General features: G+C 49.5%; 3 protein-coding genes and 1 long non-coding RNA gene across 7 annotated transcripts; 2 read left to right on the forward strand and 2 right to left on the reverse strand.

Moving 5' to 3' along the window:
• Positions 1-22,264: 22,264 nt before the first annotated feature.
• Positions 22,265-52,548, forward strand: PADI4 (peptidyl arginine deiminase 4). Its single transcript, XM_036914411.2, has 16 exons — positions 22,265-22,437; positions 34,087-34,267; positions 35,359-35,425; positions 36,826-36,893; positions 38,468-38,585; positions 39,983-40,108; positions 41,497-41,675; positions 41,842-41,945; positions 42,826-42,937; positions 44,413-44,520; positions 47,147-47,301; positions 48,117-48,258; positions 48,505-48,607; positions 49,421-49,491; positions 50,058-50,198; positions 52,089-52,548. The coding sequence occupies exons 1-16, from the start codon at positions 22,346-22,348 to the stop codon at positions 52,320-52,322; spliced, it is 2,001 nt and encodes a 666-aa protein (XP_036770306.2). The 5' UTR covers positions 22,265-22,345; the 3' UTR covers positions 52,323-52,548.
• A 4,321-nt stretch (positions 52,549-56,869) lies between these two features.
• PADI6 (peptidyl arginine deiminase 6) lies at positions 56,870-77,777 on the forward strand. The gene is given in 21 exon segments (XM_057499790.1): positions 56,870-57,063; positions 57,757-57,941; positions 59,768-59,840; positions 60,614-60,680; positions 61,185-61,300; positions 62,106-62,231; positions 67,476-67,651; positions 67,888-67,994; positions 71,169-71,280; positions 72,574-72,681; positions 72,891-73,005; positions 73,008-73,044; positions 73,573-73,729; positions 73,815-73,849; positions 73,851-73,936; positions 74,981-75,066; positions 76,228-76,271; positions 76,273-76,307; positions 76,310-76,383; positions 77,534-77,586; positions 77,588-77,777. Coding segments are annotated over 21 exon segments (2,127 nt in total). The 5' UTR covers positions 56,870-56,918.
• On the reverse strand, positions 58,496-72,259 carry LOC118926940 (uncharacterized). Its single transcript, XR_005030661.2, has 5 exons — positions 71,048-72,259; positions 66,273-66,989; positions 61,146-62,498; positions 59,828-60,111; positions 58,496-58,853 (listed from the first exon to the last, which is right to left on the reverse strand). It is a non-coding gene; the product is annotated as an uncharacterized LOC118926940 (long non-coding RNA).
• Positions 77,778-79,251: 1,474 nt separating the features above from the next.
• Positions 79,252-104,053, reverse strand: RCC2 (regulator of chromosome condensation 2). Of its 4 annotated transcripts, none has more exons than XM_036914417.2 (13): positions 103,847-104,053; positions 102,526-102,814; positions 96,834-96,927; positions 93,787-93,930; positions 91,002-91,133; positions 90,558-90,646; positions 89,442-89,556; positions 87,437-87,603; positions 86,130-86,310; positions 85,713-85,818; positions 84,440-84,512; positions 82,392-82,469; positions 79,252-81,658 (listed from the first exon to the last, which is right to left on the reverse strand). In XM_036914417.2, the coding sequence occupies exons 2-13, from the start codon at positions 102,805-102,807 to the stop codon at positions 81,554-81,556; spliced, it is 1,566 nt and encodes a 521-aa protein (XP_036770312.1). In that variant the 5' UTR covers positions 102,808-102,814; positions 103,847-104,053; the 3' UTR covers positions 79,252-81,553. The 4 variants fall into 4 exon arrangements, with proteins under 4 accessions (XP_036770312.1, XP_036770309.1, XP_036770310.1 ...); XM_036914414.2 differs by having other exon boundaries at positions 96,810-96,927; XM_036914415.2 differs by having other exon boundaries at positions 96,810-96,927; positions 103,764-104,018.
• Between the last annotated feature and the right edge of the window lie 23,301 nt (positions 104,054-127,354).

The raw sequence follows: 127,354 nt of genomic DNA on the forward strand, positions 1-127,354 counted from the left end.
TGCTTATCTGGATGATGATCTTCACCTGTTAGAAGAGGGTCGTTTGGGCTGAGATAAAAGGATGACACAAGCTGTGAGCAAGCAGGGAAACCCTTCCAGGCATTGGGAACGCCATGCAAAAGGCTAAGGGGAGGGGCAGGGAGGTGAGGGGAGGGGAGTGACTGCGGAGCAGCAGGTTGGAGAGACCCACACAGGCGGACAGGGGGCGGGGCTGGAGTGGGTAAAGGAGGACCAGGCTGGTTCCCTGTGGCCCCACTGCGCCCCTCTCAGAGCATGCTGCGCTCTCCCGCCTCCTCCCCAGGGTCTGCCCGCATGCCACAGTCCCTGGGCAAAGCGACATGGTGCAGGGGAAAGGCCATGCACTTCAGTCAGCTGATCCAACGCTGTGTGTTTAACCTTCTCAGCTGTGCGCTTAACCTCTCTGAATCTGTTGCCTCCTCTGTAAAGTGGGCATCACTGTGTCTGCCTCAGAGCCTGCATAGGGTTTAATGAGGTGCTTAGCAGCCCAGTGCCTGGCACATAGTAAGAGCTCAATATACGATGGCTGTGTCATGTAACAGCCTCCAGACCCTCATCAAGTGACTGCTGTATTTGCCCCTAAGTCCACAATTCTAATAGGAGACAGAGACCCTTCGAGACCAGAGGTCAGATTTGGGAGGAAGGGAAGGGAAGCTGCTCTGGCAGCTCCTAGGTCCTATCCTGCTGGCCTCAGCTGCGTAGGATTGACCCAAGAGGAGGTTCCGGCCCAAGGGAAGCCAGGGCCTGTCTTTCTTGTACAGATTTACAGCTCCCATGGCACTGGGCCCACCTGACTCACGCTGTATTCAGAATTAGGAATAAGTAACTGCAGGGCCTTGGCAGGAGGCCGCCTGATCCTGTGGCCTCCTGCACCTTGGCTGGCAGCCCTGGAAGGTGGGAGTGTCAGGCGGGGGTAACTGGGGCACAAGGGGAGGACAGCCAGAAAGGACTTCTGGATGGCTTGACAGTCAATGGCAACTGTCATTTCCTATAAAGTCATAAAGTCAATGTCATCCCACGTCTCCCACTCCGGAATGACAGTGAGCGTGAGCCACGTGAGGGCATGTTTCACACATTTTACGTGTGTCATCTCATTTGTGATGCATGACAGGCTAACAGGTTGTTCCTGTCACTACGATTACCAGGTATTATTACCCTCACTTTATAGACAAGAAAACCGAGGCACAGAGAAATGAAGGAACTTGCCCGGGTCACTGAGTTGTCAAGAAGGGGAAACAGATTTGAGCCTAGACAGGTGACCTCACAGCCTGGGTTCTTAGCCAGCCACGCCAGCGGTTCTCATGCACATCCAAATCCCCTGGGAGGCTCTGGTAAACTAGCGGGGCCAAGTCCCCACCCTGGAGATTCTGTCTGGATGCTGGGATGTCGCACAAAGCTGCCAGGGATTCCGACATGCAGCCAGGGTAGAGCAGCAGGGACCCTTGCCACATTGTCCTCCTGAGCATCTCTGCCCCACCCTCCCCAGGTCCCTTCTCCCACCTAGAATCTCACTTTCAGGGGAGGCATGGTCTCCCTTTTGTGGCAGCCACTCAGGCTGTGGTAGAACCTCTAAAAACCAGACCATTCCTGTTGCATTCAAATTTTCTTGTAAGGCCAATAGTTCTCAGAGTACACGTAAGATATTCCAGAAGAATCACTAAAAATGCAGATTCCTGGGAACCCCCACCCCTCCAGCCAAGCCTCAGAGGTCTAGGAATCTGTATATTGTAAAGCCTCCCAGATGGTTCCAACGGGTGCCTGGGTTAAAACTCCCAACAGTGTCCTGGTTATCATGGTAAAATATCTGAACACAAAGTGACCATTTATCAAGAGGGGGGGTCTTTGGACACATTCTGGCATATTCCACTCTGTGGTCGATTATACTGCTTTTTAGCAAGAATGAATGGGAAATATCCCAGTTTCCATAATTACTGAGTAAGAAAGAGAAGACACAAAATAGTGTGTGCAATATGACATCATTATGGCGACTGTGACCTCGAAGAGCCCCCCACCACCTGTGAGTGTGTGTGTGTGTGCGTGTGTGTGTATGTATGCATATTATAACCATGGAGAAAAATATCAAAATACACACTAGGTTGTTAACATGAGTATGGCAGGGAGAAGGAAGGAGGTAAATAATGGATTAAAAAAAACAACACTAAAAGGAAGTGTTATTTGGACACATGGGTGATTGCGTCAATAATTACATAATGTGTGCCCCTGTAAAAAAGATTTTCTTTTTTTTTACTAAAAATGAGCTGCGCTTTGGACCAAAGACTATGGCCATACTTGGAAGTTAAAATACAAGTTGAAGCTTTGGAGAGAGCGCAAAGGGATGATAGCCCTTCTCAGATGAAGATCCCAGGAGAGGCTTCTTGCTCCGTGGGGCTCACAGTGTGGCATCTGAAGCAGACACTGTAGTAACCCAGCACCGAACAAACAGCACTCAGGTCATAAAGGAAGCAAACAGGGCATGTGGTTGGGAGCCACAGGTGACCTACCTCAGGCAAGTGGACAGGGAGGCCTTCTGAGGAGGTGACATCTCTGACTGGAGGAAGGAGCCAGGGTGGAGAGAGCAGCTAGTGCCAAAGCCCTGGGTGGGGACCGGCTTGATGTATTCTAGAACCCCTGGGTGGGAATGTAGGGAGCAGGGGGGGAACTGATGTGGGATGACAGGGGAAGAGTAGGCAGGTCCCCATCCCGGGGTCTGGGAGGCCACAGCGATGAGCGTGGCTGTCACGCTGAAGCAGTGAGAAGCCCTCTAAGCAGGGCGGAATGATTTGGCCTACATTTTTTTTTTTAAAGAATGGTCTAGGTGGGGAAGAACTTAGTGCCAGGATTCAGAATAAGGAAAGGGATGCGAGCAAGCACGTAAGTCAGAAGGCTGAGCACTAGTTCAGTCACAGAGAAACATCTGTGTTCAAGTCACCAATTGTTTGGAAACAAGTAACAACAAGCTCACTGATGGACCAGATGTAGGAATGGCGAGGCAGGGCCAGAGTTCCACATTTATTTCCTTACTGATTTGCTATGAAGTAGTAAAAAAAAAAGGTTTTGTCATGTTTCTGGGTGATTTAAAGGATAACTATGAAGGAAAAATCTATGTACTCAGCACCATTTTCTTTAAAAACCAGGACATTCCAAACCCTTCTACAGTCCCAGTGGCAGCCCTTCTCACCCCTCTCCCACACCCAGGGGGTCTCACTAATTTGAATTTTGGGCTTCTCATTACTTTTCTCCTTTTTATCATTTTACCACATATACCAGTCCACCAATCTCTCTGAACTACCTACTGTTTAGATTTCCCTGTTTTTAGAATCTATATATATGGGATCACATTCATTGTGCTCTTCTATGATTTGCTTTTTTCATTCAACACTGTATTGGTGAGATCCATCCATGTGGCGTGTCACCATAATTTATTCCTTTTCACTGCTGAGTAGTATTCCATTTTATGAATGGAATTTAATAATACATTTTTCTGTCAATAGGTTTTGAGTTCCTTCCTATTTTTGCTTAACAGACAGTGCTATGATCAGCATTTGTGGAGATATTTGCTGGTGTACACATTCATGAGTCTTTCTAGAACACATACCTGGAAGGTCTCTTGCTTTATTAATGGGAGAATGGTAATGTGTCATGGAGAAAAAGGGAAAGGACCAGTTTGGGAGGAAGTATTCATTCAGGGAGACTAGCTGTTCTAACAAATAGACTATAAAATGTATGATGGCTCAGATGCAGCATATTATTTCTTGCTCAAGCCAAAGGTCTAAGGCAGTTCAGGTGTGAATGGCAAGTACCTTTGTGTATTGGGGTGGAGTTGGAGGGGCGCTCTGCTCCACACAGTCACTCAGGGACCCAGGCTGATGAGGTTCTGCTGTCTTGTATATGAGGTTCCCAAGGTCACCCTGGGTGTTGACCTTGAGCCAGCAGAAAAGAAAAGAAAGGAAAGGAGAAAGCACACCAGCTTCCTAACCAGAAAGGGGCACACAACACTTCTGGTTACAGTCCCACTGTGAGAACTCAGTGGGTACCAGGGACTCTAGGAACTGTGGCCCTCACGTGGTCAGCCACCCACTGAGTTGAGTCCACATTGTAGGTGCTACAGACCAGGGAAAGGACTTCCTTGCTGACCACTAGCCACCTCAAACTCACAGGAGGAAGAGTGGGCCAGGAGACAATCTCCTACACCGAGCAGGTGTTCTGGGTCCCAGCCTTTATTTTCTAGCTGAAGTTCAATTTCTATTCACTTCATGTTACCCTACCTTAGGGGTTTAGAGTTGGCCATCTTCTCAGAGCCGTATAGCACCAGCCCAACTCTGAGGTCCCTCTCTGCTCCTAGGACTGGACCTGCTGCCATTCTAGGTCACACCCACTGGCTGAGAGCCATGGTACCTATTTTCCTGGAGAAATATTAATGAATCAAGGATTTCTCCAGTGGAAGCAGACAAAGAGCCCCTCACTAAGGGCCTGGTGAATGAGGAAGGTGTGGGGGAAGTGTCTGTCTGTCTTGCCTGCTTCCCTGTTTGTGGCAGTGAAGGAGCTGGCGTGCCAGTGTGGAAGTAGGCTGAGGTTTATCTGCCAACCTGTACCTGCCCGTTGCTTATGAGCGGGAGCTCTGCAGACGGAGAAAGGAACCAGGAGCTGATTCTCAAGCTCTCTTGCATTTAATTCATTAGATGTTTATTAAGCAACGTACCATGGCCCCCAGCAATAAGCGCCAATAGCTGTGGCGAAGTTCAGAGCATGGCTCTGGGGCCAAGCTGCCAGAGCATGTTTCCTGCCTTTGCCACTTGCCAGCTGTGTGATCCTGGGCAAGGTTACTTAACCTCTCTGAATGTTACTTTCCTCATGGTTTATAATGGGATCATAATAATACCTCAGGGATTGTAATAGTGTCTCAGGGTGGTGTTGCGAGTGGCGTAAGAGATTGCGGGTAGCTGTTTGGCGTAGTGCCTAGCACTCAGTACGCCACAGCTCTGTGGTGGGGGCGGGCACGACCTAAATCATTTGTCCAAGTAAACTAAAAAACAAATGTGTTTGCCTCTGAAGCCTCACTTTTTTTTTTTGCATTGCCACCTAAGGAGTCTCTTACCCACTTAGTCCTGATGATAACATTTTTTAAAGTTAAGGCTGGATACTTAAGAAGTCTGGCCACAGTAAAGCCCTGACGGACACAGTACTTTGCACCCACTGGGACGTGGACTGTGGCGTCTCCTGTTTGCGTATCCCGATTGCGTCAGCAGCCACCCCCCCTGAGACTTGAAGCTGAAGTAAGCAGTGGGCAGGTTGTCACAAGGCCTGAGCTAGGAGAGGGGCTGGGGTCCCTATTCCCCCAGTGTGCCACCCCAACTCTGAGGAGCAAACCTGGGTCTCTTGGTTCCCAGCATTTTCTTGTTATGTTGGTGGTGAGGATTTGAGATGGCTCCTGATGGGATGTCAGGGGGCAGCAGTCACCCTCGGAGTTCCTGGAGAGGAACACAGGCTGGAACGCCCGGGGTGAGCAGTGTTGGCACGAGTGTGTGACGGACATGTGTGCTGCGAACCAGCAGAAAAAAGGGGACCGCTGCTCTGCCAACTCTCTGAAGCAGTGCCGTCTTTGAAGAGCTTAAGACCAATGTTGAAGTTCATTCCATAGTTTCTTTTAGGAACCCTTCTTGGGTCTTGAAACGTCTCAGCATCCTGAGAAACTGCATCTCACTGTTAATTATCTTAATCTGAAACATCTCACTACAGAAAGCACAGCTGCCCCAGGTAGTTCCCAGGGCTCCAGCAAGCAGGGGCCTGGGCAGGGCAGGGCAGGGCATCGTTCAGAAATGAGTTTTTACGTGAGTAACGCCATCCAAGAGAGCACTGGACAGTGCAATCATCATAGTTGCTTCTTTTCATTTTTTTTTTTTATACCTTGGATGCATTCCTTAAGGGATTCCAGGCCATTTGTAATAAGGAAGCATTCAGCAAACTGATAATTAAAAAGTAGAGAAAAAATAAAATACTGAGGCAGGAAAAATCTAACAAATAAAGGTCATGGGAAAGGTCAAGTACATGATTACAAAGACCAATCTAGCAAGTGGGGTTAAACTCAGAATTAGGATCTGAGCTCCCCAATAGGCCATGAAGGAAGGGAACTGGAACCAGCCAGTGATCTCTCATTATCAGGCCTTCGGGAAAGGACACGGGACAGTCAGTGGCCTCAGCCACACAGTGGCAGCAAATTTGATGAGATTTCTGAGGTCTGAGCCTCTGTTTACCCGTCTGTGAAATGTGAACAATGCTTACCGTCCCCACTTATTTGAAGACCAGACCTGTGCCTCTCAGGTAGTAAGCACCCAACAAATATTCATTTCTTTACTTTCCACTTACCTCCCCACCCCCTGCAGGACTGCTGCCTTATTCATCATCCTCTCCACTGAAGCTATTTAATCCTCACATCTATTTGATATGGGCACGTATCCCTACTGTGTCCTCAGCTCAGTGGTAGATCTTGGAGATATAGCAGTGAAGGAGCAAATGAGGACCCTGCCTTTAGGGAGCTCAGACTGGTGGTGAAGCAAGACAAACAGATAATGGCAACAGTGCACACTAAGCACAATCATAAGGGTCTAAGAATAACTACAATGCTTCCATTTTTTAGCATTTAATTGGAGGTAGGTACTTGACAAGAACAACTTGAGAAAGGAAACTTATAGACAAAGCCATGAACCCATAAATACAAAAATTCTAAGCAAAAACTCTTAGCAAACTAAATTCAAAAACCATACAATAGCAGATCAAATTAAGTTGGCCCCAGGAGTGCCAGATGCACCTTAGAAAATCAGCTCAGTAGATTAATAATAGATCAAAGAAAACATTCACACAACATCAATAAAATCAGAAAAAAAAGCTGACAAAATTTCTATTTATGACTTTAAAATTAAACATTAAAAACAAAAACTTCTTGAACCTGATAAAGAATACATTAGTGGTTCTCAAAGTGTGGTCCCCAGACTAACTGCATCAGCATTGCCAGGGAACTTGTCCAAAATGAAAACCCTCAGGCCTCACTCAGACCTTCTGAATCAGAAACTCTGGGGTGGGGAGTTGGGGAGTGGAGAGGGGCGGCAGTATGTTTTTTGTTTTGTGTTGTTTTTTTTTTTTGAGAGGGCATCTCTCATATTTATTGATCAAATGGTTGTTAACAACAATAAAATTCTGTATAGGGGAGTCAATGCTCAATGCACAATCATTAATCCACCCCAAGCCTAATTCTCAACAGTCTCCAATCTTCTGAAGCATAACGAACAAGTTCTTACATGGAGAACAAATTCTTACATAGTGAATAAGTTCTTACGTGGTGAACAGTGCAAGGGCAGTCATCACAGAAACTTTTGGTTTTGATCACACATCATGAACTATAAACAATCAAGTCAGATATGATCATTCGTTTGATTTTTATACTTGATTTATATGTGAATCCCACATTTCTCCCTTATTATTATTATTATTATTTTTTAATAAAATGCTGAAGTGGTAGGTAGATGCAAGATTAAGGTGGAAAACATAGTTTAGTGGCAGCCGTATGTTTTAATAAGCCCTCCAGGGAACTCTAGTTCTGTGAGAGATCGGGAACCGTTAAACTATAAAAGACTTACATCAGAGATCATACTTAATGGTGTGATTTTGAAACTATCCTTCTAGGATCAGAGGCTCAGAACAAGAGAAGACTGCTCACTATTATCACTTTTGTTCAGAAAGTTCATGCAGTACACTAAAGCAAGAGAAAAAAAATAGAAGTTTTAAAGATTGGAAAGCAATGATTATATGTGCAGAAAATCCAAAAGAATCTACAAGCTATAAGAATTAATAAGAGGGTTTAGCAAGGCTATCACTATAAAACCATTATACAGAAATGAACTATATTTCTATATACAAACAGCAAATAGAAAATGAAAAAGCTTAATATATCAACTTTCAATAGCAATGAAAAAAAAAAGGGCCAAATTGCAAATCTAATAAAAGATGTCAAAACCTTTTTGGAGTATACTATACAACTCTACTGACCACATTAGAAAGAGTCTAAATTAATGGAGAGATATACCATGTCCATAGAGTGAAAGCCCAATATTGAAAATATGTTAATTCTCCCCCAAGATCTATAAATTAATGCAAATCCAGCCAGAATCACTAAAGGGTGAGTGTGTATGTGTGTAAAACTTTAAAACTGATTCTAAAGTATATATAGAAGTGCAAAGAGCCAAAATCAGCCAAGTCACTCCTAAAGATGAAAAGGTGAGAGAGCATGGAAACCAGGTGTTAATCAGGTGTTAAGACTTATTATAAACCTGTAGTACTTAAGACAATGTAGAACTGATGCAGAGACAAATAGACCAACTACACAGAACAGAGGGCCTGACATTTTATTATTGCATGGTAGGAGTTGTTTATAAATCCTATACATGGGGTCCATCAGCGTTTACATGTATACAAATATATTTTCTCCCCATTTGTGGCTTATCTTTTTACTCTCTTAATCTCTTAATAAATAGAAGCTCTTAATTTTCACATAGTCAAATTTACCATTCCTTTCTTTTATTGTTTTGTTTGTGGACCAGTATGTAGGATACAGAAGCAACTCCTCCCATACAACAAAAATAAGAAAAAGAGAAACAATCCCACAGAAAAGTAGGACAAAACTATGAATAGGACCTTCACCAAACAGAAAGCACAGATTTTCAATAAACACATGAAAATATATCCACCTCACTGTAATCAGGGAAATTTGGAAAAAACCACAATGGTGTACTGTGACATGCTCACCAGATAGGCGAAAATAAGTAAGTACATGAAGTAGAACTGTTAGTAAAGATGTGGTACAAGTGGAACCCTCATAAATTGCTGATGGGGATGAAATTGGCACAATCTCTTTGAAAAAGAGTTACTGCCCAGTAAATTGAAAATGCCCATACCCTATGGCAGAACGTCAACTCCTAGGACTATGCTTAGAGGCACCTTGCAACTTGCACTCTGAAAGGCATGAATATTCACAGCCAGCATTAGTCAAATCATCCAAAAACTGGAAACTGTCCATCACCAGTAGGATGGATAACTACGTTGCTGTAGCTACATGTGCTGGAACGCTGGAGAGCAGTGAAGATGACCCAGTTATGGCTCACACGTCAACGTGGGTGCCTTTCACAAACACAACACTGAGTGAAAAAAGCAAGTCATGAAGGAATGAAGTGTGCTTCCATTAAATAAAGTCCAAAACCAGACAGTTAAAAAAAAAACAAAACAAATAACAGGTTAAAGAAACTGTAAAGAAAAGCAAGGGAATCATGATGGCAACCTTTGCACAACTGTTAGTTCAGGGTGGGCCAGTGAGGGAGGTGTCCTTATCTCAAGGGCACTGATGACTTTCTATTTCTTAACCTGGGTGATGTTTACATGGTGCTCACTTCATTATTTTTCCTTAAGATTGTTGCATGGTTACGCCCTCCTCTGCATGCATGATATGTTTTGTAATGTGAAGAAATGCATACAGGTAGGGCAGCCATGGAGTGCATGCGTGAATGGTTCAAGCTCATGGAGACGGCTCTAACTGGCTGGAGCAAGAGCAGATCCCCGCCTCCAGAGGGCGGATAACAGAGGATTTGCAGATCCTCGGGGAAGGCCCCTGAGGTGGACTGCCAGGCTGCTCTGGAGCCCTGAAGCTCAGGAAGCCTGCACACTGAGACCACAGTGCCATTGCTGAGGCCCCTCTGTCTGGATGAGTCCTGGAGCCTGTGTGGGTGGAGAGCTGCAAGCCTTCACTATCTCCTGGTGGGGGAAGGTGGGTAGGTGACGGGGAAAGAGGGAGGAAGAGTCACTGGAGGTAGAGGTCTTAAATCAGAGTCCTCAGGTGGGCTCCAGGCTCCATGAACCCATCAAACTGCATGCAAAACATTTCATGTGCATTTTTAGGAGGAAGGTATCTCCAGCTGTCCTCTGCTCCTTGAAGGGGTGGGGACCCTCCCCTACTCCTGTACAGATGCCATTAGTGTCCCCACCCTTCAGTTCACAGAGACCCGGCCTCCCAGTGCCAGCACCTGCCCTCTTCACCTGAGGCTTCTCTGGCCACCAGAGCTGGCTGGCCAAAGTGCCAGGGAACATTTAATGCCCACCAGGAGCAGCCCTCAGTCAACGACTGCTGGGAGTTGGTGTAGAACGCCCCAGCTCCCCTGCCCCTGGGCTCCCCAGTGATTCAAACTCCAGTTACCCACAGTGGAAACCTGGTAACCAGCTGGCTAACACACCCATCTCTGATTCTTTGTCTCACTTTCCCACTCCCTCCCAGTGTATCCTGCACCTCCCAAATAAAAAACTCCTTACACCCAAATTCTTGACTCAGAATATGTAAATATCCTGAAAGAGCGTGATTTCCTATTGGTTCCATTTCTTGGACTTTTGTTTCATGCTCCTTTAAGGCAAAGACCCTTCTACCTACTATGTCCTCAAGTGCCTCCCACGATGCCTGGCACAGAGGGGTGCTTAGCAGATGTTTGTTAGATGAATCTAATCAGAAGACTGGAGAGTCTGGGGCTTTTATTTTCTCCCTAATTGATCAGTAAATCCCTGTGGTTAAGGCCTTGCAATCAGCTCCATCTGGATTCAAATCCTGACCTCTTTTACTACTAGTTGTGTGATCTTGTTCTAGTCATTCAACCTGTTGAATCTCAGTTTCCTTGGCTACAAAATGAAATTGATAATCCCTTCCTCACGGAGTTGACACAAGGACCATGTGAGACAGTTCATCTCAAAGTCTTAGCTGGGAGTCTGCCCAGAGCTCAGTACCCTGTAGTCATTGTTATTAGCTGGGAACACAGACAATAGGAACTTAACATTCTTTACACAAAGGTATGTAAGGAAGCAGCATGTTGGGACAGCATAATTGAAATAACAACCCCCCAGAAAAATCGAGGCCTAGATTCATTAAAACCTGGGAAGAGAGCCTGGCACCCAACAAGTGCTCAGTAAATTGAATGGAGGGATGGTGCACAAATAGTATGTTGCAGTCATTTGAGGCCCTGATCAGTGAAAAATAGGATGAGATCCCTAAAACGTGAGGACATGTGGCAACCTCATCCCCCATTATGGCTCTGGGCCCTGGACTTCATAGGCCAAGTGGCGAGGCTCATGCTAATCCCACTGGGCACTCCAGTGGCAGCTGATGACGCCTGAGCAAGCATCCCTAGTGAGGAGGGACACATAATGAGGTCTGAAGCACCCAGAAGAAGAGCGCCGAAGAGGCAGCCACCAAGAGCCACGGTCTCCCAAGACCTCTCCAAGGCGCCACCCAGCCCCACCTCTTGGCTTCCTGGCTGGGTGTGAATCCACTGAGCAAACAGATCTCGAGAAAGATCACCACCCAAAGCTGGCTGAGGAGGAATGTGAGGTGTCAGAGTTATTTTAAGCCAGAGCTAGATTCAGGTTTGTATGGCAATGTTATTTTAACATAGCTCCAGTTTCAACTTTCAAGTTGCTGCTAGAGAGATGCGATCATAGTCTAACCAGAAGAGCAAAGCAATGAACTTGTGAGGTCACAAACTGCCTGCGGGGCCCCTGCTCCTGGCTCTCTTCCTATGCCTCTCCTGCTCAAAACTGCTCGAAAACAACATCAGCGCCTGGATGGCAAACACCTGAAACATTTATTAATCTCATTAGTAAATAAATTGCTACTGTTGCAATAACAGAAACAAAAACAAACACAAAAGTTGTTGGGAAGTCCTGTGAAGTAAGTGGTTTTGTGAATTGCTTATTACAGATGCGATTTAATAATACTTTGTAAAGCGGTTTAAATATTAGGAATTCTACCTCTAGGAAAACAAATAAGGAAGTAATCCTATTGAGAGACAAATGTTTATTTGAGATTTATGATAGCAAAAAAATGAGACTCATGCTTGGTCAAAATTTAAAAGCATTGGGGAATGGATAGGAAAATCGTGGTACCTCCATTTGATGCAATATATGAAACCTCCAAGCTCTTTATGGTAATGCGACAACTTTCAGTTAAGTGAAAAAAATTGGCTACAACAGGAAGTGATCTGTGAAATGGAAAAATGCAAAGTGAATAAGTGGGGGTGGTTGTAGTAATCATTACCTATGGAAATGGAATAAAGTAGGCATATTTTTTTAATACATCTTTTAAAATTTAAAGTATATGAAAAAGGAAAAAAGTCAGATAGCTTTATACACACAAGATAGAAAGTTGTCTGAGACCTATAAAATGAAAAAAGTTGTGGGACAGTAGATGTGGCATAATCCCACCATTTATAATGATCTAGAAGAATTTCTAGAAGGATCCACACTTGATTGATAACAGAGGTTACCAGTGAAGAATGGAATGAGGGGTTGTGGGTGGGGAGGAGTTTGTCTTTCTACTTAAAAAATATATTACTTTTGGAATAATAACTGAAAAATATTAAAAACAAATAAAATGATACAAAAACAGGAAGGAATCCATAAGATACGAAGTAAAAAGAATTCTATATACAAAAAAAAGTAAGGTAATAAAATTGTTTGCTAGAAATGACTGTTTAATGGCATCACAGGATATTTTTATTTCTGTTTCCTCCAACTAGCCTTCCTGAACCAAATTTGTTATTATCACTCACTTGTCATAAGAAGAGGAACATATATCATACATTTTTAAAAGAAGACTATGGACATCATTAATTCTACTATGTGAAATATGAAGACTCCTCTGGGAAGTGTCTGTCAACAGGATACAAAGCTCCAACCATGGTGGCATTTTGAGTTTCTTCTAGAAGTAGGGTCAGGACCTTGACTATGGTGGTGGAAGAAGTGGGGAAGGAGTATCTCATTTAAACTCTCAAATAATATGCTGGTTGCTTTGTGCAAGGATAGAAGGAACTGATTTTTTTGACTGAATCTCTGCAGAAGTAGGGACGCCTACTCCCCACAAAAAGGGAGATCTTGAGTCTTTACTCTCCACCAATCAGACCAGACACTTGGTTGTTGCTGGCACAAAGCAAAACCCTCTCACATGTCTGCTGCATGCCTTTTGTCCAATTGTGAAGGGAAAAATGTTGAGCATTGAGCCTGCCTGGGTCCAAATCCCTGGCAGTGCCAGACAAGTGCCTGAGTTTATGTATTATCCAACTGGATGAAATGTAAATATCTATAAGAGGAAGCAAATAAAGAATTCATAATTCAACCAGGCAGTAAGGCAGTTAGTTGAAAGAAGTTAGCCTTAGCCCTATGGAGGTTTCCAGACTCATAGTAAGTGAAAGAATTACCTAAGTGTATGATTTGAACCTGAATAAACTGTCACTCTTGTAAATGTCATGGACTTGGAGTCCCCTATTGTCTTAGTGACTAAAAAAAAATGGGCTCAGTGGTTCTTCTATGGTCAGAGTAGAACCATCTCATGTCTCAGATTCCTGCAAACACATCTGGTTGATGAGCACTCCAAATTCCTCTGGGTTGGTAACCAAAATTTCCTTGAAATAGTAAAATTGTTCCTTAATTTTACAGGAGGCCAATGGGGAGTTGGAAATTCCATGACTACCTAATGGCAATGAGATTATCCTTTCAACAGTGCCAGTGGAGACCACATGGGGAGTAATAACAAGGTACCCCTATACCTTCCAACCAGGGTGCTATCAGCCAAGGCCCGACTTCCCACCCCACTTCCCACAACAAAAGAAACATGCAAAAGCACTATAGATAAGTATAAATGAAATTATAAAAAGTGTTCAGGTAACTTAAAAAGGCAGGAAAAAGAAAACAAACTATAACACAGAAATAAATAAATAAATAAAATATCAGATTTAAGTCCTGCTAGAGCAAGAATTACATTAAACATAAGTGGTCTGTATACATCAATTAAAAGACAGGGATTAGCAGAATGAATTTAAAAAATATGCTATCTATAAGGAAGTCACCTCAATATAATGAAATAAGTAAGCTGAAAGAATGGGAACAGATATATCATTCAAGTATTAATCAAAAGAAAGCAGGAATAGCTTGATTAATATCATAAAATGTAGACTTTAGGACAAAAAATTCACCAGAGACAGAGAAGGACATTACAAAATGATACAAGTTTCAGTCTACCAAGAAGGTATAGCAATCCTAGATGTGTATGCATGAAACAACAGGGCTGCAAAATGTGTGAAGAGCTGGTAGAACTGAAAGGAGAAATAGACAAATCCACAATTATATTTGGAGACTTCAACACTCCTCTCAACAATTGAGGGAATGACTAGATGGCAAGGATGTAGAAGAATTAAAAAACTCCATCAACGGATAGAACCAAATTGATATTTGTAGAACACTCTACCCAACAACTGCAGAATAAACATTCTTTTCAAGTACCCAGAGAACATATACCACATAGATCATATCCTGGGTTATAAAAGAACTTAACAAATTTGAAAGAATGGAAATCATACAGCGTGCGTTCTCTGACACAGTGGTCTCAAACTAGAAACCAATAACAGAGAAATAACAGGACGGTCTCCAAACATTTGGAAAGTAAATAATACATTTATAAGTAATCACTGAGTCCAAGAGACGGTCTCAGGGGAAATTTAAAATGCATTGGGTCAGTGAAAATGAAAAGACAACTTATCAAAAATAGATAATACTCAGCATTGTTGACAGGGAAATTCATAGCACTAAATGCTTACACCAGAAAAGAGGGAAAATCTGAAGTCAGTACTCTAAGTTCCATCCTCAAGAAACTAGATGAAGAGCAAAAGAAACTCAAACAAGCAGAAGGAAGGAAATAAGATAAAAGCAGATATTAATGAAGTTGAAAACAAAAAATCTAGAAATAAATCAATGAAACAAAAATATGGTCATTTGAAAAGATTGATTAAATTAACAAACATCTAGCAAGGTTAACAAAGATTAAAAAGAGAGAAGACACAAATTACCAACATCAGGAGTGTAACAGGGGATAAAAACACAGACCCTGAAGGCAACCAAAGTATAATGTGGTAACTACGAACAACTCTACACACATACATTCGGCAACTTAGATAAAATAGATCAGTCCCTTAACAGGCACACGCTAACACAGCTCATCCAGTATGAAACTGAAGATTTGAATAGCCCTATGCCCATTGGAAGGAATTTGAATTCATGATTTTGAAACTCCTGCAAAAGAAATCTCTAGACCCAAATTGCCTCACTTGTGAATTCTGCTAAACGTTTCAAGACAAATTAACACAAATTCTGCAATCTCTTCCAGAAAAATAAGAGGTGGGAAATACCCAACAACTCATTGAATGAGTCAAGTAATACCCTGTTGCCAAAACCAGAGAAAACAGAGTGCAAATCCCCCAAACTATGACCAATATGCCTTATAAACATAGACATAAATTTGGAACAAAATATTAGCAAATAGAACTTAGAAATACATAAAAATAATTATACACTACGACCAAGTGAGGTTTATTTCAAGGTTACAATGCTGGTACGATATTCAAAACTGTTGGTAAAGGCAACCTCATGTGCACAGTCTTTCAACTTCCCCCACCAGGCTGCATAAAAATGGGCCTTGGCTTCACAGCTTTTCTGGCTTATGACCTTGCTTGGGACTATCTTCCTCTGTTTCAGGCTCAGTGAGTGTCCTGGTTAACATGTACCCAAGGTCTCTCAGGCACATCTCCAGCTCTCAGTGTTTCAGGCTCCTTGGGGAAGGGAGAAGGGTCCTTCTCCTGCAGTACAACAAGGACAGTTGCCGGGCACCTGAGAGATGATCAACTACTGATGCCAATCCTTCACCCTCCTCTACGTGCGTAAAGGCACTATCCATCCAGGGCTTCACTGTATTTTATTTCCCTTGGTGATTCTGATACCAAGATGCAGTGGACAGAAGTGTTAGGATTTTTACTCCTGGAGACTGACATTGTGATAATCCTGCCGTCGTCCATGTAGTGGAAGTCCTCCCCTGGTATTAGTTATTGGTGCCTGGTGTTCTGCCTAACAAAAACCAATGTAATCCACCATTTGAATAAGCTAAAGGAAAAAAAATAATGCCATTATATCCATGGCTGCAGGAAGAGCATTTGAAGAAATCCAATAGTCATTCATGATTAAAACTCTTTGCAAATTAGGGATAGAGAGGAACTTCCTCAACCTGATAAAGATCATCTACAAAAAATCTACAGTTAACAACATATTTAATGGTAAAAAAACTGAATGTGCCGGCAATATTGAGAATCAGACAAGGATGACCATTCTCACCACTGTTATTCAACCTAGTACTGGACATTCTAGCCAGCATGATAAAGCAAGGAAAGAAGTAAAAGGTGTACAGGTGAGAGGAAGAAATAAAACTGCCCCTATTGGTAGATGACATGATCACTGACACAGAAAATCCCAAGGAATCTACCAAAAACACTCCTAGAACAAATAAATGAGTTCAGCAAGGCCACAGGATTCAAGATCAATCCATAACAGTCAATTGTATTTTAATATACTAGCAATGAACACATAGACACTGAAATAAAAAATATAATACCGCTTATAATCACTCTCCCAAAACAAAATACTTAGGTGTGAATCGCACAAAACGTGTACAAAACCTGTATGCTGAAGGCTACCAAAGCCTGATGGAAGAAGATCTAACTATATGGAGAGACATATCTGTTCATGGATTGGAAAACTCAACATAGTAAAGATGTCAACCTTCCCAAATTTATATATAAGTTTAATGCACTTACTGTCAGAATCCCAGAAAGATTTTCTATAGATATAGGCAAGATTATTCTAAAATTATATGAAAAGACTAAGAAACCATAATAGCTAAAACACTTTTGAAAAGAAAGGATGGAGTGGGAGCAATTGGACTGTCCAATTTCAAGATGTAGCTTCAGTAATCAAGACTGTGCGTGGCTGGGGGATAGACATACAGATTAGCAGGAAAGAGAACCCAGAAATAGTCCACACAAGTAGGGCTAGTTAGTTTTTTTTTTCATTAATAATATTTTATGTTTATTATATAGTGAAATAATATTTTGGAGAGGCCAGGATAAATAAAATACATTATTAAAATTATACTGTTTACTTTTTTTTAGGGTGGCTACTAGAAAATTTAAGGTTGTCCATGTAGCTTGTATCATGCTTTCGTTGGACAATACTATTATAAATCATCTTGTCCAAATGTTTTTTTTTTATTTTGCTATCATTAATGTACACTTACATGAACAACATTATGGTTACTAGACTCCCCCTACTATTAAGTCCCCACCACATACCCCATTACAGTCACTGTCCATCAGCGTAGGGGCTAGTTTTTGATAAAAATTGGGAAAAAAATTCAATGGAGAAAGAATAGTCTTTTCAACAAATGGTGCTGAAGCAAGGGATGTATCTTAAAATAGCTTTCAGTTCAATAAAATACAGTTATTTCTTGTGCAACTACTCTGTGCTGACACTATTCTATGTGCTAGGGGTATAGCCATGAGCAAAGGAAAGTCCCTGCTTTTGTGGTGCTGACCTTCTCATGGTCTTGGGCCCCAGGAGAGGTCCTGGGTGCTGGAGAAGGAACATGGGCACCTAGGGATGGGGTTAGGGTTAGGGTTAGGATTAGGGTGGGAGCCAGTTCCAGAAAAGGAATTCTGGGGCATTGACCTTCAGCTGGTGGGCCCCCTTCCTTTGCTCACAGATGGCCTAGTGGAAGGTCACAGGCTTCCCATGCCGATGGACCTGTGTTCCATGTCAGCCCCTGATGTAATGCTCACCTGTCAGTGGCTGACAGGTGTCCTCCCTTCACTGGGTTCTTGTGGCGTTCACATGAGCAGGCACAATGAAAACTGTGCTGGGCGGGGCTGGGCGCGTGTTAGAGTCATGATGTTGCCTTGGAGGCCCATGAATCCTTCCAGAGCTTACCACAGTCTACGAAGGCGAGCAGAGAGAGGTGTTGGGGGCAGGTCAGAGCTGCGGGATCAGAGAGGGGAAGAAAAGACCCTACTCCCCCACTTGCGGCTGGTAAGGGGCACTTAAACGAACGCCTTAGTAGGAGGGCAGACTTGCCAGTTTCAGCCAGTTTGGATTATCTAGACACACTGCCAGTTTTCTCCTTGAAGTTGTGGAGAGTCTGGGCAGTCTGTGCTGGAAGGGGCCGCAGAGCTCACTGGCCAAGGGACCTGACCAGGAGGCAGGTGCGTGGCAGGCAGAGTGGGCCAAGGGGCAAAATGAAGCCCATATGTCACCACTTCCTGTCTGTGTAACCTTGGGTCAGTTACCTAATGCTTCTAAGACACCATTTCCTCATCTGAAAAAGAGGAGAGTATAATTCAGACGTTAAGTTTGCTGTGGGGAGTACAGGTGACACATGTCAGCAGCCTGGTACAGGTAAGGGGCACACTGGAGAGTGAAGCGTGTTAGACCAAGCTGGGTTTGAAACCTACCAGAAGTCACATGACCCTGGGCACAATGCTTCACTCCTCTGCAGAAATGAGATAATAAGTCCTGCCAACTGGGTTACAGTGAAAATGAGAAATAATGTAGCCTAAGGACTTGGTGATGAGCATGGTACATGGTACATGTTGAAAGGCCTGCGCATCTGCTATCACCGTGGGTCCTTGTAAATCTATTTTAAATGAAGCCTAAGTTAGCCTCTCAAAGAGTGCCAGGCACTTAGGAGGCATTCAATGTGTGTTAACATGTTGAGTGAAGAGCTAAGTAATTAAGGAGGAGACGTATCTGGTCAATGAGTAACGCTGAAGGAATGGCTTGACCATCTACTCCGAACACAACTCTGCACCCTACCCAGTCTCGGGGTCTCTGGGAGAGTTCCTGACACCAGTACGTGGTCCCAGAGTGACGTCATCACAATCAGCTGGAGAAGGATGTCCAGGCCAGTCACTGGGACATTAGCTCAGGTGCCCAGAAGGCATCGGGTAACCCACCACACAGCTGCCTCTGGGGAGCAGCCCAGCTGGTAATTCTGCCTCTCAGCAGGAAGATGGGGACCCTGGGTCAAGTGCTGGGCTGGGTGCTGGTGGACACCACGATCTCAGTCCCGGTGTCCACTGAGCGCCCACTCCAAGCCAGGAGCTATTCTAGCACTGGAGGTGCAGCTGAAACCTGCAAAGGCCCTGCGTGCCTGACAACCTGGGACAGACATTTAAACACATACACGTAACGACAAGCTGTGGCAAATTCTAGGAAAAGAGAATATACAGGGCAAAGAGACACCCACGAGCCCCTGCAAATAATCACAGACACAGGAACGATTAATGCTTTGCCGCACGGTTTATGATGCTAGTAATTTGCAAACAGCCTTCAGATCCCACCACAGAGCCTATTCCTGCTCTGCCATGGAAGAGCATGTGAGTTTGCAAAAAGGGCTTTGCTTCCAAAGTACAGCTGCTTTGCCCTGGGTGTGTGCATGCTCACTCGTGAGTGTGTGTGCTTTACGAAGCTGGTTTCTCATAGCACCCCCAGGAAACAGCAAATAACAGTAACATGCCCTCTTCTCTTCCTGCTTGTTGCTCCTCCTCAGTCTCTGGGGAGAGTCTCCAGGGCCATGCCCTCTTCTCCACACTCACCCCCTGCGAGAGCTCTAGATGCTGGCATCCCACAGATTTATCGTTTCCAGCCTAATCCTCACTCTCAAACTCCAGAATCATGTGTCCAGCCATCCTGCAGGACATTTCCACACTTGACAGACATCTCCCACTTGACACAGCCGAGGCCAAACTCCTGAGCCCCATGCCACCTGCGGCTGGCCCCTCTTCCCTCCCTCCCTGCTCAGTTGGTGCCAGCTCTAGCCCGCCAGGATCTCAGCCCCCAAAACTCGGAGTCATCCTTCGTTCCTTTCTTTCCTTATGCCCGCATCCAGGCCCTTTGCAAATGCTATTGGTTGTTACCTCACAATATGTCCAGAACCTGACTGCTTCTCACCTCCTCCACTGTCTCCACCCTGGTTGGGGTCCCCATCACCGGTCACCTGCCAGACTACAACAGCCTCCTCACTGGCCTCCCTGTGATGCTCCTTGTCCCCTACCGTTCATTCTCACACAGCAGCCAGAGTGATCTGCTGAAACAAGTCAGATCACAGTCCTTTTCCCTTCAGACATCCCAGTGGGTCCCCATGTCACTCAGAGTAGATGTCAGAATCCTCAACTACCCACCGCATCTGTCTGACTTCCAGTTGCTGCTCCCCACCTCCTTCACTGTATTACAGCCACACTGGTCTCCCTGCTCTTTCTCGAACCCACCAGGAATGGCCCTGCCACAGGGCCTTTGCACTGGCTACATGGCTGTTCCCTTTGGCCACCTTCCTTGACCACCCAGTTTAAAACTGCAGTCTACCCCTTACCTGCTGTATTGTTTCATTTTTCCATAATGCTAACATCCCACATACTTCACATATTTATTATTTCTTGGCTGTCTCTCTCTTTCTATCAGAAAAAAAGCCCCATGAAAGCAGGAATTTTGTCTGTTTTTTTAACTTTGTGTCCTCAGTGCCCAGAACAGTGTCTGACAAACAGTAGGCACTCAATAAATTTTTGTTGGGCTCACAAAACTTCTTTTGGAGTGTTCTCTTTGTGGCTTAGTCACAGCAAATTTAACCCCCAAATTGCTGAAGAAAAAAGGAGAAAAAGAAAACTACCCAGGAGATGACTTGGGGGAGAGCCTACCCACCCCCCACTGACTTGCTGTGTACTGGTAGCTACTGTCACCCCCTGGCCCAGGTGCCTCAGTCTCCCGTGCACAGGAACAGGCCTGCACTTTGTGTTCTTTGAGGGCTCTCCCAGATCTGACAATTGACAGGACCTCCTTCCATTAGAAGCTCAAACTAGTCCTAATCATATGACCAGCCAGAGAAATTGGCTTGTTAAGACCTACTATGTGCAACACCTTGGGTGGACAAATCGCAGCATCAAGTCTGGTCACATCATCTGCTGGAGCAGCAAATGGGTTTTGAGCCTTGAAAAGATGGTCTGGACCGCGGATCCCCACTTAATCGGTGTGGTGCCTTGGGAGTCATTGAGTTTCTCTGCGCCTCAGGGTCTCATCTATATCGTGGGCATCATGATAGGACCACCCCCCGTGGGGACATTGGCATGAAGTAGGTTTGGAACTCAGACCTGCCTAGTGCTCTCAGCCTGGCTCTTAATTAATGAGGCAAATTCTTTGTGTCAAAGCCAGAACAAATGGAAAGCACACACACCATCTCCAACGCCCCCAAATGTGCCCTGCTTCCTCCAGATGCCTACACATGCTCCCTCTGGGTGTTCCCCACTGGGACCTGTCCTCCCCACCTCACCCACCAGCCCAGTAGCAGGGGGAGCCTGGCACCAGCAGCCCAGGTGAGCACGGCTCTCGGTCCCCACGGCAGATGTGGCCTCACCTGCAATCGGTCAGACATGCAGAGGCAGGCGGCATGGAGGGCGCCGGGAACACTGGCTTCAGGGTCTGCCGCACACGAGCTATGGTGCCTTGGGCAAGTCACCTCTCTTCTCTGAGCCTCTATTTTTCCCTTCCATGAAATGGGTAGTAACAATAAGCCCAAATATGTGTACCTTGTATTATAGTAAGAAGTTGGTGTGAGAAAGTCGGAAAAGCTCATGTCACATGGACTGGCAGCTACTGAATCTCCTCCTCGGAGCTGTGATGCCTTTGGTTCAAATCCTGGCTCTACCACTTTCTAGCTGTGTAATCTCTCTGTGCCTCGGTTTCTTCTGTAAAATGGGACTAGGAATGGCCCTGAGCTCAGAGAGCTTCTGTGCGAATGGAATGAGGGGTGATGGTACACCTGCCCCACAGGCTGTCTGGAAGAGCCCTTCCCCATTAGGTGCAGAGCAATGCGTCCGGCACAGAGAGAATGCCCAGCGAGGGTGAGCTTCACGCCGTGACCCAGCCTGGGGAGACTCATCCCAAGCCCCGTTAGTCTTCGTGCAGCCCGGGCTACGACCTCTGCCTAAAATCTCCCAACCCCCTGCTTTTCTCGCCTTCTCTCTAACACACGCTTGGCACACTTAGCAAGGCTGGGTGGGGGTCCAGACGGCCACGGACCCAGGCAGGGAGGGAGCTTTGGCAGTCAGGACTCAAACCTGCACCCCCCCTAGGCTCCCTGAGCCCCTGGCCCTTCCCAGGGAACTGACAGAGCCACCCTGCCTCTGCTTCTGGCATCAACACACCTACAGGGTCCGAGCAGCGGCTGCAGGGCAGAGGAGGGCCTGCGAGGACACGCCCGCGGCCTGAGTGGGGAGGGGCTGAGCTGCTGGGCCGCAGACCGCAGGTGCTGACTCACAGGCTCTGCGGGGTGGTGTGAAGGAACCAGCCCAGGGGCTTCCTGCAGCTGGAGGGACAAGCTGGCTGGACTATGGCCCAGGGGACTGTGATCCATGTGGCCCCAGAGCAGCCCACCTACGCCGTGTGTGTGCTGGGCACCGAGACTCAGCTGGACGTCTGCAGGTGAGCAGGGCACATGCTGGGAGCGGAGGAGGTGGGGTGGGGGGCAGGTCCGGCGACGCTGGATGAGAAGGTTCCGCTGACACAGGGCAGTTGGCTCGGCCTTCAGGGGAGCAGCTGGAGAGATACGCCCTGAGGGGCCTGGGACACACCAGACTCAGGGCAGCGGTTCTTTGCCGTGTACAAGTGGGGGTTCCCCAGGGCCTCACCACACATGAAATATTACAGGGCAAACAGAACCATCTCCTTTTACCATTGAGGAAGTGGAAGTTCAGAGAGGGTCGGCGACTTGCCTAAGGTCACAGAGCAAGTATGCCCTAGAAGCAAGGCTAGACCCTGGGCTTCATGACCCATACCTAGTTCATGTTACCCACACCTCTCAGCCAAGCCTGAGTGCGTAATAGCATGGATGTGATGAGACAGGATCTGGCAGGGAAGAGGCCATGGTAGGAAGCCTGGCCCTGCTGTTGGCGAGCCAGGCAGCCTTGGGCAACTGAACCTCAGGTTCCTCATCTGTGAAATGGGGATAACACCCACTTTGTAGGGAGGTTATAGGGATTACATGTGAAAAACCATTAAAATGTTTAAGTAGTTAGCACAGTGCTGGGCATATCCCTGGTAGTTTTTCATTCATTCATTCATTCATTCATTCATCCACTAATTACTTGATTCAACAAAACCAACAGAATACCTATTACGTGCCAAGCCCTGTACCAGGCTCTGGTTAAAAATGGTCTAGGAGCGCTCTGGGTGGCACTGTTGCTCTCAGTAATAGGAGTAGTGGCCCCTGGTTCCCCCGTTCCAAGCGGGGCATCTGTGGTCCTAGAATGGTGCCCACAGGAGGGTCTGGGGCATTTCCTTGAAAGCGTCACTCACCACCTGAACTGGGTGGTGGGAGAACAGCAGTGAATGTCTGGGTGGCCTCCAGGGACGCGGAGGAGTGGCAGGAGACTGAGAGGTTGAGGAGCAAAGGACAAAGAGCCTCATGTCATCTGAGGCCACCCTGGCCCTCTGGGAGTGAGCGCCCCCTTCAGGGAGGCCGTGAGCCCTGTCACTCAACCCCTGGCCTCACATCCTGGCTGATCCTTACATCACACGTCCAACACATGGCTCCAGTGAGGGCCCAAGCCAGGCGGACAACAGACAGAGTGAAATCGGGGCAACAGAGGCTAGGAAAGTGAGGCAAAATTTTTTTGTTTTTTCATCTACTTTATACCTCTTTGGTTCTTCAAAATCTACTCTAGAAATTCATGTCTGGAGAGAAAAATATCAGTATGTCAGTGAATGCCTCTGAGTGATATGATTCCATAGTCTTTTAAGCAATTCCTTCCTTCCTTCATTTCTTCCTCCTCCTTCCCTTGCTCTCTCTCTTCCTTTCTTACTTCTTTATCCTGTATTAGTTACCTGCAACTGTGAAACAATTTGCCCCAAAACATAGCAGTTTGAAACAACAACGTTCATTATCCCAGTTTTTGTGGGGCAGGAATCCTGCATGGCTGAGCTGCGTCCTCTGCCTCGGAGCCTCAAAGCCCAGATGAAGGGGCCAGTGGAGCTACGGTTACGTTAAGGCCCTCCCGGGTCTGCTTCAGTCTCGCTCATGTGGTTGATGGCAGGATTCAGGGTGCTCCCTGTAAGCTGATGGGTGAAGGGCCCCAGTTCCCTTCTGGCAGCTGGCAGATCCTCTCTCCATCACTTGCCACTTGGGCTTCTCCATAGCTCACAAGGGGGCAGCCTGGTTCAGAGAGGTGAGCAGGGCCGGGGACAGAGAGGGAGGCTCCTGTGACCTTATCACAGAAGGGACAGCCCATCACTTTGCCACCATTCCATTGGCTAGGAGGGGGTCACTGGGACCACCCTGCACTCCCAGGGAAGGGGTTACACGAGGGCATGAGCCCCAGAGGTGGGGATGACTGGGGCATCTTAGAAGTCTGCCCACCACATACTCTTCCTGTACTTTCCTAATTCTCTGTAATGAATGCAAATGGATTTTGATACAAAGAACTTTATTACAGAAATAAACATAGAAAATGCAATCATAAAACTCATGTCTTTGTGACCTTCTAAGGGAGTTGTGCCTCTCTAGGGAAGTCTCCCATTTAGCATGAATCCACTGAGATTTATTAGCTTTTCTTCTGTCTGTGGAACTTCACTGTCTGTGGGTCATTCATTGCTCTGGAAAGGGCGGCTCTGAACATTCTTGAACGTGTCTCCCGGTATACCTGCACAACAGATTCTACCTAGGCATGGAATTGCTGACTTGGGGGTGAGCTAATGTTTGACTTGACAAGATAACACCAAGTTGTGTCACAAAGTGGTTAACCTCACACTCCCATGAGCGGTGTGTTAGTTTCCTTTGAACCACATAGTCTATCATGTGATTGTCCACTAATCCAGTGGGTGTAGGACCTTATCTCCTTGTGGTATTGATATTCTCATTTCCTCACTTTTTACTGAGTGCCTCTTCACCTGTTTACCGCTCATTTGTGTGTCGCCTCCTGTGAATGCCTGTTCACATCTTTGCCCATTTTTTTTCTATAGAGTTGTTGTTTTCATGTTGATTACCTAAGTTCTTTAAATATTCTGGATGCTAAGCCTTTTTGGTTTTATGTCCTGGATGTCTGCTCAGTTGCTACTGCTCCTTTCACGCTCTGCTGTCTTTCAATAAACAGACATTATTTCATCTAGTTGAATTTATCCATCATTTCTTTCATGTTTATTGGTTTTGTGTCTTGCTTAAGAAAGGGCATAAAGATGGCTCTGACATCTTCTTTTAAAAGTTGCAAACACCCATTCGTTATAAAAACTCTCAGTAAACTAAAAATAGAGGAGAACTTACTCAACTGGATAAAGAATATCTATAAAAATCTACAGCTATCACAGACAACAGAAAACCAAAAAGATTTCAAAAAAAACCTGTCAGAACACTAATACATTAATTCAGTAAAGATGCAGGGGACAGCATCAATATACAAAACTGTGTTGCATTTCCATATACTGACAATGAACAATCAGAAAGAGAAATCAAGAAAACAATCCCATTTACAATTGCATCAAAAAGAATAAAATACCTAGGATTAAGTTAAACCAAGGAGGTAAAAGACCTGTATGCTGAAACTACAAGACTATGATTAAAAAAATTTGAAGGAGACACAAATAAATGGATTAACTCCAAATGGATTAAAGACCTTAAAGTGAGTAAGACCTGAAACTATAAAACCCTAGGAGGAAACATAGGCAGCAAAGCTCTTTGTCACCCATCTTGGCCATGATTTTTGGATCTGACTAAGAACCACAGCAACAAAAGCAGATTAAACAAATGGGACTATATCAAACTAAAAAGCTTCTGCACAGCAAAGGACACCATCAACAAAATGAAAAGGTATCCTACTGAACGGGAGAAAATATTTTCAAATCATATATTCAATAAGGGGTGAATATAAAAAATACATAAAGAACTCAAGACCAAAAAACAATTCTATTTAAAAATGGGCAGAGGATCTGAATAAACATTTTTCCAAATAGGCACAGATGCCAACAGACATGTGAAAATGTACACTTCACTCATCGTCAGGGAAATGAAAATCAAAACAACAGTGAGATGTCACCCTATACCTGTCAGAATGACTATTATCACAAAGACAAGAAATAACAAGTGTTGGTGAAAATGTGGAGAAAAGGGACCCCTTGCACACTGTTGGGGGGAATCTACATTGGTGCAGCCACTATGGAAAACAGTATGAAGGTTCCTTAAAAAATTAAACATAGAACTACCATATAGGCCAGCAATTCCACAACTGGGTAACTATCCAAAGGAAATGAAATGCTAATTCAGAAAGCTATCTGCACCCCCGTGTTCACTGCAGCATTATTTACAATAGTCAAGACAAGGAAAAACATAATTGTCCATCAGTGGATGAATGGATAAAGATGTGGTGATGTGGTGTGTGTGTATATATATGTGTATATATACAATGGAATACTACTCAGCTGTATAAAATAATGGAATCTTACTATTTGCAACAACATGAATGGATCTTGAGAGCATTTTGCTCAGTGAAATGAGTCAGACAGAGAGACAGATACTGTATGATCTCACCTCAGGTGGAATCTAAAAACAAAACAAAACCCAGACTCATAGATACAGAAGACAGATTGGTGGTTGCCAAAGGGAAGGAGGGTTGGTAGTGGGCAAATAGTGAAGGGAGTCAAATGCACCAACTTTAGTTATGAAATAAATGAGTCTCAGGATGTAATGTACAGCATGGTGGGTACAGTCAGTAATACTGCATGGTGTATTTGAAAGTTGTTAAGAGTAAACCTTAAAAGCTCCCATCACAGGAGAAGAAAAACTTTTTAACTCTCTTTTGTCGGTAGATGGTAACAAACTAATCATGGCGATCATTCTGCAGTGTATACATATATCAAATTATTATGTTGTAGACCTAAAACTAAATGTTAGATGTTAGCTTTAGCTCAATAGCAATAAATCATTCAAAATATTTGAAAAAAAAAACAAAAAACCAACCCTACCGCCGACATCACACTTAGGGATGAGAAACTTGAAGCTTTCCCCCTAAGACCAGGAATGAGGCAAGGATGCCCCCTCGTCACTTGTTTTCACCATCATACTGAAAATTCTAGCAAAGGCAATAAGATAGAAAAGAAAAGGGATACTAATTGGGAAGAAAGAAATAAGCCTGTCTTCATTCTCAGATGACATGATCATCTATATAGAAAATCCAAAAGAGTTAACAAAAAAGTTCTGGAACTGACAAAGAATTATGGCAAGGATACAGGCTGCAATGCTTATGTACAAAAGTCCATCATTTTTCTATATTCCAGCAACGAACGAGTGGAATTTGAAATTAAAAACACAATACCATTTACATTTGCACTCCCCAAAACTAAATACTTGGGTATAAATATAACAAAATATGTTTAAGATCTATTTGAGGAAAACTACAAAAATCTGATGAAAGAAATCAAAGAAGTAAATGAGTAGAGAGATATTCTTTGTTCATGGGTAGAAAGACTCAATATTGTCAAGAGGTCAGTTCTTCCCAACCTATATTTATAGATTCAAATGCAATCCCACTTTGGGGATATTGACAAACTGATTATAAAGTTTATATGGAGATGTAAAAAAATCCGGAATAAAAGCCAAACAATGTTGAAGGAGAAGAACAAAGTTGGAGGATTCAGACTACCTGACTTAAAGACTTACTATAAAGCTACAGTAACCAAGACAGTGTAATATTGGCAAGGGAATAGAGAAATAAATAATGGAATAGAATAAGCAGCCCAGAAATGGATCCACATAAATATAGTCAATTTACCTTTGACAAAAGAGAAAAAGCAAAACAATGAGAAAATAAAGTCTTTGTAACAAATGGTGCTGGAACAGCTAGACATCCCCATACAGGAAAGGAACCTAGACACAGACCTCACATTCCTCACAAAACTAACTCAGAACAGATCACAGACCTAAGTGTACAAACAAAAATCTGTAAAACTCTCAGAAGATAACAGAGGAGAAAATCTAGATGATCTTGGGTATGGCAATGACTTTTTAGATACAGCCCCAAAGGCATGATCCACACAAAAAAGAATTGACAAGCTGGACTTCATTCAAGTTTTCTGCTCAATGAAAGACACTGTCAAGAGAATGAAAAGACAAGACACACTGGGAGAAAATATTTGCAAAAAATACATCCGATAAAGAATTGTTATCCAAACTATACAAAGAACTCTTAGAACTCAACAAGAAAACAAACACCCAGTTGAAAACTGGGCCAAAGATCTTAACAGACACCTCACTAAAGATATACAGTTGGTAAATAAGCCTATGAAAAGGTGCTCTGCATTATATATATCATCAAGAAAATGTAAATTAAAACAATCATGAGTAACCACTACACACCTATTGGAATGGCCAAAATAAAGGAACACTGAGAACACCAAATACTGACAAGAATGTGGACCACTGGAAACCCCTATTCATTGCTGGTGGGAATACAAAATGGTACAGCCACTTTGGAGGACAGGCACTTTCTTACAAAACTAAATATTCTCTTAACATATGATCAGCAATTACACTCCTTGGTACTTACCCAAAGGAGCTGAAAATTTGTAGCCACACAAAAATTGGCAGTGAGAGTTTACACTATGTTTATTCATAATTACCAAAATTTGGATGCAACCAAGATGACCTTCAGTAGATGAATGGATAAAAAGTTGTGGTACATCTAGACAATGAATTATTATTCAGTGCTAAAAAGAAATGTCTATCACCATAAAAAGACACAAAGGAAACATAAATGCGTATTACTAGAAAGAAGCCAATCTTAACAGGCTGCATACTGCATGGTTTTCCAACATTCTGGAAAAGACAAAGCTATGGCAACAGGAAAAAAATCAATGGTTGCCAAGGGTTTACAGGAAGGGAGGGACAACTACTGAGCACAGAGGATTTTTAGGGCAGTGAAACTGCTTTGTATGACACTACAGTGGTGGATACATGTCATTGTACACTTGTCCAAACCCACAGAATGCACAACACCAACAGTGAAACGCAATGTAAACCATGGACTTTTGGTGAGTATAATGTATTGATGCAGGCTCATCAATTGTACTGAATGAACCATCTGGTGCAGGGTGTTTGATGATAGCAAAGGTGATGTGTAAGTGGGGGCAGGAGATATATGGGAAATCTCTGTCCTTCCTCTCAGTTTTGCTGTGAATCTAAAGCTTCTCTAAAAAATAAAATCTACTTTTAAAAAATAAAGTGCTGTCTTTCATGTTTAAGTTTTGAATCAAACTGGAGCTTGTTTTTGCATATGGTGTAAGGGATCACATTGTTCTGTATATGGTGGGACAAATTTATTTAATTATTCATCCAATTTAATTATCGTCCATATGGATGAGCGATTGTCCCAGCACCATTTATTACATAATCTCCCCTTTCCCCAGTTATCTGCAAGACCACTTCTGTCATAGATCTAGTAGAATCTCCCTTAGGTCACCTCTGCCATTTGTCCTTGCCTGAGCCATTACACCACCATGCATGGCTTTATGGTAAGTCACGTCTTGGCAGAGCAAGTCCTTCACCCTTTGCTTCATTTCCTTAAGGAGTACTTTGACTGTATTAGCCCCTAGGTTTTCCATGTAAGTCTTGGTATCAACTTACCAAGTTTCATGAAAAGCTCTGGACTTCCAATGAATATATAAATCTATTTGGAGAGAATTCATACTTTTATGAGAGTAAGCCTTCCTAGTCATGTTTGTGGTATTTCTTTCTATTAATTTGGATCTTCTCTAATTGCTTTCTATAAGATTTGATCATTCTCCATAAAACCCTTACATGTCATTCATTAGATTTATCCTAGATATTTTACAATGTTTTATCCTAACATAAATTATATGTTTTTTTAAAATTATGTTTTCTGACTATGTATTGCTGGTGAATAGAAATGCAACTGATTTTTTGAATTGAGGTATCATTGATACACAATCTTATGAAGATTTCATATGAGCAACATTGTGGTTACAACATTCACCCATATTATCAAGTCCCCCCTCACACTCCATTGCAGTCACTGTCCACCAGTGTAGTAAGATGCTATAGAGTCACTACTTGTCTTCTCTGTGCTATACTGCCTTCCCCATAACCTACCTATATTGTGAGTGCTAATTATAATGCCTCTTAATCCCCTTTTCCCTCCCTCCCCATCTACCCTCTCCAACCCCTTCCCTTTGATAACTGTTAGTCCCTTCTTAGAATCCGTGAGTCTGCTGCTGTTTTGTTCCTTCAGTTTTGCTTTTTTGTTATACTCCACAAATGAGTGGAATCATTTGGTACTTGTCTTTCTCCGCCTGGCTTATTTCACTGAGCATAATACCCTCTAGCTCTATCCATGTTGTTGCAAATGGTAGGATTTGTTTTCTTTTTATGGCTGAATGATATTCCATTGTGTGTATGTACCACATCTTCTTTATCCACTCATCTACTGATGGACACTTAGGTTGCTTCCATATCTTGCCTATTGTAAATAGTGCTACAATAAACATAGGAGTACATACATCTTTTTGAATCAGGGATCTTGTTTTCTTAAGGTAAATTCCTAGGAATGGAATTCCTGGGTCAAATGGTATTTCTATTTTTAGTTTTTTGAGGAACCCCATATTGCTTTCCACATGGTTGAACTAATTTACATTCCCACCAGCAGTATAGGAGGGTTCCCTTTTCTCCGCATCCTTGCCAGCATTTGTTGTTCCTTGTCTTTTGGATGTTGGCCATCCTAACTGGTGTGAAGTGATATCTCATTGTGGTTTTAATTTGCATTTCCCTGATAATTAGTGATGTGGAACATCTTTTCATGTGCCTGTTGGCCATCTGAATTTATTCTTTGGAGAAATGTCTGTTCAGATCCTCTGCTCATTTTTTAATCAGATTATTTGCTTTTTGGGTGTTGAGGTGTGTGAGTTCTTTATATATTTTGGATGTTAACCCCATGTCAGATATGTCATTTATGAATATATTCTTCCATATTGTAGGATGCCTTTTGTTCTGCTGATGGTGTCTTTGCTATACAGAAGCTTTTTAGTTTGATATAGTCCCATTTGTTCATTTTTGCTTTCGTTTCCCTTGCCAAAGGAGATGTGTTGAGGAAAAAGTTGCCCATGTTTATATTCAAGAGATTTTTGCCTATGTTTTCTTCTATGAGTTTTATGGTTTTATGAGTTTCATTCAGGTCTTTGATCCATTTCGAGTTTACTTTTGTATATGGAGTTAGGCAACAATCCAGTTTCGTTCTCTTACATGTAGCTGTCCAGTTTTGCCAACACCAGATGTTGAAGAGGCTGTCATTCCCCCATTGTAAATCCATGGCTCCTTTACCACATATTAATTGGCCATATATGTGTAGGTTTATATCTGAGCTCTCTATTCTGCTCCATTGATCTATGGGTCTGTTCTCGGATATGCAACTTGTTTTTGCCTCTTCAGCTTACTAACTACCTTATTAATTTTCTACTCTTTCTCTTAAGCTTGTAAATTCCTTTGGGGTTTGCAGATAATCATATTGTCCATAAATAATGGCATGTTTTTTTCTTTTCAGTAAGAAAACTATCTTTTACTTTTATTTTAAATTTGCCTTTACTTTTTATTCTCTTATGCAGGGGCTATAACCTCCTGTACAACGTTGAAAAGATGTGTAAGAGTGGGCATGCCTGCCAGGTTCCTGATCTTAGAGGGAAGGTTTTCAAATTTTCACCATTAAATATGTTTGCAGTGGGGTTCTTGTTTACCTTTTATCAACTAGCTATGAAAAATCTGATTTTTGTGTAGTGATATTTTCACTTTCTATTTTTTATTTCCTTGATCAGTCTTCCCAGAGGGTCATCAGTTTCTTTTCTGTTTTGGCTTCATTGATTTACTTGTTTTATATTTCAAAGATTTCTTTCCATCTTTGTTTTTTCTATCTGGGGAGATTACATTCTATTTTCTTTTCTTTTTTTTTTTCCCTGTACTTAATTTTCAGCTCTTCTCTTCTTTTTAAATATATGGACATTTAAGGCATAAAGTAACACCTTTAGTGCCCCCAAAGTTTTGAAATGTAGTATTTTAACTATTGCTCAGTTCTAAGTATTATTTTTAAATTTCCATTAGTTATCCTTTGACTTGTAAGTTATTTGGACTCCTAGCTTTTAAATTTTCAAATGTATTTTAAAATAGACTTTATGCTAGTGATTTCTCACTTAGTTATATTGTGATCAAAGAATATGCCACTTATACTGTATGTTATGTATCCTTGAACATTTTTGCAACTTGCCTTATGGCCAGTTTACATGGTCAATTTTTTTAGTGATCCATGTGCACTTTGCTTGGGAAATGTATATTTACTACTTGTGGGGTACAGAATTATATATATGTCCACCAAACCAGTGTTAATTGTCTTACTAATTTTTTTGTCTGCTTAATCCACTGTTAATTGAGAAAGAAGAGTTGAACTCTTCACTTATGATGGTGGATTTGTATTTCTTCCCATATTTCTTTCAATTTTGCTTTACACATATTGGGGTTATGTTATTAGGTGCGTACAAGTTTAGAATATCTTTTAGGTGAGTTGAACCTTATATTAGTAGGTTGTAGTCCTCTCTAATGCTAAAAGTGTGTTTTTTGTCTAAAAATTAATTTTGTCTGATATTAATATGCCCACCCCAACATTCTTTTGGTTAGTGTTGATGTAACACATCTTTTTTCCTATTTTAAAAATTTCACCTTTTCTGTATCCCTATATTTTAGGTGTGTCTCTTATAAATATCATATAGCTGGATTTAGTTTCTTTATTTAAACCTAAACTCTTTTAACTAGTAACATTAATTCATTTAGATGTATTTTGATTATTTATATATTTGGATTTGTTTTTACCAGTTCATTTTTAAATTTTTATTTGTCCATTTTTTTCTACATTGTCTTTAGTTCTTTCCTTGCCTAAGTGGAAACTTCCTGTTCTTTTTTTATTATTGCATTTTCTCCATTTTTATTCTTGAAATGAATACCTTTAACTTTCATTAAATTTAAATTTAAAATTTTTGTTAAATACCTTTAAATTATAATCATAGAATTTTAACTCTGTAACGTCTAGAGCTAAACACTAAATTCCCTCATCAATCAAAAACCTCAGAATGCTTCAACGCTCGTTACCCCTCCCGATTTACATTATTACCTTTTTTAAAATCCCATGATTTTAATATTTTATAGCCTTTTTTATACAGACAATATTTGTTTAGATTTACCAAAACTGTTCCCATTTTATTTGCCCACTCTTCTTTCTTACATCTCAGACCACGCTGTGGCAACAGATATCTTCTTTTTAAAGTATGTCTTTAGAACTTGCTTTGGTGAACATGTGTTGGTTTTAAAATAGCAGTTTTTCTTCATCTGAAGATGTCTTTATTAAAATATTATTTTGTCCAGTACACAAAGTTCATAATTGTTTTTCCAAAATAGTTCGAAGATATGACCCAAATTTCTTCTGCCTTTCATTACTGCTGTTGAAACGTCTGCTTTCAATCTCATTATTGCTCCTTTATTGGGGATTTGACTTTTCTCTCTGGATACCTGTGCATTCTTCTGCTTCACCACCGGTATGTGGGGGGGGGGTGCACAGAGAAAAGAGCCCTTGGAAATTACCCTCACGTAATCTCATCGGTGCTTTAAAAAGTGTATTATAACCATGATCCAGTTGCTTTGGAAGGGGAAGGACCTTCAGAGTACTGGTCTGCCATGATTCCAGAAGCGGGATCTGTGTGATTCTTGGCAGATGCACAATCCTACGTGTGTACGTTTGGGTGCTGTAAATTTCTGGGAATGCACTCTGCGCTGTGCATACATCTAGTGTGTGTGTCTTTGGTGTGCACATCTCTGCAATTTTCCTAGCTCAGGTGTAAGCCCTCCGGGTCAGAGGATTTTCTTTCTGTTTCTCACTATTTCCTGACAGCCTCACAGTACTCACTCCCACGATCAGCATCAGACTGGCTGCCATCTGGTGTTGACACTTGTTGGGAAAAGGAAGGATGCTGGGGAGAGCAGTGGTGGGCTGGCCCTGCCTCAGGGTGTCCCTCTGTCCCCCCCATCTCTCTCCCCCACAGCTCTGCCCCTGAGGGCTGCACATCCTTCAGCATCCATGCTCCCCCAGAAGTGGTTGTGGATGTTGCCCACAGCCCTCCAGCCAAGAAGAAACCCGCAGGTCCCTCCAAGTGGTCCCTGGACCCTGGGCTGGAGGTGAGCCTGAGGCTGACGGCTGCTAGCACTACCACGGGTGACCTCAAGGTGAGAGTGGAGCTGTGGGCGGGATGTGTGGGAGGAGATAAGCAGGTCACAGCGGGTTAGCTGCTCAGAGTCCGTCCAGCACTGACCCCCGGCCCCAGCCCTGGCGGGGCTTCTCTCTCTCTCTCGAAAAGCTCATGAGGCTTGTTCCAGCCACATGGTCCTCACAGACAATACAGGGATGTGAGGGGGTTACGGAGGCCAGGGTTTTGACTAAATTCGTTCATTCAGCAAATGTTTGATAATCACCTGCTACATGCCAGGCATAGCCAGGCACTGGAGATACAGAAATGAACAAGACCGGTAAGATTACAGCTCTCACGGGGCTTACAACCTGTAATACACAATTCAACAATTGCGAATGGTGGTGAGTGCTGGGCGCTCACAGCCAGGCGGCCCCAGGAAACCTGGCCAGGCCTTGTGTTTAGCATCATGTGGCTGCTGTAACGATCACCGCAAACGACTGGACTCACTGGACAGAAACGTATTCTCTTACAGTTCTGGAGGACGGAAGTCCCAAATCAAGGTGTCTGTAGGGCCACACTCCCTCTGGAGGCTCTGGGGAAGAATCAGTTCTTTTCCTCCTGCAGCTTCTAATGGCCACCAGCATTCCTGGACGTGTGGCTGCATCATTTTGATCTCTGCTTCTGGGGTCACCCTGCCCTCTCCTCAGTCTGTCAAATGTCCCTCTGACTCACTCTTACAAGGGCACTTGTCATCAGTTTTAACACCCACCCAGATAATCAGGATGATCTCATCTCAAGATCTCTAACTTAATTACATCTGCAAAGATCTCTTTTTTCCAAGTAAAGTCATGTTCACAGGATCCAGGGATTAGGATGTGGACATATCTTCTGGAGGACTACCACTCAACTCACTGTACCCCCTTAAGACCCTCTTTTATGCATCACAGTCATTTGAGTGTCCTGCTACCCTTCCAGTCCCACCCGCTGGGGTGCCCCCAACAGGCTAGAACCACTTCTCACCCATCTCTGTCTTCTCAGCCTCCAGCCCTGAGCTGCCACATAGCAGAGGTCATTAGTGTTTGTCGAATGACTAAGAGAAGTCACTAGGGGTTTGTTACTGTCCTATAGGTTCAGATTTCATACTGTGGACCGAAGACTAACCCAATCCAAGCCCTGCTCTACATCACCGGGGTGGGTAAGTGATGACCACGGTCCGGAAGTCACTTCCCCTGCCACACACATCCTTACAAGGCGTCTCTCCAGAAGAAACTACACCTTGGAGCTCACTTGAGACTGAAGGACTAACAGCTTCTAGCTAGTTATATATCTGGTAGCTCGTAAATATTCCTTCCCCAGCAGTGAACCACAGAGAATACAACCGGGGAGAGAGCTTCAATTACATCTTAATATTTCCTCAACTTAGGAAGTGGTACAAGAATTTTTGACATATGAATCTCTATACATGTTTGACACTTCAAATAATTATAAGAAAAAATAGATGATGACACTGTCATATACAATAATATAGACCAGTATTCCCCAGTTCCAGTTCCATTATTTTGCCATTTTCACCATCCCGTCTTCACCATTTTTGCCATATCAACAATCTACCTAGACTCATATTTATTTAATATTTTTCTTTAAAGTACATTTTTGACTCAGTCTAATCTTGAGCAATATCATTTTATTAGTATCTAAATGTGCATTCACTGTATGAACAGTATGTGAAATCTTGAAGTGTCATTTCACGAATGACTCTTATTCATTAATACACATTTAAATAATATTAATATGGTACTAACTCAATGCCAGGCATTGTGCTAAAACTTCACATTTAAACTTAAACAACGATTCAATGAGATTGGTGCTGTTATTACACCTGAAGCAACTGAGGCAAAAGAAGTAAATAGATTGGCCTGTGGCTACAGAGCTGGTTAGTGAAGGAGCCAGGAAGCCAGGCCAGGAAGCACTATGCTGCTCTGGCCCAACATGAATGGGTGGCTCTGGATTCGTTTAAGAGGTCACCCAGGTCAACCCCACATTCAGGCTCACAGGGTCAGCACATCACACTGCGGCACAGGGGTCTCCGTCTGGGAACCACGGTGTGGTCTTGTGTTCCAGTAAGGGGGAAGGTGTGCTGTCGCAGTCACGCCATCTGGACAGAGTCAGGGGGCATCTGGGGCCATGATTTGTCCCCAGTGCAGTCACAGTACACATAATGAGAAGCCAGTGGGGTTGGAGTCATCACTGTGACCCCACCTGAAGATCCCTGGGGCCAGAGGACGGGGCCAGAGGCTTGGAGAGCTGGGCCGGCAGGGGCTTCAGGCCAAACACCCCATCGGGGTGGTTGGGAATTCTTTCTGGAAACCCTGAGGGATGGCCAGACATGCAGGGTCTGGTCGGCATCATAGCTGTGCCTGCGCCCCAGGGGAGAATGAGCGTGGTCAGAAGCCCCGCATCTGTGCATGTCTTTGAACCTGTGTCTCAGCTCCAGGGGCGGGAGAACAGGCTCCTGGGGAAAGCATCGTCCACTGGGGCCTGAGTGCCCCCGCCCTGTACCCTCACCAATCCCTCTTCTTACCGGTGTAATTTCAGAAATCTCCTTGAGCGCGGACATCACCCGCACTGGCAAAGTGAAGCCGGCCAAAGCCAGGAAGGACCAGGTACCGCTCAACTTCAGCCGCCCTAAACGCTCTCAACTCTGCTGGGTTTCGCCTCTCGCGCCCCCTGGTGGTTTTGGGATGAATAGCGGTCTGTCTCGCATATCCCCTGTTAACTGAAAAAGAGACACAAGTTATGAAGAACAAGAAAAAAAATTAAAACCACCATTACCATTTTGGTTTATATATTTTCCAACTCTTACAAAACTAAGCTTTCACTAGTTGTGAGTTCAGAGTCTGTGTTGTGCTACAAACTGAAAACTACAGGGCCACCCAGTTAATGCACCACAGAGAGAAAATTTGCTGGCAGGTCTCAATTTCTGCCTCAAAAATTCCCTACCCCAGCCTTTCACAGCCGGTGGGAGACATTCCCATGGTACTGCCTAGATGGAGTGAATAACAGACAGAGGACTACATGGCAGGGGGTGGGAGAGGAAAGGAGCCAGGTGGGGGCAGGGAATGTATGTTGCAGAAAGATGGGGTGGTGGGGTGTGCAGGTGATGACTAGTCTTAACAGGGGTGCATGAATAAAGCTCTGGGTGTCCCTGTAACCCCAAAGCTTCTGCACAATATATATGTTTTTGGTATCATTAATATACACGTACATGAACAACATTATGGTTACTAGATTGCCCCCATCACCAAGTCCCCCCCACATACCCCATTATAGTCACTGTCCATCAGTGTAGTAAGATGCTATAGAATCACTACTTGTCTTCTCTGTGTTGTACAGCCTTCCCCGTGCCCCCCCCCCACATTATGTGTGCTAATAATAATGCCCCTTTCTCCCCCTTCTTCTTCCTTTCCTACTCATTCTCCCCAGTCCCTTTCCCTTTGGTAACTGTTAGTCCATTCTTGGGTTCTGTGAGTCTGCTGCTGTTTTGTTCCTTCAGTTTTTTCTTTGTTCTTACACTCCACAGATGAGTGAAATCATTTGGTACTTGTCTTTCTCCGCCTGGCTTATTTCACTGAGCATAATACCCTCTAGCTCCATCCATGTGCTTCTGCACAATTTTATGCTGGCGAGCACTTTAGAAGGACATAACCTGTCAAAGGATGACGATCCCTTTGCAGGGTCAGTCAAAAGTAGAGGGAAGAATTACAAGTCTGGGAGTGGAATCCATCCTTATGTCCCACCCAAGACAGTCCCTGGGGGCAAATGCTCCCCTGAAAATAGAAGACGTCATCACTAGTAGACCCCGCCGGGAGGGGCTGCTTAATTTGCTTTAATCTCCACACAGACAGTAGCTGGCTGCCAAGAATAGCAGCAATGCTTTGGTGAAGGAGGAATTAAGGGTAACTATTAAGATTAGAATCTTGACACAATATTTAGCTCAGTTTGGTTTGCCAATCCAACAGTTTTCAAAAGCTGTTAAAAATCAGTTTTTCTGTCTTGGGCTCCTTTTTTTAAGAGGATGAATTGCATTTTTGGTGAATTTGCTTATGACATGGGGGCAGGCAGAAATCTCCCCTTGGGAGCAAGGAGCTACCTGATGTGGGAGCAAGGTGTGTAAACTGGGCAAGATGTGTAAACCACGGGGTCCTCAGTGTGTCCCATCTGTGCTGGGTGTCCACAGAAGACCTGGACCTGGGGGGCCCGTGGGCAAGGCGCTATCCTACTGGTGAACTGTGACAAGGACAACCCCAAGTCTCCCACCATGGACTGCAAGGATGACAAGGTGTCTAACAGCGAAGGTAAAGAGCCCCCAGAGCTGATGGGCACAGAGCTTTGTCGTTTTATAAGGCCTTCATCCTGAGCTTTGTAACAGCCCTCAGAAACCAGGGTTGTTGGAAGCGTGTTCTTGTTAGCATGCCTGCTGCACAGGTGAAGGAAGGGTCAAGGGCCCTGAGAGGGCGAGCAACCACCCCAGATCACACAGCAGCCAGAGAAGAGCTGGGACCAATGCTGGGTCTCCCAATGCCTCCTCCAGGCCCCAGCTTCCATGCCCTGGCCCATTGCCCAACCTGTACTTCGCTCTTGGGTCAAACCTGGGTTGAATAATTCAAAACAAAAGCCTGACTACTGCCCCAGATTCATATCAGAGCAGCCTGAGGCCCGGCTGTATGCTGGGCACTGCACTGACCACTCCAGGACTACTAATTCACATGCTCCTTCAACACCAGGCTCAGAAGTACGTACTAGGCTCACCCTCACTTTACAGAGGGGAAAACCGAAGCATGGGGGGGTTAAGCAATTTGCTCAAGGTCACACCGCTAGTAAGTCGCAGGCTCAGGATTTAAGCCTGGACATCTCAACACCAGGGCAGGTTTAGGGGCACGAGGGTGGTGGTGGGTGCAAGGTCTCTGCTGGCATACCTCTGCAGTGTGGCGGGGGGTAGAAGACACATTGCCCACCTGCACTGGAGGAGGGCGCTAAGGGGCTGAGGTCGCTGGCCAGAGCAGCTGCTTGGCCTTCCTGGGCATTGCTAGTTAGCGCAGTAATGGATGCATTTTGAAGCTGCAGGCAATAGGCCTGGCCTGATGCCAGAGGGCAGGTGCCACACAGCACTTGCACACAACATTAATCAAAATAGCCGGTGCCCTTTGTGGGTACTCCCAGGATGCTGGGCACTGTAATAAGCACTTTATACACATGACCTCACTCCTCCCTGTGCGTGGGCACTAGCCTTAGCCCTGTTTATTGATGAGGAAACAGAGGCACCAAAACCTGAAATAGTTCCTCCAAGCTCATGCAGATCCAGGGTTCAAACCCTGCTGACCCTGCCCTTAACCCCGAGGCCATTGCCCAGCTGCGCTCTCCCATGCCTCTGCAGGCCACTGCCCTGGGCTGCTTCACTTCCCCACTCAGGCCTGGGGAGAAACCCTTCTGCTCAGCCATCCCACAAACAGTTATCAAGCACTTGCTGTGTGCTAGTTGTTGCTCTACGTGCTTCTTAAGCTCATCCTAGTGGGAAAAGACCAAAAACTTGATCAGCTCTAATTCTGAAATGAAAAGCATCATTTAAATACTGGAAAGAGCATGAAGAAAATCACACCAGGCAGCATGGTAAAGAGTGGCCTGAGGGGAGGGCAGACGTGGAGGAAGGGAGGGCTCGGGGCCGGTGTCTCAGGCCACCTCCTTCTTATTCCAGACCTGCAGGACATGTCCCTGGTGACCCTGAGCACGAAGACCCCCGCGGACTTCTTCCTCAAGCACCAGCTGGTGCTCCACGTGGCCAAATCTGAGATGGACAAAGTCAGGGTGTTTCAAGACATTCGTGAGTCACCCTTGGCTGACATCTGAATGTTCCCTTTCTGCCCCAGCTAATGGGGTCAGCCCCTTCACGCCCCCTTTGGAAAATAACTCCTGATCACCTACTATGTTCTGGGTTCTGAGAACAAAGGATACAACAGTGAGCAAGATGGGCAACATCGCTACCTGTAACCTTCTAGAAAAGGCACATAGGCAAAATGCAATCCGACAAGATGATGTGGTGCTGGTGGGCACTGGGAAGGAAACAGCCTCCTTCCCAGGGACTGTTAGAATTGTTCTGTATGTGTCTCTGTCACACACACACACAGAGGACTCTTGTTTAAAGAGATATTTTTTAATCTAAGTGGACTATATGAGTCATGTAGAATTGGTTTTCCAAGACCCTGCTAAGCAAAGACATCAGTAACCTCTCAGGAGCTCAGGAGCACCTGCTACTGAGCGTCGGGTTGGGTTCTAGGCACAGGACATAGAGCTAAGAACATGAAAAGTCCCCACCCTCACATCACTTTCATCTCAGTGGTTGAGAGAGACAATGTACAAAATAAGTAAAATGCCAAGTATGCCGGGTGGCATTAAGAAGGAGGTGTAGGAACAGCCATGCAGACACCAGGGGAAGGGCATTCCAGGCAGAAGCAACCACAGGTGCAAAGGCCCTAAGGTGGGGTTGTACCTGGGGGCTTGAGGAATGCCGGGAGGCCAGCGTGACTGGAGTACAGTATGTAAGGGTTAGGTGGTAGGTGAGGGTAGAGAAGGAAGGGATCGAATCCGGTGGGCATGGAATGACTTTGCCTCCTAGTCTGAGGGATTTGGGGAAAGCCATCCAAGAGTTTTGATCTGACTTACTTCGATTCCAGATCTAAGTGATTAGACTGACATTGATTCGGCAACAAACTAGTTCCTTGCCTCCCTGTAGGCATCACCTCCTCCAGGAAGCCCTCTCTGGCCCTCCAGAGTTCCCTCCATCACAGCATTTAATCCTGTTTGTGATTTTGATTGTCTTTGCTCCTCCACACTCACCCAAGAGACTGGGCATCCCTGGGGACCAGGACAGGGACTATCTCCCTGGTCTCTTCAGGTGTCAGCTGACAGCAGGTGCTTGGGAACGCATCAATGAATGAATGAATGAATGAATGAGTGAGTGAACTGTCATGTATATTGGACTTCATAAAGTCGGGAATGACCCAGGACCCCCAGGAATGGAATGATGGTCCCCCCCCAGACAGGGGGACCCTGTTCCCACTGAGGCTTTAGTCCCTTTCTCCTAAGGGGAGGCTCCAGCCAGAACTAACTGTGAGGTGACATGCGGTGGCCCTGGGAAGACATCAGCCCTGGGGAGAAGACCGGGTCTTCAGAGGTAGGGACGCAGACCTGAGCCTCCCTTCTGTCTCCTAGGTGGCAAACAGCCCTCCAAGTACAGGGAGGTCCTGGGGCCACAGCAGCCCTCGCACCTGCTGGAGCTCCCTGGCGGCCAGCAGAGCACAGACTTCTACGTGGAGGGCCTCGCTTTCCCAGACGCCAACTTCCCAGGGCTCATTTCCCTCACCATCTCCCTGCTGGACATGTCCAACCCGGTAGGCCAAGATGGCCCGGGGGGGACCTGGGCTTCTAGATGGTGGCCCAGCTAGATGGGGGGTGTGCACGGCCCAGCTGGGGAGGGGACTCCAAACAGCCGCTGGGAAGCAGTAGGTGTTGGACCCTGGCTGCGGTGACAGCCCCTCCCATGCCCACTCCCTGCAGGAACTCCCCAACATCCTGGTTTTCCAAGACAGCGTGGTGTTCCGCGTGGCCCCCTGGATCATGACCCCCAACACTCAGCCCCCGAGGGAGGTGTATGTGTGCAGGTGAGGGGTGCTGGCATGCTAGGCGGAGGGGCACGGATACACCAGGAGCCCCGGGTCCTCGCTGCCGGCCCACCGCGCCTGCTCTGTGAGTGCGGTGGATCCCTGCCGCCTCTTGCTGAGGACTTGCTGCTTGCTTGGAGGCATGAAAAGGCAGGGAGATGGTTACTGTCCTCGCCGTTGTCCCTAGCCTGCCCTGATGCTGGCTGAGCCCTGCTTTAGCGCCTGGTCACCCACAGTTTGCTACACCCGGAAGATGAGAACCCTCAGTCCCTGGACCAGGCTTCTAGGGCTTCTCCGCATGTGGCCTGTGGACCTGCCACACCAGAAGCCCCGGGGGCTCATTCAAAACCCTGGCCGGCCTCTGAACTGCCAGGTCTTGTCCCTGGGGATGCGGCCATCTGCATCCATCCTGCTCTCAAGGGCACCTGTCAAGTCCACTGGGGTCTCCGGAGGACCCTCCTCCTCTTTCAGCTGCTCTAGGGCAGAAGGGGTGAGAGTGTAACCTGGTGGCCAGGACACAGGCTGGAAGCCAGCAAGCCTGGGTTTGAATCCCAGTGCTGCCCCCAGGGGGCATGACCTTGAGCAGTGACCCCTAATTCTGTCCTCCTCGGTGGAAGGGCTGCTTCCCCTCATGGACTGTTCCTAGGGTTCAGTGAGACAATGCTATTAAAAGCAGGAAGACAGGACGAGGCAGGCGTCTCTGTCCAGGCCACAAGCGTCTCCTGAGCACCCACTGTGCACCTCCCCCTCTGGCCAGGCCTGAGCCCCTGCCGCACCCCTAGGGGTCCTTTGGGGGCCCAGTGTGCCCCACTCAGAGCCCTGCCAATGCCATGGCCACTGAATCCCAAGCACTAAGGAGCTTTTTTTCTCTTCTTTCTAGGACATTTGAAAATGAGGACTTCCTGAAGTCAGTGACTGCTCTGGCCAAGAAAGCCAGGTGCAAGCTGACCATCTGCTCCAAGGAGCAGAACATGGAGGACCGGTGGATGCAGGTACGTGGCCCCGCGGGGCAGGCGGCCCGGGACATGCAGGATGAAAGCCCCCGAGGGCCAAGGGACGCCTGGGGACTGGGGCTCTGAGGCTTGGCCAGGCCCCTTGCTGGCTACCCTGGGGTGGGCAGGGCGTCAGTTGCCTCTGTAGGTCCTCATATGTGGGGTCTCAGGCAAGTGATTCAATTAGCATGTACCGTGGGCCACTGCATGCCTGCCATGGTCACCAGGATGAAAGCCGCCTTCCTGCTTGAAAACTTTCAGACAACGTCCAGAAATGCTGCCAGCTCAGGTCCCTCCAGGCCAGCCTTGCTGGGCCCACCCACCCGGGCCCACCCACCCGACCGGGTCCACCCACCAGTCCGGCACTTTCCATGGTTCCCATCTCCTCCTTCTCAGCCTGTCCCCAGGGCCCTCCCTACCTGGCTGCCCCCCTCACCCAGTGCCAGCCTGCCACCACACCGACCACACGGCATCACCACTGTGCTTCTGTGCCAGTCTCCCCCATCATGCCAGGGCCTGCATCTCATAGCTAAGCACCCCAGAGGGCGGCACAGGGCTGTTGGTGGGCTGAACTGAACCTCCTGGCTACCCCCTTGCTCTGCCCTGGGACTCTGCCGTCCCACGCTGGCCGCCTGCCCCCAGCTCCGTATCTTTGCCCGTGCTCTTCCTTCCCTCTGGCTGCCCGGCCCATCCTCCGTCCCATGTCCAGATCATGCCTGTCCAGCCCCCGCTCTAAAGCTCCCCCGCCAAAACCTTCCCCAATCCCTCCAGCAGGAATCCATCCCTCTTTCTTCAAACCAAGCAATGTCCTCTCTTCCTTTTTTATCACTGCATCTGTGTTAAGTTGGGTTGAACTGCATAGAATTACTGGCATAGCACCCTTTTTCACCTCAGCCTAATAGTACATGTCCCGTATCGCATCTGCCTCCTCGATTACAGGCAGGCTGTGCACCAGACCTGTCTCTGAGTTCTCCCCCTTTTGCCCCACGGGCTGGGCCCTACATACCCCACTGGGGGAGGGGTACTCTCATTCCTGCCCTCCAGGCCTCGGCTTGGCAGTGTTGTCCCCAGGAAGTCTCCTCTGACCTGGCCCAGCCACATCAGGAGCATCCTCTCTGTTCCCCAGACTCCCCGCTTCCTCTCCCATCACCTCCTAATGCTGGTGCAAGTGCCGAGCTCCCTGGGTCTCTCACCTGAGGGCAGGGCCTGGGGCTCATCCTCCATGGGACCCCGGCACCCAGCAGCACCCAGCCGGGCACTCACCAGGAGTGGGACTGAAGGAGGGCGCTGCGGCATTTCACAACCTGTTTGGGCAAATACACGACAATAAGCTCGCCTTTCTCAGAGCCCCTGCTCTGGGGTTGACTATCACCCGAGTCTGAACACAATCAGGAGAGCATCATGGGTGGTCCCACCCCCATCCCTGTGCTGGGCGTCAGGACCCGGCAGCATGCACACCAGCCTCCCTTCCGCAGGATGAAATGGAGATTGGCTACATTCAGGCCCCGCACCAGACCCTGCCCGTGGTCTTTGACTCTCCTAGGAACAGAGGCCTGAAGGAGTTCCCCATCAAGTGCGTGCTGGTAGGTGCTGGAGGGGTGGTGGGGCCCGGACCCCCTTGCCTCGAGGTCTCCTTCCTCATTGCTGCTCTCCCCACCCCACGGCGGCGTTCCGGCCCCCATGGCGGCATTCCCGCTTGAGCACAGATCAGGCAGGTGACTGTTAGTTTTGCTATTAAAGTGATGCGATCTGGCTCCTCCCAAAGCCCTGTCCAGCTATGAGCTCACCTTGTCCTCAGGGTAACCCTGCCAAGGATACAGGTCAGGCTGGGCATCCAGCGTCTTGCTCCACTGAGGGTGCTCTTACTGTGGTGTTGGGGGGGACCAGGAGCAGAATCTACCCCAACAGCAGCTGGAGGTTCTGTCTTCTGGTGGGGGGGTGCTCTGGCCTTCAGGGGCTCCACCGAGGTCAAGGGCTTGGGTCTCAGGATCAGAATGGCCATTTCCTGGGTGTGACTTTATCAGCCCAAGATTCTACATGTGTTTGGGGATTGGGGAGGCAGGTAACATAGTGAGTCATGCTCCACCCACCTGGCAGGTTCGTGCAAACTCAGCACAGAATTACTATAACAATAACAATGGTTGCCTTCATTGAGCGTCTTTCTGCGTCAGTCCCAGCACTAAAGGCTTTACATGCACTGACTCATTCAATATGTCTGATGATCTTTCGTATAGATGTTATCACTAGGCCCATTTTATACATGAAGAAACTGAGGCTCAGAGAGGTGAAGCAGCTTTCCCAGGGTCACACACAAAAAGAGTGGAGAAGTTGGAATTCAAACCAGGCCCATCTGACTCCATGGGCACAGCTCTTAACCTGTGTCTCCCTGCTTCCCCTGGAGGTCACCAGACCCGCACTCTGAGCCCTGACAGTCCCTTGACTCCAGGCGCTCAGAGGAAATGGAGGAAAGAGTGTGGGGTGCAAGGCTTGCTCCGATGTATGGCTTCCAAGGGACACCCTGCACCCCAGGGGAAAGGGAGGCGGCCCCGCCCACACAGGAGGCTTTGAGAAGAACATGAGTTTAACTCAGCAACTCGTCGGAGTCGTGCCTACTGTCCTGAGCTGAGAGGTGCCAATGCAGGGACTTCGTTTGGTTCACGGTGTCTCTGCCACAGAATCAGGTTTGCCTGTCCAGGAGCAATGGGACAAATCAATCAGCTGCCATGGAGACCTTGGCCCTTCTCGCTGGCTTCCATCCTACTCTGTTCAGTGACCTGGAGCCTGATGTTCCAGGCACATGGATGGCATTTCATGAGGCTGGGTGACATCACCAAAAGACAGGTGAGACTGTAGAACAAAAGAAGACCCAGGCCTGGGCCCCACCCTGTGCACAGGAGATGGTGCATCGGAGGGGTAGGACCAAAGAGTGCCCAGTGTCCCAGAAGCCAAGTGGGGAAAGTATGTGGAGAACGGGGACATGACCGGCCGGCCCAGCTGCTGCCGGTGGGCAAGCAGGACAAGGCCCGAGCACTAGCTGTGTGGCGGTCATGGAGACCTCGATGTTAACAGGTTCAATGGCTCAGGCGTGGCTGGAAGGAGGTTGGCGTGGGGTTTAGAGAGAAACGGAGGACTGGAATTGGAAATGATGGCTTTTAAACTCAAGGAGTCACATCTTCCCAGAAAAGTGCACCCAAGCTCACAATTTGGAATCTACCTTCGGGGAGTCCATGGGCGCCCTAGAAGCTCCAGGGTACAGCCCACTGATCTGTAGAAAGCTGGGGCTAGTGCAGTAGACTGAATGATGGTCCCTCCAACATGTCGAGGTCCCAGTCCCTGGAGCCTGATGCCATCTTACACTGCAAAAGGGACGTGGCAGATGTGAGTAAGTTAGGGATCTTGAGGCAGGTAGATGCTCCTGGATTACCTGGGTGGGTCCTTATAACAGGGAGGGGCTCAGAGTGGGAGGAGACCTGTGATGGCGGAAACAGAGGCTGGGAGATGTGCTGTGAAGATGGAGGAAGAGGCCACAGGCGTAGGTGGCCACCTGAAGCTGAAAAAGGCAAAGAAATGGATTGTCCCTCGGGGCACAGAAGGAACCAGCCCTGCCCCACCTTGATTTTAGTGAAACCGGCTGCAGCCTCCTGACCTCCCAAACTGCGAGAGAACACGTGTGTATTACAACAGAGATAGAAACTGGCCCAGGGGAGGGGAGATGTGCTGCCAACAGTTCTCCGGAGGACCCACCTGGAGTCCTCAAGCCATTCGGCCGAGCTCGTTCCAGCCCGAGGTCAGGAGGCTGCGTGCGTGGCGGGGACCAAAAGGGCCTGCTGTGCAGACAACTCAGATCCTGGTCCCTGCACACACTGGCCGGGGACTGAAGGAACCCCACACCACTCGGAGTCTTGTTTCTTCTCTGATAAATGAGTATAACAGCAATGCTTTGCAGATTCATCGTTATGCCCAAGTTAAGGTTTATGAAGCAGCTGGCACACTTTGGGGACTCAACAAATGCTGGTGCCTGTTCCGAATGCCCGGATTCAGCATTCCTTCAACATTACATAAATAATCCAGCTGCCTGCTCTCTGCCAGCAGCTGACAGTTGCTTAATTCCTTCCGGTGACGGGGTTAATCTTTCAACCTGGACCCCACCCTCTCTCCACCCAGGGACCAAGTTTATCTAACGCTTGGCACATGCTTCTCCCATCTCAGGGTCCAGATTTTGGCTACGTGACTCGAGGGCCCCAAACAGGAAATGTTACTGACCTCGACTCCTTTGGAAACCTGGAAGTGAGCCCCCCGGTTAGAGTTGGGAAGAAGAATTACCCTCTGGGCAGGATTCTCATTGGGAGCAGCAGTTATCCCAGGTGAGGAGGGAAACAGAGAGAGGGGTAGACCCGGGGATGCCATGTGGAAAAGCAGAAGCCGGAATGGAAGCCTGGCCTACTTTCCCCCAATGTAAGAGGGCTCCACACACTTTAGGGAACGTGGGAGGAATCAAAGTGCAGAGCAAGGAACACGGGCTCAGGAGCCCAGTAGACTCAAGCTCAAACTGCATTTCTGCCACCTACACTCTTAGGGTCAGTGAGAATTTACTGAGCACCTGCTATGTGCCAGGTTCTGTGCTACGAGTGGGGAAGGAATGCTGCCATGAATGTGGTAGACAAGTCCCTGCCGCTATTCTAATGGGAGAGACACATAATAGAAAGTGAACAAAATGAGATGATTTCAGATAGTGAAAAAAACAAAAAAGAGAGGGCAGAGGAAGAGGGGGGCTGTTAGGGTGCCCAGGGATGAGGGGGTTTTTGAGCTGAGGCCTGATGACAAGGACAACATGGCTGCTTGGAGCTCTGGGGTAGAGGATTCCTGGCAGCTGAAAAAGCATGTGCAAAGGCCCCGAGGCAGGAATGAACTTGGCATGTTCAGGAAGGCTAGAGTGCCTAAAACAGATTGGGTAGGATGAAGAACAAGGGGCTAGATGACACAGGACTGTGGAGGCCAGAGCAAGAGAAACCTGAAGCTCAGTGGGGTGAAGGAATACCCCAAGTCTACACAGCTAACAGGGTAACCAACCCAGGCCGGACAGCCCCAAACCCTGTGTTTACCTTCAATACCAGCACCAAGGCTGGTCATCCCCGACCCCCACCCCTCACCTAACACTTCTTTCATCCTGTGTTGGCAGCAATGAGAGCCATGAGATGCACCAGGCTCTGCAGGATTTCCTGCAGGCCCAGCAGGTGCAGGCCCCAGTGAGGCTCTACTCCGACTGGTTGTTCGTGGGCCACGTGGATGAGTTCCTGAGCTTTGTCCCGGCACATGGGAAGGTGTGGTCTGGGAGCTGCCTGATGGAAGCCACATGCCTCCTTCCTGGGTTCCCAAGTGCAGCTCTGCACTCTGCCTGGGAGGCCTGGCCTTACATGCCTGACACAATTTCCCCCTCAGCCGAGGAGGGTACTTGGAGGAGGCTGCCAGCCCAGTCCAAGCCCGCATTTCCATACCCTTGGCAGAGCCCTCCTCCCTGGGAGCCCCTGGGGCAAAGCTGATTCTGACCCCAGTATTTCTGCCTCCAGGGCTTCCGGCTGCTCCTGGCCAGCCCCAGGTCCTGCTATAAACTGTTCCAGGAGCTGCTGAAGGAGGGCCATGAAGAGGCTGTGCTATTTGAAGGGGTCAAGAGTAAGTTGCACATGCCTTGTTCTGCCCTGGGGTCCTTTCTCGCCCTCATGGGGTCTATGGCCAGATTCAGGCAATGGGTGTCCTCTGAGCACCTGCTGTGCACCAGGCACTGCAGTAGGTGCTAAGGATGCTGTGTGAACAGGGTAGAATAGCTCTTCGCCCTCAGGGTTCACAGTCAGGGGAAGTGGCTCAGAAAACAACTACAACAGGGGCTTTGCAGGGTGTCTGGGAGGAGCTCAAGGGAGGCTTCCTGGAGGAGGCAAAGACTATGCAGGAGCATGAGGGATGAGCGGGAGTTGGTCAGGCAAATGAAGCAGTGGGATGAGAGGAAGAGAGATGTTCCAGACAGAGGGAACAGTGAATGCAAAGGCTCAGAGGCAGGAGACAGCAACATGTGTTTGAGGACTGGAGAAAAGTTCAGTCTAGCTGGGGCACAGAATGAAAGCTTATTTCTTCATTAAAGTCTGCAGACATGGGCCAGCATCAGAGGCTGGTAAGTCCTCATGGCTGAGTTTTCACCAGTTATCTGTGATATGTCATGTGGCAGTGGACGACGGGCAGACTTGTTTCCCAGTAACCAGGACCCCTTTGGAGATAAGAGAATTTAAAGGAGTGGATTACACTATAAAGGAGAACGTATACTAATAAAATAGTTTATTAAAGGCCTTTGCCTCCCAGGTGCTCACAATAAACCTGTATGTTAGGAATCACTGTTGCCTCTATTTTATAGATGGGAAAACCAAGTACCTACTGGGTAGAGGGAGGTTGACCTCTAAGCTCATTTGCATGTTTTTCTCTTTTTCTCCATAACAGAAAAAAAACAGCAGAAAATAAAGGAGATATTGTCAAACCAGAAATTGAGAGAACATAATTTATACGTGGAGGTACTTGCCTGGGTGCCCAGGAGATGACACATCCCGGGCAGACCTAACCCCACCCCCGGCCACCTTCCCTGCGATTAGAGGCAGAGCCTCCCACCGGCTGCAGGCTGGCTTGGCGGTGAAGGGCCCTGGGATCTGGGTAAACGGTGTGAGAGCAAGAGGAGACTTCAGGCACCGCTACTGAACAGACCCAGGGCGATGCGTGGGAAAAGACAGGGAGTCAGGAGAGTGGAGGCTGAGAAGGCAGGCGAACCCCTGTGTCCCCAGGGACAGAGGCAGGAGAGAGGTCAAGCACTAGAGTGACACAAAATGACCACAAAAACGGGGACACAGAAGCAGAAGCCAGAGGCAGAGGGACTGAGCAGAGCAGAGGGGGGACGGGAGGTCAGTGCCCTCCTGCCACGGGGGCTGTCCTTCCCTCGGCCAGGCCCCCGCCCACACCGCGCCCCGCACCGCGCCCCTGTGGGCCCCAGCCAGGCCCGGCGCTCCACTACCCCCACCCGGGTCCACCCGTGCCCACTGCCCCCCGCTCCCCTTCCCCTCCCCCACTGCTCCCCCTTCACCCCCAGAGCTGCATCGACTGGAACCGCGAGGTGCTGAAGCGGGAGCTGGGCCTGACGGAGCAGGACATTGTGGACGTCCCCCAGCTCTTCAAGCTCCAGGCAGACTTCAGAGGGACCCTCAAGGCAGAAGCCTTTTTCCCGAACATGGTGAGGAGGTGACCTTCGGTGCCATCCCAACTTTGCCGATGGTCTTAAGCCAGGGAGGCCAGCTGGGCTCTGGGTGTAGGTCCAGGAGACTTGGCAGTTTGCCCAGCCACAGGGGGTGATGTGGTCCTGTGCAGCTTGTGGGCAGAGTTAGAAGAGACGGTCATTTACAGATGAGGCGCAGAGAGGTGAGGGCTCTGGCACAGGGACACACAGCTGGCAAGAGGTGGGATTTGGACCCAGAAGTCTGGCTGCAGGTCCCGCCGCTCTAACCAGCCCTCTGCACTGCCCCCTGCAGGCTTCCCTGTGGGGTGTAGGCATGGGGGGGACAAGCAACAAACAAGAGACCCTCAGGTTGTATTTGGAAGGGAATAAAGGTGGACACACCCCTTCAGTCTGGGGCTTCCAGGAAGACCCCTCTGAGGAGCTGAGACAGGACTGCCTGGACTGGGTGGGGTTCACTCCTCTGAAGGGGGGTCACAGAATACGTCACTGTGACCCCCCAACCACCATCTTGAGTCACCTACTGTATTTTTACCATCCCTCTTCCTTACACTGTCTCTCCACATAATCCCCAAGGGCCAAACAGAAACTTTCCCTGGTTCTACTGGGGCCCCTCAGGCACCCGCTCTTGCAGTACTGGGGTTACAGTTCAGAGAGGAGTCAGTAGCCCCTGGCACAGTGGTTGTCAAACTGGGTTCCCCGGGGCACTGGAGTTGCCAGGCAGTGCCTCCAACCTGGTGATTTGGGCCTTTTCTGTTTTATGTACTGAGGTGCCACCGAAGATTTTGTTTATAATAAAGGGTTCCTTGGTCAATTAGACAGGAGGGGGCACCCTCCTCTTGCTCCCTGAATTAAATCCCCTGCCCCCAGCATTTTGTTTATTCTGTGGTTTAGCCCAGCCAGGTGTCCCAGCTCAGGCAAGAAAGCTGATACCAACAGCTAGGGGGTGAGGCGTCTAAATGAAGTCATTGCCAACACACAGGGCTGACTGTGTGCCTTCACTGCTCAAGGCCCCTGTCAGGAGCCTGAGCGTGAGCCACGCCTCTCTCCCAGGAGCCCAAATGGCGGGGGGTACTTGGGCATGGAACAGGCCAAGAAACTAGGAGTGCAAGGCACTGGGCTGTGTCTAAGTGGTGACAGAGAATGAGATGCCCCTTCAATGATGCACGAGCCCTGGAGACTGACTGTGTCCCTACTATGTGCCAGCACATGATTCTGCATGCATGTTACCTAATTGTTATAGCAGTGGACGTGTGCTTGGGCTCATTTTGCTGATGAGGCTCAGAGAGGTGAAGTGACGCCTAAAGTCACACAGCTATTGAGTAGGAGAGCTGGAAGTCAAACCAACATTGGCCTGGAGTCCAAATCCTCATCCTCTGAGCTCACTGGGCTGCCTCCCAGTGTAATGGAGGAAGGAAACAGTCATTTACGTAAGTTGTAGCATATGGAAAATGCTACAAAAGAGGTAGTTGTTTATTCATCCATTCAACAGATATTTTAAGTGCCTGTGGAGCTGTGGGAGGATAGAAGGGTGACTAATCGCCAGAGTTCAGGGTTCATGCACAGCTTTACAGAGTGGGTGGCATTTGATCTGGGCCTTGAGTAATAGAGTTTGCCAGAAGGTGGCAGGTGGGGAAGGAGAGCGCAGTGCTAACAGCATGGGCCCCAGTGTCCGACTTGGTTACAAGTCTTGGGTATGCCTCGGCTCTGTGACTTGTGCATAAGTCCTAGACTACCTGGGTGGGCTCAGGTACCCCACTTTGCCTGCCTGGGCCTCAGTTTCCTCATCTGTGAAGTGGGGCTATTTCTGAAGGTCTGAAGAAGGGGACGCTTGGATAGTGATGCAGGCTGCCTGCTGCTGCCCTGACCTGGGATCCCGCATCTCTGCAGGTGAACATGCTGGTGCTGGGCAAGCACCTGGGCATCCCCAAGCCCTTCGGGCCCGTCATCAACGGCCGCTGCTGCCTGGAGGAGAAGGTGCGGTCCCTGCTGGAGCCGCTGGGCCTCCACTGCACCTTCATCAACGACTTCTACACCTACCACATTCAGCATGGGGAGGTGCACTGCGGCACCAACGTGCGCCGGCAGCCCTTCTCCTTCAAGTGGTGGCACATGGTGCCCTGAGCTGGTCCCCCCTGGGGTCCTCTCCCTCAGGAAAATCCTGGCCAGAGCTCTGATCCCCTGCAGTGTGGCACAGCAAGAGCCCTAGGTGGTACCCTCCTGGCAGTGGCTTGCATCCTTCCCCTGTGCCTTGATCCCCTGTACCCCCTGGGAAGATCCCAGGATGGCCCTGGCATCACACACTCAGTTCTGCTCTGAGGAGCTGCAGTAAAGCTTTATCATCACTTTGTATGTGAGGTCAAGCGATCATTCCTGGCTTCATTCTTTCATTTTCATGGTCGAATGGAATGTTACTAACTTGAAGGTGCTTCCAGCATACACTGAAGACCGATGTTACTAGGCTGTCTTTAGCTCCTGGACACGTAACATTTGGTGTCTGAAATCTGTGATCGGAGCCTGGCTCAGTCTAAGCTACCCACGGAGCCTTTGCGAGACAGGGGAGGGAAGAGGCAGGCTGAGGCCCCGCGCGTGCGACGCTTCCCTCCTCAAAGCGGCACCGAAGGCGCCTCCCAGAGAGCAGCCGCGGGAACATCCTGAAGTATATGGTTGTTCTCTGGTCGCTCGCTTTACTGTGCGCGTATAAAACACACACCTCTGATGTCACACATCATGACACACAATAAAACTATAAGAAGTAGACTGGATTACAGGGACACACGGCCAGGAGGAGCGGGTTCTGAAACAGGGCTGTAGAGTCACACCAGCCTGAGACGCCTCCTCAGTGGGCCGCAGAGGGACATGCGCCGAGTCCGAGCACAAGGCAGGGGTGAAGAATTGCACCCCCATTCATGCCGTCCTTTGAGAAAAAGGACAACAGCCGAGTAATGCCAGAACCCAGGGGGGCCACAGGGTCCATGAATCCTCTTCGTTCTTCACATTTGCCATTTCTGTTCCGCCAGCCTGAAAGTGCCCTAAAGCAGGCTCTCGTCTCCTTGGCTGCTGGGCCGAGGGCTGCCTAGAGCCGGGCACGGCACATGGTAGGAGCCAGGGACCTGGGGGGATGAAGTCAGTAGCCCCTGTGTCCTTCTGTATGTGTTCTTTATGGCCCTGACATAGGGGCTTAGATTCCTTTGTAGAAAAATAAATTCTGAGGACTCAAGGTCTTCTCAGCTGAGGCCAGATCTTGGCTCCAAAGAGTCTGAGATGCTCAGTAAACACACAGAGATACTGTTTTGTGTGTCGGTTGCTCGTGGGAAACATGATGGTGGGAAAAGTGGCCGTCCAAAGCCTCCGCATGCCACTGAGGAGAAGGGGATCCGTAAAACCCCTGTCAGAATATGCTCCTCTGAAGAGGGTCAGCTGCTCCACCCCCGCAAAAAGACCCTAAATTCTCTGGGGTGGAAGGTACATGAGTGTTTTTTGCAGACCGGAAGGGGGACTGTGTACAAAGGATGTTGGTGTGAGGTTGTCCAAAACCCGTTGGGATAGCCTGGAGCAGCTAAGGGCCTCGGAGACAAAAGCTAAGGTTTTGCTAGATTCCTGGGGCCACAGAGGATCGGGAGACAAGCTGGTGGCCAAGGCCGCCTTGGGGTCAAGGCACATGCGGGGCAGCTGCCAGCCATTCATGGGGTGGGAGCACCTGTGACGGAGCCAGGGAAGCCCACAGGAGAGAAGCACCAGCTGCCAGTCCTCCAGCCCCACGGAGCCTGGAGACGCCTTACCACAGAGCCGGGGAGCAAGAACTTCCCTGCTACCTGGTCTCCCAACACCCAACTCCTCTCCCTTCCCCAAAAGCCACAGGTTCACTTCCTGAGGCTGTTTTAGTGAACGACCCCAAATGGGTGGTTTAAAACAACAGAAAATTTTGCTCTCATGGCCTGGAGGCTGAAGTCCAGAATCATTGTCACATAAAGATGATTTAGGGGCTCTAGGGGAGAAGCCGTTCCTGGCCTCTACCAGCAGGCTTTGGCGGGTGGCCCCATCCCCCCAGCCTCTGTCTGGGTGGGTGCAATCCCCCTCTGTGCATCAAATCTCCCTCTGCCTCTTACAAAGACCCCTGTGATCACACTTAAGATCCACCCAGATAATCCAGGATAACCTCTCATCTCAAAGACTCTTAGCCACATCTGCAAAGACTTTTCCATTTGAGATGACACACGTTCCAGGGATTAGGACCTGATATGTTTTGGGGGCCATTATTCAACCTACAACAGGTTAGGAGCCACGGTTTCCCAGCTGGGACAGGCAGGGAAGAAGGCAAGCAGCGCCTTTGCACAGCTCTGAACTTTGCACCATCTTTAAACCCTAACAGGAAAGGAGCAAGACTTAACTTTTTAAAACTGAGGTATAATTGGCATATAACATTGTATAAGTTTACGGTGTACAACGTGTTGATTTGATAACATTTGTATGCTAAGTATGATTGCCACCCTAGTGTGAGCTAACACCTCTATCATGTCACATAATTAACTTTTTTTTTTAGAGGCAGATTTAATTTTATAAAACCACACTGGGGGTTTCCTTTGTGTGGAGTTCGACTTTTGAACGTCTGAAATGACAGTGTATGGTAACAGTTTTATGTCTGGTTCCCAAAAGCAGACTGTGAGAGGGAGACCTGCCTGCAGGTGTTCTCTGAGTGGAGGGGCTCTCAGGAAGCCCAGCTGGTGGGGAGCGTGGGAGCAGCAGGAGGTGATGGACTGGGACGTGGTGGCCACAGAGGCATCACATACTCCCACAGGGTGCTCCAGGGCTGGGCTGGGCCCTCAGAGTTGCCCTGAATTAGGTAGTGTGGCCTCTGCCTAGCCCCAGCATGGGAAGCAGTTGTCCCCAAGGAGGGGGCATAGCCTTGGGAATCAGCAATAGACCATTCCGGGAGAGGGACTGGCAATGAGCAGCCAGAAGTCAGCCCGCAGCTGCTGGAGAAATGAGTGCCTCGGTCCTGAAGGGGGGTCAGGTGACACACCGTAGCACCCACCACAGTGACCTTGAGTCACCCCCTCCCTCCCGCCGACCTCTGGCTGACTCGTGAGCAGATGGGCAGCAGGTGAGCAAACCCTTAGGGTGAGAGCATACACTCATTGTGCACCCCCTGCCTGCCTACTTAATTTTGCCACTTACAACCCAACAGAGGGGCTTTAGGGTCTTCCTGGCCGCCGCCCTGCTGCTAAGAGCCCCCAGTGAAGCCATCCCTGACAGGGAGGCTGGGTGCTTAAAATTCGCAAGGAGGAAAATTTTTACTTTTAATTCTGACTTAACAAGCCCAGCTGGCCAAGCCGTCCTCACTTAGTACCCAACTTCTGCCCCCTTTGCCGTCCACACCGGTCACGCATCGCAGCCTCCTGTGTGAGCAGAAGGCTGAACATAAATGCTTAGATGGTGGTGGTACAGCCTTCCTCAGAATCCTATACAGCTGTCTCAGCTGAGGGTTTCAGCCCCGGGCAGGCCCACCATGGCTTCGGTGAGAACAAAGAACAACAGAACGTTGTGGGTAAAAGAGTTTATACCCAGCTTTACCTTCATGGTGATGGGCCAAGTGATAAAATCCCATGTTCCTCAGGGCAAGTCTGAAATGCAGGAAGCCAGTTACTGCCTCTGGGCCCCTCCACTGCCTTGCAGCCCCCAAAGCATGGGGCAGAGCTCTTTATATAGAGTCAATAATAGCCCACTGACAACACGTGTGTACGTCTGCACTTGCGAGCATTGCACGTGTACAGCAGCAAGCCGACCAGGGGCAGGTGAGAATCCTGGCCACAGGAACTCTCATTTTATCCACAAAGACAAAGAAACGAATGTCACTGGTTCTTCTCTGTGAGGGACCTGGGTGGGTAAGAGAGAAGAAAGACTTTGCTGCAAGCCCCTTCTAAACTTGCAACCATGGGAATGCGATACCTATTCAAGAATAACCCCCACCTAAAACATAAAATGTACACTGTTTAAAGTGCACTGGTAAGTCCCTTGGGCTGGAGCAGGAGTTCTCACTGAGCTCAGGGGAGATGGGGAGCAGCTGGTGAACTGAGCTCTGCAGGGGACCCTCCACTCACCCACCAACACTTGTCGTGTCCCTGCCTGGAGCTGGTGACACAGCTGTGGACAAGGAACACCCCCACCCCCAATCACCTGGGGATGCAACGCAGATTCCTGGACCACACCCCAGACCTGCCAGACCAAGGAATCTGCAGCTTTAACAAGTGCCCTACTCATTTTTGCAATCAGTACTGGTCCAGCCCCGGCTCTGAGGCCCCAGAACCTGGGAAGTGTGGCCACACGCTGCCGTCCTGACTACGACCCCTCAAACCTCATGCAGATATTTCTGCTCCTGACAGCTTCCAGCTGAGTCAGTCCTCCCAGGCTGACCAGTCCAAGCACCAGCTTCCTAGAGCCCATCTTGGTCCCCGCCGAAGACCAGAGACCTGAGCAGCCAGCTTCAGACCTCCTGAGTCTACGGGCACTAGCTGCCTAATAAATTAGTGATGAAGGGGCTCTGACGCCTCCTACTCCTCTATACCTGCCCCCACCACCCCACGCCCCCAAGCCTCCATGAAGAAAACCAGCCTCAGCTGGGCAGCTGCTGAAGCCTCCCTAACAAGGGGGTGGACTGGAGAGACCCTGAGCCCATAAGAGGGGTGGGCGGTGGAGAGCTCGGGTTCATCCGAGGCTGCTATGCCGAGTGAGGGCTGCAGTGCAGGCCTAAGGGTGGTCAGCTCGGAGGCCTGGGCTATGTCCTTCCTGAGCATCGTCCACCTGTCCCTGGACAGCCCTGTCCATGCCATCTGTGTGCTGGGCATGGAAATCTGCTTGGATCTCAGTGGGTGAGGAGCTGGGGGCTCTGCCAGGGAGCCGACTGGGGGATGGGTCTGGGCAGGGAGGCTGGAGCCGGGCTTCCCTCCTGGGGCTGTCTCTGGATTATATGGGAATTTACCTCCCTTCTCTGCATCTTCGGGGCCTGCCTCATCTCAGTGAGCCTGGTTTGGTTGGTTCCTAGTCCTGACGCTGTGGGTTTCTGACCTAAATCCCACCTCTGCCCCACATAGGCTGTGGGGCCTTGAAGAAATGAGTGCCTTACCCTCTCTGTGCCCTTACCTGTGAAACAGGAGTGAGGTGGCTTTCCAGGCAGCCATGAGGATTAAGTGAGGGGGCTCCTGTGAATTGGAGCCTTAGTGGGGAGGTGACTCATTCATCAGAGGCCAGGTCTTCCTTGGGGTCACAGCATAGACCTCCCAAGTCCCTTTTGGAGATTCCTGTGGCTCAAATGGCTCCTCCCTCCTTGGGGGTTCATGTGAACTGTAGCTCTGGTAGTTTCTAGAACCCTGGTGGGAAGGTGGGGTCTGGGCTGGAGGGAGGACACAGGGGTCCTTGGTGTGGGGTGAGGCTGGGGTCAGGATGGAACCACACTGCCCAGCAGGCCTTTGGCCCAAAGCCCTAAGAAAGCACGACAGGCCAGGCCCCATCAGGCCAGCCACCCTCTAGGCTGAGAGGTGACCCCCTCCTTGCCGGGCAGACCAGTGACCCCAGAAGTGCAAGTCCTTCACCATTGCTGGCTCTGCAGGGGTCTCAGTCAGTATCCACAACACAGTCCCGGTCGTGACCAAAGAAGAGGCTGCCATGACCCGCTGGGCTCTGTCTGACCCCATGGACGTGCTGGTGAGGATGGTATCCCTCAGCTCTGCCACTGATGGGGACAGGGTAAGGGTGGAGGGGTGCGGGGTGAGGGGGAATCTCCCAGGGGAGGAAGCTAGCTTGGGGTCTCCCCCCGACAGCTGGCATTTCCTGGGTCCTGAGTCTGAAATGTGGTGCCAAGTGTTTCGCATGTCTGATGTGACTCAGGGCTTCCAACCAGCCTGTGAGGTGGGCGCTCCGTGACCCCCCTGCCAAACGAAGACACCAAGACACCGAGTGAAGGGCGCCCTGCCCAAGCTGGGAATCAGACCCGGGGTTCAAACTCAAGTCTGTCAGTCTCCTCCTCGTGGGCTTCTGACCACGCCGCCAGGCTGGCTTCCAAACTAGCGGCTTTTAAAGTCTGGGTCGGAGGTTTTAGCAGCATAACTCAGATGGGCTTCCCAGTAGAAGCTGGTCCTCTGGATCTTAATGAAAGACCTTAATGAAACTTAAACCTACACTGTGTGCCAGGTATCTTGCATCGTGTTTCAAGAGGTCAGCTTTAGCTCTGTTTTGCATACAAAGAAACTGAGGCACAGAATGACTTATATAAACCTAAATAGCATAACTAGAGTGGGGCAGATCCAGGATTTGAGCCCGAGTCCATGCTCTTTCTCCTGGGCATGCTGTCTCCTTAACAGTGTGCATGTGGCAGCCGAGGGGGAGGCTGACTTCCAGCTGGTAGAATAGGCTCATCACGAGCTCGGTGTTGGCAGTGATGCTGTGGTGGAAGCAGATCATGTGTGCAGTGTGATTAAAGGCACAGGGGCTTCATAACACTCAATACTCAGGCATACCCCTCACCAATTAAACCAACCTGAGGGAAGGGATGGGAGACCCTGCTCCCATCATTCACAGTGCTCCAGGTGACTCCACTGTGATGCTGAGGGTGTGAACCATTGATGAGGCGTGTCAGGACTGGGGGTTCATTTGCAGAACCTGGAGTTGCCGAGGGTTAAGCTGGGATGACAAATGGGTAGTAAGTACGGTATTCTACACCCTGTGCCCGGGGCAGGTGACTTCCTAAGAGGCGGGTGGTGCATTCAGATAAGCACTGTGCATCTCCCAGGTAAGAACTAGGGCCTAGAAGTGCCCTCTGCCCAGGGCCCAGCCTCCAGCACCATCTAGAGGGCCACTGAGATACCTGACTTCACTGAACAGAAGCTTTCACTTAGGAACAGGTGGTGGGTCGCATGCATGAAAGTGTAGCCCTGGCTATAGGTTAGGTTTTTCTGTTTGTGATGAAGGTCTTGTGGTCAAGGCCAAAGGCTGAAGGGCAGGTCCTTGTCTAAGGTATAAAGGCCTCTCTGAAAGCAGAGGTTGGTGTGGGACACAGGAAAGACTGTGTTCCGATCCCGGTCTCCACCCAAGCACCTTATTTCCTTCTGAGTGAGCAGCTTAACCCACAAGAAGCCCCGCTTCCTCACTGCCCGTCTCATGGGGCGATGGGTGAGAACCCAGGAGGGCAGGCTTAGTGGGGAGGGTATATAGCACAGTTTAAAGCTTCACCTCTAGAGCTGGACACCTGGATCTTAAGTCCTGTGCCACCCATTCTAGCTGAATAACTTGGGGGCAAGTTCCTTGATCTCTGCCTTGGGTAGAGCCCACCCGGATGGGCTGTCGTGAGGCTTCAGCCTGGACATGCTTGGAGGCGTCATGGGATGTTATCAATGGGTTATTCTCAGTCCAAATTACAACATGGTGGCCCTGTGCCAACCCGCAGTAAGACTTCGGAAGCTTAAACTCTAACACGAGACCAGGGCCAAGAGGCCAGACTTGGGGACACAGCCCAGGGCCCTGCTCCTGCCCCTACCCCCCAGTGTTCCCATGGGCTCTGGGTGCTGTCTCCGCAGGTTTTGGTTTCATACTACCAGCCTGATGAGGAAGTCCCCGTGGCCACAGCAGAGCTGTACCTCACTGGCTTTGGTGAGTGGTGCCCCCGCCCTGGGGCGGGGAGTTTTCCAGAAGCAAGGGGAGATAAAGGAGCATCCTGTAATCAGATGCCCAGGGGGCTCCTGGATGGGTTCACTCTAGGTGGATGGTCTGCAGTTCATCTTCTCACACCAGATCCTATCCCCTCTTGCTCATTCAAGAACATTCCTTTAGCATCCGGTCCCTGAACACCTGTCCAGGTGCTAAGGTCTGTTTCGGTGGCCTGGACATTCTGGTTGGGATATAGCAGGTCAGATGACAAGAGCTATGAACAAAAACAAGACCAGGGGAAAGCATACAGTGGCCAGTTGTGGGGGGAAGGCTGGGAGGAGGCATGTGAAGATGGTAGGAGCCTCAGCGGACACTTGAGAGAGACTGGGTCCCTGGGCTCTAAAGGGGCTTAGGGTTGACTTGGATCGAGCCCCTCCTATGTCTTAGAGTGCCAAGGGCTTTTCAGAACGCCAGAGGTGGGCCTTCCAGGTAGGCATCACCTGGGTAGAGGCCAAGTGGTACAAAACAGCATAGTGACCACAACGGACTTGTTTTGTAAGTCCCAGGAGGTTGAGGGAGACAACTGAATACCCGGACCTCCCCAGGCTTGCTCAGGAGAAGCAGTCTGCCTCTGAGGAACTTTCTTTTGCTAAGCTGACAGCATGCGGGAGAGGCTGGCCGGCCCTGCTACCAGCCTTGGGGAGCTCTGGGGGATCGACCGCTTGAGGCTCTGTCCAGCAGGTCTGGGTGGCTGAGACCTTCCCCTCCTGTTCCAGCGGTCCCCCTGGATGTGGATATCAGCTGCAGTGGGCGAGTCCAGATGACAAGTGACGAAGAGGCTAAGGTGGGGTGAGGGTGGGGCCCAGGGTGCAGGGCCCAGGGACTGTGAACCAGTCTGGCCCACAGACTTGGACTTCATAGTGTCTCTGAAGTCAAATTACTAGAGTGCAAATCAGAACTGATGTAGTTGACCTCTGATTTTTTCTAAACACTGGAATGTCTGACCCTAGGCTTGTATCTTAGCCTGTCATATGTTCACCTAGAAAAGGGGGCTAGCTGCCCCTTCAGATGGGATGTGTATCTTCTAGTTTGCCTCAGTCCCCACTTCCCTTGAAGCTGGAAGAAAACAGGAAACTCGTAACCTGTATCTAGCTCTTCTCCTTTCCTCTTGGCCCACTTACCTGATATTTTCTCTCTGTTCCTACAGGCTCCTGAGTTGGCAAATTCTGATCTAGAGGTCCCTGTCACCCTGGAGGAAGGCTTGTCTCTGTCCTTGATGTGGGGTAGCATCTGGGAAGCAGGATTTACCTGGTTTCTTCCTGAACCAACTGTCCTGTCTTCTTTGCTGAAAAACTGGGTCTGGGGTCCCAGTGGTTGGGATGCCATCCTGCTTGTGAACGGCAGCCCTGCTGACGTGGGCCAGCTGGTAGACAGGAGGCCCACAAAGGTGTCCTATTCAGAAGGTAAGGAAGAGCCAGCCCCTGACCGGAGGCGCTCACCACCTTCCCTCCTTGGGCTCTGCCCTCCCCTGGGCCTTCACTGTCCCACCCCTTAGCAAACACAGATGCAGGCCAGTGTCTCCCCTCTAAACCGATCTAACATGTCTCTTGCCAGTGACTTGAAGCTTGTAACTGGGGAGAAAGAGGCCACGTGACCCCATGGGAAGACGGCTCTGATGTCAGATAACAAACTACCCGGATGTGATTTTGAGCACGTTAACTTCCCTGGTCTTATTTTGCCATCTGTAAAATGGGGATATGGTCAGCTTCACCAGGTGTTTGAGAAGACTAAATGAATCAGAACACAAGGGGCATGTGAGCCTCTTGTAAAAACCCTCTTGCAGCCTAAGGCAGGATGCTGACTGACCTGGGCAAAAGCAGTCCTGGATTTGGCCCTGACCTGAGGCTGGAACCAAGCTTCTGGGTCTGAGCAGTAGACCAGGATGTCCTGGTTCACACCGAGACTGGAGGGGAACCCTCGCTGAACCGACTGTGCCAGGCCCTGTTCTAGGTGTTTGTGGGGACCATCTACTGCTTACGATTGTGTGGGGAAAATGCCATCCTCACTCAGAGTGGACCCAGGATGGGACCTGTGGCCCTGGAGGGAGCAAGCAGCAAAGACATGATGCAGGCCTAGGCCAGAGTGGGAGGCAGAGGGTCCTTGGTGGTCCGACATTCGAGACCCCACCCCGACCCTACTGTTCCTCCTTCCACCCCTGCAGTGCTGGCCTCGAGGAGCCTTTAAACCTTTGCCTTATCCCTTGCCCAGAAATAAAGAGTCTGTCCCAGATGACACTGAATGTTCAAGGGCCCAGCTGCATTTTAAAGAAATACCGGCTGGTTCTCCACACCTCCAAGGGAAAGTCAGAGAAGGCAAGAGTCTCCCGGCCCCAAAGTGAGTGTTCTTCACCCGACTCCAGCTTTGTCTGCTCTTCCAGGGTGCTGGGGCGAGCTGGGGCCACAGCCAGTCCCAGAAGGGCCCCTGCCAGGGCCTGGAGCTGCAGGTCAGGGTCTGCTGTGGCCAGACATGTGTCCCTGGGAGTCTCCGCTATCACCTTCACCGTAGATCACATCTGTACACACGGGCGACTCGTTGCATTGCCAGCCCACTTTCCCAATAGAGTAAGGCAATGGTAGTGGCTTTCCCATAGGATTTTCAGAGCTGAAAGAGATGCATATTAGTTGAAAGCTATTGTATCATACATATTAGATAACATTATCTGCCCTTTACTCCTGCCAGAAGAATCCATCTTCATTTCTTAACCAAGATCTCACAATATTGTTTCCAGAATTCAGAACCCAAGGAGGTAATCAGCTATGATTGCATGTCTATCCCAGGCACCACGCCACACATGGATCCTCTTCAGCTCTTCCTGAACTGGCAGGCAGGTGGCATGTCCCTATTCTATAGATAAAGGTATAGTGGCTGTTGGTTTAGAAAGTGGGCGTGTTCAACTCCAACAAAATATCCTTGAACCAGTTTTTTTGACATCTAAACTGGTCTAATATTCAGTGCCTCTAAATTCCTTAAATTGAGAATTGACTCTTTGTTTCTGGAGGCGTAAGATACCTTCTTTTAAAAGCCAAGTTTAGCTTCAGTGAGTCAGAGTTCTGTGTCCATCTGTCTCCAGCATCGATGAGCGCCCCTCAGCTTACCTGTGCTCAGGGGCCTTCACTCAGAGTCCACACCTCCTCTGTAGACTGCAGGTCATAGCTGGCCTTCGCTGTGACCTGGAGCTAGCCAGAAAAGGCGGCCCAGCTTGTACGTGGTCCTTGTCCATGTGGGCTAGGAACGAGCCTTAGAAACCCACAGATCTAAGCTTTGTTCAGGCCCCGAGGGCTGCTCTGGCTCCAAGAGAACCACTGAGTACAGAAAACTGACATGTCCTTGGAGCCCATCCAGGAGACCAGCGCTTCACGTAGCCTGCTAAAGATGCTGCAGTTCATCGCGTATATCAGGCTGCCTGTTGTATACTTGAGTAAGTTTTGTCTAAAGAGTCTAGGACAGGGAATTTACCCTAAGAACACAGCAGCCCAGTTTGAAAAAGACATATGCACCCCTATGTTTATCGCTGCACTATTTACAATAGCCAAGAAATGGAAGCAACCTCAGTGTCCATCAGTAGATGAATGGCTAAAGAAGATGTGGTACATATACACAATGGAATATTATTCAGCCATAAGAAGAAAACAAATCCTACCATTTGCAACAACATGGATGGAGCTAGAGGGTATTATGCCCAGTGAAATAAGCCAGGTGGAGAAAGACAAGTATCAAGTGATTTCACTCATATGTGGAATATAAGAACAAAGGAAAAACTGAAGGAGCAAAACAGCAGCAGACTCACAGAACCCAAGAATGGACTAACAGTTACCAAAGGGAAAGGGACTGGGGAGGATGGATGTGAAGGGAGGGATAAGGGCAGGGAAAGAGAAAGGGGGCATTACAATTAGCATGTATAGTGTTGGGGGGGCACGGGGAGGGCTGTACAACACAGAGAAGAGAAGTAGTGACTCTACAGCATCTTACTACGCAGATGGACAGTGACTGTAATGGGGTTTGTGGGGGGGACTTGGTGATGGGGGGAGTCTAGTAAACATAATGTTCCTCATGTAATTGTAGATTAATGATAACAACAACAACAAAAAAGAACCCATCTTTGGGAAAGAGAGGGAAAGGACCAAGGATTGTAAGAAAGGACCCTCTCCCCAGTAACCCTGAGGGCTGTCAAAAAAAAAAAAAAAAAAGGGGGTCTATCTTCTCTAAAGGTGAATCCAGCTCTGGTAAAATAGATACTGACTTAAAGATTTGAAAAGACAGGCTCTTTCCCGTGCCCAGCTTCTGCCTTCCCCACTGAGGTCTCAAGGATCTCAGGGACTTTTAGTGGGCATATAATCTCAGAATGTCCTGTGCTTCCCCTCTGTTATGGGTTGAATTCTGTCCTCCAAAGTTTGAATGTGGAAGTCCCAATTCCTAATACCTCAGAATATGACTCAGTTTGGAGATAGGGTCTTTGAAAGGGTGATTAAGTTAAATGAGGTCACTGGGTGGCTCCTAACCCTGTGTGACTGGTGTCCTTACAAGAAGAGGAGATGCGGATGCAGACGTGCACAGAGGGCAGATGACAGGAAGATACAGGGAGAAGGCGGGCCAAGGAGAGAGGCCTCAAAAAAAAAAAAAAGAGCGGGGGGGTAGTCCGGGACTAAATTTGAGAACCACTCATCCATAAGATGTAGCAAAGGCATCTGAGAAGAAATCTGAGGAATAGAAAGCTGGAGCATAAGGTTCCAGAAATAAAAGAATCCTTTTGTGAAGGTAGTCATCAACCGTAGCTGGTGCTGTTGGTAGACTCAAATCAATGGAGGAGTCTTGGTTTTCAAAATAAGTCACTTGTGAATCTGGTAAGACCAGTGTGGATAAAAGCCAAACTGAAGCAGGCCGGCGAGTGAGCGTGACCATGGGAGGAATCTGCCCTAAAGGGAATTGTGTGGTGGTAATAACAGGGTGGGGAGCTGGGGGCAGTACCTAAGGTGGGGGACACAGCACACCTGGATGCAAGCGGAGGGGGGGAAATGGATGCAGGAGGAGGAAGTTGTGAGAGTGACTCCATAATACTGAGATCGCAGGATGTGTGAGCCTTAATGGACACGAATGCAGCAAGCGTTTCCGAGGACCCCCCCCAGGGTTTGGCCAGACCCAAAAATGAGGGCTTTCAGGGCCGTGGCTGCTTGGGTGCAAGAGGCCTTCAGACTTGGTTTAGCCAGAGTGGGGGTCTTGTGTGGGGGCTGATGGCCTGTGCAAAGGAGCAGGCATGATAATGGATCTTGGAATGTAGGAGAGTGGAGAGGGGAGGGTGGGAACTAGCAGTAGGAGGGTTTAGGGCCGAGGAATTGCTGAGCTGGGAGTATAGATGAGCTAAAAATATATATATATATATATATCAGAGGTCTGTTTTGGAGGTGATGTCTGGGCCGTGAACATTGGCATCTATGATGGCACAGAACTCTGGTTCATTGAAATAAGGTCAAAGAAGAGTCTGTAGGGTAAACAGCAATTACCACAATGGTGATGGAGACAAGCCAGTGCTAGAACAATCTATGGAGAAGGGTAAGGATGGTGGGCAGGTGACAACAATCTACAGAGAAGGGTGAGGATGGTGGGCAGTCCCTTTAAGGGACTTGGATTCTTGAGGAAGGAAGAAATAGCCTAGGAGCGCCAGTGAAGAGCAGGCACTCTCGCCCCACCCCCAGGCCCAGGGGTGCACGGAGGGCAGGAAAAGAGCCCAGCTCAGGTCCTTGTTTACTGTGCCCTGGGCTCCCCCTCTGGGAGGGTAAGCTCACTAGGACAGCAGGACAGCCAGCCAGGGACCAAGCAGGGGCTGGGGGTGGAGGGAGTTGAAGGGCAGCAGGGCTGAGAACTGAGGGAGCACAGGACCAGCTCTGGGGGGACAGGGCAGGAGGGGCCTTCGAGGTAAAGGGAGCTATGTGGTGCCCAGGTCCTAAGGCTGCTCCCTCCTTCCCTGTATAACAGGACAACAATCACAGCGCCTGCCTCCAGGGCAGGGAAGACACAAATGGGTCCACGAGCCTCCACCACAGTTCCTGGTGTACAGTGAGGCCACAAGTCTAGGGAGTCGGCCATAGAGGAACTGAGGCTGATAAAGGGCTTGCAGCAGGCAGACTTGGGACCCTGTGGCTCCCACCGCTCCGTGGGGATCACCTCCATGTGGAGTGGCCTTGGGAAGCCCAGGGCCCTGGTGCAGTCGCAGGTCGGGGCCTGTGGCAGCTCTCGGGGGACCGAGTAATGGCAGCCACCATCCAGTCTGTGTCTTGGGAACCCACAGAATGGCAAGCATGTCAGCTGTGAGCCTCTGCAATGAGGCAAAAGGGCTGTGCTGGGGGCCTGGGGAGTGCGGGGCCTGGGGGAAGACTTTACCTTGTCTGGGTTTGCCCCCTCAAGGCCTGGCTCAGGGCCAGTGGGGAATCCCCCAGGCAGACTAGAAGCAGGAGTCCCCAGGAGTGTGCTCAGCTGGGGCTGTCCAGCGGGCACAGCCCACACATGGCAGCTGTCGCAGAAGCAAGAAGGCTGAGGCCACTCCTGCAGCCAGTGCCCCAGGGCCTGCAGGAGGTTTTCTGCAGAGGTGTCAGTAGCCAGAGTGTATCTGTACTGCAACCCAGAGCAAGAGGCTGGTGAACTGGAGCCATGCCTGGGGCCTGGGGATGGCCGTGGCCGCAGCAGCCATCTGCTGGCATGTTGGGAATGGGAGGCCAAGGCAGCGGGTGCCCACTACACATGGGGTCTCAGGCAGATGCAGGGCCCAGATCCTTCAGGGCTTTGGAGGCCAAGGTAAACCTAGATAGGATCTCCTAAAATGAGAATGCAGCTAGAGGCTTTAAGCAGGAGTCACTGCCATTAGACTGTGGCTGCAGCCTCAAGAATGGGTCAAAGCTTGTTAGAATGGGTCAGAAGGATGACAGCTGTGGTAGGAAGGCCAGGTAGGGACAGCAGTCCAGGTGGGGAGAGCTTGGTGGCCTTGGGTCAGGGTGACCTCTAGAGATGGAGAATAGGCAGACTTGGGGTTGAATTAACTAGTGACACGACATCATGTGGCAATCCCTTCTCTCTTCTGCATGTGGCTTTGCATCTCATGACCTAAGAAACAAGAAGGCAACAAGCTATACATGCATGATAGAAACTTTGCTCACCTTCAGAGACCCTCAAGGCCTTAACCGTGCGATAGACAGCCCTCATGGATGCTTTCCTGGTGCTTAGTCAGGCAGCGTCTGAGCTTTTGGATGAGGCTGCCAAGCCCATCTCTGCATTTTTCACCTTTAAGACTTCCTGGTATCTTCCTGGAAGTTGGTCAAAGCATAAAACCACCTACGGATCCCAGACCGAATGTCTCCACGGCAGGCGTGTGCATCTCGAGTCCCCACTCCTGACCTGTGTTAGGTCTTTGAAGCACACTGGTGAGTGCTGGCCCCTGCTCATGAGTGATTACCTGGCTGTCCACTAGGCCCTAACACTGGGAACGTGGAGCTCCCAGGCTGGCTTCAGACACGAGCGAACGGGTGCCCTTGACTGTCAGCTGCGACTGGCCCAGGCTGCCTCGGCACCCTGCCCTCCTCTCCCTCCCAGAAGGCAGCTCTAGCACCTCTGATTTGGTACTGGGGCCCGGCCAGCACATCTATACCTTTGACCCCCTTGAGAACCACTTGAAGGAAACATTCTAAGTTGAACCTGTGCAGTTCCCATCCGCCGACTTCTCAGGCCTGATTTTTTACTCCATTTCCCTGGTGGCAGAGTCCCAAGACCCGGTATGTATCTGAGTAGATAAGCAGTCCTTGGGCCAGGGACTGTGTGGGAAGAAAACATCTCCCACAGCAGGACAGGGGATAGGGGAAGACAAGGCTTGGTGGGTAGAGCTGCGGTTTCCTGCCGTCTTTGGGGGAGAGAGCTGCAGAGGACAGGGGAGGGCCCCGAGGTGGGCTGGGCTAACTGGGGGGCGGGGCGATATGTCCCATCGGTGACCTGGTTCCATGCATTATTGCCGTCAATTCCAGAGACCCTGGTGTACAAAGACACAGTGGTGTTCCAGGTGGCTCCCTGCATCTTTATACCCAGCACCCAGATGCCTCTAGAGGTTTACCTGTGCAGGTAAGAAACCGAGACGCACAGGACACGCCCAGCTGCGGGGATGGTCTCTCGCCAGGTGTCTATGTACTTAGGGAGAAGGGGAGAAAGGACCCTGGCAGGTAAAACTAGTAGGACACTGTCAAGTGTTCTGTCCCTCTGGCCATATGGGAAATCAGGGGTGTGACCAAAAGGCAGGAGCCAGTTCAGCTATCGTGACGGTGTGGGCCAGACACGGCGGTGGCTCGGCCAGGGAAGCGGGAGCACAGGATTAGATCCAGGACTGCTTTGAAGGTGGACGTCCCCACCAGGTTAGCTGATGTGTGGGGTGCAAAGACACAAGCATGCCCCTGCGTTTGGGGTCTGCAGCAAGGGGACAGGTGCTGCCATTGCTGAGGTGGGGTAGAATCGATGCTCTGGTAACTGAAACCTGGAGAACCCCGTTAGGCTGCTAAGCATCTGAGCTCAAGGGAAAGTTTGGAGGCTTGGGGTAGGTCTGGGTGCCCATTGGCACATGTAAGGTGTGCAAAGCCACTGGCCTAGCTGAGCTCACCTGAGGAGTGAGGAGACGCAGGGCAGGCAGATGCCTGCGAAGTGAGCTCTGGAGGGGGAGTGGGAAGGGAGCACTTTGCAAAACCCCAAAGAAATGGTCTGAATGGGAGAAGCTGGAAGGAGCTATGAGGTTGAGGGAAGTCTATTTTTTTAGGATTCCATCTTTTTAAAATTGAAATATAGTTGATACACAATATTGGTTTCAGGTGTACAACATAGTGATTCAAAAATTACATACATTACAAAATAACACAGATAAGTGTGGTTACCAAGTCACCGTATCAAGATACCACACACTATTGACTGTATCCCTATGCTGTACTTTACACCCCCACGACTTACAACTGGAAGCTTCTACCTTTCTTAATGCCCTTCACCTCTTTTGCCCACCCCCCTTCCCCATAGCAACCACCAGCTTGTTCTCTATGTTTGAGTCTTTTTCTTACAAGTGAAATCATATGGTATTTGTCTTTCTCTGACTTGCATTACTTACATAATACCCTTTAGCACCATCCATATTGTCACAAATGGCAAGATTTTGTTCTTTTTTAGGGCCAAGTAATATACTATTGTATATGTGTACCACATCTTCTTTATCCATTCAGCTATCAATGGACACTTAGGTTGCTTTCATATCTTGTCTCTTGTAAATAAGCTGCAATAAACACAGGGATGCAAGAATCTTTTCAAATTAGTGATTTTGTTTTCTTTAGGTAAATTCCTAGAAATACCCTACAACCCAGCAATTCCACTTCTAGTTTTAACTTTTTGAGGAACCTCCGTACTGCTTTCCACGGTGGCTGCACCAATTCACATTCTCACCAACAGTGAAGGAGGGTTCCCATTTCTGCACATCCTCGCCAACACCTGCCATTTCTTGTCTTTTGGATCGTGGCCATTCTGAATGCTGTGAGGCGACGGCTCGTTGTGGTTTTGATTTGCATTTCCCCGATGATTAGTGATGTGGAGCATCTTTTCAGGCGTCTGTTGGCCAGGGAAGGCTTTCTTTTAAGGCAGGAAGCAATAATGCTGATGGACTTGACCCAGCAGAGAGAGAGAAGGGAAAATCTGATATGAGGCAGCTGTAGGAACCACACTGATGGGATGGGTATAGGACCCATGCTGGCAGGGTGGGTACACAAGTCAGATTGGCCTCCAGGGTGCACGGGCAGCTCACCCACGGTTCCAGGAGGCACGGCACACAGATGTTCGTAGGAAGGCTGCCCAGTGCTAAGGACCTTCTAGGTTGGTTAGAGACCAGTCACAATGGGCTTTTCTCCAACTGTTTTCAGTAACTCGAGTTCTAGGGAAGACTAAGGGTAGAACTGGGTCTAACCAGAGTTGGGGTTTCACCAGGCAAATAAGCCCAAGGGAAAGGGATGAGGATATTATGATGATGCATTATAGACACACAGCCAGGCAAGGAGAAAGGGGAAGAAACAGGAAAGCAGTGAAGGGCCAGGGGCCCCAGGCAGCTCCAGCTGCAGGCCCAGGGACCAGCCGGCGTGGGCAGGCAGGAGGCGGAGTGATGGACCCTGGTTCCAGATGAGGATCTTGGAGGGAGTGGTGGTTGGGATAAGAGGCTGAAGTAAGCTAGAAAATAGGGCCTGGTCAAGCCAAAGCTCCAAAGAGGACTTGATGGCCCGAATGTAGCTGCACATGGCAAGGAGGACGTCCCCCCTCCTCCAGGCCCAGTGGGAGAGAACAGAAAAACAGCTCTTCCCCGGGAGTGCTGCTAGGGAGTAGGGCCCTCAGAGGCATGCCCAGTTTCAGAATGAGAAAGTAAAAGGAAGGAGTTCCAAGGATTTTGCTGATAAAATACCCAGACACAGCTCTTCCTCCTTCATCTTTCGTATCTAAAAGCTGAAGTTCAGTCACAGGAAGCATCTGCTGAACCCCAGACCTTCTAGGACTCTGCGCAGGGCAGGTATTCAGGCCCAGCTTAGCCACACGCCCTTCCCCCAGCACACATCCTCAGACTGTTCCAGACCTTGTCAGGCTGGTCATCTCCCTGTGGCCTTGTCTGTGTAGACCTGACAAAGTTCTGTGGAACAGTAGCTAGGGTAGCAATGCAAGTTGCAGACCTGGAACTGGACTAGAATCCCCACTTTGACACTTCCCAATGATGGACCTTGCTGGCACTCAAGCCTGCTACCGTGCATGACGGCACTAAGATCTCAGGGTTCAAGGCCCAGTCCCACCACCCACAGAAATATGACAACCTCATTGGCCATCTCAAGGGGGCACCCAGCTTCTTGGGATAAAAATAACAGCCCCTCCAGGAAAGAAGTCCACTCTCTGGGTAGACTGAGGCAGAGAGGCGGGGCAGTTCTGAAATCACCTGGGGTGGAGGTAGAAGGCTCCTGTGGAATGGGACTACAGGGTAGGGACAGGGCAGGGTCCTAGGGAGCCGGAGCAGGGACTGACACTGCCTCTGCCTTGAGCTAGGCCGAGTGCCGCAGGGCAACACACTCCGGGATACCAACTTGCACGCCATGAGGTGGGGGGACAGCTGCTTTGCTTACCTTGAGGGCAGAGGCATAATCTCTCCTGAGAAGTTGGTGTCCCCTTCCCCTGAGACAGTGAGTTGTGATCAGTGGAGGAGCCTTGAAGGCCTTCCCAGAGCTGGCTTCTCTCCCGTGGCAGAGAGCTGCAGGTGCAGGGTTTTGTGAACATGGTGACAGAGCTGAGCAAGGAGAGTAACAGCCAGGTGACAGCTGTCTATGAGGACCCCGGCTGCCTGGGCAGGTGGCTCCAGGTAAAACCCCACCTGGGGAAACAGGCCCGTGGGGAGGGCCAGGGGAGACTGGGCACGTGGGCCACACATGGCTCAACTTCTCTCAGCAAAGCTAAGCCTCAGTCAGCATCTGTTTCATCTGAGCCTCTGCTGGAGTCCTAAAAACAACTTGCCCAAGTCATAGTCAAGGGAGAGAGCTCTGAGTCCAATGTACCTTGCATTTCAGAATGGGTGTTCAAGAACACCCAGGCACCTGAAGAGTCTGGCACCCTCAGCTGTAGGCTGGCAGAGCCAGGGCACCACTGCAGGGGCCCCTGACCCTGGCAGGACAGGAAGTCTAGAGCCCACAGACCTGAGATCTGTTCTATTCTCCACAAAGAGCTGAGTGATTGCCACATGCCAGGCACCGTTCTAAGTCCTAGAGGTAAGAGCAGGGGACCAATCCTTCCCTGCTCTAGCAACCAGAGACAGAACTCGAAGTGCTGTGGAAACAAGAGGATGCAGTGAGGTACTAGACCAAACCAGGCAGTTTGTGTGGCCAGGAAAATCCTCACATTCAAGAAACAAAGAGCTAGCCGTGCCAAGATTAGGGGTAGGAGGACAGTTTAGAAATAACTTTTCTCACAGAGGAACAGCTGATGTAAAGATCATGCTGAGGGGACATATACTTGGAGGACCTGAGGAACAGAAGGGCTGGTGTGGCCAGATCAGAGCAAATGAAGGTGAGAGGTAGGTAAGAGCTAGATCACGTACTGGGGACCTCGTAAGCCACGGCAAGGAATAGGGAAAAATCCTAAGCAAGATGGGATGACATCGAAAGGTACGAATCAGGAGTTGAACATTCTGATGCATGTTTTAAAAGGACCCCCCTGGCTGAGAAATAGAGAACCGGTCTTAGGAAAGGCCGAGAATAGCAGAGAAACTGATTTGAGGGCATTGCCATAATTCAGGGAAGAGATCTGGGCGGCTTCCCCTGAATGGCACCAGAGATGAGTGTATGAGGAATGTATTTTGGAAATAAAGCCAACAAGGCTTGTTCACGGACTGGGTCCAGAAGGTGAGAGAAGAAGAATCTAGGGAACTCAAGTCTGAACCTTGACAAATAGAACAGGTCAGGGAGAGCCCTGAGAAGGGGTGATGCCTGAGCTGAGTTTCAAGGGCTGAGCAGGAGTTGGCACGAAAAAGGGGCTCTTATTGTATCCCCCATCTGGGGGTGGCCCGTGTGCAGAGAGCATGGTGGCCGGCGAGCTGGACACGGGCAGGAGAGCAGATGGAGTGAGACGCCTTCACAACCTGTTCTCCCATCTCTCCCAGGATGGGATGGCCTTCTGCTACATGCAGGCTCCCCACGAGACGCTTTCTCTGGTTCTCGACACCCCATGGATCCTCAAGTTCGAAGATTTCCCCATGAAATACTCACTGGTGTGGGGCTCAGTTTGGCTAATCTGGGTTTGGTCCAAGCTCTCAGGCCCGGTGCCTGCCCAGAAGTGATGGGGGCATCAAGGGAGAGGGCCCAGGTGGCCCCTGGGGGAAGGGGGTGCAGGAGGCCACATGAGAGTCTGGATCAGGTGTCACTGGAGCTTGGAATCCATCCCTCCCAACACCCCTGCCCCGGCTGGGTCTCCTTCCAGAGCCCTGGGGTTGGCTCTGTGATCCACGGCACCAAGGACCACCGGCTGGCCAGTATGGATTCCACTGGGAACCTGATGGTGTCCCCACCTGTCCAGGTGGGAGGCAAAGAATACCCCGAGGCAGGATCCGCATTGGCAGCAGCTTTCACCCCAGGTGAGGCAAGAGGCCAGGTGGTGGCCAGATGTCTTAAAACTACAGGAAGGAACCCCAGGTAGTTCACCTGGTTCTACCTGACTCCAAGAAGACTCGGGCGGTTGTCTGTCCCTGGACCATTCCTTACACTACGAGTAAGGATATGAGTCTGATGCACGTAGGAATGCCTGGTGCATCTTTGGGTGGCGATTCCAGGGTTTAACCTGAAGCATGCTGAGTTCAGCTGGCCTGTCGACCCAGCGGGATGTTGTTTCCATAAGATGCGCGTCGGGACCTCTTGGTGGCCATGATCTAAAGCCAGGAAATACTTGTGTCCCAGAGTTCAGTCTTTACCTAGAATCCCTTGGCTCAGTCCTAAACTGGGCCAGAATAAGGGATTCCTGATGACCACCCAGTGCCTTATGGACAAGCCACTGAGCCCAGTGGTCACAGCAGCCGGTTACCCGAAGTGGCCTGATGGTCACTAAGTAGTTGGCAGCCAACGTGGGCCACGCTGGCTCAAGGCTGCTCTTTCCATCTTCCCTTCAGCGAGGAGGGCTGGGACACGGGCAAGGCCCTGCGGGACTTCCTTTACGCCCAGCAACTCCAGGCCACGGTGGAACTGTTCTCAGACTGGCTGATGACTGGCCACATGGATGAGTTCATGTCCTTCATCCCCATGCAGGACAAGATGGAGGGGGAAAAGGTCTGTCGGGGGCTGGAGAGGGTGTCTCCCACCTTGACGGCTTCTGGAAGGGAAGCTAGCATCTGACCCCAACTCTGTCTTCCAGGGCTTCCGGCTGCTCCTGGCCAGCCCCAGCTCCTGCTAGACTGTTCCAGCAGAAACAGAAGGAGGGCTGTGGAGACATGCCTCTGTTCGGAAAGGTTCGAGTGGATCAGCTCCTTTCGAACGGTAAGGGAAACCCCTCGCAACGGAGCAGAGGCCGGACGCCCTCTAACGAGTCATTCGTACTTCTCTGGGTGGAAGGGGTCCTGGGGAAGTATAAAAGCATATCAGACCAAATTAGAACACCTTGTTCCATTTCCAGGCTGTTCTGGTGGTACTCGGGCAGCAGAAGCAGATCAGCCAGAAGCTGTGGGGTGGAGAGGCTGTGAGACTGTCGGGAAGGGACGTCGTTAGCATGTGGATGGCTCCATGGCGGGCAACAAAACCAGAGGCTACCAGCACTGGTGGGTTCTGTTCAGGGGACGTTGGTTAAGTACCTGGGCACTGGGCCTTCAGGGGTCTCCTGGTCACTGTTACGGGAAACAGAAGTGCACAAGCAGAAATTATGTGCAGCTGGGGCCACAGCATCTCTGTTCTAAATGCTGTGGGACCCAGGAAGGGAGGGGCTGTCGGGAAGTGGGAGCCTGTCAGACATGCGGAATTTCTGCCCCACGCTAGGCCTCCCAAGTCAGTCTTTGGGGTGGGGCCTGGGAATCTCTTGGTCCGAGAAGCACCTGCAGAAGTGGCATTTACTGAGCATGAACCACAGGTTACACACCACAAGCTCAAGGCTGTTCCCTCATCTGTCTGAGTCGGGCATCCCTGACCTAAAGAGGCAACTGGGAACAAAGCCAAATGACCTGGTCCAGGTCACAGGCTGAAGGTAGCCAGGTGCACAGGTCAGATAATGCATGGACGTGCCCAAGTGACAGCTAAGTCAGGGCTGAAGTCACTGGCTGGCCTGTTCTAGGCTGCCTCCCTCACAGCCTATCATAGGCTACTCTCCTCCTATCAGGCCAGAGAGGCAGTGAAGTCCTCCCTGGCCTTTCGTGGATCCTGGTCAGTCTCTAGATGAGACATTTGACCTAGGAGTCCCTGCAGACTACCTTCCATAGTCACTGGTCCAAGAGTACCCCAGGCAGCCGTGCCCAGGGCTGGAGTCTGCCCAGCCCTGGACAAGTTGCCTGCTCCCTGGCCTGCAGACCAGCCCGCCCTCTCCCCTTCCTCCAGGGAGGGAGGCCCATACCATCAGTCACCTGCTGGCTGACGAGAACATGAGAAAGCAGAATGGCTATGTGGAGGAAGGGGCCCAGGACGTGGGGGACCTCCTCCAAAATGTGGGGGGAAGTGCTGACAACCGAGACAAGTTCCCAACTGAGCATCAGGCAAGATTCCTTACTGTAATCCCCAAAATAACCCTATGAAGCAAAACCGTTCTTCTGTGAGGATAGTGAGGCTGAGAACAAAGTCACGAGCCCAAACCGATGATCTGGGCAACTGGATTTGAATCCAAGTGTGAGCCCTGGAGTCATACTCACCGTGCCACTCCTGTGGTCTAGCATCTGACCAGGAAACAACTCGGAATCCTGGCAGAGCTCCCCCCGACCCCCACACCCAACTTCTCTAGGAAGTTCTGAGTACCCTAGACTTGGCACATGTCCAAGTGGCCTTTTTCTAACCAGACAGACCAGAACTTTCTCAGTGCTTCTTGGACCGAGTGGCCCATCAGCTCAATGTTCAGAATCACCCAGCAGCTCAGGTATCTTAAAATGTGAATGACTGGCTATGTGAGAAGCAGAGTTCCCAGAAGAGATCAACCAATTTTGGGCAAGGAAGCCAAGGCCTGGAACAGGGCAATGACTTGCCCAAGGTCACACACACACGGTCAGCATAAAACTGCTGGGTCCCTGTGGCTCCTAGCCAGAGGCCATCCTATGCCCTGGTACTCTGATGCCCTGGACCTCTGCTAAAACAGGGAAGGTTTCCTCATACGGCAGGGTGGGTGCCAGCCAGGTATGAGGTCAAAACAGCACCTCTTGAGCCCTGGCGGCACGTATCCCAAGTGTGGTGGTCAGGGCCTGGGAGATGCTCTGATGGGGGCCACTGCTCAGGACCCTTCCTAAGGAAGACTACAGAGTGCTTAGGTCTGAGAACTTATTCCTGCCCTGACCCAGCTCTCTTCCCTTGCCCAGGTCCCCCATCTGGCCAGGATTGAGGGTCCAAAGGGGCCAGAAGCTACAGGACTATTGCTGCCCCAGTGCTAACGAGATGTGGGCTCCTGGCCTCTCCAAGTCTTTTGTCTGCACCCCCACTTCCTCAGAAACAGGGAGCCAGATGCATGGTAATAGGGTTGGCTTTCCACAGGAGGCTCACAGCATACAGTCTGTGATAGAAAGATGGTAGCCACTTCAGGCCATCACCCCAGGCTCAATTCCCCAAAACTGACTCCCCTCTCAGCTCCTCCTGGCCCTGCAGAGTGTATCCACCTGAGCCGTGACATCCTCGAGAGGGAGCTGGGCCTGGCGGAGGGACGTCATCGACATCCCGCAGCTGTTCTGCGTGAACAGCTGGCTAATGTCCCCTCCAGCCAGCAGACCAGGAAACTCTTCGTGAGGCCCCACTTCCCTGCCCTGGTGAGGGACACTGGGGGCAGGCTGGGCATCCCTGGGCTGGGTGGGGGTCTGTGCGGTCAACTCTGGCTAGTTTCTTGATGTACATGGTGCTGGACTAGAGGTGGGGACACAGCAGACAACGGTGCCCAGGAGGAAATGAGGTGTAAGCCCTTTTCCCCCTCGGAGCAGCAAGCGAGACCCAGGCTGGGTGACCTGCCAAGCCACCTGCCAAGCAGTGACGGGCCAGGCCCTGGGCTAATCCCCAGCCTGAAGGGGTGGATGCTACAGGGCCCACCTCACAGTCAGGGACACTGCTTCCACCAGTTGGGGGGTGGGGGGCTGAGCCATGTGCTGGCTGAGACCATGGGCAAGCCAACACACGGTCTTCCTGTCCATGTGTCCCATGTCTCGGGCAGCAGCATCTGGAACATGAGTGTTCATACGCTTTACGAATAGTCTTAGAACAGATGTGAAATTGTGTGTACTGTGTATAGCAGGAGACCCTGCCGTACCAAGCCTATTCCAGCGACAGCCGGTCTGACTCTCCTGACACAGCCGTGACCCTTCGTGTAGGCACTTAGAATGGACTCTCAGCCCCTTAAGCTCATCAACTCCTTGAACACTTCTCTGAGTCCCAGAGACACAGGGCCTGCTCACCAATTACACCTGAGTTATCTTTTAAGACCAGTGTGGCCCTCTGGGCATGAAGACTGGACCAGTCACAGGCCCTGGGAGTAGGCTTGGGTAGCAGTGAGAGAAGCCCCTCTGAGGGAGGTATGCCGTTGCTATGGGACGAGTGGATAGAAGTCAGCAAGCCATGCTGGGGGTAGGTGCACCTTCCCAGAAAGGTAGGCAAGACCAACGCACAAACCAGACTAAAAAGCTGGATAAGAGAAATGCACCAGGTAAGTCAACCAAGTGAGAAATATACCAGGGGCCACTGGAGGGTTAGGCAGAAGTGCTGGATTTTGCTCTGCGGTTGACTAGTGGTGTCTGCATGAGCAGACATGCAGAACGGAGCTGGGGGCTTGCTCTCCCTGCTCCAGCCCAGCCACAGAGGTGGGCTGGATTTCCCTTGCACTGAACCCAATGGCATTCCTCACTCGCAGGAGAGTCGGGGGCTCTCTCCCATTGCTCTGCCCCATGTAGGTCTTGCCCAACCTCTTGAGAGCTGCAGATGGTGGTGATGGGCAAGAAGCTAGGCATCCCCAAGCCTTTGGGGCCCGATTGAGAGCATGTGCTGCTTGAGAGAAAACATTTGCCAGTTGCTGGAGTCCCTGGGCTTCAAGTGCACCTTCATTAATGACTTTGACTGCTACCTGACCAAGATTGGAGACTTCTGTGCGTGTGCCAACATCCGCTGGGTCCCCTTTGCCTTCAAATGGTGGAGAATGGTGCCTTAGCCCCAGGCCTAGCGTTGCCAGCCCCGCCACAGCGCAAATGGCCTGTTGTCACCACTCAACAGTGTTCCAGTTCCTGGTCCCATCTGGGGCTAGAAAGTCAAGGCACTACACCTTCCTTACCCTGTTCACCTGCCCCTCAGGAGCCAATGGGGTGATGGATGCTGCCAGCTTGAACCCCACAGGAAAAGATGGAATCTTCAGCTGAGCAGTCGTTACTAGATACCCATTAAAGCTCTAGCTGCTCTGAATGCATTTTGGCCACAGCCTTGCTTGAGGGGAAGTCAGCAACAGCTAAGGATGGAAAGTGGGGTGCTGGGACACCTGTGGTCAGACTGTCCCCCTTGGCTGAGGGGTGGGGGGAGCAGCAGGGACTAGGCTGCTGAATCACTGTCCCTCCCTCGTTCTTGTTATCTTTTGTCTATAGCAGCTAGTGGTTGAATTTGGACTACGTGAATCCTCTAGTTTGGGCAGCGGAGAGAAGGTAGCCCTAGATGCTTGACTAGGTGAGACTCCAGGCTGGGGGGAGAGGGTGCAGGTGGCGTTCTGATCTCCCAGGTAGAGGCTCTGAGGGGCAGCAGGGGCAGGCCTCGGGGGACTCTCACTAGGCCTTAAGTCTCCAGGAGAAACGCCTGCTCCAGGACCCAAGCTGCTTGTTTCCATCTGTCTGCCTGTTCATGGTAACAGCCATACAATGATCCTACTAAAGAAAATGAGTTAACCAGCGCTGCTGTCCCCACCCAGTGCCCCCCTCCCGCAGGTCGGGCGCTCCAAGCCTTTAAGGAGGCCGGGGCAGCAGCCTACCAGGAGGGGATGGTCTGATAAAACAGCAGCCAGTATCCCAGAGTCTCCACAAATGGTGGCTTACGTTGGAATGCTGACGGCTCAGGTTGGGGCTGATGCCCTGTGCAGTCTAGAGTTTAGCCACGTCGGCCCAGAGCAGCAGCTGTCAGCCCCGGAGAAAACAGAAAACATCGTGTCGTCTGAACACACAACTGGCCTGGCCTCGTGACGCCCCCTGGTGGGCACCTTGCCACACTGCCAGTAAGGGGCGGACCCTGGCCCGTTCAACACTCACAGGCAGCGGTGGCGCTTCCCTTCTCAAGGGCTGGACCCGGCGAGTGGGGAACGAGACTACTTGTTGCTGGGCACACAGATGCACCACTGTTCTTTCCATGCCTGATGTCACCTCTTCCTCTCAAAGCCCCCCCCCAAAAGACTCCACTTTTGAGTTGGGCAAGCCAGGCACTGCTGCCCCTTCCAGGGGCCCCACACTTGAAGGGCAGAGCTAAGAGCTCCGCTCACCTCGAACTCTAGGTTTTAGCCCAGCACCTTAAACGCCCTGCTGCTTGGGGCCCACCTCACTCCAACAACCCCTTTGTGGGAGCCCCAGCTTGGGCAGCAGGCAGGGGGTGGGGGGGCCTGCAGGGAGTTGACACAGAGCTGTTCTTATGTTCATTCTACTGAAAAAGAAGTGCAAAAGCCAAAACAGAGTAAACAATGATGTCGTTTATTTAAAATGTTTACTCCAAGAAATATATATATATAAAAAAAACAAGACAATTACAGCACTAAACCAGGCACCTTCGACCAAATCACACCACCTCTTCTTACATCTCCCTTTACTCTAAGCCTCTTCTTCCAAACTCCCCTTCCTGAGCTGGAAGACACCACATGCCCAAAGGGTCGGCCTAGAGCACACCAACGTCCAGTCCGGGCGGCTTCATCGCTCTCTCTCTCTCTCTCTCTCTGAGTGTAGGACCACCCCCCAACTCCTTGTTCTGAGGCACTCCCCCATTAGGAAGTTCACTTTTTAATTCTAGACCAAAAGGAGTGACTGGCAGAGACCAGGGCATCCTCTCTTGAAGGTACATCCCTCCCCGCTCCAGGCCCTGGCAAGGGCTCCTAGCAGGGGCTGGCGGGGGGCATCGGCTTAGTACAGGAGGAGATGGAAGCCGAGCCCTGCTTTGCTGAGGGCAGCTCTGCCAAGGTGGGGGTGCAGCCTGTGGGACCACCTGAGACATGGGGGGCTGCGTGGGCCCAAGCAGCACATGCCCAAGCCCCATGTCAAGAGAGACTTGTCCAGGGAAACAGATGACTCCACACATGGGAGCTTGAGCAGAGCTGGTGGTTGTGGGGTGATTTGGACAAATTAGGAAGCTCTGCAACTGCAGAAGCCTCTCCCCTGGACCACGGACCCAACACAGGACAGCAGATACGAGCATGAAATCAGACTAAATCTTAAAGATGCAGGCCCATCTCTGCAGGCAACGCGCCTCGGGACTGGTGGTGACAGAACTGCTGCAGGCCCAACGAAGGCAGAAGCCACTGTAAGGAGCGGCAGGGGGAAGACTAGGGAAAAAAGCAACAATGACTAGATCATTTTTGGCATTTTAACATCAAGACAATGACAAGCGGCAACAAACAGCAAAGCAAAAATAAAAAGACTAATGCTTCACTTTCCCATCCACCCCACCTCACACTGAGGGTCTATCCCCATTCTCCCCCGTAAGCACCACTGAACTAAGAAATCTATTTTAAAGCACCCAAACCAGTCCAGACCCTCTCGAAACCAAGAGCCCCAGCCAGAGCTGTCGCATCTCTTGGGTCCAAGCGAGAGGAGGGTTCCAGGAAAGGCACCTCGTAACGCATGTGGAGCGGCGCAGCCCCACGCAGGTGACCGGCTCAGGCAGAGGGCACTTGGCGGGGAGTTGGGGTGGCAGTGGCAGTCACAGCATCTGTGCTGACATGTGGAGAGGGGGAACTTCTTCGTAATCCCAGCTATTTGGTACCACAGCCAAGCAAACGCCACCAGACGACTGGGTGAACAGAACAGGAACCCGAGTCTCAGGAACAGACTGGGCCTGGCCCAGCAGGATCCAGCCGATGGGGAGAGCAGACAGAAGCGGTGGCGCTAAGGCTGACACGCACGGGGCCGGTCCTTCTTTGCAAGGCCTCCAGAATGTACCTTCTACCGCTGGCCAATCAATCTCTACGGCGAGTGCTGGCGAGGAGCCTTTGGGCTGGAGATACGTCCCCACGTCTGCCCACCCCCAGGTCCCCACTGGTTCCACTATCACCTGATTTTCATTTGGACTTTTACAGCTAAAGTAGATATAAATGGCTAAACACAGACCCCAGAGCCCCCACCAGGGGGGGGGAATGGCAGATTCTATTAATGTCGCAGCCAAAGGGCAGTGGGGCTTACAAGCAGCCAAGGGGAAAAAGAACAAACGCAAGCCTCAGCTGGTCAGAAGGAAAAAGCAGGAAGGTGACCTAGAGGCTCCCGAAGCATGAGGGTGTGATTCCGGACGGACAGCTGCCACCAGGGACTATCTCTGCCCAGATGCTGCCAGTTCCCATTAAGTTATGGGACTTGCTTTTTTCTGAGTAAGCAGTGATTCCTCTCCCAGGTAGCACCCACTCGGATCACAATGCTAATTACAAGTGGAAAGGGATGTTTTGATAAGTGTATTTAGGAGGGGCGGAATAATAACAACTTAAAAAAAAAAACCCTAGATTGCTCAAAGTTTCTGTCTCTTTTGTAGGAATGGTAAATCAACTATGAGCAAATATTTTAATTAAACATTAAGAGAAAAAACCACTTTGGAAAGCATACAGAAAAGGTAGTTGACGTTGAATCACTTATAAAACGGAACCTCAGGGAGTCTAACAAAAATGCACCTTCGGTCAACTTTTGCTTTTTTAAATTCCTCGTTTGACTTCCCGTCCCAGTGCACATGGACATGACAGCTGCCGCGCGAGCTGTGGAGCTGAAGACGACCCCGGGGTCAGAGGGTGCGGGGGTTATACTCTGGCAGTTTCTTGATCTTCTCTTTCTCAGTCTCACTCTCGTCTCTTGCTATCACCAAGGAGTGCGAGTAGCCCATGGCAACCTGGAGGAACAAATCAGCATTGGGTGTGCAAGGGTGCCTGGGCCCACTGGTACAAACTGACTTTGGAGCTGATGAGAACGAGGCGGACAGCAGGACACTAGTGAGCTGGGCTGGCAAACAAGGGTGGTATGGAGGGAAAACAGGACTCCTGATGAGTAAGTAAAAGCCCTTCACTAAAGACCTAGTGTCAGTGTGCCCAGTCACTAATGCCCTGCCAACGACAGCCCTCCCGGTGCTGTGGGAGGGCCCCACGGAAGGCCACCCCCCCCCCCCAAGCACAGCTTCAACACTGTCAGTGGAGTGTGGCAGGAACACAGGAATCCTGCTCCCATCCCCTCCACCACTCTGGACCACAATCTTGCTTTGAGTAAGGGCATATGCCCCATCTGTCTTGGCAGTCGAGAGCTGGCAGCCTGGCGGGCATGACAGCAGGAGCTTCACCCCGCCATCTGCCCCACGGTTTAATGGTGCGGAGTTTGGGTGATGGTACAGAGCAGACGAGGGCTATGCACCTGCCCCCAGAGAAAATCCACTGTGGGGCTGGACTGTGGCCCTCTTCATTGCAGCTGAGAACGGCTGAACCTGGCCAGCAAGCCCCTGCGCTTGCTCCTGCTCATGACTCACACCCATCAGAATACCTTAGCCCCAGGCAGCAGCAACGCTGCCCAAGACGTCGTCGGTGAGCTGGGATCTGGCACGTCACTCTGCTGTCATGGCTTCCCTGCTCACTCACCTGCTCTGTGAAGACGCCATCCAGCGTCTTCACCTCTTGAGCTGCAGTGGAAGACTTTGGCTTGTGATCCCCGTAGCCCTGGTGAGGCAAAGAGGACACACTGAACTGGGCACTGCTGCGACACGTCCCCAAAGCGGCCATGTCTCTGGCATCCCACTAACCAGGGCCAGGCCAGTGGGCGACATTTATCCATGAAGGTGCTGCCAACAGGTGATCCATTCTCATCTCAAGAAAGCCTGTGGCACTGACCGGTAGCCCGCGGGATTCACGCCTAACGGATGCCTTTTGGGCGGTGTTACTGGGGGAAAAGCCCCAACCTGAGTGCGGAAGAAATGGCAGCTGCAGCCCTCCAGACCATAAGGGCACAGGAACGCTGCTGTCTACGTACCCACCCTATGGTCTGGCATATACCACCATCCCCCGGGAATTTAGGAGGAGGAAACAGGAAAACTTGAAAAAAAAAAAAAAAAAAAAAAAGCCAAGATTGCTCAAAGTTTCTGCCTCTTTTGTAGGAGTGATTAAGTCAACTATGAGCAAATATTCTTATTAAACATTAAGAGGAAAAAAAAACACTTTGGAAAGCACACAGAAAAGATGGTTGACGTTGAATCACTTACAAAACGGAACCTCAGGGAGTTAATACAAGAGTCCTCTCGTGGGCAGGAGCCGACAGGGTGAGGGGGAAAGAAAGGCCTGCTCAGTCCCTTGGGCCATCTCCAGGCTCAACCACCACCATCTGCTGATAAGCCAGGGCACCAGAGACAGATGGGACTGACTGGGGTCCGCTTGGGACCACATGCAGGAGCACGGAGATGGGCGATTTCAAGGGCAGCAGACCCCTCAGCTCCAACATGAGGCTACACAGCAGTGGGGGCTTCCCTTCCCACCTACATTAGCCCACAGGCCCCACACTTCCCACCGTGACACCTTCCCTTAAAGCGAGCTGTTCCTCCAAGATGCAAACCGTCTCCTCACCTGGAAGGCTACCCAGCAAGTCCCCCTCACTCCCACTGGCTTCAAAATTGGTATTCAGTCCATTTCTGGTAGGCCTTAAAACCCATGTATCTGTCCTTCTGCAAGAACATCCATAAAAGCTGGGCCAGGTCCTCAGTCTCTTTCAAGGTTCCCCATGAGTCCCTCTGAGGGGGCCACCTGGACTGTCTGCTGATGGGGAGCCCCTCTGAAGCCCCAGACTGAAGCCCCGAGAAAAGGCACGCCTCCCCTCCAGTCCTGGAGGAGGTTCAAGGGCCCAAGAAGGCCTCCCTCCCCGCCCTTGCAACCCTGTCAGCTCCTGCCCACGAGGACTACAGGCTGGAGGAAGGGAAACGGCGTTCCTGGGAGGATATTAACAGTGGAGTTGGGCTGAGAATCGAGTCCCAGCTAGAAGTGGGGTGCTGCCAGGATGCACCCCACAGCCCAGCTGCTCCTGAGGCAGAAATGAGGCGTGAAGGACCCCCTGAGCACCAAAACCTAAGGGCCAGATCTGGCAGGGGAAAGCCTGGCCAGTGTGAGAGAGAGCCTGAGAGCCACCAGTCCTCAGAGTCCAGGAAGCAAGGGAAGCACGAACACAGACCAACCCATCCAGGGAAAACGAGGGGAGACATCCCCAGCCGACCTGAGGCTGGCCTGGAGGCATGCTGCCCTGAGGCACACAAGCTGCCCCCTGGGCTAAAAAAAAAACACCAGGCTTTGAGGCCCTGGGGAAAACCGGAAGACATGTGCTCCTGATGTAAGCCCTCTAGAAGGCGGAGGCAGACGCATCATTGCATGCCTGTCACCGTCACACCACAAGTGCAGTTTACCAAAAAAGGGATCTGAAACCACCCGATTCCTTATTTACAATGTGGACAGAAAGGACTTTTATAATTATTTGATGGGCATGGAATCATCCCTGAAAAAGTGGATGTGGCCCAAAGATTAGGGAACACTGCAGACCTTAATACAACTGGGCAGAAAGTAAAAGGCCCACTTGCTTCCGTGTAACTTTAGGAGGCAGTCTCAGAGAGCCTGGGTGGGGTACGGCTGCTCAGCATACGGCCCCAGCTTACCAGCTCCCCGAAGGTCGGTGATGGGCCCCAGCTGATCGTGCTCTCGTCTGCAGCCACGATGATGCTACTCTTCCTACAGAAAGGCAGAGGCGGTCACCACTGTGCCCAGCAGCCCCGCCCATGCCCCCACCAACACTTCCTGTGGGCTACATGCTCAAGAGCACGGTGAGACTCTCTAGCATAGAGGTCAAGTACATCCCATTAAATGTCCATGACCCACTCATGTCCAAGTAACAGGGTAGGCAACCACTTCTGATGAACCCTAACCACCATCCCACGTGGGCCCCAATGGCAAACCCTTAGTGTCAGGCACCACAGGGCCCTGGACCTTCCCGCCTCACCCCAGCCCAGGTTCTGGGACTCTAGGGGGGTGGAAAGAAGCGTCCTTTTAATGGTGAACACACACAGCAGGAAAAGGTGAGTCCCTATCAGGACGTGAAAACTCAGCCCACAGGGGGTGGAAGGGACAGTAACCTGGCAGGGCGCCTTCCCCTAGCCCGACAGCCCATTAACGCAATCAAACTCTTAGACTTACTACACAGCTGAACAAACTGTCCTCAAAATTAAAATGAAAACCACCGATTTGGGTAGTTTCTTCCCAGTGTCAGAGTAACTGAAATCCCACCACGTAACCTTTTTTTGTGGTTGTACATTTTAATGTATGTATTTTTAATATAAAGCTGGCTTCATTGAAGACTGCAGCTTTGATGACTTAGCCACATGATTTCAAAGTTAGTACCTCACTGAAAAAGGAGTATACTGCCTTCTAAACAGTGCTGTTCATGTTAAGCCAGCACAATGCAAGAGCAATGGGATCATTAACCAGCAATCACTCTCAGTATGATTTCTTTAAATTAAGGTATCACTGATAAACAATCTTAATGAAGGCTTCACATGAGCAACACTGTGATGACTACATTCACCCATACGATCAAGTCCCCCCCCCCCCACTGCAGTCACTGTCCATCAGCATAAGATGCTGTACAGTCACTACCTGCCTTCTCCGTACCACTGATTAATTCTGAGGCGACAAAAGCAACACAGCATACTTGGCCTTTGAAGAACAAAGACCTTCAGGTTCTTCCCACAAAGGCAGTGAAACAAGACTCACCAACCTCTCCAGCCCTCCCACTCCTGCCCTTGAATTTGGTGCACGCAGCGCCCTGACAGGGTGAGCAAAACACTCTCAAGGATGCAGCACTTCCCCAATGTGTCCAACACACCCAGGAGGGCGATCAGATGTGCCACTCCCCCAGGAGACCCTGCCACCTACCCACAAGCCAGGCTCCGGATTCTCCAACCACAGAGATCCTGCACAGCCTTTGGGTACATGGTCGATTCACGGGACGTATTGGTGGCCCCCCAGAAAAACAGACCACCTGGAGAAAGACAAACATGTTCCCACATGACCAGACATCTCAAGAGCTTAATTCTCATACTCTGCAACATCAGTGAGAAAGGCAAGGGGATCAGGACCCTCTGTACAAGATACTTGGCACCGGAGACGACAAGGCAGCGTTGTTATGTTAACCAAGTAACACTGGGAAGTCAATGAAATTAGGGTTCCCCATTTGGGACAAGGAGAACGGCTACGTGGCTCCCCACTGGAGCACTCACGTACCAGGGAGGAAAAACCATGCTTGATTCTGGCCACCTCCCTCCCATGGCCCAGACGGAGGAAATCACTAACCCACTTCACTGACGGCAAAGGAGCAGGTGTACCCAGCATAGATCTGGGAAGCCCCGCGCCCAGGGAAGTCAAACAGCTTCACGAGGCGGGGGACCATCTCATCCTTCTGCTCGGCATGGCCCAGGCGGCCATAGCCACCGAAGCCCCAGGAGAAAACGCGCTTCTGGGAGTCCAGGACCAGCTGCAAGTTGAGAAACATGGGGTTTGAACGGGCCTACCAACAACAGGGGTCATCTGTTGTGTTTGTTCCAGAGAACCTGATGGCGAAGGGGCAGAAACACTTGGAGGCAGCCCCCACCTGCCTCCAACTGGCGGAGGTGACAGGAGCAGGTGCAGCTATACAAGGACGTTTCCTGTTTCCTCTACCAAGGACTTTTCCATTCTTAATTGTTTTTTAAGTCACATGTCTTTCCCTTCTCCTCATCAGAACCAAGAGGGTTATGTCTCCAGAGAGCAGGCTGATGAGCTCAATTCCCTATCACAATACTCACTAAACTGCAGAACAAGGGAAGAGAGGAGATGGGCCAGCCTGCCTGCCTTGGTTTTTTCTTTACTTCCCCACCCATGTTCACAGGTGACCTCCATCTGGCCACATTGACATTTCAACAATTTAAAAGCTATCTTCTTTTCTTCACAGCATCCTTGATGTTAATGTCTGAACCGTGTGATTGCACAACCTGTGAAAACATTTTGATGTAAAAGGCCTAAACAAGATCTAACTTCACTTCCCCTGACTGCACTGTACAGCAGAGAACCACAGCGTTTACACTAGAAGGAACTGAAATCTCCCAGGGCCAAGTCACTGTGCCCCAGACAGGGAAGATTCCAGGGGAGGAGCCATGCCCCTGGCGGGATGCCCGGGCGCCCAGCCAGCACTCTTGTGAGAGAAGACAACGGAGTTTGACTCAGGAGACAAAATGGCTGCACGAAGCAACTCATATGGAAAGGCACATGAACAAAGATTGTATTGCCACTTAAATAAAGTGACTTCTAAGGAAACAACCTTAATGACTAAAAACTACTCAGCACCCCTAGAATGGGATAGGGTCTATTGACCTAGGAAGATGTCCATGTCGTTAGCCAAAAGCCTACCCAGAAAAATGCTGACCACGTGATCCCAACCCAGAATGTCTGTCCACTCAGGTGGGCCTGTAGAAGTTAAGAGAAAGCTGTTCACGGAAGAGCTAAGCCCGAGGGCAAATGGTGTGAAGGGCCAGAGAACAGCATGGCAAGGCCGCCTGGGGTCAGGTCCCGGGCAAAGCCAAGTGCCGGGACACTGATGCGTACACCGTCCACTCAAGCCTTACCGTGTGGTTCGCACCACAGGCCACATCTCGTACAACCACATTTGGGACTGGCAAAATCTGCCCGTCTTTTGTCTTCTCGATGAAGATGGCCACTCGCCGGGGCACCAGCTCACAGTCATACTCTATCCGCTGCGCCCTGGCGATGAACTTCCCATCTGAGTTGTGTCCTGCAGCGACGACAGAGCCAGCCATCAGCAGTCAGCAGTGGGCTACAGCCGAGCACCTGCCCCAACCTGCCCGGTTGGGGCCTCACCAGGGCAATTTCGTTGACCAAGGAAGCCTTCCAATTAGTGGGTCATGAAATTGATTTTGTGGGTTAAAACAAACCATTTTTTAAAAACACTGACACAGAATATGAAACACCCAAGGACATTGTTATAAGGATTTTGTGAAAATTCTTTGTGCTTTTACATTCAGATTTGATTGCAATGTAGAACACGTTTCTTACTGTGGGCTGCAGTCAAAAAAGTTGGACGTTACTGATCCGAATGGTTTGTAGAGTATGGTTTGTGCCCAACCTGGGGGCCTTGATTGGACAGAAAAGTTCACACACAGTACCAGACATACCGCTTTATAAATTACGAGTAACCTGTATGTTAGAATTAAAGGGCTCATTCTCACCTCTGCCTTGCCTGACCCAGTAACTGTGTGGTGAAGAGTGGGGGCGGGCAATGGAGCTGGCGATACGCTTCGCCAAGGTCACACCTATGTTCTGATTCCAAAACGGATCTCTCTGGACTTGGACAATCAGATTGAAAAGTTTTCAAAGTTGGGAAGTTAGTGATTCCATAAATATCAACCAAGCCAATTTCTCAAGCCACCTTTAAATGAGTAGAACAAAGCCAACGAGACTCTGCGTGAAGAACTCAAACGGTGGCTGGTACACAGTACCGCTCAGTGCGTGCTGGGATCACGGACTTATCCCTCAAGGAAAGGCGGCCCGCCACGACAAGTGGCTTGTGCGCACGTCCTGGGCGCCACAGGCAGCAGGGCAGTCGGCCTATTGCTGGACGTGGGCCAGAGACACACTTCCGGGGTTCTGCCCAGGGCTGGGTACGGCACCAGAGCCTGTGGCCATGGAAACGGCTCCTCCGGCAGTCTGGCAACTCCCTGGCAACCAACAATGAATGTGCGTAAGGAGCTGTTCTTATTCACTTCTGACTTGAGGTATATTTAGTTTCACAAAGTCACTGTTCCCTAAAGTCTAGGTCCAGGGAGATGCTTCTCGTTCTATTTATACAGTCTTCCATCTGCCGGCTTTACTGACGTGGAGACCCAGCAACCCAGATCCGGGGGAGCCACAGATCCGAGTGGTGTGCGGCTAAGCAGCCAGAAGAGGGCGCCCACGCCTCACCTCCTACTCGGAGGGGACCAGGCAGCCGGAAGGCGCAAAACAACACTTTGGTGTCAGGTGGGAAAAGAAAATGGAGACCTTGTAAATTCAGGATAGAGAGACATTTTCTCCTGCCTCAGAACTGATAAGAAGCGCTTTCTGAGGTTTTCTTTTCTACTCAATGAGACGTAAGTCAATGTGCTTTTGGATGAGCGCAGTTTAGGGAATGACAGCAGGAAGGGATCCCAGCCCCCTGCGTGCGTCGCGGCTCCCCGTGTGTGCGCCTGCTCGCCTGGGCCAGGGCTTCAAACCCTTTACTCACCTTGTGTCATTTTCTCACTTTCAACAAAGGAACTGAATAAAGGTGGTTTGTTTTTTTCCTTCTTACAGCTCTGAAATCCTTTCAATATGTAAGTGAATACCCAAATCAGAAAAAGGGATCTTGTCAGACTCAAGCCCTGCCTTTTGCATTAAGCCCGCATCACTGTAAAGTCCAGGAGCCTGTGAGTGATGACATGCTGTTCCACTAAACAGGAGACCCACTTAATGGAGCAAGGCTATTATCTGCCATCAATTACCCACATTTCTAACACGTGTGTGCAGTTTCACACTGACTTCTGGTTCCAAATATACAGTTAGACTACAGAGCTTTTAAAAAATGTAATTCCATACCCAGCTGACCATATTCAGGGCACCCAAAGGAATAGAGGTTTCCTTTGCAGTCCATTATCATACTGAATTCAGCCCCACAGGCCATTTTGGTAATTGGCTGGCCGTTGTACATTATCTGAAAAGACAAGACAGTAGACTTTCAGACTGTTTTTTAGAAGATTGATAAAATGTCTCTACCTCTTTGCAGGTTGGTGTACAACAATTAGTTACAAAAGAAATGTAATGAACTCAACAATCCTGAAGGCGAACGCTTAGAATGTAGAACACCCTCGTGCCCCCACCATCCTGGTACAGCGTCAAATTCCCAGATGGGTAAATGCTGTCGCTGTTCTTTGCATCCCTTGAAATGCCCAGCACTGCACCTTATGCATCCTGGGGCCCAGCGAATACTGAATTCAACCACGTGGTATGGGTGTGGGGGTGAGTTAAGCAGAAAGCAACCAACACTTAGCTCCCAAATCTCACTACGGTCACGAGTAAGTAAATTCAACATGGGCTTTGGGAACAAAGACAGTACTTAGTACTTGCTACTGCTCATGACGCACATTTCAGAAGGGAGGTCCATGCTCCCAACTAGACTTCGGGTGTGTGAATCCAGGCCCTGTACAGCAATTTTGCTTATTTTGGGGACTGTGCCATTCCAGGGCACAGCACTCGGCATATAGAATGGACACTTCGAAAATCCTTCAAACCACAGACGAGCTTGGCCACTCTCTCCTCTAAGACCAAGAAATCGGAGTCCCCCTCTTCCTCATTAAGCTCTCTGAGCATCTGGCAAGTGACTTCACACAAGGCCAAAACTCAAAGTATTTGCAGATAAAGCCACACCCATACAACATTTCTCACTTTCTCTGGAACAGAACAGGCTTTTTAAAAACAAGGCCTCTGAAGTAAATTACTTCATTCAGAAAGTGTTTTCAGGATGTTTTTCAACTGTGAACATACATTAATTAAGCCTGTTTTAAAGACTAATGTGAATTTCACTCAAATCATTTAGCCCCCATGTTGAAGAGAGAGATTAACTCCAACAACTGGGAGAACTACCGTCTCATCCCAGAAAATCAATCACAAAAACCAAGAAAACCCTAAGCGCCCACCCGTCAGCAGAAGCAGTACCTGTGCAGGGCTCGGGACGGCGTCCGTCTGGTTACCAAGGCCCAGCTGCCCCATCTTGTTCTCGCCAAATGCAAACACAGAGCCCGTTTCTAGAAAAACATTACCATAGATGGGAAAATAATACTGAGGGTTTTGAACCAGATTTGGAATCAAAGCCTCCAAAACAATAAAAACAGGTCTGCCAAGAAGAACGCATGTAACAAAGCACTCTAAAAGGTGATAGGGCACAGGGAAGCTCACAGAGGAACCCAGGGCCTGGCCTGGCCTCTGCTGCCAGCTGGGCTTCCCATGCCCAGGGGCCAGGCTCTCAACACCCTCAGGCCGCTACCCACTGAGCCCTCGGGGGCACCTTTCTGATTGTCACCAACAGTCCCAGGATCATTCCATCCCACTGCCCAGGGTGTGGCCTCTTGCCAAGTTCCTAGGAAAATTGTGGTCCCTTACCCGTCAAGGCCAGGGTGTGGTTCCGCCCACATGCCGCGGACACGATCACTTCGTGGCTGAGACCCTCAATGAGTTTGGGAGCTTCAACTCTCTTGGTATCGCCATGTCCCAGCTGCCCCTTCTCATTTCGACCTGCAGGTAAGAGCAAGATGAAGTGGGAAGGAGTCAGGGTGGCTTCAGGGGGCAAGCAGACACGCTCTCTGAATTCCACACCCAGGAACAAGGTGAAAAGCCAGCCCCAGCCTCTTGGACACCAGGCAGCCATCGTAGGCATGCCCCCATGGGGTAGGGTAAGCCATATGGTGCCCTCCCCAGAGAGGGCTCTGCAGGCAGCTGCCAGCCAGCAGCCACCTACTTCCCCTTCTCTGACCCCCTTTTCTGGGACGGTAGCTGGGACCCACACGTGAGCACTCTTGGAAGTTCTCTGCTACCAGGGGGAACAGAAGGAAAGCTAGGTTTGGCCTGATGCCGCATACAACAGACAAACTCATGGAAAATCAGTTGTCACTTCTCACAGTACCTGTCAGACAATTCCCTCGTTCCCTCCACTTGAAGATGTATTTAAAGAGCAACCATTTTTGACACCTGCTCCACACGTGTTTAATTACCTCAGGGCTTGGGACATCTACCATGGCCCATTTGGTTTCTACCTGTCATTTCTTTCATCTGCCAGGTGAACGATGCTCACAGAACAGTGCCAACCCCACTTTCTGCAGACCACCCCAGCCACGTGAACCCTGGCGGTGGACAAAGGAGGACCTGCTCGGAACACAAGCCCTCTCTGCCACTGGCCCCCATCCACCTCTGGGGCAGCACCAGCTGCACAGTCAGGTGGCAGGAAGGCCCGAACAGGCCAACCCCTGCCACGAATCCTCGGCGGTGCACGAGCCCTCTGGCAAAGCTCCTCAGCTCCAGAGCAGACACGATGCTCTGGGGGGGGCCCGGAGGCGGCTGGATGCCCCCACACCTTACCTAGTTTTCAACACATGCTACAGTAGTTCCAAAACAAAACAACTCTATGGGCCACTCATGGGTCCTGCTAAGCCAGGAGAAAAACCACAGTTGAACTGAATGTTTGGGGAGATTTCTGAACATTTTATGGAGCCAAAAAGTCAGGGCAATTGTGTGTGATGGGTGGGGGATGGGTAACTGCACCTTTTCCCAACAGTGTTAGTCATGAGAAAGGCAGGAGCAAGAGCAACAAAGACAAGCACCAGGTATCCTGAGAGGGCTTGAGAAGTAATAGCTTCTGGTTTTATGAGGAAAACTGCCCTCAAAATTACACTTTGATTCCAGTCCGCTGGTAGGAGAGGCAAACACCAGCTTCTAACAGGAGCTGCCCGAGCTCACTGTGAAAGGGGCTTTAAATGCAAAGCTAAGTGCTGGCTGTGGCTTGTCAGCGCAAGCAAGGGGCCCGAGAGGCTGACAGGTGCAGCGACGTACCGTAGCGCTAATGTTTATGGACACTGGACAACCTCTGTTCAACAGTGGGCTCGTCACACCCCCATGAGCTCATCACCCCCGCAATGCCAACTCCGCTTACAGAGCACGACCAAATCTTTGCCAGGGGGTGGGACGTGCCAAGTTAGACGCACAGCCTTCAGAAGCATTCCCTGCCCAGGTCAGTATGAGGCACCTTTTTAAAGCACCACATTAAGTGAAATTCAGTAAAGAGATCAGAACTGAGGTATTTGAAGTGTGGAGCTCTGATGCAGAATGCCGTGTTCGGTGCAGGAACACAGAGGAGGAGGAGGACTGCTGGGGGAGGGTCCACCTCTGTGCAGACCAGGAGAAAAGGAAAATCATGGCAATGTCAGCATGTCATCCAGAAACTATACAGTTTAAATTTTGGCCAGACATGCTTGTTATCTTTTTTCAACAGAATTACAAAATTAGCAAAGTACGGGGAAGACAACAGATGTTAATATATTTGGACTTTGGTACAGCAGCTCATGAAATTGCAAAAAATGGTTCAAATGGACCAAAATAAAAATGCAGTCATATGGACTTAAAAGTCAGCCACAGGATCAGAAACAAAGGGCAGGGACAAATGCCAACATACCCAGCTGAAGGAAGAGTCTGGGCACTACCAGAGGGCGTGGGGCTGAACTAAGCCTCAGTCAATACCTGGATTAATGATCTGGAAGAGGAAATGGGTGGCACTGCTTGGAAGCCCTCTGTAGGGGAGACTGACATTGGAGGGCTGCTAAAAGGCCAAGGACAGGAACCTCCCAGGACCCAGGCAAGGGGATCCAGCAGTGGGGAAAGCAAATCGACTCAGAAAAAATATCCTTAACTGTCCAGGGAAATATAATAAGAAACAGACAAAATAGGCCACAAGCACAAAACCTGTGATACCCAGAAACGGAGGGACAGGACTGCAGAGACACAGTGGCTTGTCATCAAAGCTGGAGGTATTTAAAGAGCACAGCTCTTACGTCACACTGTGCCACAAAGCAGGAAGGGGAACTGTTGGGGGGACGGTGTGCCTAAAATAGGAGTTCAATTCCAGGCACTTCGAGATCAGAAAGATCCAGATTTAGTCAGAACATTCAGGAAAAGATTATTCAAGAGGATTCTAATAATTAGGGGGTTATGTACAAACACATGGCAGAAAAGGAGAGGTGGGGGTGTGTGTGCAGGGAATAGACGAGACCGGCTGGGAATGAGGAAGAGGAAATGAGGGCTGCATGGCAGCAGAGCCCGAGAGGCAGCCAGGAGGAGGAAGGCCACGCCAGGGGCACTGGCCTAAGTCACCCCCTGCCCAGCTGAGCCTGGTACTTACCCCAGCTCCACAGCTTCCCTTCCGTGGTGATGAGGAGGCTATGGGCAGCACATGAGCCCGAAGCCACTGTCCGCACCCGGACCCCCGAAAGGCACCCGTACCTGTGGGGCCCCCACAAATTCTGGCCAAGATTGCGGTAAGCAGCTGCAACGAGAACAAGAACGCAAATCAAACACCCACAGTGATTGATGGGTGAAGGGCACCCCCAAAAATGTCACTAGCCACCAAGGGTCTGTTCTCCTCTGAAACCACCACAGGGCTTTCTGAAATGAACTAGCCCCAGAGCTGGCACAGACCGAGTCAGTGGCCATCTGGGCACTGATGTGGCTGGTACCCCCATCTCTGCCCCATGCACAGGGACCTCAGACCCAGGTGCCACTGCCCAAGTGGCCCAAAGGTGGGGTGCTATCCCTCCTGCAGCCCCATTGTGGGGGACGGCCCCAAACAGGGAAGCTGGCAGTGGATTCCTGCCCTCTCTACACACCCATCAGGCCCTTGGCAGAGGGGCCCCACCAACAGCCCTCCCCCAACTCCAGCTCCCACCATTTGGTCTCCTCCTTTCTCAGGGCCCCCGCTGTATTGGCCATGTCATGACCCCCTTGCCTTTGCACATGTACTTGCCCTTCCCTGCTCCCGCTTGTTCTTCAAACCTTGGGTCAGCACCCCTCCTCTGGGAAGCCCTCTCTGCCCACACCCGAGTGCCCTGTGAATCTGGGGGCCTCCCAAACACCTGGTGCGCAGAGAGTACTCGGCAGCATTAGGAGGCACTCGGGAGGGAGCATGCAACGGCCACCCCCCTCCAGGCCCCCACTCTGCCCATTAGTGCACAGGGCATGGCCGATTCTACTTATTATTTCCTACTGGTGCTTTTTTGTTACTGTTCCGAAATGCAAGCCACTACCAGATAAACTGTCAGGTTGGTGTGGATGAAGAACTGACTAAATGGCTGGTTTCTCCAATTCCTGGCTCCACTGGAAAAGCATCTGTGAAACTGTTCAACACCAATCCCCACCCTGCCTGCACCCCACCAGTACAGGGGGCTGGTCAGGCAGCAGAGCCAGGGCCCCCCCAGTATTAAGCAGTCCGGACAAGCCGTATCACACAGTGACACTCCTGAGCGGCCCCACCCAAGGATGCCCCTCTACGCTAAAATGTGGAAGGAAAACCAAGTTTCCAGGGAAAGAGCAAACCAAAAACAACAGGCTTCACGGGTTCTGCGAAGGCCTATTTATCACGAAGGCCAAGAGAACAGTGGCGTGACTGACGTCTCATCTGAACACACAGTGCCAAGGGCCACCACAGGAAAGCCATGCCACAGTCGGCCCAGTTTGGCTCACGGGCAAGGAGAGGCTCTGATTTGCCCAACTGCCTTCCCTACAGCAGCCCCGTCAACACCAACGCCCGAGGTGCCCTGGCTCTCCTGGCAGGCAGGTTTCTCCTGGCTTCCCAGGAACCCCCTCAGAGTGATTCCAGTCAGATTAAATGCCCGGCAGCCCAAGTCCTGGGCTGCTCAGCCAGGCCGGCAGTCAGCAGCCCCTGTCACCAGGTCCTAGTTGGAGAGAACACGAATCACTACGTGACCCTGTACATGAGCCAGGCATTGTGGAGCTGACGGGCTCTCCCCCAGGGAAGGCAGGCTTCAAGGGAACACACTGGAAAAGGGCAGGGGATAGGGGTAAGAAGAATCGTTCTTCCCTTCGTTTGGCACCAGTGGAAAAACAAATCCTCCCTCCCTTCCTTTTTATGTCCGATGGCAAGGCCATGAAGGGCCAAAAGATATTTTAAAATATTGAACTTTTTTTTTTTAATTACATAAAACTTCATTTGGAGGGAGAAAAATTAGGAAAGCAAAGGTAGAACAGGAGGGAGACAAAAAGCACTCTTCAAATGAGCCATTAGGGCAAAATCCCTTCAACTAGAGCGTGAGAGCTGCAAGGTGACCTCCCTGTCTTCTGTCCTCAGAGGTGTGAGGTGGTAACTGAGGAGTGGGCCCGGCTTCACTGCCCCATCCCACCCAACACCCGCAGGTGCCAACCCTGGCTCTGCCACTCGGCTTTCCTCTGGAACGTACTCCCCACCTCTCGGCCTGAGGGTCTGTAAGAGCGGGTGGGTCCCTCACCTCAAGAGCAGCTTTGAGGGACGATGCACACACACAGAGCTCAGGTTAGTACACGCCAGGTGGCGTTCCTTGGACACCAGCTGCCAGGCAGACAGGTCCCTGAAGGCTGGGCACTTTCCACGACAGGAGGAAAATGGCTCAGACCCATTTCTGACTCAGCTGGACCCCGAGCACTGCTGAGACTCCTACTGTTCTCAGAGTAAAACTGTCCACCGCCCGTCTTGAGGCGCTAGGAGTGACAGTGTGCAAATATTTGTTCACTGTGCAATGCTGGAAAGTACTTTGGGCCTCTTTCCAAAGGAAATCAAGAAGCCATAAAATGTGGCAAGGTGCCAGCTCCACTTCTCAGGGATGGGCCAGTATTCTCCTGAGGGGAAGATACTCATTTTCTAAAAGCAATAGGGGGAAGTTGTTTCTTAGGACTTCTCTGCTCCCCTCCACCCCCCAGGCTGTTACTGGCTCTGTCAAGCCAGTTCCTCGAACAATTTGGCAACTGACAAGGAACCGTGGACTCCTCTGAAACGTCTACCAAGTTTGACATGTGACTGTGACAAACATCTAGGACATTGTGATATTCCACAGGACCAGCCTCTTTATTTTAATCAAAGTAAGAGACATGAGAACATGGAAAGGTGTTGATGTGCATTTGAAGCTGCTATTTATACTTTTTCCGGTTCATCTTAAATGGAACTGGCTTTTTTAAAGCCAGATTTATAAAGTAAGAGACTCACACAAGACCAGGTTCAAACCCTGCTCCACCTTTAGAGTGGCTGTGCAGCCACCGAGTCTCTGGCCTCTCTGAATACTCCTGTGAATGGAAAGATGCCCTACCTGGCGGCCGGTCACCAGAATTGCACTGAACACCTAGGACACAGGAAGCGCTCAGTAAGTAGTAGCTTCATACCTTTTCCGAAAGCACTTCTCCTACCTTGCTGTTTAGGCACTTCTTTTCGACCAATCAAGTCCCAGTTGGTTGCCCCAAAAATCAAAAGCTGCCCTTTGCACTTAGACCCTTCAAGTTTCTAAAGAGAGAGAGACAGGGAAAAAGAAATTAGCTTGCAATGTTGCTTCTACCTTTCTTAGGCTGTCCAATGACAGCAGAAAAAATAAAATAAAAAAAAGAATCAATGCTTTATTAGTACTTCCACCCAGCGGCTTGCACAGCAAGAGGCCGAGGCATCACCTCTCATCGGCTTCAATGATCATAACCCCAAACCTGCCCAGCAGCTTGTAACCCCGAACCTACCCAGCAGCTTTGTTGGTTAGGCTCATGTTTATTCCTCTATTTCTCTGTAAAATATCTTTTGCAGAACGCTAAATAGTAAGCCAAATGACATTCCTCCCGTATGCAACATTTGCAGGAGGGCTGCTGTGTCACACAGGAGTATCAAAAGCTGGCTGTCTGTGGGGCAAAGTCTACATTATCCCACGGCCAGCCCAGCACTCCACACGGGGACCTCAGCCTTACAAGCCCCAAGTCCCTTCTGCACAGCATCACTCACTCCAGCTGACTTCCCCATCATCCCCTGGGTGCTGCCTTGCGCCCAGCGCCAAAGAGCACCAGATTTACTTTCCCCATCAGCAGAAGGTTAGGCATAGCAGACAGAACTGGGAGTCGTGGCTGGGCGATCTGACCCAGGCAGTCCGTCCTCAGCGCATCCTCACCACTGGCAGTAAGCCAGCTGAGCAGTGGTGAGGGGGACAAGGTAACACCCAGGGGCCAGCTGGAGAGGGAGGGGCTGTGGTCACCGGCCGTCCGGTCTCCACCCTCAGAGTATGAACACAGAACACTCGGGGCCACACACTCCCAGGCACCAGTGGGAATATGCACCACTTGAACAGGCCACTGTCCAATTCAGAGGGGTCCTCATAATCTTCTCAGCACTTTGCTCTATTATCTGAAATGGCCCCAAACACCTTCTGAATAGTAAAGAGTCTGTTCTGAGCTACCCACTCAGTTCCATTCGGGCAAGGGCAGCTGTGCCCTCCCTCTCTGCCTTCATCCTTTACATCGCCATTCCAGGCCATTAAAAAGATTTCCTTCAGTTCATGGAATTGTTCTTAGAAGGCTTCAAGAAAAAAAGCCAAACAGCTCAGGATGCAGTCACTCTAACCTCTACAGTGGCTGCCCTGCTGCTGATGTTCTGGCAACAAGGTGCATGCATTTGTACAAGGAACACATCTTCCTGATGAATGATTCTGTTTCCCAGGGAGACTCCGCGTGACCCAAACCTGGCATCAGAATACACCCACAGTACAGGTCCCATCATGCTCGCCTGCATTTACGCAGCTGGAGGAAGGTGGTACAGCTACGGGACACATCCCGCAGCCAGCTTGCGAAGGGGCAACGAACAGCCTGGACTGGAGAATACTTCACCATGCTTAAATATTTAGAAAGCGACCTTGATCAGAGAGCAGTCCCACCCCTCGGGGCCAAGACTCAGATTACCGGAATAAGAGCCTAGTTTCCCCTGGTTATCTCCCTTCATTGTTCAACTGACCAGCCTGGGTGGAACATTCTGCAGGTCTACTGCAGGTGATAAACAGCAGCCAGTTCTGTCAAGTTCCCCATGGAAGGCGTAGCTCCGGGTCACTGATGTGCTCTCCATTCCTGACTGGGTCCATGTGGAGGGGGCAGCAGAGACCCAGGATGGAAGGCACTGTGGTATGAGCTGCCGGGCAAGAGAACAGTGCAGAAGGGCACTGCAAGGACTGCAGCCTCAGGCCAGGCAGCCTCCTGTCCCCCAAAGTGGGCAGAGGACTCACAAGTGCTACGTGCAGCACCTGCTGACAAAGTTACACCGTTCAACACCGAGACAGCACACCAGTGCCGCTGGTCACTGCAGGACCTGAGCTCCACCTGCCAGAGCCCCTGACGCTGCTCTGGACGGGAGCAGCCTCCTCTGTGACCCAGAGGTGTCAGCATCCACATGAGGGGTCAAGGGCTTGTGGATACTGGCCCATCAAATCAGCTAAGCATTTGTACAAAAACCCAGCCTTTCTGACATGGGTTATCTGGAAAACCTTGGTAAACCGAGCTTGCTCTAGTCACAGTGGTCTCATCCCTAGGAAGGGAACGGTCATTTTACTCAGGTTGTCATGGGCTCCTTTCCTCACACATTACATGGAGGTAAGTAGCTGTATTCCATCGCTATCTATCCAATTTTTTGCTATAGGCCATGTACCTTTACGCCTCTATAAGTTAATTCTTCCATCTTATGTGAAATAATTAAAATAACAAAACTCTTAACATCTCTTAAATCACAGTCCTTATTCTTCTTGTCATAGACCTGAACTGGCCCATATGGTGGGCGAGACCCTGATGCCTTCTGTGTCCATCCCAAGGAACTCCAGTGATGGCTGTCAGGGCTGAGACCCAGAGGTGATGTGACCCCTTGGAGGCATAACCCAGTTTCACTGATGGGCCCAGAGATGGTTTTCTGGATGACCTCAGTGTCTGATACTGCACTGTCTAAAGGCCATGTGTCAGAAAAGCTGGTACAACAGTCTCCAACAGGATGAGAGAAATTTCATTTCACCCTGCTGTTTCCCAACAACCCAGGCACATAAGCTGGGCCGAGATGAAGGGCCACAGCAGAAAAATGCACCAAACTTCTTCAATCAACAAAATGAGGTTTCTGGTCCAAAGCAATTTTTGAGTCATTGCCTAAGTGCAAGGAGTACGTTTATGAGGCCAAGAGTCAATCTTTTAACATATATCCATTTAGAAAACATTACTCTCTGCAGAGGGAAACCCCTATAGAGAAATGTAGGCTACAACAAATTCCCCAAAGGGCTATCAACTACAACAGACTTCCAGCTCGGTTTTCAGTTTTATTTATTTGGTCCTTTGAGATGGGACAGATCTGTCTCAGGGTCCACAAAATCTTAGCAACCCAACACTGAAAACACTACAAAAACCTAGACAGCTTACAACACTCACCTGTCTTCTAAGGAGTCAGCCGAGGCTGCTTGCTTTACCCTATAGGGTTATGAAGTTCACAGGGAATTTGGGCTGCATCACCCTAGACAATCATAAAATGTGCATCTGACATGACTACATATAAACCCGTGATCCCTGGAAAGAGCATTTTCTAAGACTGAAATCATGTTTTATAAAAGTACACAGCTTTTTACTCAAAGCAACCTCAACCAGATTAAGTACCTGGAGTTCATTTTTCATAAGCCTAACATCTACAGCTTTGAATTAACTGTAGTTTCAAACTACTCCTGGCAGCTGCTCACACACAGCTCCTTCAAGCAGCTCTCAAAGCGGCAAGGCTTGCAAGATTTTCAGTAAAAAGCCTCTTTCTAAAACAAGCTAGGGACTGCTGTTGGCCTGTGGCAGCACACAGGATCTGCAGACTGCTCAGATCCAGCCATGTGCTGCCTGCAGAGTCTAGGGACCTGGGGCCAGGGATGCTGGGCAGGAGGTCCACCCAGGGATAGTGCCCACCTAGGCTGGTGGGGAGGCAATGGGGCAGCATGGGGCTGGCCTTCATTCAACAGAACTAATGGAAACTTAGAATTTGGGGTGTGTCCTTTCCATAAGGCATAAAAGAGCATCATTTGTTACCCCTGTCTGTCTCCTGGATGCACAAAGCCTAGGACAGTGTGCTGACCCATCCAAGGGAAACTGCCCTCTTGCTGTTTCAGGAGGTGGGGTGTATGGATATGTGTATGTATGTACATACACATATTTATGTCAAGCAGTTCAAGATCTGTAAGATATAAACACAAAGCAAATGTTAACTGCCCCAGACTGCTGCTTCTGCTGTGTCCACTCCAAAGAGCAATGGGAACTTCCAGGAAGGCGAAGAAAATGCCATTTACATCAGACAAGCCGGCTGCGTGCAATGCTGGGGGAGAGCCTGGGGTCCCTTTGCGCATTCGGTGCCTACCGTTTCTGGGTGAATCCCAGCATTGGGGTATGAATTTCTTACCACCGACAACACAACTCATTGCTCTAACAGGCTCTCTGGAGCCCTGCAGCTGACAGTCTTCCTTTGAGGAACGCACTGGAGAAGATACAGCGGAGGCAGAGCCCAGCTGGCCTTTTTTTCCAGTTCTCTCCTAACACCCAGCCATGGGAGGGCAAATGTCTGGAGTCTCAGAGAGGGCTGAATTTGTTAAAGGAAAACAGTTCCTGTGCTTCAGTCTTCTTAATTCTGTGGTAATTTTCCGGGTGCTCACCTGGTCCTAGACCCGAAGTAAGGTAGGACCAGGGCTCTCCCTCGCCTCTGGCTGCCTCACCACCTAACACTGACCCCTTCCCTTCCCTCGGAGGACGGTTATAAAGCATTTTCACATGAACAATTTGCAAATGCCTTAAAGATGACATCAGAAAATACCTAAGCCCGGTGGAAATCTAGCTCCATGCGTTCCTGGGCTAGGCCCTTCAACCCCAGCCCCAGCTTCCTCATCTATAAAGCGGATGTAGAAACGCATTGTTTTTACCCCTCTAAGCCGCCTGAGCATCTGTGGGAGAAAGTGCTGTGGACCAGTTAACCCTCAGACACCCTCCGTTAACTCTCCACACCCCATTCGGAGAGGGGAAGGGCCTCTCCAGGTGCCCTATTCCAGACCCTAACTGGAAGTTCACTCTTTTGAAGTTAACTGAGAATCTGGTGAAAGCTTTGACCCTCTCGTAAACACAACGTTCCACATTAAAATTGGGTTTGACGATCGCAGGCCCCAAGTTACCATCTCTGGCTCTGCAGGATTTTGGAGCTACCGAAGTGGAATTGGTCAAGATTTCAAGGCCCCACTCCAACTGGCAAATTCAAGCCCATTCAGACCACAGGACATGCTTCTCCCCTGGGGGGCTACACAGAACCCAGTGTGCACCCGTGCGCCCTGGGACCACAAGTGGCTAACAAAGCCCAAACACCTCTCAGACCGCGGGGATGGGGGGCTTATGTACCTCCGGCAGAGGGCTTTCCGGAGCATGCGCCCTCGCACCCCGCCCCGGCGCCGGTCGCCCCCGCCTCCCCGGCGGCGCGAGACGGCGCAGGGCAGCACAGGGCATGCGCGGCGACTGCCAGGCCCCGCCCCCCCGGAGCGCCGGAGCCGAGGCGGCGGGAACCTCAAAGCCCCGGCGCTAACCGCCGCTCCCCGCCGCGCACCGGCGGCCCCCTCCCCACGCGGTGGCCCGGCAGTCCGGCGGCCCCAGAGACCCGGCGACGGCCGGGGCACGCGGTGCCGTCCCCAGCGTCCCGCGCGCTCGTCCCCTTGTCCGGTCCAAGACAACTTGCAGAAAGTCTCCCTTCCCGGGGCGGGCGGGGGAGGGGAGGCGGAGGGAGGCGGCTGGAGCGGCGCCGGGGGCGGGGCCATGACCCCCAGGCGCGGGCTCAGGCCGCCCCTCCCCCGGCGGGGCCCGGGGCGCGCGCCCCAACGGCCAACGGCCACGCGGGCGGGCAGCGAACGGGGTCTGTAGGCCTGGGCCCGGGCCGGCGCCCGCCCCCGGCCCGCGCGCCCTTTTGTTGTGCCGCGGCGATGATTCAGCCCGCGGCCTGCGCCGGCCCCACCGCCCCCGCCGGGACGCGCGCAATCACGCGCCGCTGCCCTCGCCCCCGTTTATCCGTCCCACCATCAGGCCCCCGGCCCGGCCCCGCACTCACGACGCGCTCCTTGGTGTGCTCCGGCTCCGTGATAATCACAGCCGCGCCGCCCGCCTTGGTCGCTGCCGGCCGCGCCGAGCGCTTGCCCCCAACGGGGGCCCCGTCGAGCTCCAGGCCGTCCTCGTCGCCGCTGCTGCCGCCGCCGCTGCTACTGCTACAGCGCTCGGGCCGCTCGCGCTTCCTGCCCGCCGGGCCGCCGCGCTTCCTGGGCCCGGCGCGGGCCGTGCCGTTGCCGGAGCTCGGCTCCTCCCAGGCCGCCGCCGCCGCCTTCTTCCTGGGCATGGTCGCGCTGGAGGAGACACGGGGCAGCGGCGCACAATGGACGGGTTATAAACTGCGCGGGGGGAGGGGAGCGCAGCCGAGCCACCGGCCTCCACTTCCTCCCCTGCCCTCCCCAAAGTGGCGGCCGCGGGGTGGGCGGAAAGGGGGCGAGCCAGGAGGAAATCGCGCCTCTCCCGGGCCCCGGCGCCCCTCCTCCGGGGAATCCCGCACGGGAGCCCAGGTTCCGACTGACATACGCTCAGGGAAAGAAAAAAAATGGAGACATCCCCCACCGCCCAGCACATCCTCAAGTTAGACCTGTCTACATCGCATCACAATTGCTACCTGATCCCCAAAAAAGTAAAGGGAAAGAATAAGGAACCTACGATCCTCTAGGTTCTAATTAAAGAAGGCTTCAGGACACTTCAGAGATCTCCCTTTGGCACCTCGGGTTGCAAAGGAGATACCCCGTTCTCTGGCCGTCCCACCTGCTGCTTTTGTCTCCGCGCACCCCTCCCCAAGCCCACTCATTAAATGCAATTCTCCCCGAATCCCCGCCCGGACACCCAATTCCGCCCCAGCCTAAGGATTCAGACCTGAGGCTGTAATTAGCCTAATCCCTCCGGGTGGGCTGTCCCCGCAAAAGGAGAGACGGATAAAGCCGGCCCCCAGGCCCAAACACCTGCTTGCACAGACACGTAAAATAAAAACTTTAATGGTGCCCAACTCTCCCGGCCACTCCCCGAACGTGCGGCCCGGCAGATCCCTCGGATCTCGGCTGCCAAGTGCCCCGTTCCACCGCTACTTTCCCCAAGCGTCCCTGCGCTTTTTCTTTCTTTCCTTTTTTTTAAATTTATTATGAACAATGGGATCTCTGTCTGTCTCCGATTAAACCACGTGGATCCGCCTTCCTTCCCCTTTTTATTCATTCAATCCCCCAACCCCCCTGTCCCAGGTTTTTTTTTTTTTTTTTTTACCTTTCCTCCTTCAAAAAGGAAAAAAATAAACTTTCCCAGATTCCACAAACTGAACATTATCGATTTTGATTTTCAGCCCCTACCTGGTTGGAGTGTTGAGAAACCGGAGATAGGAAGAGAAGAATTAAAAGACGAACCGGAGGGCTTTCTCTTCCCTCGGCCCAGACGAGGGATCCGGCCCACTCACCAGATACACTTAAAATGTAAATACGAGCTTCCAGAACAAATGCTACAACACAAAACAGAAACACATGTGCGGCCGGGCGGCAAGCGAGCGCGCGGCAGAGCGGGCGGCGCGGGGCCCGGGGCGCGCGCGCCCTCTGCCGGCTGGCGGACCCGCGGGGGACCGGTCCCCGCCTCCGCCTGCGCCCGGCGGACTGCCCGGCCCACCCAAGCCTGCGCCGGGCGCCACGCCGCCAGACTTATCCCTCCCCGGTCCTGCGCGTTTCACAGGCTGCGCAGCCCGCCTTAGGCCTTCTACGCAACGCGTCCTGCGCGTCAGAGATTTCTTCGGGGTTTGGGAGAATGTTAGATTGTTTTTCCCGGGCACGTCTAGACAGGTCACCTGAGGACACCCACTGGAAAAAGTTACTTTACTCTCTCATCTGCCAACCAGGGACGTGCCCTAATTGAGTGATGAGAATGAAAGGTGAATACAATTAGAATAATTTTCTCCTGTGCAGAGAGCAACTATATTTTATTTGCCTATGGATATGTCCCCAGTATGTAGCAAGGTGTTGTTACATGAAAGAGTTACATAAGGGTGTGCTATATTAGTGAATTAATAATTAATTTGGAGGCCAAGGATGCACTAGAAGCTAGTTTGAATGGAAATTTTTTATTTCTTGACAAACATTTCCTGAGCCCCCAGTACATACAAGAGAAGAGACACACAGTGCCAGGTGCTAGGGATGCAAAGCTAGAGGCAAGATTGCTGCCCTAGTGGAATACAGTCTAAGGGGAGAGAGAGCTACTTCAGAGAGGGTGGTGAGTGGTGGGGTTCAGGTCATGCTACCCCAAAATGTGGCGCCTTGGCATATTGACTATTTTAAGCTGAAGGAGTTTAAGAAAAATGGCAGAAGCTGGAAGGTCACTCCGACTACCTTCTCTGCCACCCCTTCAACTCTGCAAAAAAGTCATAAAACCCCCAGGGGAGAGGTGCCCTCCGCATACCAGGAGGAGAGGAACATCCTTCTCTCCAAAGACAAAGGGACACCAAGAAGAGTCCTAATAAACCTTGCTAAGTTTCTGCCAGCCGGCCACCCATACCTCATGCTCCTTAACCTATGCTAGTCCTCCAGGATGGTCCGTTTCTCTTAGGCATGCTGCCACAAACAAGGAAGCTCCTTCTTTAGGCAGCTTCTTAAAGATGGAGAGAGCTCTAGGATTTTGCAATTCATATGGTTATAGGAAGAAGCAGGATCGAGGCAGCATCAAACGTCCGTAAGAAGACAGAACTACGAGGTCCAAATCTAAGGTGTCTGATCAAAGTCAAGAGTCTGTGTCTAGGGAGCCAAGAGCATTTATGTAAAAGAACTTTGGACGTGAAGAATCAACTGGTACTAATCAGAAAGGTCAGGACAGGGAATATCAGCCCCCTTTGAAAGCCTCTTAACAGACCTGCATTAAAAAGGATTTAGGAAATTGGACCTTGATGCCTTCATGTAAAACCTAAATAGAAGCAACCAGAAAAGAATATCACCTAAATACACCATCAAGTTCCTTTCAGGAAATGGCATGCTGATGCTTGTCAGGCTGGGGTGGTTGGTTGGGTGTTTATCCTTCAAGCAGCCTGGGTGGCCCATTAGGAATAGTACTGATGGTACCTTCAGATTTCAGCCAGCAAGTCTTTTCTTTTTTTCTCCTCCTCCATTATAAAGCTTTTTGCCAGAGCAAAAGACACATGCGTCAGAAACACTGATGCAACGAGACGCTAATATCAGATTGCATCATATGATCCTAGGTGTGGTGCCCTGAAACTGGTTTTTCTTGAGGTTGTGCTGCAGTGGAGTAGCACTTGGGTTAACCACCCCCACCCCCGCCTGGAGAACTCGCCCTACTTGTAATATGGCAAAGATAATGTTTGCATCTACATGCCTCAATTCCACACCACTATTCTCCTAGGAAAAGCTGGTGTGGCTTTCCTGGCTGAAATGGGTATGCTGCAGATATTCATCAGTTGGGCGTGCCATGCTGCCACTTATGTAACAATTGTTACCTAGGAAGGTGCACTACCAGGCAAGCTGGAAGCAACATTTCCTCCTCCAAAATGTGCTCTCAAGTGTATCTTACTTTCATTGAGCAACTTCTCTGGGAACAGACCAGTTTGGTACAAACTTGGAAGAAGAGAAGGGAAAGATGGCTGAGATCTCACTGGGTGGCTGACATGGTAGACATGTGGGTTCGAACTACCAGCCTGTCATCACCAAAATCCAGAGCAGGCTATGTGGCTTCTGGTATTCAGTAAACCCATAGGTTAAATTAGATTAGGCTGTACTTAAGGTACCTCCAGAAATGGCACACTATTCAACTTGGCCACAGAAAACTACAACTCTAGTTGGAAGATTAATTTTCTAGTTCAGTGTCCATAAAAAATAATCACTGACCATGAGAATGATGCTACTGACCACTGGAAAATTGGTTCTAATAGTCTGTGTTTGTATAATTGGGTTAGGATAGGATGACACAACTTAGAGCATCACCATCCAACGTGATAACCACTGGCCACATGTGGCTGTGGAGCACTGAAAATGTGGCAAGAGCAAATTGAGATATGCTGTAAGTGTACTTAAACTGGGTTTCAAAGTCTTGGCATAATAAAAAAGAATATGAAATATTTCATTAATATTTTATTATCTTGATCACATGTTAAAATAAGATTTTGACATGGGTTAATATAATATTAAGTCAATATTACCTATTTTTACTCTTTCCAGTGTGACTACCACAACATTTTTAAATATGTATTTCATTTTTATTACATATTTTATTTCTATTAGACAGCACTGCCTTTGAAAGCATGGTTAGAAAACCAGTTATTTGCTTTGGACTCAGTTTTTTCTGTCCCTGGTCTCTTCGTTTCCCTCATCTGTTAAATGGCAAGGTGGAGTTTGGGCTAAACTTCTCTGGGGTTATTTCTATTTTATCTTTTAGTTGCAATAAAGTTGATATACAATAGTATGTTGGTTCCAGATGTACAATATAGTAACTTGATAATTGTATACATTACCAGATGCTTGCCACAATAGGTGTAATTACCCCATTATCATATCAAGATATTACAATATTGTTGGTTAAATTATCTATGTTGTACTTCCATTCCCATGTCTGACTTACTTCACAATTTGCAGTTTTTACCTTTTTATCCCCTTCACCTATTTAGCTCATTGCCCTACCCTCTTTCCTGTGGTAACCAATAGGCTGTTGTCTATATTTGCAGCCTGTTTCTTTTTGCTTGCTTTTTAGATGCCACATATAAGTGAATTAAATGGCATTTTTCTTTCTCCACTTAGCTTATTTCACTTGGCATGATACCCTCTAGGTCCATATATGTTGCCGCAAGTGGCAAGATTTCCTTCTTTCTTATGGCTGAGTAATATTCCATCGTGTATATGTACCACATCTCCTTTATCCATTCATCTACCAATAGGCACTTGAGCTGCTTGCATATCTTTGCTGTTGTAAATAATGCTGCAGTGAACATAAGGGTGCATATTTGGGGTTACTTCTAGATTGAATATTCCCTGATTCTGGAAATAGTAGTTAATGGGTGACCCCTGTCAGTGTTTGGAAAGATGTTTTCTGGGAGAGGAAGATCTTATAACCATATTTCTGCCAGTGAGTCACAGAATTTTTGAATCCAAACAGTCTTTAAATATTAACATTGAACCTTTAAGCCTCACAGTCTGCAAGCCCCTCCAGGGCTTGTGGATTATTCGTATTTGTTTTACCAGCAAGCACCCAGGGTGGCCTGACATGTAGTAAGCTGTCAATGTGTTGTTTAGCTATATAATATCCAGATGAAGAATCGAAGCCCAGGGAGGCTCTGAGACTATCTAATGACTCACAGTGATGGGTAGCAAAGCCAGGAGGATACAGGCAAGTTCAGGAAACCTGTGGTTTGGTGGCTGGACCAGCAGTGGCTGCATCAGGTATTTGTTAGAAACACAGATTCTCAGGCTGGCCTAGATGCACTGAATCTGAATCTACATTGTATCAAGATCCCTCAGGTGATTTGTATGTATCCTAACATGTGAAAAGTGCCACTCAAAGTCACAGCACTTAAGGAAAGCCTCACTGTCTGTCCTGTGGAAGCTACTCATGGTCTAGTTCCAGGGCGCCAAGGTATAGACTGCTAGACACCAAGATTCACAGGCTGGCTGCCTAAGATTTAAAGAAATTCAACAAATGTTTCCTGAGCCTCTCCTCTGCCCAGGACCTGGAGCTGGCAGACCCGCTTCTCTTCCTGAGGGCTTAAGGGGCTTACACATTTATAGACTGTCACCTGCATCTCCAGGAACAAGCAACCCCTTCCCAATTTGCCCCCCACTGGTCCCACTATTCCTACTTTAATACAAGAGAGCCCAGGAGAAATTTGAAATGAAAACAGGCACACTGTGGGAGTTTAATTTTTCAGACCTAGGAAAAACAGGATGGAAATCAATTTTCATCAACGTCAGCATGTTAGTTTGTAACCACCAGTCGCTCTGGATTCTGCATGAGCGTTTGCATTCAAGTTGTGTCCCTGGCAGGTGACAGAACCACAGTTTGTAGACATGGTATCTAATCAATACCTCTCCAGGCATTTTTAAAGACTATCCTTCATTCAAGCTGCAAATTAAAGCCCCCTTCTGCAGAGATTCCATTTCCCTCAGCAGTGGGCAGCATGGTTTTGCCACTGGAGAAAGAGGACAAATGAATTGCAGACCTTACACATGTTTGGCTGGCATCGATTGTGGAATGGTACTGAGAGGCCAGGCGACTTCCTGGTGAGGTGAAGAAACAGTTTGAATGGGCAAGAAAAACCAAGGCTTTGGGCTCAGCTGAATATAATTGGGTCATCTGCTTTGCAGGTCAGTGATAAGGCAAGGAGTGTAGCTGTTCAGTGTGTCCCTGGTGGCTGGGAACCATTGCAATTCAGGCCATGTCAGGTCATGCAAAACTGTAACAACCTGTTGGACAATGAACACACCAAACCAATACGAGCCCCCCTGCCAGTGCCAGGTAGTGGGACTGTCTGATGTTCACCTTCACTAAATGCACTGAGTCAGCGAGATAAAGCAAAGGAGTTCTTTGAGCCAAGAAGCTCTGGCATTTATTGAAGACTCACTGTGTGCTGGACACTGAGCCATGTGCTCTACGTGGAGAGCCTGTGTAATCATTGCAACGTCCGTGGGACATGGGTACTGTTCTTGGTCCCTGTATCAGTTTGCATTACAAAGTACCACACACTGGGGGGCTTAGACAACAGAAACTTACTTTCTCACAATTCTGGAGGCTAGAATATCAAGATCAAGGTGTCATCAGAGCTGATTTCTTAATTAATGACATGTCTAATCTCTCCTTGGCTTGTAGATGGCCATCTTCTCCCTCTGGTCATTCCCTCTCCCCTCTGTGCATGTCTGTGTCCTGATCTCCTCTTCTTTCAAGGTCACTGGTCACATTGGGTTAGGGTCCACCCTAGTGACCCCAATTTTACTTAATTTCCTCCTTAAAGACCCTATCTCCAAATACAGTTACATTCTGAGGTATTTAGTGGGGTTAGAATGTCAATATTTGAATTTCAGGGGGAGGAGATGCACAATTCATCCTGTCATGATGAATCTAAAATCCATTCAAATTTCATCCAAAATGCATCCAAAATTCACACATTTCACAGATAAGGAAGCGGCAACAAAAAGAGGGTAAGTAACTTGGTTGAGGTGTCCCCGGGGGAAATGATGAAGCCAAGATTTCAACCTAAGCTATCGACCCCTATCCCATTCTTTCTTGTAAGTCAGACAGGTTCGGCCATGGGAGGTTGGGCAGGGCAACCTCTGTGAATCCCAGGCCCCATGTATATAAGACGGAGACAGGAGCAGCCACCTTGCAGAGGGAGAGGGTTCAGCTCAACGCTGGAGGTCCAGCAGGCAGCCGCTGCTAGCAGGTAGAAAGTGTGCAGTGGAGTTGATTTCATGAGCCTGGCAGAGCCCACCACCTTGTGCCTCAGTTTCTCTGCCCTGCAATCATTAGAGCAGCTTAACAGAGTACCTATTAGTGAGTTGACAATGACTTAATGTTTTATTGTTCACTATGCATTTAATATGAGACATAACAATGTAAAGATAAAATACAATGTAAGGAAAAACCATATGACATTTACATAACTTCGGTCTATCTTCAAAGACAAAAATGTATTGCTGCTGACTTCCGGCGCTCCACCCACGCCTTTCCTGTCCTTACTGCACTGACCCCCGCCAGCCCTCTCCTTGCTGTCCTGTCACTCCAGGCCTGCCTTCATTTATTTAAACATCCCTTCTTCCTTGGATCCCTTCTTTTTATTCTTTGTCTGGCTGTCTTTGCAGGGGTTCGGTTCTGAACCTGAAAAACAGGGGCCTCTTAGGAGTGAATTGCAATAGCACACGGGGTTCTGTGGGCTTTGAGCCTGCAACAGAGGCACCATCTTAAAGTACAATCTCCACTGTGGGCCACAGGGATGCCGGGCATGCAGCTGGACGGCACCAGGGCCCAGCTTCTACTCCAGGGCCATGCTGTTCCTGGGAGTAGACTGTGGGCTGGAAAGTCTGCAGAACAGGCTGAGCACCTGCTGGGTGCAGGACCCGCCCCAGGAAGGCATGTCACCCACCATATATGGCCTTAGACTGAGCCCCTCGACCACAGCCAACCCAGGGGTATCCACAAGCTTCAGCTTCTCCTCTTCACTTGGCAGCTCAGGCAGTAGGCCCAGCCTGGGCAGAGCTCCTGAGGTGGGGGCGCATCCTTGACAAAGTGGGGAAGGAGGAAGAGAATGATTATAGCCCAGTGCCCTGGAGACCCCTGCCCCGTGAGATGTGTTCTGTGCAAGGGGTATAGCAGTTAATCTTTGGAGTAAAGATGAGGAGATTGAGGCTCAGAGAAGTTCTGAGGCTCAAGGTTGCTCAACTGGCAAGTTCATACCACAGTGAGGCTTAGGACTCTGATTCTGAAACACACTCTTTTTGCCAGTTATCACTGCCCTGAACCCTGAGGTCTGGGCCTCTTTTTAGATGTTAGGCTCAGGCAGTGTGCAACGCTCTGGGACCCCAGGGCATGCCTCACAGATGTGCTCCATGGATGCACACTGTAGACATGCACCTTGGCATGCTTCCCCCATGTGCTCTGTGGACATGCGTGGTAGTGTGCTTCATGGACATGCTCTGGGACAGGTGCTGTGGGTGTGCTCTGGGGAACGTATGCTGTGCTGTGCTTGGAGGTCATGTTTCGTGGGTGTCCACCATGGCTGTGCACCTGGAGATGGTTTTGGCTGATACAAGATGAACATTTTGAAAATTCCAATTGCTACATTGCTTATTTCAGTGCATATTCGAAACATGTATATGTGTGCGTAAGTAACAAATACATGCTTTCAATAATGCATGATACAGAGTTGCCTTTTAAAAATGATTCATTTTTGGTTTAAAATAAGTGTCTATTTAAAGTAAGACACTCATTTGGTGCTATGCAGATCTCACAGAAATGAGGAAGGTGGTTCACAAACAGCCTTGGCTTGAGACTCCAGGAGTCACTGCTCTCTGATACCTCTCCCAGCTCTGATATTCTTCCATCTGTGATGGTCCACGGACTCTGACAATCTAGAAAACTCCACAGTGAAGGGACGTCATGGAGGGGACAGGAAAGCAAGCTTGTTTAAATGTACACATTGAATCATGCAGGACTGGATCCGATCCATGGAAAACTTCTTGGCTTTGAATGTGTGACCAGCGGTGCAACCTGTCATCAAACACTGGCATGATTATGGGGCTCAGGAAGCAGAAAGCTGACACCGAAGGAGGATGAGTCTGTCAGGTGGGAACCTGCTCCTGGCCTGTCATGTCTAGTGTGTACGTGTGAAATATAGTCATTGCTCCATCCATTAGGTTGCTCTGGGAAGTAGTATTTTCTAGCTGGGATCCAGTCCCATCCTTTGAGGGAAGAAAACTAAGACCCAGAGAAGGTGAGCTGAATGGAGGAGGACCACGGGTTCACTTCCCTCCCCTCCCCTGGAGCCACCCTGACAACGAAACCACTCATTACTTTTTATCTTCTGCATAGTTTAAATAACTATTATTCTGCACACGTTTTTCAGAAGAGTTTGTTAGCAAACCTCATTAAATATCTGAGTCTTGGGCTGGTTCCCATTCCCTGCCTTGGAAGGAAGGAAGAATTTGGGTGGATACAGAAGGCTTCTCCTCCCACGCATCAGTACCTAATGCTCTGTGTCCAAAACAGGGTGCTAGGACCTCTGGGCAACCAATCTGACAGGGAGGGGTTTCCAGATGACTCCCAGGGCAGCAGTGAGCGCAGGTGTCCCCAGGAATGCAGGCAGGGCCCTTTCCCCTTCCTGGAAGGCTGAAAAGGAGGCTGAGCTGGAGTGAGGGACAGTGTGGCAGGAAGATGGAGAGGACAGACTCTGGAACTGGCCTGCCCAGGTTTAAATCCCATTCTGCTGCTTGCTGTGTTATTTTGTACAAGTTAAACAGATTCTCTGTGCCGTGTGTTCCTCCTTCATAAATAGGAATGATAATCAAATCTACCTTTGAGCTCTGCTCTGTGGCCTGAGTGAGCTAGTCTTAGCACGGTGCCTAGCATGTCGTGTGTGCGCTTGGGCTGCTATTATTTCAGATCTCAGGAGGACAGACCCTGGACCCACAGACCCGCGTCAGAACCGCAGCTCCAACTGTGCTTGCCCTGTGGCCTCGGGCCGCTTACTGAACTCCTCTGGACCTCAGTTATGTCATGTGTAAAATCAGGATGGTGATGGAGCTTACTTAGCAGGTTTGCTCCGAGGAGGTGAGGTCTCAAACCCAGAGCATGGAACTGGAGCCCCAGAGAAAGAGGAATGTGCGCTAGCTAAGCATCTTGTCACCCAAGCATCACTGGACTCCTGTTGGCCTCACACAGGAGGGCTCAGCTCGGACCCTCAGGGCAGAATGTCTCTGACGGTCACGAGGATGGGGGGGCAACAGAGGAGTAAAGAGGAAAAGACCCAGGGTTAGGAGCCAGGAGCTCTGGGGCTGAGTGGGATGCGTGCCCCTCCCACTTCCGGGGCTGCAGTAGCACTAAAGGTCAAAGGGGAGTGGAACCTCATTAGTGAGCCTCCAGTGAGGCTTCCTTGGAGGTTCCTGTGCTTCTGCGCCCCCAACAACACTTTGATCAGGGAATATACTTTTTAAAATAATACCAAACATCTATTGGGTCCTTACGACCTACCAGATACTTTCCACGGCTGTGTGCATTTTCTCGATGAATCCTTACAAATCCCAGAGGTCGTTGCAAGTTACTGGGTGGTGGTGGTGGGCGGCAGAGTGAAGCACAGAGAGCTGATACAACCTGCCTAAGGTCACACAGCAAGCTAACAGCGGAGCTGGGATTTGAATCCAATTGTGAGTGACCTGTAAGTCTGGGATTTTCGTTTTGTCTTTATAGTTTTGCTTTTAACTTTGGTGTCATTATAGATCCAGAGGAAGTTGCAAAGACAGTACAGTGTTGTGGGTACCCTTCACCCAGTGTCCCTGATGGTTCTGATGCCGGGGTTCTTGTTCACAAAGCCGAAGAATGAGCTTCACAAACACTCAAGGTAGGAGAGCGAGGTACAGGCTATTTAGAGATGAAGTGAGAGGACAGAGCTCCTGGGGGACAAGAGAGGCCATAGTGGTGCGCTGTCTGGGGGTTTTACAGACACGAGGATTTTTGAGAACATGAAAAAAGGCTTAGGGATGTGGACTTGTTAAGTGGTCCCTGAATATTTAGAATTGATTTAACACCAGGAACTTCCTGCTCTGATGATTTCTCCCTGAGTTACCAGCATCTTGGTCTGGGGGCATATGAAACCTGCTCAGCCCCCAAGGTGCACTGAGGTATTGTTTGCTAAAGAGAAAGTTAAGAAATTCTAACTTCTAAACTTCTTGGGCATTAAAATGCAATCTTATCTTTAAGGTGGAATCCTTCTCGCCTTTTACTGTGTTGTTTATGCCTGGGCTTACTTGCTAAATTATTTGCCCAGTTTGCAGAATCACTTCATCAAATCTGAAGGACCAAGACAGCACATAGGCCTGGGCCTTTCAGCATGTTAAAGTGAATCTTACACATGATTACAAATGATTAGCATAATAAAAACATGTGCTACTCTTCTTTATCTAGGGAATATTAACTGATCTCACTGAAGAATGACTCTAGAGCTTATTGTTTAACACAGAGTTTTGGTAGGAGGTTTCCTTGCATGTAATTACATTGCTCTGCCTGCAAATACCTTGCTTTGCTTCTTCCAGAGGCCCTCACCCTACTCTGACTACACCCACGGTCCCTGTCTCAGTTCCATCCTATGCAACTATGGTGGAATATCAAAACCAGGAAACCGACACTGACGTTGTGCCATTTTATATCTCATGTGGAACTGCATAACCACCGCTGCCATCAAGATACAGAACTGGTCCCTCATCCAAAGCTCTCCCTGGGCTGTCCTGAATAGTCACACCCACCTCCCTGCCACCAGCCAATCCTAACCCTGGGTAACCACCAGTCTGTTCTCCATCTCTGTAATGTTGTCATTTTTAGAATGTTATGTAAATGGAATAATACACTTTTCAGGTTGGCTTTCCCACTCAGCCTGATCCCTTGCCATCCACTCACCCAAACTGCTGTGTGTACCAGCAATACTACTGAATTGTATTCCGTGGTAGGGATGTACCACTGCTTGTTTAACCATTCACTCAGTTAAAGGACCTGTGGTTATTTCCAGTTTGGGGCAGTGACAAATAAGGTTGCTGTGAACATTTGTATATAGATGTGCGAGTGGACAGAAGTTTCTGTTGCTCCGGGATAAATGCCCAGGAGTGTAATTGCTGCGTCATAAAGTAAGCGTTTATTCAGTTTTGTAAAAGAAACCACCGAACTGTTTTCTAGAGCGGCCACAGCATTTTACATTCACACCAGCAATGCATGAGGGATCCAGTTTCCCCACCAGACTTACAAGTAAACCATAAAACTTTAAAACTTTTAGAAGAAAACATAGGAGACTAGGACTAGGGTTAGGGTTCTTTTAATTTGTAATTTTTTCTTATTAGATCACTGCTCCATTATAAAAAGATACAACTCAGGAACAGCCAGAAGGGAGAGATGCATAGAAGGGATGGGGAAGGGCATCGTTATTTTCACTATCTTTTAAATTTTAGCTCTTCTGATGGGATGTAGCCATGTCTCATAGGGATCTTGATTTGCCTCTCCCTAAAGGTTAGTGATGTTGAACATCTTTCCACATATTTACCATCTGTAAATCTTCTTTGGTGAAATGTCTCTTCATGCCTTTTGCCCATTTTCTAATTGGTGCTTTTTTTTTTTACGGTTGAGTTTTGAGAGTTTTTTGATGAGTGCTTTGTCAGGTATGTGGTTGACAAATACTTTCTCCCAGTCTGTAGCTTGTCTTTTCATCCTTGTAACAGGGTTTTTCATAGGAACAAAAGTCCTAATTTTGAGGAAGTCCAATTTATCAATTTTTTTTCTTCTATGGATCGTGTTGGCATCATGTCTATGCATGCTAGTCTGGCATTCCCAGGTGGGAGAATCTGTGGTGATTTGGGGAGAATAGCATGCTCTGAGAGAGAGCCTGGAAGCTCTGTGCCCTTCCCCGTCCCTTCTATGCATCTCTCCCTTCTGGCTGTTCCTGAGTTGTATCTTTTTATAATGGAGCAGCGATCTAATAAGAAAAAATTACAAATTAAAAGAACCCTAACCCTAGTCCTAGTCTCCTATGTTTTCTTCTAAAAGTTTTAAAGTTTTATGGTTTACTTGTAAGTCTGTGATCCATTTTGAGTTAATTTGGATACGATGTGCGAGGCTTATGCCAAGTTCATTTTATGGCCCGTGGATAGCCAATTGCTCCAGCACCATTCGTTCAAAAGACCCTCCTTCCTCTATTGAACATGAACTTGTAACCAGGAAACTTTGCCACCTGTAGGCTCTGTGTCCTGTGTTCCCTGCAGGACTTTGTTTGAAGAAAAAGCCACACTGTGAAAATAGTTTGAAAACCATTGAACTATAAGACGCAGTCATTCCCCTGCTTCTAGTATCTCATTAGTTCTAAGCCCTTAGGTGATGCATGAAGTTCAGTAGTTGGCTTGAAAGTCCCCCAGAGATGGGACTCTGGGGATCCAGGCTCACGACAGGCCTGGCCTCTCCCTATCCCTCTGGTCTCACCATCTGGGGGCCTCCTCCCCAGATGGGGCCTCTCACCACAGAAAGAGCCAGTCTTTTGACTGCAGCTCATTAGTGGGACAAATGACATCCCTGGCCGGGAACAAGGCCTGCAAGGAGGCAGGCAGCCCCCTTGTACAGAGCAATTAGATGCTGGCAATTTGGACAAGGGGGTGGAGATTGAGGGGGAAGACCAGGCTTGAGGACTTGGGAGGGTGGCTTCATCATGTAAATTTAAATACTCATCTCCACCCATTGGCTCTTTGGTCCACCCCCACCTCCCTACCCCACCCCCGCCAATGCAGGAGAATTGCAGAGGGCTGAAAGGGCGAGAACAAGCCTCCCATCCCGACTCCCCCAAACGTGTAGATGTCCGGCGATTAATCTCACAGCTGTAAGGGCCCAGGTTCCTCCATTCACTGATGTCTTTCTCCACTCCCTGCCATCCCTTACCAATTGCATTGAGACCTGAAGGTTGCTTGTCAAAATCTCTTGTTTCAGACAAGAAAAAGCAGCTGAAGATAATAACATATGAAGGTCCCTGCTCCCGCAGTGCAACACTTTTAGTTTGCAAAGCCTGTTTGTCTTCTCTTTTGAGCCTCCCAATCTGGTAAGGACACATGAGTCACAGATTATTATGTCCATTTCATAGTAGGGGAAACTGAGGCCCAGAAAGATCAAGCGACTTGCCCCTTCACTTTTCTGCTCTCCACCCCTGCCAAGGCTGGAAGCTTTGAGAGGGAGTGCTTAGGCTTATCCTGCTTGCTGCTCTGTCCCCAGGTCCACGAAGTTGCTCAAAAAATACTCTGCAGGTGAGCACAGAATGCCCAAGATGGTAAAGCCGATGTGCAGCAGACGTTGTAAAAACAGTCCTGGCAATGCTCTTTTTGCAACAGGATTGAACAAATAATAACAAATGAGAGGAAGGAGTTTGTTACCAATGGCCCAAGACCTTTAGGAAAAGCAGCAGTGTCATGAGAAGCCATATTCAGCTTGAGAGTTAAGAACAGTTTTTACATGTGAACCCCAGTTCAGCAAAATGTTATCCCCCTCCCTGAGAGAATAGAATGTTCTGGTGATGAGCAGAGTGAAATTCTGAGTATCGAAGGTCACCTTTACTGACATGGGTGGGCGTGATACCAACCCCAAGAAAAAGGTAGAGGAAGGGCGAATTGCTCTCCACCTGAGCAGGGACTTCCATCTTCTCCCACCCACGGGCATCAGCCCTCCTGATTCTTAGGCCTTCACGCTTAGACTGGGACTTACACAGTTGGCCGCCACAGTTCTCAGGCCATTGGATTTGGACTGACACTGTATCTCTGGCTTTCCTAGACCTCCAGCACGCAGACAGCAGGTCATGGACTTCTCAGCATCCATAGTCAAGCGGACCTATCCTTCACAATAAATCTATACATCCTATTAGTTCTGTTTCTCTGGAGAACTCTAATGAATACAGATCCTAACCCCAGGCTCACCAGTATCCACGTCCAGCCTCTTTCCTGGATAACAAGTCTCTAGAAGGTGGGGCTGTCCCTTCCCACCAAGCCCTGCAGAACCAGCTCTGCTATGTCTTGTAATCACAAATAGTTCCTGGGTGCCTTCTATGTGCCCAGCACCATTCTGAGTCATTCAAACTCCTATTCACCCTTCAAAGCCCTTTCCAAGGTTACTCTTCTCTGATTTACCAGTGATGATGATGATAAAGCAGGTCCTGTATTTTCCATGTATTCTTGCATTTATGGCTTGCAAAAGCCTTTATGACTAGGTATCATTGTTACCAACCTTAGCTTACAGATGAGGACACTAAAGTCCAGAGAGGTTAAGCAGGCAGTCCAAGATTAAACGGCTGATAGTACAGGATGTGCATAGAGTTCCAGCTGATTTCAGAGTCAGCAGTCTCAACCACATGCTCTACTGCTTCCAGAGTAAGAATGAATCCTTTCTCATGTCTGTGTTGAGAAGTTTCAAATCCCTACCAGATGCTTCTATCATTGCTATTTTATTGGTGTTCAGAGAGGTGAGCAAAATTCTCAAGAGTTATATATCAAGTAGGCAGCAGAACCAGATTCACCCCAGGCCTGAAGGAGCCCCAGGCCTGTACCCTCTCCACTATCAGGTCACAGCCTCTCCTCAGGGCCCAGTGAAACCTCACTGGGAAAGTTCTCTGCATGCAGCACGTTCCGTGGAGTCCTCAGCATCGGGATGTTGGGTTCCGGAGTTGCCACATCCTCTGTAGCCAGTCAGCTCCTCCGTAGCCTCTGGCTTCCTCCTGGCCAGCTCTGCCCAGGATGCCCGGGTCTCATGGACAGTTGAATGGGCCGTGGCTTGAGAACTCGGGGAGAGGCCTTTGGAAATGGACCAAATTCAAACCTGCTTTGCCTGGCATGACCCTCAGCTGGGCTGCCCTGGCTCTCCAGCTACGAGCCTGGCCAGGCCAAAGGTGAAAGAGGATGCTTTAGGCAAAAGCCCTGTGAGAGGGCCCTGCTTCCCAGGCTCCTGCAGGCGGCCTATGAAAGGCACGTGCCAGAGGGCTGGGACAGCAGAGCTCTTCTTACACAGCAGCTCTGCTCAGAGAAGGCTGGAAAACCTGTCCTGGGCCCAGCCTGAAACATGAACCTCAACCTGAAACACAGACCTCCTGCAACCTGGCCACGAATCCTTACCACACCTTGCCTGAGAGAATGACTCCTTTCTAAACCATGTCATGCATGTATGAAAAACAATTTCTGAATCAATGACTGAACAGATGACGGAATTTTTTTGTATTTTGGAATATTTTATTCAGGCCAGATTCCCATAAGTAAAATTACTGGGCCAAAGGGCATGAATATTTTTAAGGCCGTTGATACAATTTCACAGCGAAAGAATAGAGGTGCTGGGGACCCTGCATCCCATTTCATGAGCAGCACACAGCAGGACCCTACTTAGTTGCTGCCTTTTGTGGATGCATTTTAAATTCCTAACACCAAACACCCTGCAAATAACTACACTCAACACATCTTTATTAAGCCTGTGAAGGGGAACTACTCGGCCCTTAGCCTAGGCCATATAGAGGTTTTGACATTTTTGTCTATTTTAAGTTAGTTATTTAAGCCTCACAATGATCCTAGCAGGTGGGTACACCTGTTAACCCATTTTACAGATGAGAAAACTGAGGCTCAGAGGCTTGGCCAAGGGGAGTGCCTCTCTGGCACCCTGCCTCAGCCCTTCTAGCCATTTCTGCTGCCCCAAAGACCAATCTCTGTGCAGCAGGACCTCTGGGCCCCACCTGCGTTCCAGCTGCTGGGCGGTGTTTGAGGAAACTGTTCAGGTAATTTTACAGTCTTATGGTTGTTTAGGGTGGGAGGGCTTGTGTAGTACCAATTACTCCATCACAGCTATGTCTCCTTGTTTGCCATGATGATGTTTCTTTTTTTTAACAAAAAGTTTTAAATTGTGGTACAATGCACACAACATAAAATTTGCCACTTTAACTATTTTTAAGTGTGCAGTTCAGTGGCTTTAAGTACATTCACATCTATCCATCCATCTACCTCCAGAACTGTGTTGTCATCTCAAACCGGGAGGCTGGGCCCCCTGCACCCTGACTCTCCCCGCCCCAGCCCCCCCCGGCCCCCACCATCCTGCCCTACGAATGTGACTCCTCCAGGAACCCTTTGGAGGCGTGTATGGTGCTGTTTCTTCAAAGTCATTTTTTAAAATACGAAAACAATACAGAGAACCAATGAAGACATTTTCCTGACCAATGAGCAGCGGGACTGGTTTTAACCAACCACGTACAGCCCCTGGGACTCCTCTGCTTCCCTCCGGAGGCCTTGTGGCCCAGTGGACCCCCTTCCCAGCGCCGACAGCCCCTGACTCTACCCCGAGGAGCCCAGGCGGTATGTCTCCCCACTGCCCTGCCTTCCCTTGCCCAACCAGCTACTAATTCTGCCAGGTAATGTTTTCCCTCTGACAGCCTTTTATTTCATTTTTTTAAAACCCACCCAGTTACCATTTTGGTTGATCTTGTTTTGACGGTGACCTTTAGGAGCAGACTAAGGTCAGCTGCTAAACCTTCCTTCCATTACCATAGCCCTGGATCGGGGGGCCTTGGAAAACAATTTACATCCTACCCCCAAGGAATCTAAATGCTAAACACCAAATTTGGAAAGAGGCAAACAAAGGCCTGTTGTTTTGAGAAATCATCATAATTAGAGCTACCATTTCTTAAGCTTTTTCTAGGGACATTTGGGTACTTAACACAGTATTTTACTCCTTCTGGGAGTAGGCTTGTTTCTTCAAGCCCTGGGAAGCTCAGAAATGTGGCTTGATTAGCTTTAGCTAACACAGTTGGTATGTGGTAAAGCCTAGATAATAATGATAATTTATTATTACTATTATTATTATTATGTCCACCACGTATTGAGCACTTACTAGGTGCTGGCAAAGTTTTATGCACTATATATATAACTTGTGTAATTCTCATTGTAACACTGTGGAGTGGGGGGTCTGTTTCCCATCAGTCCCATTTTACAGATGATGAAACAGAAACACCGTGCCTCTCTCAAAGCAGCCTAGCTAGTCCAAGGGGGAGCTAGTGCTTGACCTTGAATCTAGGACTTCCACATCGTCTGTAGTAGTTAACCTTTAGCTCAACCTGACCCCTGACCTCTGACTGGCTCACTGATTCTAAAGCCCTCCCTTTTCACAGCCACCCTGTACAAGAGTCACACTAGCAGTTTTGTTATGTGTCAACTTGGGGTCTGGGGTTTGAAATGACCTCATCTGATCTCAGGCAGGGGTTGCTGCAGGGGGCCTGAGGGATACGTCTTCTATCCCCACAGATCACCCAATCTCATGAGAGTGGCACAGGCCTCAGAAATTCAGTGATTTACCAGGGGCGGTCCCCATCCCTCCTGTAGTTGGCTTGTTATCTGAGGTTGTGTGTGCTTATTTACAGGTATCTGCAAGTTTAGCCACAATCTCTGTTCTGGACACAGTGAAAGAAACAATCCCCGTCAGTGAATCTCATGTCTGCTCTCTCACTAAAAGAAGTTTTAGCTCTTTTTTGGAAACAGCTTTTTCTATTGCCAGTCCCTTCAGGCTAGCTGTGAAGATAACCCTTTGCTCTCCCATCTCTCTCTTTTAAAATGAAAAATCCCTCTTTTGCCCTTCCTTGAGACCCCATCTTTTTTTCTGAACTCTTTCCATTGAGGTCTAATTTGCAGTAAAACTCACCCGATGCCAAGCCGAGTCATTGGCAGCTCAGCCACTCAGAGCTGAGGTTCACCAGAGCTCCAGGGCAGAGGGTCACCCCATTGCAGCTGTCACAGAACTGCCTGGCTGAGGCAGAGCAGCGAGGAGACAGGTCATTTCCCCAGTGGGGGACCCAGGTAAAGGAGAGGCTGATGTGAGATACAGGAAGAGCCCGGCTGAGGGCCTCCCAGCTCTGGGGGAGACGGTAGAGGAAGGCCAGAGTCAACCTAATTCAGGAGTGTGCATATGTGTGTGTGTTTGTAAAACCAACCAAGAATATTGCACTGGACACTTGCTAAAAGCTGCAAGGAGATTATTCAAGACTGTTATAACTGGGGAGAGACTACTGCAATAGTAGAGAGAGTGAACTCAACTCTGAATCTATCAGATAGCTGGGGATGTAGAGTTCAGAAGTAAAGTGATGGGGGTGAATAATTTTTCCTTTAATAGTTTCCCTGTGAGTCGGAGGCGGGTAGGCGGGGTGAGAAGGCTCACCTGATTTATTCATAATATTTATTTGCCCAAAGCCCACATCAGGGAGACAGACCTAGGACATTTTCACAAATGGGGGCGGGGTGGCTCCATTTGTAAATTATTTTTTGGTCAGGGGAAGCTGGGAGGTCGAGACGGAGAAGGAAGTGGAAAAGCAAAATGAAAAGGCTCTTGTTCACAGTTAAGGTGAATATCCTAGAATTAATCTGATCTTACTTTCCTTTAGATGCCTGCCCTAGCATTCCAGTCTTCCAAAGAGCCACCTTTGGAAGTACTACTTTTACAAATATTTACTGAGGACTCACTCAGCCTGGCACTGTTCCTAGCGCTGGGGATACAGCCGGGACCAGTTAAGACTAAGATCCTGCCCTCTTGGGGCCTCCATCCTACTGGGGGGAGACAGACATTAAGCAAGATTAGGACGTGAATTGTGTTAGCTGTTAGGGAAGAATGCCATGGTGGGGGAGGGCAGAAAGAGTGCCGTGTTGGAAGGTTTACAGTTGCAAACAAACTGGGCAGGGAAGATTTCATTGGGAAAGGGGCACTCTGGCTAGAGAGCTAGCTGGGAAGACAGGAGCATCCCTGGGGGAAAAAACAGTGGGCAGAGGGAAAGCAGGTGCAAAGGCCCTGAGGTAGATGCATGCTTACTGTGTTGAGGATCCATAGGCAAAGAGGCTGGTGTGGCTGGAGTGGAGTGATGGAGGGAGAGAGCGGGGAGGCATGAAATGGGAGAGGTTAAGGGTGTAATTGTGGTGTAGGCCATATAAGGCTTTCACTGGAGTCCTGAGGACACTGAGCAGACAACACAATCCCTCTCACTTTCTAAAACGGGTCACTATTTGCTATACTGATAATAGGGCAAGGGAGGCAGCAGGGAGATCAGGAGACCAGTGAGACATGGGCACAGGGAGGGTGGTGAGAAGTGGGTATATTCAAGATACAGTTGAAGGTAGAGCCATTAGGATCCACTGATTGTGGGGTGTAGGGGAAAGACAACAGATGGCTACAGTTTCCAGCCTAAGCAACTAAAAGCAGGGAGTCGGGGTCATCAAAGAGAGGGGGAGGCCCACCTGGGGAAGAGCAGGTTGGAATGGTGGCGGGAGGGGAGCAGATTAGAAGAACCTAGGAGAGGGGGACCACTTGGGGTCTCAGTTTGGGACAGGTGGACATGTGACACCAGAGGCCATCAAGTGGAGGTGCTGAGCAGGCAGCTGGGGCTCCGATTCTGGGCTGGGAAGAGGTCTGGCCAGGAGACAGAACTACGTGAGTCATCTGCTGCCGTGTAGACATGATGGTGAAAATGACACAGGATCTTCAAAGGAACAACATCTTGGATAACAATACTGGACAGTCCCTCACAGTTCTGCTCTACCCAATGCTCACATTTCACAGAGGAAAAAGCAAGGCCCAGAGAGGGAGGTTAAGGCAGGTGATGGCAGAGTTAGGAATAAGACCTCTGAGGGGTCAAGGGCAGGCTGCCCCAGGATGTGCCCTTGGGACATTCAGATTATTTCAGAACTGAAAACAATCAAGGCCCAAGAAACTCAGAAAATTTTTGGCCTCCTTCCCACCCAGAACCCCATCATCCATGAGCAGAGCCATCGCCCTAGAAGACTACATTACAATGTGAACTAGGTGTGGCAGACAGGAAGGAACGTGGGTATGTCTATTAAATTCCTCTCTAGGTCCCATTGTGTCTGTGTGGCCCAGCAAATACTTGTTTACCCAACATTTACTCTCTCATATTCCTGTGAATTGCTTCCCTTTTGCTTTAAATCTCAGACCCCTACCCCCTTCTCCAGAGTTCAGGAGGGCCTGCAGACCTCATTGTTCCTGTCTTTGGCACTGAAGGTCTATGCACTTCCCTTCAGTAATTAAACTTTGTTTTTCTCCTGTTAATGTGACTCACGTCCACTTCATACCCAGACCAGCTAGAAGAACCTCGAGAGGCAGAGGGAACTTCTCCCCTGCACCTTGATTCCCGGGTTGCCGTGATTAGCACACTTTCCTACATCTAGTTTATTTCTACATTTTTTATGATGAGTAAGGCTCATTATTCTCTAATACTGTCATTTGACCACTATGGCAGGCTCATGAGGTCCCCAGAGCTGGGATGACCTTCGCCAGACACACGGCCAGTGAGGGCTTGAGGGCTTAGGACTCCTGGGCCAGTGCTCTTTGCTCCCCAACCCTCTGTCTGCACCACCTCTTCCAGGAAGCCAGATCATCAGTCTTATGCCTGCACCAGCCCAGACCTTCGTGTGTCCTCTGCCCATGTCACCAGATTCTGGGTTCTGGGTGTTTGTCCCTTTGTGTGCCATAGTCCAGAGCTTAGCACCTAGTGGGGAAACAAATCTTCCCCTTGGCTAATTTACCCAGGCTTCTCTGAAATCTCTTCTCAGCTATGCCTTGACTTTTGGGCTTCCGCGTTCACCCCTGCGTTGTCCTGCATTCTCTGTGAGAATCCCTCATCCTTGGTATCTGAGCAGCCTCGGTATCTGATGGGGTTCCTCATCCTCCATCCGCTGGGTGATGTCTGATCAACCTGGCCTGCCTTCAGCAGGAATCCTGTTAGGTCAGTGTGACACCTGTGATTTACGATAAACATATTATTTGTTCTTCATCCCTGTTTCTGGCACGGAGACTCTAAAACCCTTGTAATTTCCTATGCAGGTGCCAGAGAGGCATCTTTTGTTATAATGTTTATTTTTGTCCTCAGTTCCTGAATTAGCTCCAGAGCAATAAAGGTGAAATGGGTGTCTTTTGTTATTCACACAAGTGCCTTCCAACTGCACCCAAGTGTATGTTAATAAGATGGCTTTTGGAAAGCCCCTAAGGATGGGGGCTGATTGCCAGGGAAACCAACCGGATTTAAAAAATTGGAACGTTCAGCCCAGTCTTTTGACAACAGGGCTGGGCGAGGGGCTGGAGGTTCCGTCTATCATCAATGGCCAGGGATCCAATCAACGATCCCCATATGATGGAGCCTCCGTAGAACCCCCAAAAGAGGGGTTGGAGAGCTTCTGGTTTTCCGAACACGCGGCAGCAGGGGCAGAGCAGAGAGCTTGGCGAAAGGCATGGAAGCCCCACACCCCTCCCACATATTTGCTCAACGCATCTCTTCCATCAGACTGACCCTGAGTTACACGCTGTTACAATAACTCCATAATCTAGTAGGAAACATATTTTCTTGAGTTCTGTGAGCCGCCTTGGCAAATTAATCAGACCCAGAAGGGAGGGGGAAGATACCTCCAACCTACAGCCGGGCAGAGGCACAGGTAATAACCTGGACTTGAAGTTGGCATCCTAAGTGGGGGCGTCTTGTAGAACCAAACCCCTTTCCTGTGGGATCTGATGCTCTCTCTCCAGTTAGGTGTATCGGAATTGAGCTAAACTGTAGGTCACACTGAAAGAATTGCTTGGTGTACAAAAAGCTCCACACATTTGGTGACCAGAGTACAGAAGTGTTCAGGGTATTGTGTTTTGTGTAAAGGAAAACAATGGTGTGGTTTAGCTAGAATCCACCTCCCCTACCCCACCCCAACCCCTGATGTTTCTTTCCTCTTAGTAATTTTCCACCCACTGACCCCCACCTTGCTCCTTGTTTATTTTGTCCACTCTTCCTTGTTGTATTGGGAGTTGAGCCCAGCCTCCCTACTGCAGAAGCCGGTGGCAGTGGTCAGTTGGTCTCAGTGGCACCCCTGAATAAAGTTGGCCTGACTGTACTTGCTCAAGTGTTGTGAATGATTTTTTTCTTTTACAGTAGAAACCACCTTGCGGAAGGGGTGTCTATCTATGACCATCTTGTAGGAATAACCTCTCTCAGGGGTGACCTCAAGCCATTTCTGTAAGCGGCACCATGCCTAGCCTAGCACCAGGGACATGCAGGTGACCCAGGGAGATGTGGAACCCGCCCCCCATCTCAGGCTCCATATTCGTGCTTTTGAGATGACCTATCTGCAAACAACGGTAAAGGAGATGTCCAGTGGCCTTCCCCAACCCGAAGGCCAAGGTTTGGGGGCAAGGGTAGGAATTTTTGCTTTTCATTGTGGATAAATCTGGATAAGCTTCCTTCCGCTTAGTTCCTGAAAACTACCATCTTTCTTGGGTTTGTTGATAGCCTTTACTCCCGTGCTTGCGCTAACACAGGGTTTTTCAGGCATTACTGACATGAGGGGCTGGGAAAGGCTGTGCGGGGGCAGGGGGGGAGGGGGGCTGGCCTGCGCACTGAGGGCTGTTTAGCAGCATCTCTGGCTCCATCCACAGATGCCTGTCGCTCACCCTCTCCTGGTTATAACCAGAAATGTCTCCAGATATTTCCAGATGTTCCCTGGGAGCAAAATAATGCCCCCCTTTCCCTGTTAGAGAACCACTGAGTTACTGGAAAGAATTGTTTTCAGCTGTGGCAGCGGGAAAGGGGCTGGAGCGGGGCCCCAGGAGGGGGAGGTGACCAGGAGCAGCTGTACAGCTTTGATCATCACACTGAAAGCCCACTTTGCAGCAACGTGTTTCGTATCTAGAGGGGGCCTCAGCGACTGCTTTTTTTCACTGTTACAAACTTTTCTGGGGGCGGGGACGGATTCTGAGAATTACCAGGCTCGCTCAGTATGCAGTGAAAGGTGATGACATGGAAATGATGTCTTGGTTAATGAAGAAAGATCCAGTTCTACGCGGGGAAGGGGAAGAAGGGGGAGCTTGGGATCTGACCTGGCCCAGCTCCTGATGGCTGTGTGACCTCAGGCCCATCACTTAACCTCTCTGGGTTGTGAGGAGCCGATGCACCCAGGAATGGGAGGTGCCCAGAAGAGTGTGTGGCCTGCATTGGTCTGCCTAATAAATGCAAATTCTCCATTTTAACTTTAATTGCCTCATGATGTTAACTCTGGAAAAACAAAACCAAATACAAAGATCACCCACCCAGTGGTAGATATGAGGGTAAATTAATGTTAGGTAATTACCCTTTACAAGCAGCATGGAGAGCCAGGAAGCTTCTATTTCTAGAAAGAAGAATCAAAGGGTCAGAAGGAAGTCTGAGAGGTCATTTAATGACTTTTTGCTTTGTGCTGAACTGGCTCAAATGTTCTTAGAAAGTTTGATGTTTTCTTTAAAACTGTCTGGGGAAGGTAAAACACAGACACAGTAGCTTTTGAAGAAAGGAGATCTAACTGCTAAATTCTGCATCCTTTATTTGCAGAGCCAGTGCATTACATCCACCCAGGCCACAGCAAACCCCTCCTAACAAATCCGTGTAATGATGTTGGAGCTTGTTGAGGGGCTCCACCCAGATTTGCAGATGGTGCAATGGCCCTAGAAAACAGGAAAGTTGCTTTGAACAAGTACCAAAGAGAATAAAATCAGGTCTCAACTAATACTGACAGGGAAGTGAGCCAGACCCACCCAATCATCAGCTGCCCAGGGCTGGTCTATTTGAGGCC

This window comes from Manis pentadactyla, chromosome 4, assembly GCF_030020395.1.
Source record: "Manis pentadactyla isolate mManPen7 chromosome 4, mManPen7.hap1, whole genome shotgun sequence".
NCBI classification, from domain to species: domain Eukaryota; kingdom Metazoa; phylum Chordata; class Mammalia; order Pholidota; family Manidae; genus Manis; species Manis pentadactyla.

Excerpts from the sequence above, each read along its gene's own strand:
- PADI4 (XM_036914411.2), top strand. The coding sequence starts at position 22,346 with ATGGCCCAGGGGACTGTGATCCATGTGGCCCCAGAGCAGCCCACCTAC. Across the intron at positions 35,426-36,825 it reads GCTCTACATCACCGGGGTGG|AAATCTCCTTGAGCGCGGAC; the intron begins GTAAGTGATGAC and ends GTGTAATTTCAG. Across the intron at positions 44,521-47,146 it reads TCCCCATCAAGTGCGTGCTG|GGTCCAGATTTTGGCTACGT; the intron begins GTAGGTGCTGGA and ends CTCCCATCTCAG.
- RCC2 (XM_036914414.2), bottom strand. The coding sequence starts at position 102,807 with ATGCCCAGGAAGAAGGCGGCGGCGGCGGCCTGGGAGGAGCCGAGCTCC. Across the intron at positions 93,931-96,809 it reads GAGAAGTGCTTTCGGAAAAG|CTGCTTACCGCAATCTTGGC; the intron begins GTATGAAGCTAC and ends TTCTCGTTGCAG. Across the intron at positions 87,604-89,441 it reads CCCTGAATATGGTCAGCTGG|GACACAACTCAGATGGGAAG; the intron begins GTATGGAATTAC and ends TCGTCGCTGCAG.